Below are 121,692 nucleotides of genomic sequence, written 5' to 3'. Positions count from 1 at the left end.
TAATTTCTTATCTTGTTTTCGACGCTTACGGTCAAAGATAACAAATAGGATATGGGAAACATGGTCACGTGTTAAAAGTGTAAATGAACTCGTCAACATAGTTTATTTGACCTGTCCTTCTGTTTGCTCGCGCGTGTGTGTGTGACTTCCTTTCTCTTAAGCACTCCCCACTTTCGATGGTTCACCTAGCTCGGCTATCTATAATTACCAATGACTGATTTCCTGTCCGAGAACTTCCGTTGTGTCCAACAACGAACGGAAGCCACGAAGAACCCGAGGAGATTGATGGAGAGCTAGACCAAGCTACGATCAAAAGCTGCAGCTCCCTGAAAGCCTAACCTCTGACCTTTCCATATTTCTTGGGGCTACGTTCGAGATCGAAGATGAAAGATTGATTCCCGAACATGTGCTTGCCGCTGGGGTGTACTTCCAAGTAACTTCCTCCTCCTTCTCTCTCTCTTCGACACCAATTCTCCATCATTATGCTCAACTTTGGATATTTTGAAAAGGTGTATATAAGTATTTAAACAAGTGAGAGAAGATGAGCACCGCCCTTACACAAACCTGACCCCGAGAAATGTGAGCTCACCAACGTCTAATTTTCTCAACCGCAAGAAAGTGAGAAAATCAAACGCCTTTCCCCCTAAAACAAACAAACAAACAAACAAACAAACAAACAAACAAACAAACACATTATCATCATCATCCTGACACATCCAACCTCTAAAGTCGAGGGTTTCGTGCGTACTGCATGCACATACTGCTGTAGTAACTTTCCTCACATACGGGTCACAATGTTTTGTATAACATCATGTATGTACTAAAAACACATTTGTTTCACGAGCAGGACTCCTTAAACAATCAACATAGCTGTTAATAGTTGTGATCATAGTCCATTGACTAGTCTACTTGCTCGCCTTCCTCTGCAGATTTATGACACTCTCCATCCTTACTATTTGTTCCCTGATTCCTCTTTGTGCCTTCTATGTTTGTCTTTTATTGCTTGTCTGCATACTCGCTTCTCCTTCCGTCCTTTTTATTCTGTTGAAGTCTTTTACTTGTCGAGAGCATGCTCTTTCGCGAGCGTATGTGCTACATGAATCATACATTTTATTATCATCCAGCTGACAGTTTTTGTAGCTAACCTAGCAGTATACTACTGACAAAAAGTTTTGGGTCACAACACACAAAGTATCCAAGCGATAGGTATAACAATAGTACCACCTGCCCGTCTTTTCTTCTCTCTCCCCTTACAACCGCCAGGTGTCAACACCGCCTGCACCAGTTGTGATGACTACGTCACACTAGTGCTGCACGTGGAGAGAAGAACATGTCTGCATGTATTGACCAGCGTATTGACCAGCTTCTGACAGATTTGTTTCTCCAGCTGTCAGCAAGACAAGGTGTAGGGAGGGGAGAAGGTCGGTGATGGGAGCTTGGATACAGATCATGAACATGGTGACTTTAGAACCACACACACATATACTCTGTTACTGATGAGGACTGCACAAAGTATACAAGTTGTCAATCCCATGTCAGAAAACTATCATCCTCTGCATCAGCCAGCATCCCTCGGTGCATAAATTAGTTTAGTGTGAGCTCATTCGGGGTATAGCTTGCTCAACTGACTGGAAAAGGGATGCAACTCGTAGCAACAAAAGTGCAGCTGGATTTGATATTACCTCCCTTTCTCTACTCTTTATTACTTTCTTCAAGCACAATGGATTGATCTGAGCAGCAATACTTCATGTTCTATGGTCGTAATGAATCCATAATATACACACTCACACGTGTAAGTTCTGTTTATATTATATAACATATCTATATACACACTTGAAATAAAGTAACAACAGTTTTTTGTTATCATTTCTGGCTTGTCTCACCTCCCTTATTTTCTTTTTCGTTATGTTTTCTTTTCTTTTTTTTTTTTATCCATAAACATGCGTCACGGTCCCGCACGTGAGCTACATCGAACCAACACCACGGACAAACACCACGGGCTTTGTTTGTTTCTGTCATTGACACTGCAGCTCTCGTTTCCCCCTTTCTCTGTCTCTTCGCTGTTCCTCCTCGTTTGTTTTCTCGAAGAGTTATTATGTAACACGCCAGTCACACTTTATTTTGCACACCCCATCTGAGAAGCTAAGCTCGTCAGAAGGGAGGAAAGAGAGAAGGACAAGTCTGTGGAGGGGAGGAATCAACGAGAAACACATGTGGTTGCTGTCAACACTGGTGGTCATCGAGAGTCGCCTCAGGTTGGCCCTGATGGAGGTCTAGCTCTGCCTCCGTTGTCCAGCACAGGTGTGATAACTTGTATTATCCTGTCTCTGTAGATCGTTTGCTACAGCATCTCCTTTCTTATGTGAACTTTCGCAATTTTTACGATTAGAGGGAAAAACAGAAACGAACAAACACGGCTGACAAGAACTCTGCTCCTCATAAGCGCCGTGTTTTCCTCCCTTTTCACAAGTTCATACCTACATTTTTTTCAGGCAATACTGTCAATTGATTTAAACAAATGTAAATAATTGACTGCTAAAAAAAATTGGTGGGTGGAGAAGAAAATAAGAAAATAGTCACTATTCCCACCCCCATAAGGCACACAGTGGATATTTCTCTCTGTCTCATACACGTACTCGCACACACACACACATGCAAAGAGAGATAGAGTGAACATTTAAAATACTAAAAAAAAAAAAAAATGGAACATAAGTCAGACAAGAGTGAGCAATCTAAATGTCCAAACAAGATACAAATAAGTCAGACAGACAGACCGACAGAGACCTGGCGACTGACAGACTTGGGCAAGACAAATATCTGAAGCGCCATCGCTGGAGACTGGCAAACTCGACAGACATGCGCCACAACTGATTGCTGAAGCTCTGGCGGGCTCCACAGACGTACGGACACATCCACAGAATCCAACACATGTGCACGATTGCGAATCCCAGCGCAATAGATTGACCCTTCACACTGACCCTGCAGCCTTCTCTCCTTCCTCCTCACTCCACGAAATAGTTCTCTCCCTTGCTGTGTCGTTGTGCAGACCGTCCGCGGGGTCGGAGCTGTAAGAAAACGACGTTGACCGCTCGCTACCCCCGGGTGGGAGCTCTCCTTTGAATGAGTTCATGATGAACGGAGTGGCGTTCTCCTGAGCAGCGCCCCTGTCGGACGACATGGCGTTGTAGTCGTTCTCTATGTCGCTGCGTGAGAACTTCCGGTTGAAGAAGTTGACGATGGAGATGGGCCTGAAGGGATCTCTAGAACGATTAATCTGGAAAACACAATGAAAGAGTCCACTAGAGGGCGCCATGTAGCTTCTGACCGGCTGACTGTTTCACGGTCTTAAGACTGTTCGTTAGAAAGACGTTAATTAAACTAGAAGGATCCTTGTAATTCTGCTAGTCTGCTCCTCTCTGGATTTGTGCAGACACACAAACACACATGCACGCACACACACACATGCAAGCTCGCATACGTGCACAAGTTGCAGGCTTGCATGAAATTCTCCTTAAAATGAGTCAGTAAAATAAATAAATAAATAAATAAATAAATTTTACAGACCGCAAGTTCTTCAATCGAATGTGCTGTAGACATCAGCGGAAACCTTTTTCTGAGAACCAAAATACACAAAAAAGTGAAAAAGCAGTAAGTAGTAAGAATGTAGTAAGTAATCACTCTATTACTGTTACAGTCGAGACACTACCATCCCTGTGTGTAATATCAGCAGTTAAGCTCTTGTTTAAACAAAAATAACAGCAAAACTAGGTAAACCCCATCTGATGTTTGTAGATTCCATCACATTAGGTTCTGATTTTACCCACAGAAGCATTGAGCGGATGTACATGTGTACACGTGTGTGTACCCTCCCCCTCCCACCAAAGAAAAATGAAATCAACAGATATAGAGAGGGTCAGAATGTATCCGCATACAGAAGGGAAAAGGTGAAAATATAAAAATTAAATCTGTCTTCAAACCTTCTAATCACCAGGATGAGGACGATGACAATGGCGACACACACCACACCGACAACAACTCCTACGACGATGAAGATGACTTTATTGCTGCTCTCATCTCCTAAAATAGAAACAGTCAAAGTATTGCGATGCCTGATAGCAAAATAGCTGTAATAGGGAGGATAGACCCATAACTTTTAACCCCTCCCCTGCCTAAGTTCTTTTCCAACCCATTGGTCAAATATCCGTCTAGCAACAGCTAAGTTAATTCGAGTGGTGGGAGGAAAGAGTCTGCTGTGCCCTCTGGTATCGAACCTGCTAGTTTGCGGTTCTTTGCTTCACACCATTTGTTGGGGCGTCTATGAAAATGGTTTACTGATCAGGAAAACATCTTTGCCAGGACTACTTTCGATATTGTTTTATCTTTACACTGGTCAGTAACTTCTGAAAGAAATATCAGACATAAAAATCTGAGATGACAAAATAACACACATAACCATGCTTGTGCGAAATTTCCATGAAGGCACGAAGCAATTGTTATCTCTGATCCGATAACTAACCCGTTTTGCCTAAAAAAAAAATAATAAACCGTCTCCAGCTGATATTTTTAACATAGACTAAGCAGATGAATTATTCAGTCCACAAATATGGTTTTTCTTTTGGTAGTTCTCCATGAGTTAACAACTCAAGATATTAATCTAATTTGTGTCCTTACTATGTCTAGTATTTATAGTTAAATAAAAAGTAGGTCGTGTCACTGGCTTTGTTAGGGTCATTAGAATCTAGGCAACTTCCGTACTAACTACATATTTTCCAGATTGCCGCTCGAGATAACAATGTCAGATAACAAGCTTTTTTCACAAGTCATACCGGATACATTTGTTTCCTCACTTTGTTATCTGTTTCATTATTGCTAGTCATTGAAATCTGAAGCTAGTTGGACACAGCTTTTGTCGTCGGGCTGTTCAAGCTTATTTTATTTGAGTGTATCCCGAAAACACAGATGTTTGTAAATAAATCTCGCATCTACAAATTTATAAAGTTTAATAAATAAATGTACATAGGAGGGAAATATGATTTTGAATTTTTAGAAAAGAGAACTGGCACACATTTACATTTTCATCAATTTTGTTTAGATTTCTTTATGAGGGATTAGCGGGTGATATAAAATCGAAAGCTAGGGGTAGGCGAGGCGTGGCATGCTCACAATGCTAAGGTGAGAATAACCTTTGACCTGTCGGTACCTTTAGAAAGAGACTGCTGCGTCTTTGAGCCTGAGGTGCTTCCACTGGAAGAAGGCGAGATGGGAACGGGGGTCGTATCGCTGGCGGGACCGACTGTCGTCTCCAAGAACCCCGGGCTTGTCACGTGGTGTGACGTCTTTGAGGTCTGGACGACGGCAGGTTCGCTCGATCCTGTGGGCGCAACAGCCGCAGTGGACTGTGAAGTCACGTGATCTGGAAATATGTTGACAACTTATAAAACAACCAAACAAACTAAGCTTCGAGCTGTCAGCACCAGAGACAGGAAAAGGGACAGGAAAAGGTCAAACCTGTGACGTCACTTTCTTGGACAAACACATTATTTCCCGTTTCTAGGGTTACCGATGACAATATTCGCTAATTAGCTTTACTTAACTCCTAAAAGGATTCCGTTGATGTTGCAGTGTGTTTTCAGGGGTAAACACCTTGACTATTTGCTCGGTAGCGGGTCTGAGAAACAGATACCGCAGGTAGATTCTCACACATTTTGAAGACAAGACATAAAAGTGATTGTTTTTAAAAGTGCAAATCTGGCAAAGTCAGCAAGGTTCGGTGGGGAGAAGGGGATAGAATCAAGTACACTTTAACCGAATTTCCCAGCTGATCTTCAACCAGCTTCGGATATTTGTGTGAATTAAAGCGGTTTTTTTTCCCATGCGATGGTACTCTTGCATGCAAGTGCTAATATCTGAGATATGGGTCTCTTTCTGTGCATGCGGGTTTGAGGAAGCTCGAGAACAGAAAAAATAGTATGTTAGGGAATATACACAAACATTTGGAGAAATAGTCTTTAGTACTGAGCTTAGCCCAGTCATTTGCAAGCAATTTTTCACTTTAGTATGCCTTTAAAGCACTTACGTGTTTATCTCACACAGCCATAGTTACAGGATTCTGGAAGTCTCCCAGACGATGTGGTAAATGCGTCTGATGTGTGGAGGAGGGAAGGAACCGCACATGCGTGTTTGGGTAAGTCAGGGTAAGTCGTGCTTGAGGAAGAACTGTACATCTTGGAGCCGTTTATGGAGGGTAATATTTACATTCAGCACAAGGACAAAGTAGCATACTGAAAAGCATAGTGTAATGCAGGCTGACAGACAAACAAATCAGATAGAAAGATGCATAAAAGTCATACAGTACCGGAAGTGGTAAAACTGCCATGATCAGAAGATGACGATGTTTGCAAAGAGGACGATTCCTCCTGTGTGACCGAAGTAAAGCTGACAAGCGTATTACTTTCAACAGTTTGGGAAATACCGGAAGTTGAGGATGCATGCGTAGAGGACGATGTTTCAGTCTCAGGGGGAGCTGGAAGGCGTCGTAAAAGTTACATATGTACCGGAAGAAGACTCCGCATGCAAAGAAGAGTCATCACTCACGGCGGAAGTAGTACTGATGGCATGCGCAGTACTACTAACGGTGGTGAAGGTTAGGTAAGTGGTAAAAGCGTTAGTAGTGCTGCCAGAGGTTTCAGGCATCAGTGTGGTGGCTGCTGTAGTCAGAACTGTAGCAGCGGAAGTGACGTTCTTCAGAAGCGCCGTGGATGTGGCGTCACCAGCCTCGCTGCTGTATCTGCCCGTTTCGCCAGACGCGGTCGTGTCATAGGCAGCATGCCCAGTGATCGAGCCACTGACTGTCGAACCGGAAGTACTCGCATCAGTTGACGTCATACCTGTTCGTGATGAGGTACTTGGTGACGTCACCACAGTGGACGTAGTAGTAGGGGTGGTGACAGTGGTAGTGGTGGTAGTAGTGGTGGCGGTGGCGGTGGTGGTAGTAGTAGCGGTGGCGGTGGTGGTGGTGGCGGTGGTGGTAGCGGTGGTGGTGGCGGTGGCGATTTTGGTGGTGGTAGCGGTGGTGGTGGTGGTGGCGAGGGCGGTGGTGTCGGCGGCTGCTGTGCTTCCTAAAGATGTGCTCTTCTCTACAACTGCTGAAGTTCTTGTTGAATTTCCAGCTGGCACAGAGAACAAGTCAGACACTGCTCGATTCCTTCCACAGTGTTGCCGTTACAGACATTCATTAACGTTCAACTTGCTTTAGAAAACGTGAAAACACCATCACTCACTCAATCAATCAATCAATCAAGTGGCCAAACGACTGTCGAGTTCGAGTCAACAACACCGAGGTCAGAGCTGTACATGGATACGTTTACTTGTAAAGACCTCAACCAATGATAGCGAGCTGGCAACATATGCTAATTAGGTATACAAGGATGACGTGGCGTGACCTCTTTCTGCGCTTGGTGATGTTTCTTAATGCGTATCACAGGAACGGTAGAGGGTGTATTTACCCTCATGTGAAGAACTAGTATTTCTAGTTTTACCCAATAATCAGAAAAAAGTGATCACCCGCTAGTAATTTAAAACTTTTACACGAGCTGCAAGGAAGAACACCCAGACGGATTCAGAGGAATGAAGATAAAGACAAGGAAGTAGAAAAAGATTCAAGACCAACCCGCAGTGGCGCTGGAGCTCGTGTTTGCACCTGCTTGTGTCGCTGTGACACTGAGATCTGTAGTGGGGGTGACATGGGTGTCAGCCGTGGTGATGACAGTCGTGACTACAGAGCTGGTGGTACTGGGCACTGTAGTAGCGTTAGTCGTGAGAGGGATGCTGACGAGTTCAAAGGGCGACGGGTCAGTGGCGCGAGCTGAGGTCACGAAGTTCGTTGACGACAGGACTGTGCTGCGAGTAGTCGAATTCACTGTGATGCTGACAGACGCCAGGGAAGCAGCTTCTGTCGTTAAGGTCGTGGTATTCAACTCCGAGACAACCCTTGTGACTGAATACACTGCAAATGGTAAATCATTGACGAGAGATCGCCACCACAGAACTTACTCATCATACACACTTTTGGTTTATACAGATTTTTTTTTAAAAAAAAAAAAAAAACTTCATTTGTGAGATCTCGCTTCAGAGGTCAAAGGTCTAGCGGTGACTCCAACATACAGCGGCAGGGACTTATTTACTGGCCATGACCTACTGAACTTCGGATGCTGTCTTCTGTTTGTCCGAATAGTCTCGTGCAGTCTGATTTCCTTCCTTCCTTCTACCGAGCTCTGCTCATCATGCAGACATAATTCCCTCTCTTACAGAACTACATCTCATAGTGCAAGCACGGTCTCTCTCTTTACCTCATTACTTTCATCATGTCAGGAAGGTTACCTCCTCTAAGGCATTACCTGCTCATTATACAAGCATGGTTACGTCCCTTACTACATTTGTCTGGACAGTTATAACCATTGGTAGCATACCCAGGGATGACGGAAATAGAGTTTTAAAAAATATTATACTAGACGACCAGACACATATACTTACCAAAGAGTGTACTGAGTAAAAAACCACCAGGAAGCCATTGTAGCGGAGACGAAACGAACCCAAGATGAAGGCGCTGACACGAGCCTCCTTCAAACCCAGGAGGAGTTATGTCCCCCGTCACAGTCACATGGGCAAAGCTGGAAACATGCAAAGGTAATGAGGCAGAAAATCGTCCTACCTAGCAGCCATAGAGCTAATCACACACACACAAAACAAACACAACAAACAAACATATATACAAACACACACACACACACACACACACACACACACACACTTTCCCCCTCTCCAACAATGCAAGCTATGAAACCGAAATAAAATCCAGCTAACAAAGCAACTTAAAGATTATCTCCTAAATATTTATTAATTACTAATATTATTTTTGCTATCATTAAAAATAGTTTTTGATAGCAAGGTTACGCTGGCTGTCTGTGCTACCTATAGCTAACTAAGGAGCTTTGCATGTGACATAGCAAGAATTATGGGCGTGATAAACAGGGGATAAACCTTTTGACTGAGAGTAGGGTCCCTAGAAAATGTCTTCTTACCGGCTACAACAAGTTCACACAAATTATGCTAAAAGGAGTTAAGCTTGGTTGATTTTTAATCCCACATCTGAGTGAGTATCTCTTTCCTGTTTGGGACATCCAGGCCTTTAAACACCCTAGCTCTGACTGGGGTGTGATTTTTTACCCACGGGTTTCGGGAATAGGTCAAAAGGTCATTTTCCTTCATGTCCAATAATTAAGTCTCTCTGATATGGCAACATCCAATTAGCAATAGCAGAAGCTCAAAGATCTGGAAATGGCTGCGGTTTTAAATTCACAAGTTTTTCACAGCCTAACGACAGTACTATTGAGTCCTGTTAATCTGCCAGTAAATTTGAGGGTATATCATATACTATCTCTTTAAAGATCAGACGAATAAAATCAACGTCTCGCTAATCCATATCACACTGAATCCTTTCCTCGATGCAAGTTAATCAAAGCATCTTTGACATAATCAGAGTCCTCTCATTCATATCCCCAATACAGTAAGGATTAACTATCCTGGGTTCAGATCTCGTCTCGGCCACGCCGTTCTTTTTTCAGCATGTGGCACCTGTTGAGAGGGCCGGCTGCTTTGCCGGATGTAAACAACAATTTTCGTCTCGCCTTTCATTCACATCACATCAGAGATTATAATCAGACCTAACCTTTTCGTCGTTTCAGGTTGACATAATAATCAGTTTGACATCCTCAACATCACAACTTTTAGCTTTTTAAAAAAATTTAAATGCGTACATCAAACATCAACAGAAAAAACGTTAAAAACATGGCGTGTACTACGTTCGTAAACAAATAAACTGGTATTTACTTTCGTCCCTCTGCCTGTCACACTCATGGCCCTGCAACATTCTGTCGATGAACGAGAAGTCAACTGTCACCGTGGTCCTGCTGACGGAAAATGCACAGCGAGCTTTTTGTCCGTGGTCCTCACTGGCTGTGTGCTGACCGGCGGAAGGAGATGAAGTTCAGGGCGTGCGGCGCCCTGCGCGGGTCACCGACAGTTTCACGTTGTCAGTGAACGGCGCTTCCTGGCAAAACCTTAGCGGGCAGCAGCTCACTTGCAAGCAGCCGGCGAAAGATCAGCTTGGACCTGACTGCACTGTGAGATTTATACTTCCTCGTCATGGCAGGTCCTTGTACACGCTGGACAGGGATTAAGGGAGTTGTGTGGAGAACAGATAAGCTCAGGGGTGGGCTTATGTGCAGAAGAAGGAAGGAAGGAGTGTGGGAAGGGAAGTGCGGAGGGGAGAAGAACGCATGACAAGATGATTCTGAGGGTAAAACATTTCACCAGAAGACATCTCTCCTTCTTTCTTTCTCTAGTGTCGATCTGTCTCTCCAAATGTTTCAGTTTCTCTTTCTCTCTCTGTTTCACTCAATCTTCTCTCCTCACACACACGCACAACTTTCCTCTTTAGGTTGCCAGTGGCGGGTTTATCCCCAGCGACTGAGGTATTTTCAAAGCAAACATCAGATAAAACTTACGGTAAAATTCCACGATGACTGTTTTCTTTTTTTATTCACTCTCTACTCTATAAATACATGAAAATAGACAGGGTGACCCTTGTGCTATGTCTGTAACAACAGTACAAGTGTGTACTTTCTGCAGTCCAGCTGCTCAACCGATGGATTGTCAGCTGTGAGTGAACATGGGTGTGTGATGTAAGTGAACACACTTCCCTACTGACAATGTCTACTGGGATCAACAAAGTTAATCATTTACCATTTGGGACAAGGAGGCAGAATTTTTCATCTCGCAGCCACCCACACACTGCACACTTGGCCACACACATGGCCTCTCACTTCCCACAATCCCTTTATACCCACGCGAGTTCTTTCATTCATACTTTCATTTGGGAGTGGGGTACAGACAAGCCATTGTTGTCACTTCCCATATGACTACTACTGTGAAAAAAGGAGTGAAAAAAGCAGTTTATGTTTGGAGGAGGATGGGGAGGACGAACGATATCAATGAGGAAGATACTCGCTCTTAATTTCTTAACAAAGAGAATCAGTGTCAACAGGAAACAACTCTTCAGGGCAGCAGGAGAGTTACTTTTTGGTGATCTGCAAATAACGGGAAGGGTGTATCTCCCACATTTAGGGAAATAGCATTTTGAACTTTGCACTCTCCTTACGACACAATTTTGCACCACACTAGTTCTTTAAACTGTCTTGCACTCCGCAATCAAACAAGTCGAGAAGTCGTATCAATAAGGAAAATTAAGAGGCAGCTCCCCCTTTACCACACCCAAAACAATTTATCAAGTTAACGGTTTTCTAGAAATAACAGTTTTCACTTTCTGGTTTAAAAAGAAGCTGTATGTTAACTAGGCGCCACGACCTAGAGGATCTGTCTCAACCTTTCATTACAATGATCATCTTATGCAGCCTCCGCCAGCACAGTCGCTGCCTTGTGTACATTAAACTTCTTTAACAGACGAGTTCACTTTATGTGTGATTAAACCAGGGCTCTCGTGTCCGGAAATCTTGTGGAAGGATCAGTTATCAAAATGTTTCCGTAGCTCAGAGGCTGTTGTTTCAGTATCAAGATGTAGAATCTTGTGTGAGAAAAGCGTGTTTGAGGTCTGAAGAAACATCATGAAGAAATATTTGATAACGAGGGAACGAGTGGGTAAGCGAGAGATGATCTAATTATATCCTTTTGAAGGGAGGAGGTATATGTGTGCAGACATTAAAACATGGACACGCGTCTTTTCTTTCTATCTTTCTCTCTCTCTCTTTCTCACACACACACACACAGTGAGAGAGGAAGAAGGAAAGAGATAGCAGGAGGAAAAGAGAAACAATCACTGGCGTAGGAACAAGGTGGGAAGAGGGCAGCCGCCCCTCATAAAAGATTCTGTGGGGGCAAAATATCTTTACCCCCTCACCCCTTGTCCAAATGCTTGAGACATGATTCCTCACAAAGTACAACACAGGCAGAGGAACAGAGAGAGAGGGGAAGGGAGTCGCCCCTTCAAAGCCGATCACCGTCCTGCGCCAGTGATAATTACAGATATTATGTTTATGTTGTTTGTGTTTGTGGCTGGATTACTGACTGGCATGCTGGCTAACGCAAACAGAACCAATCCCTACCATCGGTAAGGATGATTTTAAAGCAAGACAGTCGAAAGATTTTCTCTCACAAACAATTCAAGGACGAGGGATCATGTTTATGCCGGGTTAGGGGAAGGGGAGATAGAGTGCGGGGGAAGCTAGTTTTTTCCTCGAAAGTTTTGATCCACTTTTAAATGAAAATTATGTCCGCATCCCTCTCACACTGATCTTAACTGTTTCGTTCTAGTCCAACGTGTAAAGCGAGAGAGAGAGAGATAGGAGGAAAGAAGTCATTTTGAGGAGTAGTTCATCCAATACTGATCTTGTGATAAACCCTCGATACCAGTCGATGTTTATATTTATCTGAGGTAAGACTCGAGACAAAACACTTTTTCAATGGCTGTCTACGGGCCTGATGTGGCGGTTGCGATCATATCATCGAGTATGTAATTAGAATTATTCATTTTCCATTCATTTTTCTTCGACCTATCATAGAATAGTTTTGTTGGCGCCTTTCTGTGCTTTTTACGCAGATCCGCTCATTCGTAGTCGAGTAGTTCTAGCTCCGTCCGTCCTTCCCGTCCGTCTTTGTCTCTTTGCTGTTCTAAGGAAGAGGACAGAAGTTCCCAATGAGAATTTATCGCTAAAATTCTAGCTTTTACTTGTCGGGTGTGCTATGTAGTCTAATATACCTCGTGTTGTGATCTTTATGTTTTCTTCCGTCTACTACACACTTACCCTGCATGTTCCGAAAGTTTATTCTTTTCTGTGCCTCGTTCAGCTTCGTATCGGATAGCTTCTATGCCTCATCGTGTGCATCCCACGTTCCACCACTGTTTTAATTACAGAGATTATTATGTGCACATGATGACAGTTCTCACGAGGGAGGAGGTACAATACGCAAACATTCGAGCGGACTGGAACTCTCATATAGGTATGTAAATTTAAAAGAATTTATTTACATTATTTACACATACTATTACAATTCTATTCTATCCTACTCGTGTTTAATACCTACAGCCTGTTAATACCTAGCACCTAATCCTTCCGTAAACTTAAATGTTAAAGCCCAGCACTTAGCAGTCCCGGGGCATCAGTACCAACTTAATTACAAGGGTCCAGCGTTTTGTGGGACCCGGACAACCTGTAGTAACTGTTGTCAGTGCTGGTCATCTTAATATGCGACTGAACTGTCTGTCATTCTGTTGGCCAGGTCTTGCAGTTCTCTGTTAGTGCCTTCTATCGTCGTCTGCAAAATATAGGTTGAAAATCGGTCTTCCATCGATGAAAGAAGTCTGATGGTTGTGGAAGATTTCACGCATGATGTTCTCCAGAAAAATGTTGAACAGCACAGGCGATAGGAGGCAGAGGGGTGTCCTTTACAGACGCCTACTGTCCTGTGAGAGAAAACTCTCATTTGGTTATAGAACTCGTTGAGGTCTCGATCCATTTTCCATATTCACCTTCATCCCTCTCCTGATGGAATAATTCACTTCTTTGTACTTCGAAGCTGCTTCGGGTTTGCTTGTCTGGGTCGATCTTGACATTCAAGTCACCAACGAATTTTTTTTTTTTTTTTAAATAACCTTCTCTAGTTGCTGGTCAAACTCATCCACTTCATTGTCTTCGTGCGTGGAGGGTCGGAGCATCTAACTGGACAACAGTGAGGCTTGACAGAGACATGTATGGAGATCAGCCTGCTGGACATGGGTGTACCAAGAAGCCTACGTCATGTTCGTGTCTGGTGTCCTTCCCGCTTTACAAAAGCCTTTGTCAGTTACTTTCTCCCAGATCCTGAATATCTGACCTCCGCCATCCCCGTGGTGCCCCACCGGTCCGTTCTAGCTCGTGAATGAGTTGTTTCCCTTTGACCACTGATGTAACGCGTGGAAGCTCCACCTACCGATAGATCTCATGAAGAGGGGTCGTTGGGTGTGTTTTGACTAACATTATTTGCCGTCTAGCGAGACCAAAGCACTTTTTCCCGTACTCGGGGTGTCATAGTCCATGTCACCTTGCGCAAGCGAACTTTCTACCAAGCTTGACCTGTCAGCTCACGGCAAGTCAGGTGCAAACACTGCATGGTTGTTTGGTTAGTTTAGTAGGAAAGTGGTTCCACCTTGAGCTGATTTCACAATATGGAGGAGAGGAAGGTGGGAGGAAACCACAGTACCCGGGGGAAAAACCCCGACGCCCAGCCCTACAAACAGGTGTCACTTACAGAATGTCCCGAGACGAGATCTGAACCCAGAGTTTCTTGTGGTAACAAGCGAGTGTTTTAACAACTATACACTACAGGGTGCCCCTTATATTGCAAACACTGACAGGTTTGGAAGTGGGTAGAATGGGCGCAGGGACGAGGTGACAGAGCATTGCAACTGTTCTAACAATAAGTACACATACATTCTAATTCCTTCTCTCTCATGCACACACACACACATGCACAAATTAGCACATGAACACAGAAAGAGATCCAGCGTACAAATCAAGAGTCTTTAGAAAATTAGAATAACAATCCAGATAAACCTCTAACCTTAGTGCCAGTTCCATCGAAAGGAGCTCACACCTGATCAGTGTGTATTTCCTGGTAGTGTTTCGTCAGCATCGACACTGGCTGGAGGTCACGTATCTTGAAAACAAGTGGGTGTGTAGAAACTACTTATATATCCGCCTGTCAGTACACTCAGTACATTGACAACTCTTTTCAGCTATCAGTACTTTCTTTACTGAATATGAAATGTTATAATCAGTCCAAAGTACCTTCACAGGTTTTTGTCTTCTACGGAAACGCTGTCCTTGTTAGATTTGCACTTTAAAGAAAAATGCCCGTCACCGGCTGAGATTTATAGACGGAAGTATGACATCAGGAAGGAAAATACCATTTAAGTGTCGACATTGGTTTTACCCGGGGACTGATCGCTTGCCTTCAAGCACCAGGTTATGGCAACGTGCGCCAGAGAGTTCGCACGCTTGCATGAACGCGCATACTTGCATACACACATTTACACACTTCAATAATGCACGCCTCACACGAACACATGGAAAGCAAAGATAGCTACTCATTTATTCGGGGAACCCGAGATAAATTTTTTCTTAATTTAGTCAAACCACAGCTTATACCAGAAGTCTGTGGCTTATGTACTGTTATGACGTGCATGATCTCTCTTTCTCTGTATGTGCACAAGGGAAATAACTCTTAATCTTTCGGAGAATTTCGTGATCACCTCCCGTGAAAAATCCCGTGACTGTCTACTCACATATCACATTAACGAAAATTGATCGAGATACGAGATTCCTTTTGAACCATTTTGAAAACAAACCTGCCTTGCCATATGACAACGATGATCATATTGTAAAAAAGTTTCTGCAGATAACTTCTTTTCGTGCTGTAGAACTATGCCATAGATCTTTAGAATTACAAATTCGTCGAAGGATTCAATAACAATATTTTAATATTAAATTTATATGGAGATTGCAGAAACATTTTTATCAGAAGTAAGTGTAATTATTGATCGCATCAGTTATATTTTTATGGTTTTTTCGAAGTTTGCAGTACATTTTTTAAAACACAGTAGGATCGAGAGAAAGCGCACAGAAAGCCGTCTGCTGCAATGCAAATATCGCGAGATTTTGGGATAATTTAGGAGGTCACGTGATCAGACCTCATCAAAGTAGGTAATATGGCGGTCGTACAACCCAGTATGAATGGAGACATACCAAATTTTTCCATGGGTCACAAAGAGGAGGAGACGTTTGTCGGTGGGAATTTGCAGGAAGAGGTAATGGTTGTTCAGTTACCGTTGTGCTCGGTGATAACTTTACAGGTTCAAAGATATCTTGCTGCTGGTTGAATCCAAAAAATAGAAACAATGATATTTTTGCCAGCCAGTCTGCTAAAAATCACCGAATTATCATTATCATTATACTACAGAGCTTAGAGGTATAATTCAGCAACATTCAGCATAGTAACAGAACGATATTATTGCATTAATCTGGAAGAGTTTTTGTTGAGATGTTCATGTGTTTTATGTTATTTCTGATGTAAAATTTACACTAGATGTCTGTTTCGAAGGTCATTTCTGAAACGTCTGAGCGACTAACGTTTATAGTAGAGAAAATATAATACTATTATTTGTTTATTCGATCATTAACTGGTTGGGAGTTTTCAAAATTAATGTTCATGTGTACTTATAATCATCAACAGATAACAGTCTCTGATACCTGTTAGTGTGCTTGCTTTGGCGAAGTCGAGCTAGTATTTTTGTAATCTATTGAATCAAATGGTCATCGTGGATAATGATCAGATTAATTCTGGAAACCTTGCAACCGTTTGCATACAATATCAAACAGATAAAATATATAACTATAGTTTTGTTCTTGTGCATCTTGATATGGCTTCTTACAGTCTGATGATACATAATAACAGTCTAATTCTTTTGTGCACTTTACCAATAAGATGCACTGTAATTTTTATTTGACTGCAAGATAAGTTATAATCGGATATCTGGTCTGTCACATAGTCCACACAGCACTTAAAAAGTTTGTTTGTCCATAGCATTTTAATTTAACTTTAATTCTCAAGCATTTCTAGAAGATCTCTGGAAAGTGGTATATAATGATCTCAAATACTTCTACTCTTAGAACATAAGTTAACGAATTTAGACAAGACAGCAATTAGAATCGTAACAAATAAATGCCTAATAAAAAATGAAATTAAAGACCAGTCATTGTTATTTCCCTTTATTTCTTTTCTTAGTTCTTTTACAGTTGCTTTATTTCAGGCCCAGAAAATTTTTATGTAATTAGTTTTGTTACATTGTACCATATATTATCATATCATTTGTAGCACAATAAAAGCTGCAGATTTAGTTGCAGAGTTTCTGTGTTAACTGAGGTCTTAATAAACTTATATTACTATTTGTAAATGCTTTGTGTAGATATTTCATAAAAAAAATTTACAAGATTTTAATGAAAAGATTATATTTCTGTTAAAAATAGTTTAGCTAGGTGTTCGTGTATAATCGTTTCAGAAATACTTCTTATGGTAACTCCATTTTGCTGTAGTCCTGTGTTGTTTGTGGTTAAGGGGTGGGTGGGTGTGTATGAGAGAGTACTGTGATTTTACATCCTTCTCCTATCAGCTGTCTTTCATATTTTTGGCCTGTAACATAGAGTGCAGGAAGCCTGGCTATATGCTGCACTGTACAAGCATCTTTATTATTAATGTTATTGTATGCAGATTGAAAATATACAGCGTGTAATCAAAGTCACACGCAAGAAACTGGAAGAAATGAATGAAGAATTTGGCAAGCATCAACATCCCCCATCAATTTATGTTCAGGTAGGTAGTAAATACTTTTGTCATCTTCATTACCTCTATCAAGCATTATTTTAGAAAATCCTTACAAGATCACTTTTTCTTTTGTTTGTAAATTTTTTTGTGACTGCTTTAAGGAGGTCAGATTTATTTCATGTAGGCCTTTTGTTTTATTGTACTAACAGTTTAAAATGTGTTAATTGACCTACATTCAGTAGGGGTGGGGAAAACAGGAGATACATAACAGCTAACACGTTTCTTCAGAGTTGTCTGCTATATGCATTAGGTTGTAAAGGTGGGTCCTATCTATGATATATATGTATATGTGTGTGTGTTAGTGTCTCACCCTCTTTAGAATTCCTTCTGGAATACCTTGCAAGATGACAAGATTTGCAGAGTATTCATAGGGCTAAACCATGACAAATTTTTTTCCCTTTTATTTATTGGCTTTTGGGGATTGGCTAGGATGTCTACTCTGCTGCAAATGAAGGCAGAAGTCATGTGCTTAAAACGTCTCTCAGAGCACTTCATCTCAGAGTCTTATTTTTAGGTTGGCTATAGTATTACTATTTGCATCCAGCATTTAGAACCATACAGTATAGTTGAACTGACCAGGCATTTTATATATATTTGCAGAATTTCACAAAGGTAAATCCTTTGTTGAATTTACTTTTATAAATAATAACAGGGATATATGAGAAAGTAAATTACATCCTTTGGGTATCATCATCATTTTTAGAAACAGATTGCAAAGTTGATTAGACTGCTGTTACACCAGACAGTGTTATCATCTATAAGTCAATTTGCAATAGTTATTCATTTTTCACATGCCGTTTAATAGGCAAGATGATGTATTCAGCATTGTTTGTTTTGTTTCAGTAGACCGTTTTTAGCCCATTTGGCTCTCTAATCATGATGACACAAACATGCCTCAAGCTGTTGCTAAAAAACAAAAATATAGCTAAAAATGGTTTATGTTTGTTGCTCATTTCTGCCAAAAGTCAGTAACTATCTGGTCTGTTGTTTTAATCTAATTATAGCAACATTGTGATTTACAGATATTTTTTTCATTTAATGAACTGATGACATAATTATAAATACTTTGTGCATGATCAACATTCAGTTCTGTCTTGGTTGTGCAAAATATGAATAGAAATATGAGGATTTTTAAAAAAGATCTTTAAATATGACTGTTAACAGTAAGGCTTCATGATAAGACTAACATTCATGTCTTTGCTATGGTTTACTTTCATAATGTTGGTGTGGCTAACTTCAGGAGTTGCTGCTTAAAATTGGCTGATCATTGTTACAGCTTTTTGACTGAAATTGGTATTTTTATAAAGTTACCAGATGACCCAGATATTAAGTGTTACAACTGCTCTTTAATGAAACGAATTGCTGTGTGTGGTCTATGGAGTTAGCTCCTGACTGCTAAGGACTGCTGTACTCAGCTGCATCTGCCCTCAACTGCTGTATAAGGTTTTGTAAAAAGAGTTCACCGGTCTTCTCATTTATTTAAGAGCTACAGTACACACATGCTTTGTTGTCATCATGCTCTTTTAAACTGCCTACCTGGGCTGCGTTCTTGTTGTTGACAAGATAATCATTGAGGAATTTGTTTTGGCGGGAATTGTGGTCAAGTCAAATCCTTCAGTAATTCTCACCTGCTCTGCATGCTCATTGCAATTTGACTGACACTTATGCCAGATGGTCAGAGGTATGATGGACTCAGGTTTGAAGGGACAAGCTGCCACAGGTAGGTTTGTGCTTGCAGTGGTCGGTGTCAGTAAGACCAGTTTTTCTGTTGGAAGTTCTTTTGTCACATCATCAGAAGACTGTTCAAGAATGACTTTGCCTCTTTGCGCTTCTCAGTGCAATCGCAGGCATCTGTCCACGAATTCAGATTTTTATGTGGTCTCTGAAGATATCACTCTACACTGGGGACATTCATCTTCAGGCTCACTCTCCGCAGTCTGGCAGCTGTCTCCTGGTATGTCTTTGGGCAGATAGACCATGGTTTCTCCTTCAAAAGCCTCCAGTCTGCCTCATTCTTTGTTTTGATGCAAGTCTGGAGGATGAAGAAACCACCTGGCACCTCCCTTTGTTCAGGCAAGTAGGTGGTGGTCAGACAAAGATTGACAGTTACACATTGTCTTGGAGATGAAAGCCATTTGGGAAGCCCTCAATTTCTGGACATTCTCCACAAGGCCAGCGAGTTTAGATTTTGTCTGACAACTCTACTGCTGTCACCTGACCACAGTGCTGGAGCAGGTGACCCACCCTCCACCCTCACTTGTGCTGGTAGGTATTGAAAATTTAGATGTGGAGCAAGAATCGCAATGTTCATCTCATTGTTTTTCATGCCCTCTGATAGTGCTGTTATGATGGTTCTGGCCAAGTTCAAGACCTCCTTAGTCAAGGTCTTTGGTTCCAGCCTGATGGAAGCAAGCGTTCTGTATCTTCATGCCTCCTGAGGCTGCTGTGAGTGTGAGTGTCTCTCATTCACCTAGCTCCACAGAAGTTAATCTTTATGCCTCACAGCCTTATTCAGAAGATTTTACTTTGTGGAAAGAATCAACTGCTTAAAGATCATCTACTTTAAAGATGTATTTAGCTGTGTAGAGAGTTTACATGCTAGCATTTACTACAGCTAACTTCTTCTTTTGGCTTTTCAGTGAGAAGTACCTGGTTTCCATCACAGTTAAGGGATACTTGGCCATGTTCTGTCATGTGAGAGCTTTGATTATTTACCTTCACACATTCCCTCTGGGATAGATGGTCCTAACTGTTCCTTCGTCTTCGGTTGGACCTTTAGATGTGTATATTCTCAGACCTTCTTCTGGATTGAGTCTGTTATGAAGGATGCTTACAAGCAGCTTTAGCTGCTTAAGGTGCAAGCACATGAAGTGCAGATGGTGGCTGCTATTCTTGCCTTTTATTGGATTGTGGTTCTGATCAATATTGTGACCTCCATTTGACTCTCTTGGTGTGTTCTACATCTGTAATTTTTCTGTATGTGCATCTTACCTGTACAGCACACCACAGCATAAAATTGCTGCAGGTATGTTGGTTGGACATCTGAAAGTGATTTTGGCAGAGCCCACTTGTAGTTTTTCTCCTAGTGGAAAAGTTAATGATGAAATGAACATTTCATTTTTTTTTTTTTTTCTTTAATACCAACCAGATGACCTGAAAGCAATGCCTTGCCAGACCACCCATCTCTCTCTCTGTCTGCAAAAAGACTTCTGAGGTCTTTTTGCAGAGCTTTATATAATAGAGGGCAGATGCACTTGGGTACAGTGGAGATCCTAGCAGCCGGGACCACTAAGCCAGTAATTTGTTTGTTTAAAGATCATTCGTAATTCCAAAGTTCCTAATAGTCGGCTTTTCTGTTAAGTATTGAAGAGAAAGAATTTAGAAGGAAACTTTCATTTATACAAACTATTTAATTATGTCCTAGATCAACTTGATGAGGGTAATTTTTAAAACAAGTTGATAGGTTGTGTGGACCACAGAGAGGTTAGGGAGGCTTTGCAGTAAGTCTGATCTCTATTTAAAATATAATAATGCTATGAGTATTTATCAAATGCTGCAGCCGAGCTGAAACCAGGCTCACAGTGTTTTACTTTTACTGCATGAAATAGTTGCCTAAAATTTCCATTGCATTATAAAATTAGCATACAGAGAGATTGGTTGTAGAGAAAACATGGAGCAAAATGAAGATTCACATAGGATTAGGGTCCTGTGATCATTTTGGGTACAGACACATAGCTTTGTCCTTCTGTAGACAGCTGACCATCAAGCCCACTCAATGACCTTTCAGAAGAATGTCTAATGGTAAATAGCAAGTCCATCAGTTCCTGCTAACTGGATACTACTAATAGTTTTTCTTAATGGATTCTTCTCAGAAACAGGCTGAGAGAAAAACAACATGCACCTCATCCCCAGTATTTGCAATAGCAGTCACATCATTGTGTCCACAAAAAAGGGGGATGCACAAGGCATGGCATGACACAAAAGGATGATTCTCAAAATACTTTGTTTGAGACCTTCACTATGAAGGTACTGAACCACAGTGCAACAGGTTATAAGTAGTAATTGACCAGACTGCAGCACTATATCACAAAAAGCAGACTATAGGTTTCCATAACACTTTTCTACCACAAACCTATTTGAACTGGGACTTGGAGTGCACTTCTGAGTTAAAAATAAAACTAATCAACATTGATAATTGATTCTCTCACAGCAGGTTCAGGCTTGGAGGGACCGCCCAATCAAGATACATCTTTAGGAGATTTCAGTTCTTTGGCTTACTGAGATTCTGTTTACTGCATAATTCTGAAACGTATTGCATTAACACGAAGTGACCAAAGATGGTATGACAACTGTTGTCACGAAACGGGCTGAATATTTTAAAAGCTTGTGTTGTGAGATTTGCACCCTATATCCCCACACCCTTTATGCATGCATATATGAGTAGTTCACTGGTCACTGAGAAGTAACTACTCCAGCTAAAAGATCACTGTATGGTAAAAACTGTAATTTTAATGTAAGCTTAATTTTCTATTGCACATACATGTGCACAGACAGGGAGAGAAAGAGAAAATTCTACATGTGCAATATAAAATTAAAAAAAATAAAGGTTTGTATTTGTTTCTAAACTGGATTAGTAGCTTGCATCTGCATATATAACAAGTGGTCTCCGGCTTAACCAATGAATAGTGTTGATAGATCTCTGTGGGTAAGACCCTTCATTGATGGAAAAGTGGTGTTGAGTGCAGTGACCTTTATCAGATAAAGATCCTGGGTAAAACTAGAAAAAAATTTAGTGGACAATCGAAAGGTCAAATGCCAGTCAAATTACCTTTGCTATTCCAGACAGTTGGACAGCTAGTCAATCATTTTCACAGCTTTCATTCTAATCATGGCTGAGTGGTGCCAGATGGTTGCTGCTACTGAGCGATGAAAATATATGCGTTGACTACATAATTATTTCAACTGGTAGGCTAAAGTTTTAAGTTCAGGGTTATCTTTTGAATGTTTCTCATAATTTCTATACTTGACTCTTTCCAGGAGTATGAAGAGCTGGCCAACAAGATCCATGAGTACCAGCTGCGAGAGCAGCGTCTGCAGGAGCAGCTGTCCCTCTGGAGCGAGTCCCCACCTCCCTCCCCTGTGCATAGTCACCCCTATGTCCATCCCAAACCTCAGGCACCAGAAGATCCACTCTTGTCTCCAGGCCCTCCCCTAACCCCCAGCACCAATGCCTCGACCACACAGAGACATCCGTACAGACAGCGATCACCCCAGGCTGGGCGGCCTGCTGGCTCTTTCATCAAGGCATACCTTCCAAACAATCAGGTGACTGCGGTAAGCATCCAGAGCTCCTACTAGTGATTTGCTGCTTGTCATCTTTCCTGTCCACTTTTGTGTCTTCCTGTCTTACTGAAAGGATGAGACTGTAATTGTATATGCCTCGTTTTGTTAAGTAAGCACGGTTAGAGAGTAAGAGAACAAACAAGCTTAATTTAACGGATCTGATTTTCTTTAGAAGCTTCAGTGAAGATGAATATTTGTTTTGTCAAGTAACACGACAGACTAAGAGAACAAACTTGTGCAAACAGTAGAGTTCAGCTGGTGTCTTCTGTTTGCAATTTACTCTGCTCCTCCACCTAACCTCAAAGGCCTAGCAATGAAGAATACTTATTGCTGTAATGATATTACTGTACATGTTTATAATAACATTCCTGGCAGTTGTTTAAGATTAAACACTTTTTTTACAGTGACCTTATTCTTAATAATTTACCAAAAATGAGTAACTTTTTGCTCTTGTCTATGACATTGTTATTGTTAGTTTTATTTGTATTTGAGAAAATAACTGTTGCTTCAAAATAACAAACCCTGAAATGTGAAGGTGCTGAAAGAAAGAATAAGCATGAAAAAGTGGGAAAGATAAGATAAAAATGAACACGATGAGTTTAAGATAACAGTTCTGTTTGATTAGTCATGGAATTGTGTGGATATGTGTACTAATTGCTTCTCTCTTTAGTCTCCCCTTTCCATGATTTTCACAGGAAAAATCAGTTGTCAAAGATAGTAAGTGGCTGAAAAAAAGCCTTTCAGTGTGTGTAAAGTTTTGCTGCGTGGCTTGATCATTGGAACAATTAAGAGCAAACATTTCTCGGAGAGACATATAGTTTTCTATTTTTCTTGGCTTGAACATATTGCAGGTTCCTGTCACGCCAGGAATGCCTCTGCGTGATGGACTGGCCAAAGCACTGCGTTTGAGGATGCTAGACAGAGACAAGTGTCATGTTTTTCGCTACAACACAAGGTAGTGCTTTCCTCCATCCTCCTCCTCCCCCTTCCCCCTACCACCACCACTGCTTGATATTCTGAGAAACGTTTTCAAATCTGCAAGTTCCTGACTTTTGGACTGTACTATCAGTTTAGAATAATAAATTCCAAGTGAAAAGTTTTGTGAAATTTAAATAAAAATTTTGTTTGTGTCCTCTAAAATTTCTTCTCATTACTAAGCACTGTCAATTCTTACAATTTAATAGTTTCGTTAAGGCTAGTTATTCCAACTTTATTTAACAGGCTTTTCTGCTACTATAGGGAAAAAGATTTTGTTCTCGAATAATACCAAATTGGGGTTTCTGGGTTAATGAAAAGGAAGTTGTAGATTTAAGTAAAATGTCTAAGTGCACTTTTGGGAACTATTTAAAATTTGACAGGTTAAAGAATAAAAGCCTTGCCAGTGAGAACCGGGCTATTGTGGCTGATTGTTCCTCGTGAAACTTCTGGGGAATACAAGGATTTAATCACTTTTTTCCAGTAATCAGAAGCATTCAAGTTTAAAAAAAATCAGGTGAACTGAAAGTCGAAGAAGTCTTTAATTTTGCTACTTCCTAGTTTATTAAAAGTTGATGTTTATATTTGTACAAATACCAGACCATAAAACAACAATAATCCTCATTAGCCTAATTATCACAGAGAATGGCAGAAAACAAAGAAAGTTGGCAATAGTAGGCATGCACCTTTATGGCCAATCATGGTCTGAAGGACTAATCACAAGGAGAATTATCATATCCTTTTTAATTTATCTTTAGTTGGTCTGCCAGTAAAAAAAAAAAAAACCCACTACGTTTTCCATCTTTTTATTCTTAAAGACTGTTGTTTAATATACAAATTGATGATGCTAATCCTGTGAGCAAAAAAAAGGTTGGCCTAGGATTATTATTACCTGTAGTTTGATTTTGTCTTTTAGAAATTGATCATTAATTTCTAAAATCTTTACAAACTGCCCTGAAAGAAATTTTAAACAAAATCAATATCGGTTCTGACTTGTCACTCACAAGCCCTTTGCTTTACTACATTCTTTTGGCATAGCTTGGGTTAAAAAAATGGAACATCAAATGGGTACCTGGTTTATTGGAAATGGTGGAAGACACAGATGGGCGAGGGCTGGACAGCTGTGGAACACAAAGTGATAGTAGACCTTTATCTTGTTTTGTTTTTTGTTTTTTTTTTTTTTTTGCTTTTTTTTAAGCCATTAAAGGCATACATAACTACCTGTGAGTAGTAAGTAAAAATAGGTACATGGATTATGCAGAATCCCACTCACCTGGAACACAGACATGGCAGAACTAGCAGGCCAGGAAGTGTCAGTAGAACTAATTGAAAGCGATGAAGACAACAGCCGCCTTTCTAGAAGTGCACCCAGAGCTGTGGTTTTGTCACACAACTTTGTAAGTACGAATAGATATGTTTCATCGAAGTGTATGTATGGAGGCAGAGGGTAAAGAAGTCTGGAAAATGGTACTTTGTTCCTGGTTAGCAGGACCAGTTAAAGCAGTGTTTTGAATATTTATTATCATATGGGAAGAATTTTTGAGTTTGCTCTTGATTTACCCAGAATTGAGACAAAATATTGCTGTTGCTATGCTTTTCTTACTTCTTTTGTCATCATTCATGAATAACAAGCTTGTTTGTGATTCTTTGGGTTCAGCTGGTGATTCAGTGGTGCTAGCCTTATGTTGAAATTCAATTCATTTTTACTTTGCATTTTATGAGTCAGTGTATTCTTTTTAAACTTTTACATAATTTTCCCTACCTTTCATGTATTTTAAGCCTGTGAGTTGTGTGTATTGTAAGATGTCATTGTTAGTGTTTATGATATTACTGTTGAACTTCTATTAGTCGAAGCTTCAAGGGACTAGTGAAAAAAATTGTTACAGAAAGTTCAAGTTAAGGGAGTTCGTTGAAAATAATTTTAATAATAATAATGAGGATTTATATGGTGCCTTTCCGAATGTTTTTGCTCAGAGAGCTTTACATAAATAATATTTAGACTGGATCATAAACAACCTTACACCCATATTAGCATATAACAAACATGCTCACTCCTACTACAGATGCTACCCATACACAAAGTAAATACAGACATAGGTCATGCACGCTCAGGGTCACAGTGAAGTCGTTCTGAAAAGATGTGTCTAAAGTTTGGACTTAAAGGTGGTAAGAGAATCAGAGTGATGAAGGCTGATGGATGATTCGTTCCAAGTTAATGGAGCCTTATAGGCGAGAGACCTCTGTCCATACGTGTTCGTCTTAGTGGGATTCACAGAAGCTTGATGTCAGAAGATGAGCGAAGAAGTCGAGCGGATGTATAGATGGGAGTGAGTTTGGAGAGGTACCGAGGACCGGTGCCAGAAATAGCAGAGTCAAAGTGGAAAGTTTGTAGGTTATACGGTCCATAATTGGCAGCCAGTGAAGAGAGCGAATGATGGGTAATATATGTTCACATCTAGATGGTCTGCAGATGAGGCAAGCTGTATTTTAACCAAATGTTCATTTCTTGTCATTCTTTTAAAGACACTCCGGCACTCTGCAGAGATGAGTCATGCTTATCACACACATTTCTTATAGAGAAAGGAGAATATGGAAGTACAGGGTAGATGGGGGAGGAGCATACACTTTCTAACGTACTTTCAAATGGTTTCAACATGCTGACCGACTTGAAATTATTTGGAAATTATTATGGAAATTTTTGGCTAAGCTGATTTGAGTTTTGGAAGTTGAATATGCATTAATTAATGGGAAACCAGCCAACTGATGTTGAAAATTCGAGTTGGGGAGAATTTTGATTTATGGAAGGTCGACTTACAGAAGTTCAACTGTATTTCTTTATTATTGTTGGTCAGCAGAGTTTATTTTATCATTGCTTTTGTGGTATATAATAAAGTGCTGAAATAAATTAATACTTCAAAGTGTGTTTTTGTGTGTTAAAGCCTAGAAATATATATTGGTTATGATTCATTTTGCTTTACTTATTCAGGGGCGGAAGACCTACTTCTCACTGACCTTCTGTGATATGTGCCGAAACCTGCTGTTTCAAGGCATCCGCTGTCAGACATGTGGTCTCAAATTTCACCAGCGCTGTGAAGATAAAGCCCCACGCACCTGCCAAGGAGATCTGGAAATTTACTTTCGCCAGCAGCGGGAGGGCTCGCGTGAACAAGCTCGACAGTAAGCTTATTCACTTGGTTAGCTCTTTTCTCCTTTAGCTTCCAAGTTGGGTGGTCTGGTGGCTCAACGGTTAGCATCTGTCACCAACATAGTGAGGATTGGCAGTCCTGGATTCAGCTCTCGTCTCGGGCATGGCATACTGTTCCTTCTCTGCATGTGGCATCTTTCTGTGATATAGACTTTGTTGCAAAACACCAATTATCCCCCCCTTAGCTGCCAAGTTCATCAACGATTTTCAATCACATTTGTCCTAGAAAGCTGCAAACAGTTTAGCAGTAGAACGAGTCTTCTGAAAAAAAGCTTTTGTGCAAATCTGGTGTGCTGTGGATGGTTTGATGGTAAAAAGTTTTTTGCTAAATATGGAAGAAATTCTACCAACCATCTGTTCCCTTTAAAAAAAAAAAACCAAACCCAAACCTGAAAGCAAATAGATAATATCACTGTTTTTGATACGACAGTATTACATTTACATCAACATCTTAGTATTACATTTAGATTATTGGCATTTTGTACAACAAACCAAACCCTTCAAAAGTCATTTAAAAGAGACGGCCATTTAGCACTATTTTCAAGGTTATTTAAAGACTTAACAAATAAATCAGACTGATGAAAAAATATTCTGCTAAATCTTTCAAGTCATGCAAGAATACTATACACTGTATTATTTGCCATAAACCACTAGTCAAGGATTGCTGGCAGATGGCCGCACACTGCTGTTCTGAACTGATAAGGGAATTTCCTTTCACATTGCTTCCTTCCTGAAGGTCTCTTAAGGCATCATACATGCCTTGTATATGTCACAATGTTGATAGTGAAATGCCAGCTGCATGGCAAAAGCAGGAACAAGTGGACGAGTGTGTACACTGTTCAAAACATTGCAACATCATGTCACAAGCTGAAATTTCTACATTTGGTCAGTCCACAGGTGGATAATAGATCTGACACTGTAAAATACATAAATAGTTTTCATGCCTTGGTTTTTGTTTTTTGTTTTTTTTGTAGCCTCCAACAGATTATAAATATAGTAAGACCTCTACATACAAGTGAACCAATATTCGAGTAAATCGAGATACAAGCCAAAAATTTGTGGAAATTTTGTTCTTATTTACAAGCGGAAATTCGATATAAGAGCTTTTGTCATTTATATGTCGTAGTGCAAAGCGCTTAACAACTCTTACTAGCGTTTGCCAGTCCCACCAACTGACGCCACTGTTGTCCCTCAGTCTGTTTCAGATCAAGCATCTCCCACGCCTGTATACATGTGTGTGTGTGTGTGTGTTGTTTTCCAGCTTTTTTTTTAAATAGAGTTTTTTTCCTGTGAATTACATACTGTGTAATCATGGGCCTAAGAAAGTGCCAAGGTCTGTTGAAAAGAAGCAGCATATATCTCCATGGAACAGAAACATGAGATCATTAAAAATCATGAGTCTGCTGTTAGGGTAGTACACAAAGTCCGTGAGTACGGTCATGGTACATCTGCGACATGTACAGTTTGAAACAGAAGGACCAGATCATTAGTTTGTTATCTGTGTTAGTTGTATTATTGTGCCATTAACATTTACTATGCAGTACTGTATATTATACCTTATTTACACATATATTTACGTATAAATTGTGTTGTTGTGGGAGGGTTGGAATATATTAATCTTATTTTCTTTATTTTATGTGGGAAAAATAGTTTTAATATGCAAGTTGTTTTTAATTTGGAAGCTTGTGTTGGGTGAAGCTTTTTTTTTTTTTAGTTTTATTTTAAAGGTACAGCCTGTCTTCAAAGTTAGGTAGCCATTCAACCATGTGGTTGTCAGAGCAGCTAGTGTGAGTGCCTCAAACCTCAGATGCTTCTGCTCTACCCACCTAGCTATCTCATAACAGTTGAAGCAGTGCTGATCACACAAATGCTTTTAAGCATTCTCTTTTTTTTTCGGTCAGAGGTGGGCAGAATGCAGTCTGTATCATCTGTCTGTTGAATAGGTCGCCTCGAGTCACCCACCAGTCTCGCCCCCAAGTAACTGGCATGGCACAAAGGGCTCGCTCCACGTCTGCTCCTAATGTGTCTGTCAATCTGGTTACCAACGCTGATGACATGCAAGAGGTAAGAAGGGTAGGCTTTGAAGTATGTGGATTGTGCTTATTGTGGAAGATTGACTTGAGCCACAGGATTTGTTGTCTTTCTGAGATAGCTGTTAAAGTGTCTAGGGGCATTCACATGCTTTTTCTTTAGTTCCTAAAGACAGTTCCAAAAAAATATTGTAGACACCGTGTAAGCTTTTTTATAATCTATGTCATGTCTTGTAGACAACATTTCTTTGCTTTTTCCCCCTTGGAAGTGGGCATGCATTTTACACATGCACACGTGTGTGTCAGTGTAATATACAGGAAAATAGCATTGGTGAGCATTGTTTTATGTGGCATTAACTTACTACAGAATTTTTTTTTTGTAGGATACATATTCAAGACGAAGTCAAGCCAAACATTATGCAGGTTGGTTTTATTTAAATGTCTTTTTTTTAATTTTCATTCAGTTAAAGTTTCACTCTATGTAGTGTATGTATATACATGTGTGTGTTTATATATATAGACACATGTGTGATGGTATGCATGAATATACACATAGCCAAGATATCCACAGATGTGTTACCGGTCTTCAATAATTGTTAAGATATGTACACTCCCTGAAGCTCACAACAGGCAATGTCTTTTTTTATATCTGTGATCTTGACGAAGATAAAGTTGTGAGCAGCAATGCTGATAATGCTTTTTTAATTTACAAGTTAATTATTTTAAACTTAGATATTTGGACTTCTTGGCATTGCTGAAAATGGCAAAACTTCATCAACCAAGGCTTTCTGCTTAGGTTTTCCATGTATAGAATAAAATGCCATTTTTTCAGATACCCCTTTGGGTTCACGATTTAACTTTTACAAAGAAAAACGCCATGCTAGCGACAGCCACGCCACCATCATCAAAAATCCTCTTGTGCACAAAGGTATCGCGGACTTCCCTTGGTCCGATCACCTCTAGAGCATGAGCCGTCTTCCTTTGAAAAGCCCTATCAGTCCAGAGTTTGGGTGTGCCTGCATGAATTGCCTTAAATCTCAGTGATACCCTTTTGATGAACTGCCCTATCGTTGAAAAAATGGCAGTTATCAATAGCACAAGAACAAATTCTTGATTAGGAATGAAACATTTCTAAAAATGGTAGATTTTGTTTTTTTTTTGCTTCTGTACTTCTCTCCCCGAACCCACAAGACCTGGTACATCATTGTTTCCTTTAAAGTTTCCAAGATGCTCGTGCTAATTATGCCTGCTGATTCTGTGGTCCTTAGGTCGTTCTTTGGTCCTCGACATCAGTGTTAACTTTGAACTGGACTTTCTTATGGTTTTTCTTATTTTCATTTTTCTTTTTCCTGTTTCTTTGCCAACAAGTTCTATGGGAAGTAGGATTAAATACCTGGAGTCAAAGTTTTTTTAAAGCCTGTATTTACAAATAATTTAGATATTTAACTATTTTTTGCAGAAATAACCCAATAATATAAATTTGTGTAAGTTGCAAAACATTCGTTAACTGTTTGGTTTGAGGTTTTCTGAAACAACTGTTTCTACATTTCATTATTTTGTCTTGCATACTAACATTAAAATTTTGGACATTGTGATGTTCAGTTGAGTTCCAGTTTACATTAAAAGTTTTTTCAATTATATGACTTTCACTAAAGCTGTGTTTTGATGTGTAACTCTCTGGAAAGTAACTGTTCTTCAGAATGCACAGTCTTGATTAATCTGACTTTCTACTCTAGCATGTGGGTTGACGCATCTCATTTACTCAGAGCCTTTTGCAGCCTACTAACCTTCAGTATTATCATTTTTATTATGCAGGGACCATAGCTCTTATATGCTGCTATTTCTGTCACTTTTCAGTGGCATATTCATGGGAAAGAAGTAATTTGGGTTTATTGTGAAGCCTGACTAGCTTGTGGGATTTTGGCTGTCTTGACGATCCTTTTGGGGATGGTTATCTTGCAAAACCATCACCAGAGAGAGCTCATAGTGTTACATAGTCATTGAGGATAAATAAGGCAGTCAGGAACTGTTGTCAACTTTTGTTTCTTTAGCATTTAGGCGTTTGAAGGGGGAAAACAGGTAGTTTTATTATATTGATCTTTAGAAAATTGTGGTAAATTTCTTGGATGCAAAGATCAGAGCTAACAGAAATATGCGTAATATCATTCGGTTTGTTTGGTTTTTTTTCTATATGTATTATATTTTAATTTTAATTACCAGTTTCTTTTTCTCGCCACCTATTTTTGTATTCACCTAGCTCACAAACAGTACTTTGCAGCTGTGATAAATTTACTGAAAAATACTGGTTTCCTCAGATCTCCAGTGCCCAGCCTCAAACAGACTAACTCCTCCTGTTCCTAGCCCAGGTGGTTCACCTACGAAAATTCCCCATTCTTCTCCATCCACCGGTGCCAAGCCAGTTCGTACAAGAGATGTAGAAAAACGACAGGTAATAAAACAATCAATTCTATACATAGATGCAAGGTTTTAAATTATATTGTGTAACTTAATGAAGTTTTTTTTTTTACTTCAGCATTTAGAATCGGGTTTAGAGACAGGCCAGGTACAGACATCATTACCTGACAGCAAGTAAAGAAAATTCTCTTTCTATTACAGTTACCATGCGGAAATGCTTTATTGTTCTATCTTTTTTAATAGCTCTTTCAATAGATTTTTAAAAATGGGGCTGGTTTCTTCCTAGTTTTATCAGGTAAAATTTTGTTCCTCTTGTGCAGCGTATTCGTCGTGATTCTAATGAGGACTGGGAGATTCCAAATGATGAGATTGTTTATGATCAACGTATCGGCTCGGGTTCCTTTGGGACAGTGTTCAAGGCACATTGGCATGGGCCAGTGGCAGTGAAGAAGCTCAACGTGTCAGACCCGACCCCATCTCAGATGCAGGCATTCAAGAATGAGGTTGGGGTCCTGCGGAAGACGAGGCATTGCAACATTCTGTTGTTCATGGGGCTGGTGTCAAAACCACACCTGGCCATTGTCACACAGTGGTGCGATGGACACTCTCTCTACCAGCATCTGCATGTGAAAGAGACCAAGTTCCGTATGGACCAGCTCATCATGATTGCCAAACAGACAGCCCAGGGGATGGAGTGAGTGCCTTCATTGTGGATGTGATAGTGGTCGCAATGTCTTTTATTACTTCTAGAATTTCTTTGTTTTGTTTTTTTTGTTGTGAGAATCTGCTAAATTTTGAAGGTATATTCAGAAGTCATAGACTTCCTTTTTACGTTATTGATATATTTGCGGGGTTGTCTTTATTTTTTTTAATTTTGTAGATAAAGTTATTCAATTCTTGTCTGAAAAAAAAGTTGTTGCAAGGGAGATAACAAGAATAATGGATATTTGGGGACCGACAATTTGTGAGCTTTATTAGTTAATCAAGAACCAAGATCTTTTTTAAGAAATACATCAAGGTATTAGCAGGTATTGATAGGTATTGATATTTAGCACCTAAATGTCTGGATTGTTCAAGATTGTGAATGTTCATTCTTGCAGCTACCTTCATGCAAAGTCAATAATTCACAGAGATCTGAAGTCAAACAGTATCCTTTGAATGAAAAAGGAAAAAGAACTTGTATATTACAGTTGAAAAGTATTTTGACTGCTGCTAGGTATGTGCATCTTATATTTTCTGTTTCTTTAGCTCATTCTTCCACACTTGGTTTCCAAAGAAAGGTTTCTTTTTAGGGGCAAATATGCTTTACTGGTGTTTTGTAACTGTAAATATCTGTGGTCATATTTACTTTCATAGTTCCTCCATTCTGTTTCTGCCATTTGAATGTAAAACGTGAAACTGTAGGCAGGTTTCAGAGATGAATTTTATGTCTTTAACAGTAAAACAGACATATTTTTGACAGAAGTGATGACAGAGAATATGCAGGTAAAGATAGGTGACTTTGGGCTGGCCACAGTGAAAACAAGATGGAGTGGTTCCCATCAGTTTCAGCAGCCCTCTGGATCAATATTGTGGATGGTAAACTTTAAATTTCTTAAATATTTGTGAAAATCAGTTTTTTCCCCACTGTTTATGTTCTTTTGCAAAAATCTAAACTGCAGTAAATATGTTTTTTAGAATATTAATGCATTTCTCATTACACTTGCTGAGAGTTGCTACACATAGTAAACTTATACAGTATGGACATTCATGATGCAGTTGAGCTGCAGCTGTAGAGATGTTCCCATTTGCAGGTGCAAACTATATAGAAAGAGCCTTCTTATCATTTTTTTCATTTAAATGTAGTGATGGCTCTTCTTAAAGTCATCAGAAATCAGAGTAAAATCTTATTTTCAGAGTTTTTGTATTACTGTAATGTCATAATGTGAGTGTGTTTTACTGCTTGTATGTTGCACAAATTGTCAAGTCTGCACCTGTGTCATCTGACCATGTGGAAAGGTAGGTGTTGAGAAATACTCCTGATCATGCAGCGTGCTTTGTCAGAGCATCATTGGTACTGTGTTGTTTATTTAAAAAACAGGCTCCAGAGGTGATCCGCATGAAGGAACAGAACCCTTACACATTCCAGTCTGATGTTTATGCCTTTGGAATAGTGATGTATGAGCTGGCTACAGGAGAGCTTCCCTATACAAACATCAATAACAAAGATCAGGTGTGTGGCACTGTTAGGAGCTTTTTTATATTTCTCTTTCTTTCTGTTTTAGGGAAAGTCAGGGTATGCCAGTGTACAGTTTGCATTTTGTCAGTAATAAGTCTTAGTAGTGTTCTAGCTTACATTATGCCTTTTTTTAGCATTTATAAATTTTTGTTTCTTAGGGTGGCAAAGTTTTAAAATAATGGGAACTTATATCTCAGCCTAATTTGTACTAGTTGCGCTGAACAAGATCACAAAATAGTAACAAAGAATATAGAACAAGTTAAAAAGTAACAAAGATGTAGAAAAAAAATCACAAAAAGTAACACATATGTAGAACAAAGAACAATGCAAAGACTCGCTGCGTTCCTGCAGTAAAAGGTGATCACTGCAGATTTAACAATAATGACTCCAGAGAATAAGGTTAGTGAGATCAGGAGAATACTGGGAAGATATTGAGTAATCTTGAGAATATGAAGAAATGTTATGAGATGAAACTGCAAGAAGGTGATCATCACTTTAGTTTATTCAGTGCAGCTCAAGGTCACTGCCAAAGCGATTGATGCACGATGGAGTGGAATCCAGCCAATAGATCCAAACAGTTTGCACTTTAAATAACATTATATACACTCCTTTTGCAAACCAGAAGAGTAAGAAAACGCAGCAAAAGCACACGTAAAAATGAAGGTCCAACACTTTTATCCAAGTCGAAGCACGACCACAAAACCAAGGAGAGCCTGTTAAGTGAAGGGACAGTGAGCCACTATGTCTGAACAGGTGCAAGATGTGGAGTGTACAGCATGCTGTACTTGTGATAGTTTGCATTGCCTTGCTCACCTGGCATTTATTAAGCAATTCCAGCAATGTGATGCAACCTTAATCCAGAACTGCTGCTGGTTCAACATGTGTGTTCTTGATGTCCCTTAGCTAACTGCTTTCTCCTCTCTCTCTCACACACACACATGTGCTGAATATGTTCCTTCATGAGTGTGATCATGCATTATATAAATCCCATGTTATTATTATTACACATAATACACACACACAGGCTCACCCCTATGAAATGACATTAAAGTCAGTAAACAGATTTTAAAAAAAAAGATATTCCAATGTCATATCATGAACTTTCGTGAAATTTGTTGTGTTGATTTTTGTTTGTAGGGACTGGTATCACATCATATAACATATTTCATGTGCAGAACAATACATTTTACTGAATGTAAAACTTAAAACATATTTCTTTCATGCTTGCATCTCTGCAAGATTGGAATAAGGATCTTAAAATAGACCTTCTATTCAGAAATGGTGGCTGTGATTTAATGTAAGCTAGTAAGTGGAGTGGCTGGTCAAATATTACAGCATGCTGTATTTAACAGTGAGAGTACTGTACATTGATACAGTACATGCAGAATGTTTTAGTACTTGGTTTTTATTGGTATTGTTTCCTTATTTCTGGCTTCTTTGACAGATACTTTTTATGGTGGGGAAAGGATACCTTCGGCCTGATATTTCACATTGTCGTTCAGACACACCCAAACAGTTCAAGCGCCTTATCCAAGACTGTGTTCAATTTGTTCGGGAGGAACGGCCTCTCTTTTGGCAGGTTAGTGCAAGTGAGGATGCAGGTTTGTGTGCAGCCTGAGAGTACGGAAATGGCCATTACTAAGAGCAGAACTCTTCTGAGACCTCAAGTCACATCTCGCTCCCCAGGCAAAATTTAATGTGAAAAACCAACAGTTGTAAGATTCACAGTAAAGCAAATTAACTTCTCTGGTCTGGATGGTGGAAGTGTGCGTGACTAAGAGCAGGAAGGAGGGAATACAAGTGTATATCAGAATGGGTGTATGTGATTAAAGGGGGTTGTTGTAGGGGTGGTGGTGGGATGTGTGTGTTTTATGTACGAATGTAGAAAAAAATAAAAGACTGCTCAGTGAATATCTAACCCAGATGTGTTTGTACTATGACTATTAGGTTACATTTTCTTTCTTAAAGATATTGTTTAAATATCTGTTACTGTTTTTTTTTGTGTGTGTGGAAAAAAAACAACAATTGCTGGCAAACAGTTTACATATAGGCATAAAGTTTGGTTTGGAAGAAAGAGAAAGGCAGTAATGGTTTACCAAAAAAACTGTTGTTACAAGTATGCAACTACATGACACAATCATCACAGGAACTCTAGGTCAGCACTTTTCAAATATCTTCCAGCACTCTCTCCCGATCAGTTTATGTAGGGGCCACTTCAAGTGTCTGTGTGCATGCAGTGGTATGTAGGTGTATGTGTGCCTGAATTGATATGTGAGTGTATGTGTGCTCGCTAGTTAAGCTCTACTTGTGATTGACAGAACTGATCTAATGCCTTTGTTGCTTGTCCCCAGTTGCTGGCCTCCCTGGAGTCGTTGTACATGTCCATCCCCAAGATAAAGCGAAGTCAGTCGGAGCCTGCCATTCACCGCACAGATTCATTTGACTCTGACTTCAAATACATGTGTGCATCTCCCAAGACTCCCATCAATAGTCAGTTCACCAATTTTGTATTCACCGGTGGCATGTACTGAGTCATCCTGCCAATCACCTGTCTTTCATTCTCGCAGAGCAGGCTGTGTCCAGAAGTGATCTGCAGAGATTGTTCGTGTGTCAAGCAACCAAGCAAGCCACAGTGTCTAGAGCTGGGTGTCTGGAAAGTGTGTGAATGGTTCAAAGTGACGATTTGTCTTTTAAGTGTTGTTCTTTGATTGGCGGTGTTGCGCCATGACTTAAAGTTCAAGGGCTGATTACTGTGACACACAATGTATGTATGCACCGGTGTTTCTCTTGAGCCAGATTGTTGATTGCAAGTGAAAAGAACTTTGCATCTCAGCCTGACCTCTCAAGTTATTGATCTGAAAAACATGAATATTAAGTAAATGTGATTTTTTTTAAAGCAACAAAAGTATGTTTTGGTGGCTTTTCGTCCAGTCTGCACGATTTTACTTTGTCCCCTTTGTTGTCTTTGTGTATGTGCAAAAAGAAAAGTCAGCAAGCCATTAAGGTAAAATGACCCTTGCCCGGTAATCTGAAGAAAGGATCATTGCTATTGCATTTTAGCATATACACTGACTTGTGTTGACAAGGCTTTCAGCTTAGAGTGATGACTCGGTTCTGCTTCACATATGTTCATTTCTTGAAGCTCCTTCTATTTCCGTCACAGAAAGAGGCACATCTCAGATTGGTCTCCTGCTGGTGTCACATTGCTAAAAATAGATCGGAGAGAGAGCGAGGGGAGTGCATATTATGTCTTGGGTGCACTTGTAAAGTGTTTGGGTGCACTTGTAAAGTGTTTGGCGGGGTGGGGGGGGAAGTATTCTGAGGTTCAGAGAGATGGGAGAAAAAAGGATTTTGAATATCATTATTAAATGGCAACATACTTCAAATCCATATGCCTCAACTCTTTACAGTTCAGTTGAATATTTATAGTCCAAGAACCACATTTACTTGGTTGTCCAAGAAACTTAACTGTAAAGAGTTAACATGCATGCATCTTGGTTGAGTTAACCATTATAATATAAAGAAACTGCAAAGTTGGATATTTATTCATTATAGTGCGGTGGTGGCATTTGTGTTGTCAGCTAAATGCTGTCTAGTTTCTTTGATTTTTTTTTTTGTTTTGTTTTGGAAGGGGGAAGGATTTGAGAGGTGTAAGCTTTCAGTCTTATCAGAGCAGGATTTGCTCCACACATAAGCCATTGGCCCAAGAAATATACCTTGTCTTTCTTATGTTGTCTGACCTCATTCCATATCTGCGCTAACTGTGATGGTTGAGAATGATGGACATTAGGTAAGCTGCTTGGCCCACACTGGGCCCATTTGTCTTTCTATAGACTGTCCCGACTCACCTCTCCCACCCCAAAATTTCTCTATTGCTCTCTTCCTTATAATTGGAGTTCTGTTGAACTTTTGAGGATCAGAATGTGTCAGCTATCCACGCATGTTATATTTAATCATTTTTACTCTAAAAATATGTAAACAAAACAGGATGAAATCCAGTTGTTTCCTGGGGGGAACCAGTTTTGAATGGAGTTGAATCACTTAACACAGAAACAGGAGCATATTGATTTGAAGATTTGATATGCTTTTCAGAAAAGGTTGGCAACACAAGGACATACTTGAACCAATTTTTTTACTATTTTGAAGCCTGTTTCCAACAACCTTTTCCTTCATCATAAATTATGTTTATTTGCTTCTATGTTTGATCATTGAAATACACTACCTAGAGGACTAGACATCACAGTGATCATACCTTATATATTAACCTGTGTCCTAATAAGTTTTGGGGGAAATGCAAGTGGATATAACTAATTTTGGTAGCGGTCATTGAAGAGGGGAGAAGAGCACATGGCTAGATGTGGCAGCAGACAAGGGCTGCCAATTATGCTTGTTTTATGCTTATTGTGGAGCTGCTGTCTTTGAAGAGGATGGCTCCCAAGTACTTAAAACTGTTTACCTCTTTGAGTTGTAACCTGCTTATGTAGATCTCTGCTTTGCCATTGACAATAACATTGACTTTCGTCAGTGTTCATCTCCATTTCATATGGGTTTGAACATTGGTAAGATCTTCCACTTCTGTGTTAGGTCTTTTGCAAATTACAGGTTACAAATTGACCTTTCGCTGATAAAATGGAAGTGTAGTGGTCATTGAGGGTTTCACACATGATGATCTCTAAGATGTTGAACAACACAGATAGTAGGGGTCACCCTTAGTGTATGCTTACTGTCATGTGAAAGTTTCCCAGCAGTACTGCGCTCGTTGAACTATTATGCAGCTATTAAATAATTTTAAGACCTTCTTCAGTGTGAAATTTTTGCGTCACATGTCAAAATAGTTCCTCAGCAGTGGTACTGATGTAGTAATATAATATTTTTCAGCATGGCTTTTGCTTGGGCAGCTGATTAGGTTAATGGTTCTGTAGTTCTGGCACTGTTTACTAGGATTTGTCTGGGTTTTTTCCTGAAAGGGGTATGATTAAAGATATTGTGTCAATTCTTTGTTCTTGAGAGCATTTGTTGGTTCATCCCTACCTTGCTTATGCAGCCCAGCTGGAATGTTGTCAACATTAGGGGACTTTCCTCCCTTCCGACAGTGCATCACTCTTTTGTCCTCTTCCCATTGTACTGGTAGGTTTTCACTGCTTCTAGTTTGGTTGTTTTAGAGGATGTTAGCATCTGTCTTCAGCTGGAAGTTGTTCAGGTCTTTGCAATATTCAGTCCATTGATTGTGTACAGCAGTTCTTTCTGTGAGAATATTGGCATTGCTGTCTTTGATGAAACAGCTTTGATGACTGAAGTCTTGTGTTGACCTGTTTTGGTGAGGGTCCATAGCAGTTGGTAGGTCTTTCTGCCATCACCCAGTGCCATTCCATCCTCTATGGTTCAGCATTGCCCCTGTTTTCCAGACTTCCCTAGCTGCCTTCATTCTTTTCCTGATGAAACAGCTCACATCTTGGTATGTGGAAGTTCCAGGTTTGTTTTTCCCTTTTCTCTTATTTAGGTCCAACAGCACTGTCTGTGACAGCTAGTTCTATAGTATAACTCAGTTCTAACATTACACTAGAAATAAGTTGTCATGATATATAACGCTTTAGAGAATTTATTCCACTGTAGAATGCAGCAGTTCATTCACTGAAATGATCAATAGTTCCTGAATAGAAAATTTTGAAAATAACTTCATGTTCAGCTGTTGGTCAGCAGCATTTAGGCCTTATTGAAATTTGCATGTCAAGTGTCAGGATGAAGTTAGCATTCAGTGCCACAGGAGATGACATTATTCTTACTGCTTTTTTCCACATGTTAGTTATAGCTGCTTTTTGAAACTTGCCAAACTAATATTTTTGTGTGCATTGCATATTAATTATTTACATGCTTACTAATTATCGTGTTACTATCTATTATCTCCACTTCATGGCTGCAGGAGTTGCAGGGATAGTGCAGCACATGATGGTGTTAGGAGGGCAAAGTTTCTTTATTGCATAAAGTGGTCAACCTTGCAGCTTTTATGAGCTTTTTTAGTCCTTGCTTATTCAGTTCTACAACTCATTTTATCTATGGTCGATACAGGCATTCAAAGGTACACAGTTGAGACAAAGTGTGATTGTTGACCTGTTTAGAGAGAGGGGAAAAAAAGTGTGGACCATTTGATTCATCCAAAAAAAAATCACTTTGGCAGGGATGGGGCTTTCAATCGTAACTATATGAGCTCGGTTTTTTATTTTATCTCCGGTAGACTTAAGTACTAGAACATAAACACATACTTTTCAATACGGGGATTTTGTAGGTGGGTGGGGTTTTATAACTATTACAGAAGAACTAACTTCATGTTAACTTAAAACTCATCAGAATAAAAACTACATGAAGTCCGAATAGAAATGTTCACATTTTTTTAAGTCCTCATTCCATTGAAATTTTATCTCACATGTCTCTGTCTCCTTCCCTGTCAGATGGCCATTTATTTAGCATCTCATAGTTTGCATCACCAGAAATTAAGCTTAGTCTCCTCCAGCTGTGTCCATTTGTAGTCATCTAGTGGTTTCTTCATACAAAATATGCTTTTCTTGTTCTGTGTTCTGCAAAGAGAGAGGAAACGGTGAATGAAAGGAAAGTTCAGTTTTACTTTATTTAATTAATGTTTTTTCTTTGTGACTCACCGAATTCGTGACTTATATCTATGTTTTGAAGCCTACTTATCATTCTTCCTCTGTGTTGGTTGTGTTGGCTGTCAGGCATAGCCTGGGCTGACAGCGGTAAGTGGCTTCTAGCTTCAGCATACAACAGCCCTATTGACACAAAATCATTTCTTTGATTCCCTGTGCAGCAAGACTGCAGAGAAAAGGAAGATGTAATATATATTGATGAGGCAGGAAATGTTCAACTCTGTGCAATAGTAGAGAATGAGCAGTCTGTATGCAGGAATGCATGTGAAAGTGCAGACATGAGTGTATGTGTGCATGCATGTGAATTAGAAACACTGCATGGAGGATTCTTATCGTGCAGTGCTTGAAATGATTTTTATATAGACGCTTTTCGATAGCCTGTTAAAATACATCAGGGGATGATTGGATGTGAAACATGACCATGAAAGGTTTTTGTAATATACACATATATAAATATATCACATTTTGTATATTTTTATGTTTGTAAGTAGGCGTTATAATTTATTGTGTCCCTGCTCTTCTGTGAGGATAGAGGGGAGGCAAGGCACCAGGGTTTCAAATGTATGTCTGCAAATTTTTGTGCATGCACAGCATCCAAAACTTGTGTGAACAAAGGATTCATTTTCCACACTAAAGGCTAATGGCCGCATCGCATATAACAAAATGTGGGTTCTGTTGTGGGCACTTTTGCTTTGATATCAAAAAGTGAAGTCTTGGTAGCCTGAATTGTTGTTTTGTGCCAGGTGTGTTTTAATTGTTCATAGATGTTCTTAAGTAGAGATTCTTGACAACTCGGTGATCTTGTCTTCTGAAGGATGAAATAATTTGTCATTCTCAGCCATTGGCCTGGAAATACCATGATCTGATGAAAAATAGCACAGAGCAAGTTAAGGACGGAGTTATTTATACAGTTTTTTCGTATTTTATACAAGAAAATGAGACAACACACAGAAAAGTGATTTTAAAAAAAAATTTTAATCTTTGATACAATTTTAGTGTAATAGATATGTTGGTCTGGCTTCACATCTTTGCTAAATTTAACCTGCTGTTGTCAGCAGCTGGTGCAATAAGCCAAAGCAATGAGGCGAGTGTTGTTGGACTCAGATGGCATAGAAATCCGTGTAGACATAGGAAGTCAACTTGCTTTGTGAAAGAGCTAGCATTCTCAAATACACTTGTTTGACCAAAGAAAAGACAGTGTATTCAGTGGGGTTTTTTCTCCTCTATTATTTTTTCTTCTATTACAAATATTTAATATATAATTATCATTTTCTGATCTTTTTTTAATTTGGGCTTAATAAACCTTAAACTCTTTTTTTCTTGAAAAAATGAAGCGAGGTCTTGACCTCTCTCTTTGGGTCTTGTAAACAGAACATGATATTTTGCTAAGATTTTTTAAATTGGTATCTTTAACTTTAGGTAAAGATACTCATAATTTTGCACTCTTTAACTTCAAACCTGCTCATAATTTGGCACTTTGTAGACCTGTTTACCCCTACAGAATCATTTGGGAAATTATCTGTATTGTGAGAATTATGGCTGAGACCAAAATTATAGAAGTTTTTTTTTGCTTTATTTTTTGCTATTTTCCTCTTGAGATCATCTGTTTATTTTGTACTGTTTTCAAATAGCTTTCAAACTCTATGTTGTCCACTTACTAGCTCTATTTTCTGCTGTAGAAATTGGTGAAGCATTTGTACTAGAAACTACAACTTGTCATCATCCTCAAGGGTTTTAACAAAACAATGGAAGGAGATGTTGTGAGGCAGTGTCTGTAAATGTTTCGAAGTTCAATCAATTTAGCAAGTGCTGCTAATCTCATCCTAAGTTGATCAAAGGCTCATGAAGTTCTAGGGAGTTGATTGGTTGCAGGTTTGATGGTAGTGGTGATGGTGGCTTGATGGCCTAATAAAGAAATCAGGGCTAAATAATACGTTAATATTTTTGTGAGAGTAATCAGCTGCTTTCATATGTTAAAATAACAGCTATCTCAACAACCTTACTAAGTAAAATTATTTCAGAAAGGGTTAGACAACAGCACCTTGAAGTATTTGTCCTTGGCTTAAAAATTCATCTGATTAAAAAAGGTTTTCCCTCCTTTTTTCTGCATCATGATAATGACTTTTTAAAAATGACAAGTGCTTGAGTGTTTCAGATTTGGATCAGCAAGAAAACTTAACTCCTCCTTACCCACTATCTGGAAGCATGGCTAAACATTCCTTGCATCACCTGAAAATCTAAAATGTTTTTTCTTAGATATAATGTTAGGAAAGTATCAGGCCTGTTTGGTATCAATAAACAATGGGAAAAAAATGACCATAGCTTTGAAACAATTTAACCACAATTTGAAGAGTGAGGTGAAAGATTTGAACAGCAAAGTTTTCTCCCTTGATTTAGTGTCTACAAGAAACATAACCTGGCATTAACCTCCTCTCTTCTTGTTTTTAAAGGAGTTATTTGTGTTCCTAAAGCCTTTCAGTCCCAGCTAAGTAGCTGATGTGCTGCTTTTTGTGATGTTTCCTTGTCTCTCAGCATTGGATTGGAAAGTGCTGGAGAGTTTTTGTGATCATTTGACATCTAACCATTGTTGATGTCACAACTTTCTTCACTTTGCCTGTCCAGCTGTCCTACTTTTCACACTCCTTGGCCAAGGCAGTCTAAGGGTACAAGGGTTAAGTACTTGTCACCAGTACAGTGAGAATCTTGGGTTCAGTTCTCACCTCTCAGCTGCCTGTTGTACCAGGTTATAAGCCTTAGTTGCTGGCTTTGCATCAAACACCAGTCCCCACATCCTCCACATTTTGCCTCTTACATTCTTCAAGGTCGTCAAATGTGTCAATTCTCATCCAGATTGTAATGACTTCTGTTTGGATGCTTGCTATTTCCACTGCAGGTCAGGCTAGATGTAATCTCATCTTTCAAGCTCCAGCATCCTGCAAACTTGAAAAAAAATGAGAAGAGTGTTTCTGCTTGAGAAGTGTTGCTGTTCATGCTCAGCCCACTGATGTTCTGCCTGGGAACGCATCATTGCTGGTTGATGACAACACAGGCTGCCAAACAATGGCCAGTATTGCTGGTGCAATATTCTACAGGAAATGAAGTGTGTTTGTGTTTTAATCAGCTTATGGGCTTATGGGTCTTTTTCTGATTTTTAAAAATGATCTTTCACCCTATTCCATTTCTTGAAAGTAATGTCAACAATTTGCACTAGAGGTGGGTTTTTATAAATATTAGTGAGGAGTGAGAAGGGATGTGCTTTGTGGGTGCAAAGATGCTGGATAGTTTGAATTGATCATTTTGTTGCCAGTCCATAAGTTTTTAGAAGCTGACAACAGTAGTAGGTTGAAGGATTTCAATCCAAGTTTTTCATTTATTTTTTTTTAAGCTAACCCTGTCCCTATTGTGTTAAGCTAATGCAAATTCATTTCATTGCAAGCAGAAACTTTTCATCCCATAGTGCGATGTCAACAAACCTGTCTTTGCTGCCTCATGGTTTGTTTCTGAAGTCATAGCAATTTTTTTTCTCTCCCACTCTGGTTGCCTCATAAGGCAAAGCTACAATAGCATTAGAGTTTGCTTTTCACCTGTGTTTAGATTTACCATCACAGTTCCCAGAAATTTGTTGCTGATACAAGAACAAGTAAATGCAACAAAACATGTTTCCAACAGCAAAGGCCAACAAGAGAACTTCCTGCAGCACCTTTGCTTAAAGCATGCTCAAGTAGTGTGATTCTGTTGTCAAGTTGTTTTTGTTTGTATTAGCCTCAGGAACGATTTATGGGGAGAGCTGTAGATAGGTACTCACCTAAGGCCTATTGTGTGGTTCAGTTCATTTCCTGTCCACTGTGATATAATCTGTATTTTATGGTGCATGTGTTTATGTGCACTTGTGGCCACAGGCTGGGGATATAGTCCTCTTCTTGGAGGGCTTAGAACAATGCAGTTGTTTCTGTACGTAATGCCTGGTCACGTTACCCTGGTTTTGTACATACTATGCTGTGTGAATATGTATTATAAACAAGACATCTTGACATGGGCAAGTCACACTGTATGTTTGTTAGTCTGTCCTGATGATGTATTGAATATTTAACGAGCTGAGTGTGGCTCAAATCATGACACAAATTGAGACCCAAAGTTCTGGACGTGCAAATTTGTAAAGACTTATTGATGGTCTCTCTGTTTTCCTGTTGCCCTGCCACTCCTCTTGTTTCTGTCTTCTCTCACACCTGATGTATTTCTTGTCCACGGGTTTAACTTAAAGATGAGCATGAATGTTTTGCCTTAACTTATTGTACATTTTGTTTCTTCTTTTTTGAGTGGGCACAGTTACCCCTGAATCATTGTGAGGCTTTGTAAAGAAGCCCTGATGGGGAAAGTGGGGAAGGGGAACTCAAAGAATTGCTTTTCTGCAGCAGATCTTATGTCTTCTACCTGCTTGCCCTTCCATTGCATTAGTCACTGACTCCTTCACCTGACCTTTCATCATCTTTACCTGACCATTATTATTTGCCATTCCCTCCATTTCTTTGATCTGTCTGCTGCAGTCATGTGGTGCAGTGGTTAGCGCCTGTCACCAGTACAGTGAGGATTGGTTGTCCTTGGTTCAGATCTCATCTTGGGTACAGTGTTCTTTCTTTGCAAATGACATCTATTTATAAGACTGGCTGCTTTGCCGCAATATGTAGCCTGGGTTGCTGGCTCAGCATAAAACATCAGTTCCCTCACCCTCCTTACTCTGTCATGTGCACCAGTTCACCCCATCAGCTTTACAAGAGCAGTCCTAAAAGCTTTTAGTTATTGTTACCACGCATGTCACACAACACACCCTCTGCTACCTTCACTGCAGTTCTTGCCACCTTATTCAGCTTCTGTCATCATGGCAGTCCTGTCACTAACACCTTCACAGCTTCTGTCATCCTCACGTCCTGTCACTCGGCAGCTGCCAGGACCTTCACTACTGCTGACTGTTGTCCTTGGGACTTGTTCTCCCATCCTTCCAACCAACCCTTCACCTTTCCCGATCTTCTCCCATCAACACTTTATGTTCACTGGGTATTTCTACATCTGGAATTTACAAATGGTTGTGGGGATTGAGCAGGTAGAGAAGAGAAATCTAAATAACCTTTGTGGGCTTGTATGGAGCATGTTGACCCAGCCTGTTACATTACCCTAGCGGCATAAGTCTGCTACCCGCAGATAATGGCTAAAACCCTGAGTTATGGACTTACCAGCCAGTAAGCTACTGGAGGCACCCTTCTGGTAACTTTCTGCTTTGTACGATAAATAAGTGAGACGTGACTAGTTTAACGGAATGAACACAGCATTTTTCTAGACTTGACAAGTAAACACATGAACAGATATAATGGTGCAGAGGTGTTGGGTACAGCCAGCTTTTATTGAATTCAAAATCTGAGGGTAGCAGACACCATCAAACAAAAAAAGTGAATTTCACAATCAGCATCGTACTCTTCAGTTCCCCCTCACACACACACCCCCTTGGCTTTTTTGTTTCTGAATGAAAATAAATCAGTATTTTTGTCTTCTAAAACTTGTTTGAGGAACATCATTTTGTCAGAATGAATAAATTCTACTTTCCACAGCTTCTTGATTGCTTTTTTGATTTGTTAATATTTGTTTTCGTTGTAGGTTTCAAGCATCACCCTTTAAATGAAGTATGCATGCACATTGGCACCCTTTTGGGGGAAATCTTGCTGATCAGTTAGGTAAGTTCATCTGTTTAGTGGCTCAGGACACTGGAGATGGCTTTCCTATTGGATTAACACAGCCAGACCCAAGTTTGGGCAGTTTTACCCATTGAGTAAATACAAGTCTTGGAGGCTCTCTGCCTCTCTTCATAGGATGTGGTTTGCGAAGGGGCCTACTCAGTGATATAGAAGATAGCGTGAAGAAATATGACAACCAGTATTGTCTGTGCTGCTAGCACAACGTGGGAATTCATGAAGATAATATATAGTGCAAGGATTCCTCTCCTTTTCTGCTCAAATAAAAATGCGATGGATATCTACACATCATCCTCAACCATTACATATCCCTTTCGGCTTGAAGGAGAAGCAGCCGAGGATTCAAACATTACTTGCTTGATGAGAAGGTGAAGCGAATAATAAACTTAAGTTCTATTTCCATTTCACCAAATTTTGTAGACAAAGCCCTGCGTCCTGGAGGCCTAGCAGTCAGCTGAACTGCTAATATTTTATAAGCATTTTCACTCACTGCTGGATTAACTTGCAGGACTCTGTGCACCCAGCCCCTGGTGACTCCGTTCCCAAAAGGAGCCATAGGTGTAGGCCTACCAGATATCCAGACTTCTTTGTAAACCTTTTGTAAGGCCCAGAGAACAGTGGAATTTCTTATTTATTCATCCATTCACTCCTTGACTGGTACCAGCTGATGACCAGATTTGTTGGTCCACTGGTACTAGTTGTTGGGGAGAACCGGATAGATGCAGTAGTTGACAAGTAGCACTTGTTTTCAGTGTGGTAAGGAAGTCCTGCATGGTGTGGCCAGTTTTTTCTTTTTTCCCTTTTGCCAGCCAGTTCTTTTTTCTGTGTCCAAGGAACTGTGAAAGACGGTCAATATCATGCCAGGTCATATGGCTAAGCTAGATCAGATTGAACTGCTTTGCTGTTGCCAGGAGTTCTTAGTAGGTTGTCAGCCTTAGGTTATTTTATGTAGACATTCATAGCAATATTCGCAGGCATTTAGTCTTCAACACCTACATTCTTTTTTCTGTATCAACAGTTTATTGCCTCACATCTGTACAGCAGGATGAGACTTATACAGTGCTAGTTAATTTGATGGTATTGCTGCACCAACTTCTGTTCTAGCCTAGTCTAGCCTTTGTTTCTACCATTGAAAAAAAAGTACAATGAGGCATCCAAAGTTCCAGTCCAAAAAAAAAAGTGATCTGACTCAAGCTCACAGCCCTCTGCTGCTTATTTACTGCTTTATGCATTGTTCCATCAATGTACAACTCACCCCTTCCTCTGAATGGCAAACTGAAACTCAAACTTATGTTTTCCATTTATTTTATAATCCATTCTGTCCAAGCAAGTCAGAATCAGTTATTTTGTGTTCAGTGAGGTGGTAGACCACTTACTATCTGGTTCATTTCTAGTAAGATCTGAAATTCGAGGTTCTAAGATGTTAGCATTTTAATTAAAAGAAAATTATCAGAGTTAGTTCTTAACTGGTACTGATTTCTAAGAAAATCTCATTGTCTCAATGATCTCCATGTCTTGTTGCTTTTCTCATGTTTCTCAAAGGATCCAAGGCGTATAAATTTTGATGATTTCTGTATCACCAGCAGCATGCTGTATTCTCACAAGCAATGAAGCAATTTGTGTTCCCAAGCGGGTTTCATATTGTGCTTGGCCAGAACTTGGGGGAGGGGTGCAAGAATAATATGAAGATGAGCTGCGTGCAATTATGAGATGGAAAAACTGTTTTCACATGGGAATTTTTATACATGGGAAATCTTTGCCGCCTATTTATTGAGCCTATGGTCTTCATACATTACCCTATGTTCAGCGTCTTGCAACCTTTTTTGTTTCATGAATTTTAAACTTTAAAGCTTTTTTATTTTTGCGTTTGTGAAGAAGAGGGGAGGGGATTTTGCTGTATTTAATTGCCTACATTTGTAGGTTTCTGTTTGCCAGTATGTGGGTGCTACAGAAGTTGGTCGGGTGTTTTTTTTATTTTAAATTGGCTTGTTTTCTGTTTGGAAAATGGTTGCACTGTGTATTGTTAACTGAACGAGAGGTAGAGAGAGAAAGGGACTTTATTTTTAAGCATCAGATGTGAAATGAAAGTGTTGTCAAATGTTCCCATCTTATAAACTTATAAACCACCAATAAAGATGATGTAACATCCGTTGTGGAGGAGAGAGTGTTTATGTGTGATAATTGGTTCAAGAAGATTCAAAATCAAGATTTTGTGGCAGCAAATTAAGACCAAGAGTTGACTGAACATACAGATAATCAAGGTCAGCTGCACTGAAGAAAACTGGACAACGCATGTTAGCTCGCTCAAGAGGACTAGTTGAACACTGCTACTCTGGACACAACCTCTAAGACTGCAGCATAATAAAATTAGAATTTATTTCCATGCAATTTTGATGAAAATCAAAATAAACATTCATGCTACCATTTCAAAATTTTAATGTAATACGACTTTAATAACAATACCAAAAAAACTATACTGCTGAAAATCAGAGCAGAAATCTTTAACAAATGTGGTTTCTAAGTTGAAGAAAAAATGTATGCACCAGTTCTATAGTATTCATAGAATACCTATTCAGTCGGGGCATTTTAACAAACCAGCACAATGAATAAAGGTACATTACTTAATATTAAAAATAAGTACATCCAAATGTGGGAGTGATGTGGACGCAAGCAATAGTTTAAAATTCTTAATGCTGTTAAACATGCAGACCTGTCTAGAAAATGTTTGAATTAAAAAAAAATACTCCTGATAAGTAATTTTGCATTTGTAGGATACTGAGGATCAATGTGCTATTCACGTTTAGAATCCTGCTCAAAATGCTACATATCTTGTAAAATGTCAGGAGATTTCAGCCTCTGCAAATGTGACCGACCTAAGAAAAATGTCAAGAAATTTTTGTATTCTCATCGTCTTTTGTTGCATGTGTTTCTTCTGTATCTCCCATCACACCCTGACGAATTCTGTCCATGAGTGATAAAAACATGCAACGCTGAATGAAGGCCAAAGTCTGCTCATACAGTACACTCTCACGGCTGCTGGGTTTACAGATGTTGATGTGATTGAGAGGCATGGTTTGAAATTCGCCAACACCTGGATCTATGGAAGAAAGCAAAGCACATCAGTGACACTGTGGCCAGCATTATAACTGAACAATCTTGACACCATATGGCTCACATCACAGTCTGTATTCAAAGGTTCTATTGAAGACTAAAATAAGGATAACGATTAAATTTCTGGATGTGTTAAATTGTTTTTTAAATCATAAAAAAAAGTTTAAAAAACCTTGGTCTACAGGGTGCACACAAAGTCCGTATACTCCTATCTTTGGGAGGATTTTGAAAGCTTATATGGTTACTTCTAAGAAATCCACCTGGTACATAAGTAGTAAAGTCTGTTATTCAGCCTTTACAAAAAACGATTAACCCATAGGACTTGCTTCACAGACCGTTGTAATACTAAGACTAATGCTTAAGGTAGTGTCACGAAGGCGAATCAATATTTCTTCTTGGCTGTACCAGGTGACATGACCATAGCAGATAAACGGCTTCACTACCTCTTTAACCATCAAAAAGCTGTCTCTCCTGACAGTGAGATAGCATGTGCCTGGCGTTTGACCTTTCACGCTGTTAGAGGGCAGTTGTTTACCTTACTAGTGGAGTGCTCTGCACGACATGCACATGCTAGCTCACTGTCAGGGGAGACAACTTTCGATGATTTTTAACGAGAGCGTAATCTAAGGTCACGTCATCTGGCATTGAAGAAAGAGAATTTGCTGTCAAAATTTTATTGTTTGTCCATTTCTATAAGCAGACTCAAGAATGTCACAAAGGATATCGCTTGAGGAATCATTTTTCTGCAGCTACTTGCTTGGCAGTGTTTAGTCGGTTGTTTCCAGGTAGTAATTTAATATTTTTTGATCTAGTCTGCCTTTCTAAAATGGCATCAGAGAGCAGAGGTTTCAGGTCGATCCTCAGCGCTAAAAGCACTACATTAGGTAGATACAACACATGCATTTTTTTACATATAAACTGGAAATTTTTTTTTTTTACTAATATTCGTCTACGTTGAAAAAAGAAAAACTAAGAAAAAGGTATTAGATAGTGAGCAAGCAGATTTAAGACACACCACTGGACTGAGTAGAAACCAGCAGAATCTTGGGTAATGTCTTGCTTATCTTGGTCTTCAAGGTTTCACCAAAACTCAGGCATGGAATATTCTTGCGTCTCACAAAATTCTGGAAATGGCTGTGCAGTCTCTGCAGCTTCTTAGAGTCTAGGCAGAAGAAAATGATAGTGGTGGTGATAATGAAATTAGTAAAGTTAAAAACAGTACCATGTACTCTGTGTGTGTGTATGTGTGAATTTGTGCATGTATGTACAGGACCAAGAAAAGTCAAATCCAGAAAAAAGGACTTCAGACAAACAAAATACGTTAAGACAAGGATAAAAATAAACAACGGTTACTCATGAATGGAAATCTGCTCATCAGTCCTTCTTGTTCCTAATACACACAGACACATAGCTTTTCTTTACCCCTGCTGAGTTCCTGCACCTCAACAGATGGGTACAGGAGATAGTGGGCCTGGCTTGACAAAGCAGCCCATGATAGTCCATGATGAGGTACTCCATAGAACAACAGTCCACAGGTGCTGGTCTGTATGGTTGAGTATCTAGTATCCCCTTCTGCAAGTTCCAGCATCTGCTTGATCAGCAGTCCTGGAAAAAAAAAATGCAAATCAAAGACAGATGGTAAAGTAGAAGTAGAAGCAACCACATTAAGGACGAGCAGGCACATATGACTGCAGTAAGAACAGGTAGGCAGAAACGACTACAGCAAGAATAGCATCACTGCTGTGAAGGATAACTATGCATTTGTAATAGCTCAGTAGATCTATCCGACTATAGTTAATATAGCTAGGCATGCATGATCAACATAAGAATAGCAAAGCAGACATGATTACAATATTTATAGCTATATAGATAGATATATTTACATGCATGATAGCTAGGTAGAATTATATTACCAGACGGCTGGGAGGACAAAAGAAAGGTAAAGATGGGGCATAATGGACAGAACCCGAGGCATGTGAGGCAGGTAAGAGGGTGAGGAAGACATACTATAATCACTCCACCTTAGGTGAGGTACACATAATCACCTAAAGGAGACAGTTGGGCAGAAATGATCAAAATAGCATTATATTAGATACTGACATACTTTTGGTCACAAAGACCTGAGTTACCTCCCATGGAATGTCCAACCCATATGATGGGCCTTGAGCCCACCCCAGCCTGACGAAGTTTCTCTAGCATGTCTTTGCTGCGACCTTCCAAAGTTCGTCTTGAATAGCAAGGTCATTTAAAAACAGAGTGTAAGTAGAATTGCTCAATGAGAGATCCTCCACCTTTAAAATGAGTTGTTACTAATCGTGCCTTTCAGAGAAGCATATTTGTGTAAATACAGTGTAGACATTTCTCTAGATCCTATGCCAGTTGGAATTTTTATATAGCTTTCTCAAGTTTGTGTGCACACATCCACACAAAGTACCCATGCATACACATGCAAACACACAAACCCACATGTATGCACAATTAAACACATCCACTTGCACACAGAGATGACACGGAAATAATTCAGCTACACTGTGATTAAGTCAAGGAAGTGATTCATACTTGTCTCTGTCAGAACCCTGGCCACTCCAGGTGCTTAAGGATGTGTCATAATGAAGGCTAAGTATTCGAGCGTGTGGACAATCTTCAGCCAGCCAGTCCTAAAACATGTGACACATATTCTTTAGCCAGATAATACATGAACATATGCCCTTAGACATCGCCAAAGCATGTAATGGTGTAACCCTCATAAGGATTCCTAAAAGTACTGATGCTACTGCCACTCTGTCACAAATGACTGTAGATCAATGGCTTAAACTACAGTTTAGAGGTCTTCTCCTTGGCGATCCACATAATGAATTGAAAGTTTCAAAGATTAAATTTAAAGCTCTAAGATTTCAAGACAAGCAGAATATTAGGGAGTATGGTTCCATCCCTAGCATGATTCTACATGAATTTATTAAAATCCTGTAGACATGCATGCATGAACAAATCAAGAGTCTACCCCCACATCTACATAACTTTTTTGCAACGGTTGTTTATTCTGAATATATATAAATCTATGAAGGGTGCTGTCGATCTTATTAAGCATATACAAACCTTTGGCCAGCAGGCTGTATGCACTTGGGATGGACTGTCAGCAGGTGCAGGCACAGGCAAGTCTTGCTGTCTCCATGTCTTGATGGCACCACCCAGAAGGCCATGAATAAAGACTATATCAGCATGTACAGTTTTCCTGAAATGGTGAGTTAGGCTGCTCTTAGCACTAAGTCAGCATGAACTCCATACTAAATTAAAGAAATAGTGATGTATCTCATTGCAAAGGTGGTACATTTTTAAAGCAGCCTTTTAAAAATGTATTTATAGCAGTAATGAACCAACTGCGGTTTTTTCATTATCTAGAGGCTTGTACTAGTAGTTTAAGCAGAACATAAAAGTGGGCATTGTACATTATAGCATGATATTTAGGTAACATTTTAAATATTATTTCATGATCAACTCACTTTTGATACATACATGGGTCTCTTACCCATCCACCTACCACACTCTACGAGGAAGCTCTTAAGTAAGAATATAGTGTGGAAAAGGAGGACATTCACTCATTCCTTTATATGTACTGGGACCACTGAAGCAAATAAGGTCTATTACAGGTCTGTACAACAAGAACACAGGATTCAAACTCACTTTGAACGGTAGAGAGGATAAAGCAGAAACACTCCATCACCAAAAACGTCTGCCGACCAGTCTCTATCAAGGTTAGCCAAAGCTCGCTGGGCTAAAAGTGCCAAAGTGACATTTTCATCCTCTGACCATTTTTTTAAGACTCCAAGCCATCCTACAAAACATCAAGTGACTTTTGACAGGCAAAGTGAAATACATACCTCTAAACAAAAGCAATCACCTATGACCTCATACCCGCCATTGATATATATATATACATTGATATATACAAGTAGTCACCTGCATGAACAACAGACTGGTGCACCTCAGACTCTGAGAAAGCAGCAAGATTGCCAAGAATAGCTGCTGTGACTGCTGCGACTTCCTGGTCAGGCTTCATTTCATTCACTCTCTGTAATGTGGCTAGTCCATGATTTCTCATAAAAACAGCTGCTTGTTCTTGCTTCTGTGATTTGGGTTTTAAGGAAAAAAAAAAAAAACTTGCCTGAATGGACATCATAAACAGACATATTTAGCAGTCTTAAAAGAAACAGTGTACATTTTCACCACCAGCTATATTTTTATGGAAAGTCAACACAATGGACGACACAGCTTAAAGGAACGCAGCGTTCAGACTAAAACCTTGAAATTAAAACTAATATGTCATTCTTGTTGAAAATGGGATAAAATGCTTTTCAGCAAGATAAATACATTGTGGAGAAAGTTTTAACACCATCTGATTTTCTGAAGAGCCCTATCCATAAGAGAACAGCCACAACCCACTTGGTTCATGTTGCAGAAACTTACATTAATCAGTCTCTTGATGGTGTGGAGAAATATCAGTTCTAAGTTTTCCGCTATAGGCAAATTTCTGTCAATGGTAACATCAAGCGTTGAACTGTCAAGATACCAGAACATATCCTGGAACAAATTCCAGGTCTCAATGTAAATATGTTGCTTTAAACATTTTGAAATGTTACAGCTAAACAGGCTACGAGTTAAAAGAAAAAGCAAATAGCACATGGTCTGACATGGATCGTAAATGACTGGGTTTTAGTTTTGGGTTTTAAATGAATCGTTAACTTATGATGTCTTAACTACATGTCTAAAACAAAGCTGCATACTGGTTCTTAGAGGCAGCCATGATTAATTCTATTTCGCAAAGAAAAACAGATAATTTATGACATAGGAGGAACCATTTAACAAGACAACCATTCTGTCATGCCAGTCTTTTCCACTTTGCTCAGCCATTCTTTGTTGAATTCAAGATCAAAATTAAACAGTGCTATTCTCAGAGCCATGATGACAGCATTTAAATGATCACTTTAGAGACTGAAAGTTAATGCAATCTGGATGGATTTGATAACATAGCGGTCTCCTTAACAGAGATATGTTTTAGATGCAACTGTAAGTAAATGACTGTTTGCAACCCAAACATTTCAGCAGAAACAATTTACAGCATCAGTATCTATTATTTAAGCCCAAGATGCCACTTCACTTGCCTTTTCCTTTGAAAAAAAGAAACAGCTCTTAACTGAAGTAAATTGCCAAATACACACAAACACACACATGCACGACTGACACCTACTGATAAGTACAAAAACATAGTCAAACAACTATGTGTTGTACTGTAGTTGTTATGGAGCAAACTAACCACTGCTCAGTCTCTCACTCTTTGGTTAAGTGGTTTTAAAAAGCAAAATCCATGTCTACAGACACCTTCTCATCTGCTGTAGGGTCCTTAGTCTCAAGATAATGCTCAGCCAGCATGCAGGCTTTCCTACATGTATTCTGCTCAAGAGTAGTTTGTTGGGGGTTGGAGGTGTTAATGCATGTCTCATCCTCGATATTACAGAGAACAATCAGCAGATTAGCCAGCTCTTCTGCAACTGTTTTCTGCAGCACACAATAAAAGATAAGACTTTCAGATCAGATCTTTTTAAAATAAAAACATTGGAGAGTTTAACCCTATCCTCCAAAAAAGAATGCTGAAGAAGAAAGCAATATTCACCCTGAACGAGGTAAATGTTAATTATATGCAAACCTTTATGTCAAAGCTTACTTCATCAAAAAATCATTTGGACAAGTAAATAAGCTGTCATATTTGATTGTTATATTTTTAAAACCTACAATTTTCTTCACTATACTGAACATCTTTTCACAAAAAAGGTAAAATAATTTGAATTATTATAAAAAAGTAAGAAACCAAACTGCATAAAACATATTGCAGTTTAAACAAAAATGAAGAAATGAGCAATCTTATAGTTTGATAAATACCTTGGAAGGCACTAAGGCTGGCTGTGGAAGAAAAAACCTGGGATCACTGCCCTGGGAATGAGCTAAACCAATCAAAGTACGGTAATCTGCAGCTTGTGCCACAAAGCGATACTGGTATGCTGCCATGATGAGAGTCAAGATGCACAAAAATTATGGATCTCTGCTAGCATACAATGCTTTATTTCTACATAATGAAAAATATTACTCAAACTCACCCAGGCTTTCAGAAATATTTTAATGGGTCATTAACATGCCTAAAAACATTACAATGCAAGAGTGAATACTATGTCACTCATGTCCACAGATGTGGCTAATCAACATACAATCTTAGTTCTCTCAATGATGATGTGAGGGTATGTATACGATTATCATGTACAAAGCTCATCCCAGATACAAAAATAAACTGCATAGCTTTATACCTTTAAATATCAAGTTATTTTACCATATTAGTTTTGTTCAGTCATTAATAAAATACTGAAGAGAAAGTTTTTGCAACAGAAGAAATCTGCAGACTTACACTCCCATGATTTTTCACTGGCTAGTAGCCTGACACCTAGCAGTCGAGTGGACTTGAGTTCTGACTTACATAAATGTAACAATGTCCAAGCATCAGTACTTTTAGAATGAAGCCATGGAATCCAGAATTCTGAAAATATAACAAAAGCACTGTAAAATTTGGAGAGAAATAATAGTAATGATGAACACGTACATAGTGCTTTTTCAAAATAATTTGATGAGAGCACTTTACAAATAAGAGAAAATACAAACAGACCAATCCTAAGGAAACTTACATACACACATACACTCATTCAACTGACACACCCACAGAGTAAATACAGACATAAATTATGCCAGGACATTGAGGGTGAAGTTGTTCTTGAAAAAATAGTACATCTTGAATTTGGACTTGAAAGGGGAACAAAGAATCAGCATGATGAAGGCTGATGGGTAATTTGTCGCAAACTGATGAGGCTTGATAGGCAAAAGACCTCTTTCCATGTCGTGGTCTTAGTGGGACTCAAGTGGTGTCAGAAGATGGAGCAGCTGTGAGGGAGTATAAATGGGAGTTCAGGGAGGTATTGAGGACTGGTACCAGAAATAGTGGAATAAGTCAGAGTGGACAGTTTTTGGGCTTTATGATCAAAGACTGCCAACCACCAAAAAGAGCAAATGATGGGTGTTATATGTTAATAATAGGTGTTACATATTGAGAGGATTTGTACAGGATTTGTAGATACAATGAGCAACAATATACTGGATCCTTTGGAGACTGTCAGGAAGATTCTTGGGAATATCACCCAAAACAGAATAACAATAGTCAATCCTTGAGAATGTATCAGGGTAGACAGGGGTTGATGGACTAGTCTCACCACAATAATGAACACAAGTCAGTATTATTGTGGGTTCAGGTGCTTTTATTCTAATGCAGGTTGATGGTTCCGGCTAATGCGAAGCATATACAGAGCAAATGCTTAAACTCCTTTGTGATGTGATGCTACCACCTCTACGCTGTCCCTTCCAATAGCTCCTCCACCTCCTGTATATGTTGCCTCTCTCTCTGTGCTTGTATGCGTATACCTTAATATTCAATACTGTCATAAGAATACAAAAGCACAAAGCAACCTTTTGATTGTCTTAGCAGTAAGATAATAACTGATAAAGCTGTGTATCATCAGCAAAACTCACACGTGACTTGGCATGGAGAGAGATGACATCAAACAGAAGGGAAGAACACAACACAAAAAGTACTGGACCCAAGACAGACTCCTGATAGTACTATCCAACCATCTACAACTTTATTCTGTCAAATCAAATCAGCTTGAGTAAGATATATGTCTTTCATCCATTTGAAATTACATGTAATTTGACTAGTTTTGAAAATATTCATGCTCACTAATACCTCATCAGAAAGTATTTTTAATGAAATTTGTAACTGCAAAATAACAAAAAAAAATAATTTGAAATGTTCAATGACTTACCCTTTTCTATCAGGTGTGCCTTAGAATCTGAAAGATAATATAGGGACTATGGAGATGCTGGCCTGCAGTCAAACCAACAGACATGGAGGACAAGTGCTTGTTCAGTGACCAAACCTCCCAAAAGACTACTGCAAAACTGTTTCCAAAAAAACAAAAAAATGATTGCAAAAAGAGAATAAGAAAAGAAAATGCTTTATACATTTTATAATCATACTAAAAAAATGTGTGTATGGTTGAGCAGATAACCAAGTAGTTACAGGACTGGCAACTGAACCAAGAGGCAAATCAGTTCGACACCTGCATGGCACAGCAAACTTTGACAGTTGACCCAGCTGTCAAGAATGGGCACCTAACTTCAAAGAAAGTTGGGGAAGGAAAGGCAGCTAGGGAGAGAAGACTGGCACCACCCTCACATACAGCTGGCCCTAAGAAAAGTGAGGTCTCTTACATCACACTCTCCAATGACCTAAAATATGTTAAGGGACGACCTTTACCTTATGTATGTTCACAAAGGCAAAGGCACCTATACATACACACCCCCCTACAGTGATGGATACATTTACAGTAATTATTAAAATCAATAAACCCATTGCAATATTTTGGGCTGGTATGTGCCAAAAAAAGAACATTCTTTTAATTTAAACACTCTGCAAGCAGTAAAAGTGCAAGTCTACTCACCTAACAACGGATGTCACCAAAATACTCAGAGCCCCTAAAGAAACAGATCAACACAAAATAATGACTTAAAATTCTGAAAAAACAATATTTTCCCAAAAAATATTTTAACCTCTGTGTCTCTGTTTTATTATTTTTAAAAGTTTTCTTGAAAAATATTTAAATGGATACTACAAATAGGATCTTTAATGTTGCTGAAGGCTATGCAAATCTGGGAGATTCTTAAAGTCTATGGGAAAGCACACTACCTTTCAATCTTATAACACATTGCAGCTAACAAACTTAAGATCTCAAACAAGTAATGAAAAAGTAAAATAAATAAGAAGCTTATGAAATTTTTTAAAATAACAGAATTCACTTTATGTTTTAAAAAAAATATTTAGATGACAGTTTTACATAAAAAATTTCACCTCTACTTTAAATTTTTTATACATATAAGTTAAAGAATAAATTTAATCAAAAGCAAAATTTAAAGGCTATTCTGCAGTTTGTAACATATGTAAAAATGATATTTGTAACTTATGCAAAAAAGTTAAAATATAATCATGAAGACAAGTCACTGAAGATCTCAGTACAAGAATGATGTGTACAATTTTAATAATGCATGCTATTTTCAACAGGCAGAAAAACTGGAAGAAAATGCCTTTTTACCCCTTTTTGATATATATGCAAATTTTATCTTCTCTTCATGCTGAAGTGTTGCAGAATTTGATGCAGGGCATTTGCACCAAACAAAATGGTTTGGAAGGTGACTTGAAAGTAGCAGTTTCTGAACTGCCTTGTGTGCAGTAACCAAAGGAGCAGGCTCCAAGCAAAGAATTTTTTGCATGCAGGAACCGATCAGGATCATTACTCTTCAATTATCAACAAGACCTGACCTCTTGTGATGAACTGTATCATTTCTCACGCACACCTTTCTTGATGAATCTCAGTTACCACCTATTTAAAAAAAAAAAACTCTTCTAAGTATTCATTTTAAAATTCATGCATCAGTTAAGCCCCAACATTGTGCAACTATGGTTACACATGCAAGAATTAATGGGTACACAATGATGAGTGCCAATGACTGGCCTGACCATCAACATCAAGAAGACGGAGGTAATGCGGGTCAACAACAAGCAAGAAGCCTACAACTTCATGGGGAATGTATTATAGAGTCTGACCGTTTCACCTACCTTGGCAGCATAGTCAACAAAGATGGAGGTACAGATGAAGATGTAAGAAGCCGAATAAACAAAGCCAGGCTTGCATTCCACACCCTACAACCTATCTGGAACTCCAAGGCTTTATCCTTACACACCAAGATCCACATCTTTAATACAAATGTAAAGTCAGTCCTTCTGTATGGATCTGAGACATGGCATGTGCAAAATGCCATCACCAACAAGATACAGACATTCGTCAACAGATGTCTTCGCCGCATCCTCAACATCAGATGGCCCGAGAAGATCTCCAATACAGACTTGTGGGAGAGAACCAACCAAAAACCTGCCAGCCAAGACATCAAGAAGCAGAAGTGGAGCTGGATTGGTCACACCTTACAAAAGCCAGCTGACAATTTAACAAGACAGGCTCTGGGCTGGAACCCACAGTGGAGGCGCAGGGTTGGGAGACCCAGACAGACATGAAGGAGCTAGATCAGTCCACAGACAGGTGGAGACATCTGGCATGACATGGTCCCAACTGGAAAGGGACACCCAGAACCGGGTCCGATGGCGTGTGTGGTTGCGGCCCTATGCTCCACTGGGGGTGAATAGAAGCAAGAAGAAGAATGATGAGTGCAAGATAGAAAATGTAACAACAATAATAATATATTAATTTAGTAAGATTCTTGTATTTGAATAATAGTCTAGAAGATACGCTTTCGTTTGTTAACAATTTTTTACATGCATTCTTTATCAAGAATATTTACCCAGTGATTTGTGCAGTATTTGCCAATGGTCAGCTGAGGAGGGATCGATCGACTTGTTTTCACTAAAGTTAAACAGTTTTTATTTATGCTTGTGGGAAAATAATTGTTAATGAATCGTCATAATGTGGAAATAAGATGATGATGGGCTGTAATCCCAAGTTCTTAACCTCTCGTTGTTAGATTTGTAAAGACAATAACAAATAAATAAATAGAAAACGTAAACAAACTGCAATTTCTCAATTCTAGCCAATTGTTCTCGAACCTTCGACTTTCCCTAGATTATTAAACTTAATCAAATTACTGCATACGGCAAACTAATCACAGCAGTAGCTGCGCATTTCTGACGTGGAATTTGTTAATGCGCTGTAGCTTTCCTTCATAAACTAAAATAGTGTTACTATCAATCAAGGTCTCAGTGTATTACACTATCACATCCGTAAAATCATGAAATTATTCATCTTACTCCGCTTTCAAATGTAATCGTATTTTTTTATGAGTTTGAGTTTAAAGGTCTGTGCTTCTTTCAGTCGTACGATGCACCTCAAGTCATTAAAACTCAAAGGGAAAGAAAGTCTTACAAACTAATCGATCCTTTCGGTTGGTACAGTATTTTGGAAATGACAAATTCAAGGGAGAGCAGTCTTAATCCATCCAGTCAGTAATCTGAGTTGTCCGCGTCATCGTCGTCTGCGAAACTCTTCGACATACAATATTAATTTTGTGGTTCCTTGCCCTTGTCCCAAATAACATTCAATTGGAAAGACTCATCAAAGTCAACTACAACATCTTACTATGTAGGTAGCAATCTGACAACTGTCCGCCTCGTGTCTGAGGTGACCGTTCAGAACCGATTACTTAATATATTTTATATATATATTAAAAAAAAAAGGCCGAGAAGCGATTCAGTTTTCAACATTGTGAGATATATAATACTGCGTGCAAATAGACTGGGTGTTTGAGGTGCATGCTTTTCGCTAAACTGGACCATGGAGCAGCCAGTTGTGATTGTACCCATGTGTACATGTACTTGCATACCTGAGGTAAACTAAGTCTGGGGGAGGAAAAATCACATCTTGATTTAACATCTGTCAAAAAAACTGTGCTAGAATTATGTTTATGCGTTGTTTCATCTGCTGGTGATTAAGTGAGTCTAGAAGTTGCAGAGGCATCTGTCCAAATCAGTGTCAGATGTGTCATCGTCAGTGTAAGTATAGATGACTTGCTCTTTGGCTCCTTTGATATAAATTAAAAAAAAAAAAAAACACTCACACAACCTGGTCCTGATTTTTTTCTCTCTGTCAAACTCCCAGTTGCAAAACAGCCAGTATAATGAATAAAGCACAAATTTATTAAAATTTGTTTGATGTGAAAGAAACTGCACAGAGAAGACACATGAGCCTCAAAAATTGATGGTAGAAACAAAAGTATCCCAGTATGAATAACCAGATCAGTATACACACTTTGCTAACCAGTTAATTACACAGTGAATTAACAATAATGTATTAAAAAAGGAATTAATATATCAATAGATTCAAAAGCATTATGTTATTCTTATTGAATCCAGTAACCGATGGTTATTTGGACTTCATTTATTTTTGCAACACAAAAAGACACAGCTGAAACTGAGTCTAAAATGAAAAAGAAAACTTCAGGGAGGGCCTAGCATGTTGAAAAATTGTCAGTATCCTCCAAACTGAAATAAACCATCTGCATTTGTAATTGCACAATGTGTGTGTGTGTGGATCTATACCGTATTGTGTCCAATCTTAATGTACTGGAGAAACAATGACCTTAATAACCGCCAGTCAAAGGTATTTAGAGCAAGCGTGTAAGAAAACAATTTATGGAAACTGACATCAAGTCTCACACATCATGAAAAGTCTGCAATCAACTCTGTTGTGGAACATCAGCCTGTACCTTGTGTTTGTTGTTTCTAGGTTTTCTTTCTTACTCATTGTATTTTGTCTTAGGAAGGCACATAACTGACACTTCGCTGGTGTGTGAGCATGAATTGGAAACAATACGGTAACGCAGGGAATGGGGTGTTGGTTCAGATACCATGAGCACAAAATAATGATTACGAGGAGTAACATAACTGTATTATGACCATGTCACTGGTGGATCTAACAACTACTGCTTACAAGACACTGTACATGTTCTACAGTAGCAGCCAATCATTGAAAGCGGATGATTTGTATAAGCATGTCACATGGTTAATATCAGAGCATGAGAGATGATTTTCAGCAGATTTTGTGAAAAATAACATGACACCATTGCACAGTAAAGAGAACATGGCAATCAATGATGAACATTTTCCCTCTGACACTCAAAATGATGATGGCAACCATGTTCCTTCAAAGAAGCTGCTGGGAAAAAAGTATGCCTGTAAAAGCTAGAACACTTGTTGCAGATGGCCTATTGACATTCTTCCTCCAAGAGATTAAAAAATATACAAATCTGCAGAATCAAGGCTCCAAACATTCCTGGAGTGCTAAAAATTATTTACATATTAGTACTAAATATAATGATCACACAATTCTTTTTTGGATGGAGGCTCTCTTTTAACCCAAAGAAACCCTTTGCTCACTTCTAAATGAACAGTTCACTATAAAATTCAGTCGCCAACATTGGCATCTGAACATAGCAAAATTTTTCAAAAAAATTTCCATGACATTACCTAATGTAAGAATGATGAGTATACATCCTATTGAGGTATGCAGCCTCTCCCAGCCAATAGGAAGAAAACAAAATCTTGTTAATCCATATTCACTCTGCACTGTCTTATTACATGAGATGAACACAGAGTGGAGTAGTGTCTCTGATGAACGGATCACCGTGGAAATCAGTGATGACATTGTTAAAAAATAAAAATTTTTTTTTTCACTGTTCACAATATTATGTTTAAAAGTTCAAAAGAATTATATAGCTCTCTCCCAACCTGACTTAATCTTTAAAACAGCTCCAAGCACTTCTTTAACTGCCCAAATATCCACTATTTCTGCAATGCTGAACATGAAAAGTTCAAAAAGGATGAAGCATATTGGAATTTGAAGAGGATCATAATGTAAAGATATCAAAAATAAAAATTGTCAGTGAAGCACATGCTTGGATGAAAAGGTGTTTTATAGCATACATACCATCAAGTTGAGGATTTAAAAAAAAAGATCTTCTATTATCTCTGTTGAATGCATTATAAAAGCCTGACAGACATTTGAGTAACAAAGGGAATATCCTTGGTGTAGAAATGATGATAACAGATTGTGGATATTTGACAGGAAACCAAAAAGCCTCAAACAGTACACTTTTATCATTTATGGGACATGACCTAATTCCACTTAGAATCTAGTGGCCATGTCCAACAAATCTGACCCTGCCTATAATTACAATAACAGCACATTTTATTTACAGGCCAGAAGAAAATGTCACAAATGTGCTTTGGAAACAGACACATTTTATTAATGGTTTGCATGAAGAAGTGGATAAGTAGAATTAGACACTGAAAGACAAAAGGATTGTTAACACAATACAAAACAGATCTTACAAGTATCAATAAGTCCCTGATGGAAGCTTTACTGTGAAACCCACTCATGTTGTATTTTACCCAGCTATTTTCTGAAGAATGCAGTATGTACATATCAAACAAATTGCCTTCAGTCAAGTGAAATATAAATTTATTCTTACAAGAACTGTGGGAACATAAAAGGGCAATTATTTTTTTCCCAGCTGGAATAAAAGATTGGAACAGAGAGGCACTGGTAGAACAGATGCGACTGAAGGACATCCAATGTTGATAAAAAATATACAGAAAAGAGAATTGAACATCATGCACTAACAAACCATGTGCTGAGAATTTACATTGTAGTGTATGTAACAAATCTGATATTACACATTTATACCAGTACTAATAAGCAACAATACAAGGGTTCTGTAGCACATGCCAGGTATAAAGGATGTCATCTGTAACATGCATAGCAAAAAACTCAGTTGCCTTCCCCTTAAACTCAAATTTACTTGCTTCATACATCTAATAATGTACATCAGCATAACATTCAGATCTTTGTTTCCAGCATTAATATTTAAGTACACACATCGTTCCTTCACTCATGCGTCTTACATCTGGATGTGGGTTCACAATATCATATGTTAAAAAAAAAAAAAATACACAAGAATACATTAACTTTGGAGTGGACATTCAGAAATGGATTTCAGTATGATGGATAAAAATCCTGATGAAAAAAATGGTGCTCAGACTACAAGAAAAAAAAAAAAAAGACTAGGTTTATCTTGTTTTCACACAAACTGAGGAACTCTGTGTGAACTAGATGTTCTAGCTTACAGCTATAAAATGATTTTCATGTTTATTTATTCTGTTTATTTCAAAGAAAGTGTTTATGATGTAATAACTCATTTTTAATATTTACATGTATCATAGAGATAATTAAGTATGATGCATAGCATCTTGCTTTAGAACTGTTGTTAGATATCATTCCTATGACTTACTGATATAGTAGTTGAAGATCTGCTTTTAGGGAAACCAAAATAATACTGAATTTTTGGCATGTACAGGACATTGCTAGTCTGACTTTTAACTTAAAAACTAAAATATTTCAGTTAGTAGTTAATATTTAACTCTGCCAAAGACCTGCTCATGTATCAGATCAGAAACCAATGCCCCAAGATATAAATCCATTTCTCCAGGCTGTTCTGACCTGTGCACAATGTTTAAGAATGCAAAAATGTATCCTTGAGTCTGCTTGGCACATGCTTATGGGTGAACCTCAGGATTTATTATTTTTTAATGAATAAAAAAAGGTGGAAATATTACAACAAAGACAACGAAGAAAAATATGGCTTTAAACAAGATTTACACGATCACTCAAGGAAAAACTGATAAAGATGACTATCACAAATGTAAGATGTTTAAGGACAAAGAAAGACATTACTGGTGAGGATGAAGATTCAAATCAAGATGAAAGGAAAAATGACAAACGTATGACAAAATCTATCAAAACATTTGGAATCTTCAATGTTATAAAAAAATGAAAACATACAAAACCAGACCCCAAAATGAGGCCAAGACAGACTACATGAAGCATGAGGTATGAGGTGGTAAGACTGACATATTGCACTCAATGAATAATTCTTATGCAGCAAAGAAAAATCTGCTGTGGAATGAACAAAGCACTTTCACTGACTGATGCCATAAAGCTACTATTAACAGGAATAACAATTTTCTCTTTTTGACATCCCCATCACTCTGCAGCTAAACTATTACATTATTGACTCTAGTAACTTTTCCTGCATGGTCAAAACTAGAGTGTAAACAAAAAATGCAATAAAACTTAAATCTAAACTTCTGTTATTTGATGACCTTTAAATCAGCAAATACAACATTATTACTGATGGATTTAGGGTGACTCCTGTCAATCAAATTATAAAGTATTAATGTTTAACAAATGTCCAATATATTCTCAAAGTGAAATAATAACAACAACAAAGTCTGGATTTTTTGCTGTACAACTCTGTACACCACTGAATACATGCAGACCAAATTATTACATTTTAATGACAGCAGCAATTTTTAACACACCAAAGGTTATTCTGTTTTGAGATGTTTTTAATGGTCATGTGTAGATTTGTAATGTTTAGATGTAATCCTCATCCTGAGAATAAAAGTAACTTAGATATTACTACTAAATGAGTCTGGTCACAACATTCTGGGGCATGACAAGTTATGGTGAAACAACTAATTATATTCTAGCAGTGGGAACAAGGAATTATGCAAAAGATAGGTAGCAAAAACTATCAAAATATGGAGCCGATTTCATGTTGAACAGCATGAAACATCACAACCAACGGCACAACTGTGATATCATCAGCCAAAAATAAAACCACATAAGCACATTCTTTCTTCTTCATCTAACACAAATGGTAGGTGCAGATCCATGCAACATACATTATAACTAGCTTTTTTTCAGAAGATTATACACTTCCACAACATCATACACCGGCCAGTGATTGTATAGCAACAAAGAAAATGAAACTTAAACTACGCATATGAGATTCAGTTTGCAGAACCCAGTTTCTTTCACTCCCTAATAAAGAGCACTAATCAAGCAGGCAATCAAACAATCACTTTGTCGTGTCAACTTCTCTCTCTTTCTACCTTATATACATTCTCACACACACTTGCTTGGATTCTCTCTTCTTCCCCTCCCTCCAAAACCCAGAATAATTATTTTACAAAAGATTGGATGGGGATGGGGCCAGGTAAGGACCATATAGATGCTCCAATAAACATAAATATGTATAAAAGATTAAACAATCTCCCATGTAAATGCTTTTTAAAACCTCTCCAAAAGTTCCCGGTCCAAGAAGTTCTCTAGGACAAACCTAGTACACAACGAGAAGGAAAGCATTTTATTATAAATTGACTTGTATGGGTCCATTTTAGTCTACAGACTAACATATTGTACTAGGACTTAAACCAGTGAAATAATTCACATCTTTGCTTTTGACAAGATGGCAGCAAGTGGGATTACAATGGCACATAAGCTGCAGAAAAAAGATGGGCAGTACATACACAAAAGGTATGGCAGTGTACTTTATACCAGCGTAAAAGTCCTCCTTCAGGTCTGAATGCGGCCTTGTCACAACATGGATGCTGCACATCCACTGACCAAAGTATCACTACAACAATTGAAGCCTTAAACAACAATTAATATTCCAAAGGTACCACTTTTTTCCAAAATCAAAGCAACTATTCCACATTATTATTTTTCAATATATATGACAAAAAAATTCACATAAAGCTGTGCCACAACATGATTCATTTGAGAACATTTTTCTAAAGTTCAAAAGTTTTGCTGACGGTGGGAAGAAGTCAGATCTTGACGTTACTATCAAGTTGTGAAAATCAAACTGTCATGTGAAGATGATGTTTGTCTTACTTCATGGTATCACTTTCAGTGGAATTTCCGCACGAAAGAGAGGACATGGTGTGGCTCAATTACAAAATGAAATCCAAGCATTTTGGAAATAGTAAACACTATATCAGCTAGATCAGAATTTGCATCACACTCCTTGTGCTGCAATGACAGCCAATGACATCATCAGCCACAACGAAATATTATTTCAATACAGATCAAGAAAAATCCCTTAGGAAAAAACACAATTATGTGATTAAAATGGGATCATTTCCTTAAATAAAATTACTTTGAAAAACAAAATCATCAAAGAAAATTACAGTGAAAAAAATCAGTCCACAGTTTTAAAGGATGTGCATACCATCCATGACACTGGAGAGTTGTCGCCACCTGATGAACGGAGCATCCTGCTTGCTGGGCAAGCGATCATGTCATGAAAATATAATACCAGTGGTGCTGGCCATTTATGACTAGCCGATGACCAAGACATCATTTGAGGTTGGCTATGTGTGACCATCTAACATTGCTTGGGTAACACTTGATTCACACAAACTGTTTCACAGACTTAAAAGCTGTTTCAACATGACTCTTCCACACTCATGAAAAATATAGACACCATTTCAAAGACCATTCCCTGTTACCTGCAAATACAGCTCTGTTTTGTTCTTCGTAGTGTCCCTTCTCTATACCCACTTCACTGCAGAATATTTTCACTATCTTGCAGAAACCAAAAAGTTCACAAATAATGTTGCAGTTTATATGTTTGTAAACCACTATTTGTGCTGACAAGCTTGCTTGATAGGGGAAGAAGAAAATCAGTTTATGAAATCCAAACCAGCACTGATGCATGCTTCCCTACTCATTTACTACCTAACCTGTCTCGATCTTCTCAGTGTTTCCATATTTTTATCCTACAGTCATATTCAGCAAGGATGCAGAGTTTGATGTTTATTCCCATTGCTGTCTTCTTTGGACTAGCGTACAGCACAATCTCAAAACCTGATTAAAAAACACCCCTAAATCTTGCAACTACTGTCCAAGCTTGCAAGCTAAGTAAACAAATCCTGCTGGCTTAATCAAAGACATGTTTATTTGTTCTGTCAGTTTCTCACTGGCTTCAAAAATGTGTGGCCATAGCATTGCAGCTGCTCCAAGCTCTGGGTCTAGGACAGTTGGCATGTCAGTCGATTTCCTTGCAGCAAATGTCATGGCATTAGAATTGACTAGACTGGCAGTCCTCAGAGATGTGCCCAGATGCTGACTGGTTGACTACAACATGGCTAAAGTAGCTGACAGGTGTGAACGGGGCTGCCATGCTTTCTTTTTTGAACAGAGCAGTCCCAGAAATGAAGACTTTACTATACAATGGAGGACATGGCAGATGCATTAGGTGGTTCCCCACCCTCAGCCTTTCCAGAGCCATATTGGCCAATGAAAGAGCCATCTTCGTTGAATTTTGTTGGGTCAACATCACCATAGTCTTCTAGGCTATCTGTCTCTCCTCTAATGGAACTTTTTCTGGGTCTCGATCAAAAGATGAACTGGCACCCACTCCATTCTTGTCACTAAGAACAGGAAAAATGAAGGTAACATAAATGGCTATGCAGGCACGACAATGGAATATAACAAACTTTTAAACTTTGAAGTATAAGCTCCTGCTGTCAAAAAAAAATATTAAAAATTAAGTATAGATCACCTTGTGTCTTAAAAGTTTAAGGTCAATTGCTGCTGTTGAATGTGTAAACAGAAAATTTTAACTTAGGCAAGATTTTATTGAACACAAACTCCAGAAAGTCTTCTTTCATTATGTCTACACAAGGTGTACACATGTGCGCGCACACAAACACAAGAAAAAACCCCCCAAAAAACAGTGACTACAAGATATCAGATTCTGTCGTCTTTAAATAATGAAGGTAGATGGATCAACAGTACTGATACCAAAGATTTCAGACAAACAGCAAAATGATGTAGTGGTACTGCCAGGCTGTATTCTGTGCAATACTAACAAGCTTTAATATTCCTACATAAGGAATGCAGCACTGCATGGTCTTGCTGACAAATATGCATAATTTATAATCATTTTTCTTAGAAAACGACATTTATGATAGAATAACAAATACTTTGATAAACACTAAAATTTAATCTCTCAAAGAGTTTTGTAAGAAAGTCCCAGGCATATTCATACCTTTTTGCCATCTCATTGAAGTGTCCTGGTGTTTCATCTGTAGTGTCCTTCTCAGGTGGAACTATAACAAATGCAATGGTAGTAAGGAGTAAGATGATTACAAATACTTAGAAACAGTGCAAGCATGTGCAGTGTACATGGTAGTTTAACAATTACAAATTTATAAAGCAGAGAGTACAACTACTGCACAAAAAAATGTAAGAAGTGGAGATAAGAAAATGTCATTTAAAGTGGATTCAACACAATAAACTGTAATAAAGAAACACTTACATTTATACTCTTTGCCACGGTTTCTCTTGACAATACAGACAATGATAAGAATGAGAATAAGGATAGCAATAGCAACCATCATGATAATAAACCACCATGCTGACAGAAAGCCGGCCGCTTTTGTTGCACCTGCAACAGAAAAGAAACTATTCCCAGTTTTGTAGTTTCATAAATACTATAATTTTAGCCATACCATAATTTTAATCATCAAATATCACTAATGCTTAATATATAAATTTCTTTGCAATTGCAAACATAATGAAAGGAGCAGTTTGTTTGTTTTTTGTTTTTTTTACTGCAGTCTAAAATCCGTTTACAAACCGTAAGTTTTAAAATGTATGAAAAATGCACAGCAAAGACCCACTAGTTACGGGTCACTGTGAATTACTCAACATCGTGGACTCCAGGAAAAATCATTTATGATAAGCAAGTTATTTTAAACTGAAATAATAATAATATAACAGAAACCCAAAGTACAAAGATTTTGTTTTTTACGGAAAATAAAAATTAAAAAATGTATATGAAGCATATATATACACCTTCCCCATAATTTAAGCATGCTAAAAGGGAAGGATTTTATGTTAATAAATGTAAGTTCAGTAGCATGCTCAATATGTGGAATTGCTTTAGTATCTCCTGTGTGCATCAAACACATAAACTTTTAAACTAGAAAAATGTGGTGTCTGGCAATCTAACTCAGCAAATCATCTCAGATTGAACTGTATGATTACCTTATGCTAAAACTTACACACACACCACCTCCCTGTCAAGAGACTGCAAACAATAACCAGAGAACACACAACTATGTCTACGGTCATGAGAGATCATGGGGAGGTAAAAACAAGAGTAAATCCATGCTGAACTGCTTAAAACCCCAATGAACGGTGAAATATGAATACCTTAATTTTTAATTAGAATTTTGTAGAACCCAACCATTACCACTGTACACTAATTCTTATTTTCATGCATCTGATTATAAATCAAAGTTCAGACATCTACACTACTCATTTGACAGTCTTTGCTACAAGCACATGGAAAACTCCTCTCCTGTACATGACTGATTCTGTGTGTTCAAGACAATGTGGTTTATATATATAATGTGTTCAAGTGTGTGTGTGTGAGTGAGTGAGTGAGAGAGAAAGCAAAGATTCCAGCAGTGAATGTTCCCGCTAAAGCTCTTAGCTTCAAGAATGCTTTGTATCTAAATTTTCCCATCTGAAAAATTGAAATAGACCTAAACTAAGTAAAAACAATGAACATTCAGGATGTTTGCTGAGGGCATGGTATTGATCTAACCACAGACATTATCTCGATGGAGCTAATTTTGAATCAGCAAACCCTTTATCTTGAAAGTAAAAATCTTAGTATCATCAAAGAATTTTCAACCACCTGGCCTCCAGGTATATATATATAGACTGGTACTCTAAGACTATAAATTCCAGTTAATAGTACAAGCTCTGGAGAGCACTTATGGATGTAATAACAGCATCAGGGACCTGACTAAAGTGTCTGCTGGTCTTTAAAGTCAATTATCACCTAAAGAACCCCTTTTTTCTTTGGTCAGTTATATCCAGCATTCACAGGTACACAAAATGAAAAGTGAGCCTGGGCTGTCAGGATATCTATCTCTAAGGAATTATTTGATGGTAATTTAATTTTGATCTTTTATGGACTATCTACACTCTGCATCAACTTGCAATAACGGAGAATAACATTTTAAAAAAGATTCAAATTATGCATTTAATCCCTGAAATCCAACAGATACAATGTTGACAGCTTGAAAGATGAAAAAAAGTCCCCAAAAAAAAAATCAAGGCTGATAACGAATCACAGACTGCGCTGAGAAAATAAAACATGCACAATAAAAGAAAAACTTCCTTACAAGCATCTTTCCATTCTGTTTTAAAGTATTTTTCTCTTTTATCATTTAAAGCAATACAACATTTTCATATCCACACATCAAAAGTAAAACAAAATCGGTGAATCATATATTTTGAAGACATATTGGAACAAATGCATTATAGCAGCACTGTTGGTGCCAGCCTTGTATATAGAAATGGTGGAGTAAGGAGTTGTGAAAATTATGATGTCATGTTTACTTTTCCCAGTCATTACTGTATTCTGTCATGCACTCTAGGGTGCTGCTATATTGCATTTGTGCAGTTGGGTTTTTTTTTTTGTTTTTGTTTTTGTTTTTTTTAAGTCAAGTCAGATTATTTTGGCCAGTAAATTTGAGCCAAAACCACATCAACCTCATCCCAGAGTCAAATTAACCCTGCCAAGACCAAATTGATCAATGTAAAACCAAATCATTTTACTGCCAAAAGTCGAATTCAGAAGGTGAATTAATCACTAATGATACAAGTATGGTCTCATCAAATTTTGCATTGAGTACTCTACACAATCAAGGAAAAAACTGTTGTGTGTACTGCAAATTTGTCACATGATTACATGAAACCACTGGAGGCAAGACTGCATGCAAATCCAGAGAAGAAATATCACAATCCCACATAACACAGTTTTCATTTTAATCATTTTTTGTGTGTGTAGACATCAAACAGGTGTCACTTCATAGGTTTATTTGACTTTGGATGTTGGAACAATTAGCTCTTGCATGGGATGCTTTGGTCTTAAGAAGTGTCAATTAATCGTCTGGCGACCAGTGATAAATTATTTTTATGCAAACTTATCAATTCATTGTTCATACTAATGGACAGCCAGTCTATATTTAACTCTTATTTAGTTCTTAAAAACTTTCTTCATCTTCTGCAGTTTCAAACTGTGCTAGGTTTATTGTTCGTACCTTTCTAGAATTCCCACCTACTGATATTCAAGAGAGTGGTTTCCCACTGAAAAAAATTCTGGCATGCTGATTAATTTGTTATTGCACTGAGCACATGAAGTATATAAAAAAATTCTATTTTAAGTGGAATCTTGCCCTGAAAATGTAATCTTTCCAAATTGAGAGACAGATTTACTTCAATCAACAAGTTTAAGATGCAAAGATTGTATCTGAAAATTCTCAAACTTAGAAATACTGACTACAATATATCAAATTCAACCTGTTCTTTTTAAACATTGAAGGTAGATGAAACAACAGTATTTATACGAAAAATTGTGTAAATAGGAAAAACAATATATATATATTTGACATTACCAGTCTGTGTACAATAGTTACAGCTTACATTTGCACACCATATACATGAAAACATTCATAAAAATTGAAATTTAAAAACAGTTTTGGCATTCCTGAAAACCATAAAAATACAAAAATATATATTTTAGAAGCCCACAGCTTTGATGAGAGAAATACCTGTATCCCTTTTTACAGCTTTGTCATCTGAAAAAGTTGTCATGAAGGTTACGTAGATTTCTTTCCAATGATCGAAGGTGATGGTCACAGTATCCAATTATTGAACATAAACTATACTTCCGAAAAATACAACCTTAAACATAATGACAGAAATGGCAATTTATCCCAAGGAATTAACCACTAGACACTCTGCCTTTTATAGTGATGTCATGACAAATCATAGCACAAGTAGACTGCAGGAGAAAATTAAGAAGAATTACTTCATCTTACTTTTGACAAACAACAAACCACATGTCTAGCGGCAACATGTTCATGGACCACTGACTGTATGTAATGAAATAACCATGGTGAAAAGATTAATTTGAGGTTTGTGCAACTCTGATAATCCAATTACCTGAAAGACTTAAGAACATGTAGCTGAGTCCCCTGCCACACACTTGTACACACCGGCTTAAAATAACATTTAATGCCTAGCCTTAAGTTGCTTGTTTATGAAGGAAACCACTTGCTGGCTGTCTGCAGCAACTGTTATTGTCTACCAGAGTACATTCTACGCTATGTTTTCAGCTGGGCTACTGGCTGAAGTGGCATGGTTAACTTCTCAAAGATTCTCTCTCTAACCTGTGACCTTGGGCTCCTTTTTTAGACTTCTGGTATCCACCAGAAGGGTTAATGTACAAAGGGTGACTGGCTATATTAGAGGACAGCGCTGATCATGCTGCTGAGAGACAAACAGGAGGTTAGCAGCCTTCTCCTTCTCCCCACAGCCTCCTCCATCCCCTCTGGACAGCACAAATGTGCATGCCAATCTACATTATTGACCGGCCATCAGCTGGTCTCTACCACAAACAAACAACTACTTGGACCTGATCTCTATCATTCTGTCTTGTCTGATGTCTTCTTCTGTCACTGGATATGATGCTTCCTTCCATCTTAGTGGCAGTTTCTTTTAACTGGGAGACATCAGTGTTGACCAAGAAAAATAACTGCCAAAGCTGCATGGCAGGGACAAGAGACTTGCTTGACAAAAAACAATATTTACCTAAGGTTGACCCTTTGGGTGGAGTGAGAGGTGAGGTTACTAACGGTTGCTAGTTCCATGTACATTTACTTTGTTCTTGGGCCACATATCATTTCCATGTGCTACAAATATATACAGTGTAGGGTCATAAGCCACGGTCCAGTAATCAGCAAATTCACTTCAGCTGTGCAAAATGCTTGGATATCAATTTTTTACACTATGGATCGTAGGGACCTGGACATGGCCTCTCAAACACTCGAGACAGGTGTTGACAGCTGTCATTTTGGCATTTCAAATCTCCATGATTGACATGCTATGCACTATCATGGATTAAATATTTAAATGCTGGAATATAACTTCAAAGAGGTATTTATAGAAGATTAGCCATTTATTTATCAATTAACAATAAAATAACTTACAACAAAATTCAAATATTAATCTGTTTTATCCACACTGAGTGTCAGCATTATGGAGGTCGTCATTGTAACTGATTCACACCTTACAATGCTACAAAGTTAAGAGAAAGGATTGTGATAAAAAAAATCATTAATTTTTTTCATTATTCATTGTAATCCATGCATCATCAAAAAATATTTATGCCGTGGATCACCTACGCCACAGTTGAGCGGTCTGGACCCCAATCACCACAGCTTAATGGCCCTACACTGTATATTATGTGTATATGTGTACATGGGGAAGTGGACAGCCAAGTGGTTAGAGCACTGGGATCTGGAGCTGTAGAGATGAACAGTAGCTGGGTTGGGGTCTTGTTGCAAGTGTTCTTCCTGTAAACAACCCTCAAGTGTACCTGACACCTTAAAAAGTGTGAGAAAGTAAGGCAGGAAAGGAAAGATCACAACTGCCTTTAAGGCCCAAGAAAAGCGTGACCTTACTTCACTGGGATCAAAAGGTTACAGGACTAACTTTAACTTTTATTTACATTGTTTGAAGCAAACACTTCATGCTATTAATAGAAAATCTCAAATTAAAAAAGCAGAAGAAATTTTTTATAGTAAACTCTTCTCTTATGTTTAATGTTTTTGAAATTCACATGAATGACACAACACCCTAATTACAACTGTGTAGTTTGTCTTTAATGCAAAATTAAATGATGATGTGCCAATCTCATATAGGTGCTTATCCTAGATTTTTGCAATACAGTAATTAAAACGGATGTGCTTAGATCAGTGTTGATATATTTTAAAGATTTTTAAAAAAAAAAGACACTCAAGACTTTAATAAGAGCTGCCTTTTAAGAGAGTTCAAATTATGAAACAACTTAGAAAACAAATTGCTGTTCTTTTCAGTGCACTTTCTCAGCTGACTAGTCAACCATGATGTTAATGGCTCTAGCTAGCACACCTTCACCACACTAAAATACTCCTGTGAAGGCCGACGACATGCACACAGCACTGCCAATGCACACTGACAACAGTGCAAAGGGTTAAACTGGAACTGTGGCAGGTGCACGTATCATGCTTATTATTTGGTAGTTAAACTGTCTAGTCATCAGGAGTGGATTAGCAATCAGTGCAACCAATTTATCAAGGCATGTCCACCTCCAGATGTATGTTCATCTGTTTTGTTGTTTGCTTTATCTTCCAAGCTGCCATTCACAAGAGATAGAGCTTCCAAACCAAAACCTGGGAAGATAGAAATGACAAAGGGAAGTTGCTATCAAATGACAAAGAGGGATCCTGGCTGATGTCATGTGATGACACAGTAGGATGAATACAGCAGGATGAGTGTTGTTTGAGTAAAAAAAAACACCCACCAACTCAAATGGATGATTGTATTGTATAGATTAGCATATAACCGGACAAATTCATGTAGGGTGATAGGTTCTTGGCAGTGGCACTACAAACATTGAAAAAAATTAGTCAGACGTTGACTGCAACCTCTCCCACTGGGTCCTAATGATACTCTTAATAATGACACAGCTGAGGACAAAATGGGAGGCATTTACTTCTAGAGGGCTGCCAGTTCAAGGCTCACTCAGGTTTGTGTCTGGAAAACTTCCCCTGTCTATCCAGTAGTAATGGGTACCTAATTCATCACCAAAAAGAAAAGGCAGTAGAAGAAAAATGTTTCAGGTCTGCCTTCGACATGGCACAGTGAACACATTGAACCACTTACAGTTCATTACCTTTATGTCTACGGGACCTTTGCCTCCCAATAGCTTGATTGAGTAAATACTGCCAATGTATTATATTTGTATTAGTGGCATGAATGTGTCATATCTGTAGTAGTGACATGCACGTCAGCAGTTGTTTTTCTGAAATAGAAGCATGTGTGTGAGAAGTTTTATGTGTGTAACAGACACATGTGAGTAGTTGCATATGTGTGTGTGTAACAAAGAAATGTATGTGAACAGTGGCATGCATGTGAGAAGTTGTATATGCATTGTACATGTACCAGAGATGTGTGAACAGTGACACATATGTGAACAGTGGCTCCCCCGATGACAAGTGTCGGTCGGGACGACTGACTGACATATGTGGAACAGATGTGATGTAGAATATTTATATTTTCTTATACATACATGGTGGTATACAAGCATACATATACTTGTATGCATGTGTACATGTGTCTATGATTATGTTCATTTGAGAGAAACATCATATGTGCACATATATGTATGTCTATGTATGATCAGGGCTAACATACATATATGCTGAATGCATCAGTGTAAAACCATCATCAACAATTTTTATTTTGAAAATGAAAACATGCTTTGAAATGCTTGGACTGTAAGATGTTTTAACGGAATAATGTCAAAGCCTGGAAGCATATTAATGTTTCAGATCATTTAAAAATGATATCATCATAACAGCACACAGCCTTAACATGTTTTGGCAAATCATACTTTTAAGCCTGCACATGATCACAGTGTGGAATGATCAAGAAGAATTTGGAAACCATGGCCAACAACTTTAAAACTATTGAGAAACCAGAATGATAAATCAACTTGCCTATCCCAGTAGTTGTGAAGACTTTTCTGTCACTAGGCTGGTAGTTTGAAGAGTCCATTTCAGCTGCTTTGCTGTTCGGCATACTGATGACACGCACTTCATAGGTTGTGGCTGGCTCTAATTTTTCCAGTGTGAGCCAAAAGTGTTCTGTAGCAGCATGCTGTTCTCTTTCCCATTTTCCATTTCCTTGAAGATAAAAGTGAATTTACTAATGTTTTTGTCTACACAACTTTCATTCAATTTTAGTCTCTGTTTGTACATTAACTCTTATGTTACTATCATTTCACAAAAGAAGATTACATGAAAATATCTATCTTATGACTGTCTTTCAAATGAGCAGTTACAAAACACAGGCACAAATTCTGCTGAATACAGATATCAAGGTGACTAAAGAATATACTTTAATTACCAAATATTGCTTTATTAATGTGGTTGAGGCTGGCTAAGATGCCAGCTGAAGGACGATTCGTCAGTAGCGCGGACAGGTAGCACTTATTAGGGTGCTGGTTTGTTTCGGGTCCAGGGGGGACAGAGGGGACCATGAGAGAAGAAAGGGGCAGCACCCAGCCCCAACGCCCTCCCTGGGCGGACATAGTAGCACATCCAGCGCTGCCGCCCTGTACAGCCAGGTACCCACGGCGCATTACACCCGGGGGATATAAAACGGAGGACAAAGAGAGAGAGAGAGCAGCTTGAGAGAAGGATGCGACAAGTTAGCCAGGCAGCAGCCCGGTTGATTAAGGACTAAGTCTGTGCTCGGTGCTACGTGCTGTCTTAAGCTAAAAGCTTCAGGCGGCCAGCAAGTGATCACCATAATAAAGAGGTTCCAAAAAACTATGGCTAAGCGTTCGAGTGTTATTTACAGAGTGAATGAGAGTATGAGCTGTTTGGTAGGTCATCTTGTTACATTAATACTTTTCTAACCTATGTATCATAAGCTTGAAGTGATAGATTGTGAAGTACCACAGATCCTAAAGACTGCAACAGGATTATAACACTATTAATTTTAGAATGTTTATATTATTTTTAGGATTTGAAAATTATGCACTGAAGGACTCCTTCAAAGCCAAACTAATTTCAGCAGAATATACAGACCACATCATCCTCGATAATGAAAGCCAGTGCTCACCCATCTTTCTGTACTCCAGATAGTACTTAGACCCTGTACGGGCTCCCTTCTCATCAGGTAAATCCCAGGTGATGTTAGCGCGATATTCTCCAGGATAAATGTCTTTGATCTCAGGGAAAGCCAACTCTGCAAGTGAGAGATTAATGATACAATTATGTAATAATGATATTACATAATTACAATTATGTAATACCTATCATAAATTAACAGGCTAATGTGAAGTACTAAAGAGTAAAGATCAAATTAAACAAAAGAAATAGAAGTGAATTTTTTATTAAAGATACAGTGCACTCTGTTTGCAAGCACACTACACATTTAGTCTTTGTAGGATTCACAAGCTAGGCTGCAGCTAAAAGCATATTAACTCCAGATCCTATAAGTATACAAACCAGTAATGTAAATTAAGAAATGTTGTCCACTTATTTGAAGAGTTTGATCATAATGGTCTTCAGAAATGTTGATTATGTACAAAAGAACTAAAGAGATATCCTCTTAGACTGCTCACTTGTTATATCATCTGTAGTGCGAACATCAATAAAATATTCCCGTCCTTGTCCTTTAGCAGTCTTTGCCCAGACGTACAAGCGGTACAAGGAATTAGCCACAAGGTTTTCAATGGTGGCACGTCTTTGTTCTGGCCCCAGGTCATCACGCACAATAACTAGATCATTCACCATCAAGCCATCAACTGGAAAACACCACAAATACTACTTAAAGATGCTTGAAGTAAACAAACATGACAACCAACTACTATTATTTCTAGTTTCTGTTTCTTTTCTATACAACCAAACTTGATTGAGGTAAAGGTATTATGAGATCACAGTGAAAGTGTAAGGATTGAAACACATATCTGACAGCCTGTAACAGATCTGCGCATTTAAGTTTTATTGTGACAGCTAAAGCCTGAGCTGTTATAATGTTTTAATGTACTTCTTTTTACAGGTCGCTTAAGTTTTGGTGCATGGGTTGGATTACTAAAATTGCTTCATTATTCTTGTGTTCTTTTAGCACCTTTATTTATTATTGATAAATGAACACTTCTTACCAATAAGAGAAACAGCTACATCAACTTAAAATTGGCATCATACAGAGAAAGAGATCATGAAGATGGAGGTTCGGAGAAAGCAGCTTAAGTCAAAACACTTACTGACCTGTTTGTAATTGAAATGCTATTTCTTAGAAAAGAAATACTTCAGGCTGCTCAAGTACATTAACAATTCAAATTAAAAATTATTATAAATGGTCTATAAATCTATTGATGTAAAACACATGGTTCTTCAAAGTTATTTTTTGAAGTGTCCAAGTAAGAATTCTACATAAACATAAAAGGCCATGCAAAAAAGAAAGAGTGGGAAAGAAAGCATAAGGATGTTAAGGAGTTTTATTATAGTTGTACATGTAGAAGTTTTAATTGTTATATTGTACATGTACATGTGTTCTATCTCTCACACACAAGCCCTTCTTCACAAATGCACCCCTTCCTAAATATTGGCAATCTTAAATGCATACAGACTACTACACAATACCATAGAGCAAAGTTTGATGCAAAACATATGTCCATGCATTTAAATATGACACTTTTACATGGCTGTATATAATCTTGTTTTCTCATCTCTCTCTCATTCAATATAATATGTATCAAGAACGCTTTGTTTCCTTCCATTCTGCACCCTATCCCTCCCGTACTTTGTCCAGCCATATGTATGCAGCAGTAAGCAGTGACCCTGGAGCAGATGGCACAATGCCCAAATTTTTATATAAATAGTGAGCAAAATAAGTGCCTGCTCCCTCTTTGCCACAACATTGTCATTCCTGTGAATTCCCATGCCCATGCACATAGTATGAAACTGCAAGGGGGTCATTCCCTGATCCTCCCATCTCCCAGCATACAAAGCTAGACATTTTTTGTCTTGCCAAAACAAAGCACATGAAAATAAAACTTCATGCAAAAGCAAGCTTTATGATAAGTTACAAAATGCTATATGGATTCAATAACTGAAAGATCTATTTCTGGAGCTTACAATAAACATAAATACAGCTACATCCAACACAATTTTTGCCAATTAGATTTACCTTATAGATTATATAATAACTGCATGGTGTAGAGAGGAAAAAAATCACTAGGTTAAGACTGATTACAATTTTTTCTTAAAAAGGTGGAATCCTGATAAACATTTAGATATTTTATTTGTATAACATTTCAAAAAGTGAGAAAAAATAAAGTTTTTCTTTAAATTTCAACTTTTGCCAGGCAATTGACCATTTTTTATACAGCTAATTTATCTAATTTATAATTTCTTACACAAGCCTGATACTGAATGCTTAAAACGTTACAGCTGTGTGTCACCATTTGCAAGATTGCAAGCATTCAGCTGCTTTAGGTTGTTTGGTGTGACATGCACCAAACCAGCAGATCAAACCAAAATATTACAGTTTAGATGTGTCAGAGCAAGTAAGCCCCTGACTTACCACATGTCTTACAATTACCTGAAGAACCAACTGAAAGAAGCAGAAACAAATTTACATTACTGAATCATGTTCTCAGATAGCTAAACTGTTTCAAAGAACTTCTGAATCAGTCCTTTATTCCTGCTAAGAGATACTGTATAGTGTAACAGAGCATGTTGAAACTAGAAAGCAGAATTACTTAAAAGTGTCTTTTAAATATTTAGTCTTCTGTTTGATTTACTTCTAAAGTCATTAAAACTTGACTGAACTGTCTTCAAATGATTCACATTTCTGTTTCATCTGTTGTCTATTAATATGTTTATATTAAATTTTGTATTCTTAAAGAGTATTTTTGAATTATAATAATGCAGCATTATCCTAAATTAGCATAATTATAATATATATATTGTAGTTATCATGTGAAAAATGATATATAAATAAAATCTAAAAATCAATTTCAGAAAAAATTAATTATCATTTTCTAGACTGCTGAAGCCATGGATGCCTCCTTCAATTCAAACCATATGCTTACAATTACATATATGCTGCTCTTCATACTGAAATATAGTCATCAAGGTCACGCACTTACTGTACAACAGATTTATTTTAAAAGGTGGTCGTACTTTCAGATGAGATTAAAAAATTTCATCAAATACTCGTGTGATACTGTGGTAGATTACCTTGCCTATATACTTTTCTCTACTGAGCCACGTCGCCCTGGCATTTTTTGTTTACAATAACTATTGCAAGCAAACACTATTAAATTACTCTTAGAATTTTAATTATTATTTAAAAATTACTTCACAATAGTTAAAAAAGCCACAAAACAGACTTTATATTCTAATACAAAAATAGTAGTAACAATAATAGTAAAAAGTCAATCATTCAAAATGCTTAAGAAAGGCACAGAACTGAGTACACTACACTACTCTTCAAATACTAAGATCTACAGTAGCAAAGTATTCCAAAGGTGGTTGTTCAATGCTGACTATGCTACCCTTGAACTATGTCTAACAAAACACAAGCCAGCCTTCCTACTACAGTGTATTTATCTTGTCTACAGATAAGAAAAATGAATTAAAAACAAAAATACATATACAGGGGTTGTTCACTATAGTTAAAGAAAAAGATATGAAAATTCAAAAAGAGAATCTTTGCTCAGCAAAAATAGTCAAAAACAATATAAGTCACACAGATTTAGTAAACAGTTACACACAGCTATATCACAACAGCAATATGGTTAGATGATATATTATGGTGCTACCTCATCAGACTATCTCTACATGCACTGAGAAAAAGATCTGCATATTTCAAAGTTAGAAAACACATAAGACAAACTCACTATGTCTGTATCCAATTCCATAGCCAGTAATTATTCCATTTTTCTCAATAGGTGGTCCCCACTCAAGTAAGAAGTGAGAAGATCCCCTGAAAAGTGCCTCCAAGTATTCAACTCGATCTGGAACTGTGGTTTTGATTGAATAAAAATTTTCATTATTAGGTTTCATTTTTGTTAAAAAAAAATGTAATTATTATTTTCATTGTGTACTGTTTAATAAAATAAATACTACCTACTGCAATCATTTGTGAAAATAAACAAACCAAGAACTTGGATATCAATGACGATAAATGATACTATATCTTTATCTTTACATATCTTGTGAAATATATACAAATGAAGTTAGATTGGTTTGATAGCACCATAAAAACCACCAAATCCTGATAGCAGTCAGTTATTTATGAACTCACCTCCTTCTGGTGTAGTAAAATTAATGATGTTGCTTCCATTAGAACTAAAGTAAGTGTTAACAACAACAACATCAGCTTCAATGTCAGAGTATGACGGAAGGTTAGACACTGTGCCCCGTATTTTATCTTCAGGATTGTAATAGTCCTCTATTGTAGCCCTTCGGCTGCGAATATCAGGGACAACAACAAGTTCCTCATGCAGCGTGTCTTCTTTTCTATCTTTTTTCCAGTAGCGAATCTGAAAACATTAAACATTTGAATGGAAAAATGATTTCAAAAAGCTGAAGGTAAACATGAAACAAAGCTCATGATATCCTAGCAAGTTAGCAGAACATAAGTCTGTTATTTATTAGTAAATGTCCAGTTTGATTTTAAGAATTTTGTTTTTAGAAAAGGACCTACAGACTGACAAGCTTGACATTCTTCTGACCTCATTGAAGGCTGCAGCCAATGTTAGAGCTACAAGCATATGCTAACAAGTTTTTAATGACCTAAACCTACTGATTTTAAAGTAATTTTGCCCTCTCAAAATAGCCTTAATATGATTAAGTAGCTCTTGGTGGGGTGATAAGTAGTTGCGAGAAAAACCAAACTGTGAACATTACTTTAGGGTTAGATGATACGTCTTCATCATAAAAAGTAAATAGAACCTTATAGCCCTGGAATGCTCCTCTGATAGACTTAGGGCTTGTATCTACAGGATCCCAGCGAAATCCAGCACTGGTTGCAGTCACAGGTACATCTGGATCTAGCTCAAAGTTCTGAGGCACCACTCGGGGTTCTGTAATGAACACACACCAAAGCAAAATCAGGTTCGATAACTGACTAAGGTATTTATCTAATAATAACTTGTATCCAGGCCCATTCTTAGCCCCTGTGGGGCCTGAGGTATAGGGCCCTGGACGCCACACTTTCAATCAAAAGCGTGGGGCCCTAGTCTGATGCTTATATCATGTACATTACGACCAGATAGGCTGCACTGTCTGCACTGACCAGAAATGATAAATGAACATTAGGTACCAGACAGCGGACACTGAGATTTGTATAGGCACAATGAATAACATAAAAATGAAGTACAAGAGTAGAACATAATGCAACGGATAAAGGTATGAAGGAAAATAGAGGCTGTAAACAATACTGTGATATTCTTCACTGTGCCATTCAATCTAGGCACATGAGAAATAAATACATTTGTTTGTGCAGTTAAAGGTCAGTTATGATGTGCTAATACAAAGTGATGTAAGCGTGAGACTGCATATATGATGCACATCTTGTTTTTGCTTCTCTCTCTCTCAAACACACGTACACACTTCCATCTTAATAAATTCCACCTTTCTTCAGATCAACTCCCAACTACTGTTTAAAATGTTGGGATGGACAAGTCAAGCAATGAATTTTCCACAGTGTTATAAAAAAATTGACTTTCTTAGCACTTCCCACTGGTACTACTCACCAGCTTCACCAGAAAATCCTCTCACTGGCTTGGCCTTTAAATGCGGTTCACCTTTTGCATTTTTTGCTGAGACAGTCACAGTGTAAGGTTTGTAGACTCCATCTACTTTGACTTCATATCTATTAACCTCAGGATTTGTCTCAATGTATGTTTTCACTTCTTCTTCCCCTTCTGCTTGCCAGGTGATTATGTACTGGAAATCTTGTCCATTGTGCTCAATCTTCGGCATGGGCTATTCAAAATGATAAATGCATAAATGGCAGATATTCCTGTTATTTACTACCAACAGATCTCACATAATTTTCTAACATTTTTAATTTGAAAAGTTGATTATATACAACAGAATGATAGAGTCATGAATAATAGAAAAGGTTTCAATAGCTAAAACAGATTAATCTACATCTGGCAATCCAAAAGCTAGATGGGTGGTTAGTCACAGTTAGTCCTAGTGCTTCATTTTAGTTGGTCTGTTCCTTTTCTGGTTCCAGAAATGAGGCTAGAAACCAAGGAGAATTTTCATCTAGAATTTAAGCTTTTCAGGTGTAGGTGTGCTACTAGTCTAGTCTTCTTAATTCCTTGCGTCTTCAGATTTTTCTTCTATTACACAGCTGACTTTGGGTCCAAAAGCTTTCCTCTAAAAGTGGTGTGTTGTTCACTCCAGACTGAACAGTTTCTCTGTCTTTTCATGTATTAATTCACAATTGTGCTTCTCTGCACTTGAGGGTTGTCACAACTAGCCACTCAGCAAACAGGCCTGTTGGAAGGGGATTCTACTCTGCCAGACACAGCCTGTGCTGCAGCAAGATGGGTTCTCTGAAAAGAAGTGGGTGATGTGACTGAAGGACCAATCAGGTTGCATAGAAGGAGAAGGAAGGATTGTGGCATTGTAGCAAACAAGGTGCATGGATCATACTGCAGCAAGCAATTAGGTTCAGGCACTGCTTTGTGCCTATTGTTTACACATAAATTCAGAAGCTATATCACACATCCTAAATTGACTTGCCTTGGCTTACACCACTTGCTTCCCCATTAGACGAGCAAGAACTGGGGGTGCCAGATGAAGGAAACAAAAGTGCTGTCATGACTCTACACATCATTCTGACAGGTGACCTAATTGATACACTAACACCATGCTTTCCTTAATTGTTTCATTTTTTCAAGTATGGTAAAAGCAATATACATAAAAGTATGTAACAGGGTAGATGTGGTTGCTTTCTTGATCTCACCATAAGAACCAAACACATGGGTTCCAAGTCCTTTTACTTTAACACCAGTCAATGGTTCTGGCTAAAGCGAAACCTCCAAACCACACACTCACGTTCTTGATGAAACGTGCTCTCACCTCTGCACTGTCCCCTCACATTCTGACTCTTGCCCTCCTCACCCAACCTTCACGCCCGACTTCCCCCCAAAACATCCCTGAACCTCCATCTTGTCACTAGTTGACCCCCTCTCGCCTCTCGCTCTCCTTCAGTCATGGGGTCATCACCCAGCCAGTAATTACCCCCAACCGCCAGCCTGTACCTGTCCTGTGTGCGTGTGTATGCGTGCCATGTTCCATACTACTATACACAATGTTCCATATATCTTCTTTAAGTATAATAATCTCAAACCATTTTTGTTCAACACCATCTTGCTTTCTTTCCAAAAGAACTGTAAAACCATCATAGGAAAAGAAATGTGATGATCCTGGTACAGATACTTAAAGAAATCATTTCAACTAGCAACACGCAGCAAGAGAAAGAGAAATACTAACTTCCCACTCGATGACCAAATAACCAGTCTTGTCTCCAACAGTTCGCACACCAGCAGGATGTCTTGCTGGTCGAGCTTCTGGAGTCTGACAAAGAGTCTGCGTTGGTTTGCTCGGATCACTGATGCCAATACCATTCACAGCACGAACGCGGAACGTGTAGGATGCCCAAGGTGTCAATTGCACCCTTGCTTGCCTGACAGCAAGATTAAAGTTTTTGTCAAGCAGAATGACCTCAGATAGTAATCAGGGACATCAAACAAGAAAGTGAGAATGTTTCATAACTTTTGCAAAGGCAATGAAACCATCTTTTTATCTTTCTTTAGTAACACTATGCATGATTACAGATCTCAAATAATGCCTTTCTTTTCTCTCTGTCATACTGGTTGCTATTATTTGCAAAGATCTGTAGCAACAAACACTAGAATGAGTTATTAATTATCTCTCTAGTTCTGACATGTATGTACTCTAAGCAAATAAAACTACTGAATTTTTTTACCTATCAGCTGCAGATGGACTTGAAGAAACAACCCAGTTATCTGGATCATTTGAGTTGTTGTACTCCACAATGAAACTCTGCAGGGGAGAGAAGTTGGAAGAAGAGTCTGCAAACTCCCATGCCAGATCAGCATTAGACCCGGAGCAAACAACCACTGAGACATTGTAAGGAGGATCGGGAGGTGCTGTTCAAACATAAGAAGATTAATTTTATGATGTTGGGTACCACCACAATGCTGGCACAATGGCTAAAACATGTGTCATAACGAAAGTGAGAATAAGTTGCCATAGTTTGGGTAGGAGGGAGGAGATCTCAGCTCCCATCCCTCTCTGCCTGAATGATGCTTTTTCACAGGCCTGAACATCAGTGGTTTTCTTTAAGCAATCTGGTTCCCTCTCTGCATGCACGCATTTGTGTGTCTTTATTATTTTATAAAACTTTTCCTTGTCTGAGATTTTGTAATTTTTTTCTAAGTGATCAAGTGACAGTTTCCGTGTTATAGGAATTTTTACTCTCTCATCTTTACTGCCAGTGTTTTCTGGAAGGCCAGATCACATCAAAGACATGGTACACGGAGGCTGTTGACTTTGGTTCATTTTATGTCCAGAATTGATTGTTACAACTACCTCTCTCTTCACATAAACATGTTTACACACATACATATGCACACTGCAAGCCTGTAATGCACATTTTACTATAACAGGAGCTACTTAAACAAGACAACCTACCTTTCACTTCCAGAACAGCAGTAACATTGTCGCTGTCAAGCTGGTTGTCAGCAACACAAGTGTAAGTGCCAGTATCTTTGCTGGTGGTCTTAGTAATGTAAAGGTCCTCAGCTTCAATCCTGATCTGGAAACAGAATAAATTGTCACAACACTCAGCATCATCACTTTTGTACCTTACAGTTACTGCTGTTTCCTATGAATGCATGATTTAATCTAGTTGTCTAATGCTCCTGACAAGCCACAAATAATAAATTCGTTGTCATCAAGTAACAACTGTTCCAGCATTCATCTGCCCAGCTGAGCTGGACAGTGGATTATATATAGCTACCAACAGACAAAACCAGTTCCTCACTCGCTACATACTTTTTCCATAAATCAAAAAATGCTGCAGGTGAAAAAGAAATGTGCTCACCCATACTTAAGCTTACCCTAGGATCAGAGGTGTTAAGTCGCTCCCCATTTTTAAGCCAATAATATCTGAGATTATTTGTCTCATGAGGGTCTGTCTTGGCAACACATCGGAAATGGGCTTCCTCGCCATAGCTTACTTGATCATCCACTGGCTTGCTCACAATGGTTGTTTTACCTGAAGGATGCCAGATATAGGTAAACATACAAGTCACCATCAACCTAAACAAGCACGAGCTCATGACAACTTTTAGAAAAATTATTTTAAAAAAAACAACAACCCAGCAGCTATAAATACAGACAAACAAGTCAAAATAATTGTACAAGACTTTAACAATACACATTTTAAGCAAAAAATCTGTAGTCTTCTATCTATCTATTCCTCTTCGTGCATCAGGTTGCACATAAGGCCTCAACCAGAGTCCGCCAACGATGTCTATCAGCTGAAACCCACTCCAGGTGATCCCATCTCCAGCCCTTTCCTTTCATTTCCCTTTCCCACTGTTCTTCTCTGTACTGTTTTACTTTTGGAAATATATCTCCATTATAACGATTGCTGGATGAGGCTATTTTCTCTAACAGTAACAAAAGTTTTTTAAAGGGATTTGACAAACCTCTGACAAGTAGCGAGCCTTCAGCTCTGGCTTGTCCAAAGCGATTCATTGCTAGGCATGTATATTGACCAGAGTCACCCTCCTCTACCATCTGAAAACAAGAGCAATCCAACGCATTGCCCACTCACTCAAAAAACATCCTTGTGTATGTCATCCTCCAGCATTCATTATTTTTAAACTGAGAGAAAATACTGTGGAGGGGCTTTTTTTTAGTGTGTTGATGTGGCACTTAATTAAATTTTTAACAGAAGGTGACCAGCAGCACACAAAATGAGCATTAACTTATTTATAGGAAAGCTATTCTCATGAAAGCACATGCTTTTTTATAACAACTGGCACATTTTTTTAATATAATTTTATAACAAACTAGAAGGAAATAATTTTATAGTAAAAAGGCTGGTTCAATGCACACACGCACACACGCGCTTGCGTAGGTTATCAGTATGATGATGGGTTGTAAATACAAAAGGTTGTTTACTATTTCAATCCTTTTGGTCTACTCACAGCTACATGCAAATCACCATTGTCCATGATCTTGTAACGGTTTCCAGACAAAAGCTGAGAGCCTTTGTACCAGACCACACTAGGCTTGGGCTTGCCTGTCACCTGACAAGGAATTGTGACATTCCTTTCTTTTGCCACTTTCTGCTGGGTAGGCTCTTTGGTAATAGCAGGTTCAACAGCTGGTAAAAAGACAAACACAACAACCACCCTCTCTGAATTTAATCATTGAATAGAGAGTTCTGGTTTCAGTAACATCATTTTTTAAACAAGGTGTATCCATACTTTTATTGAAAATTTTAGTCAATTACTATCTGAAAAGTACTTGAGAGACAAAATGGAGAGGCAGAAGTACTTCATCTTAAAGATGCATTTGGCAAATGATGTTTTGTCAAGCACCAGTTTACCACACTTACCAACAACTTGCATGAAAACATCTGCCCATCGGTAGCCATAGACATTGGACACATTACACTGAATCACTTGTGAGTCATCCTGTGTAACATTGTAAAACATCAATACATTTCTCCGCACTTGCCTGTTGCTCGCTGCTGGTGTACCTAAAATAGAGCACACATTCTTTAAGAACATAGTAATCCAAATAAATTTGTCATCGCTACAAAATGTTCAGCTGTAAAATTTTAAGAAATACTAATACTGAATTGAGAAGCTGTCTATATAAAAAATATATCATGTTGAATTTCTTAAATATGATTCTTGTTGCTGTGGTTCACTTGAAATGGACGATGAGTGCTACCATGTATACAAGACCAGAGACAGGTCCATGTATATTCACAGCAAAAGAAACATCGAGCCAGATTAGTCGAAGGCCCACATCAACAACAACCGTGCACCCTATCAGCAGTCTCCAGGGTGGGGGTAAAAAATACTACTGGAACCTAAGCAGATATTAATTTAAGTGAAGAAACATATATTGGTACATGGAATATCCACAGATTACACCTTTGCAGAAAAGTAAAACAGCTCACCTAAGAGCAAGAATGGTATTAGTGGGACAATGTGAGACTTGTCGAGGTCAGATGGCCAGGATTTGGGGAAAGCAACAGACAGAAGCCACAAATTCTAGTACAGTGGGGAAGATGTCTGACACAAGCATGGTGTGGGCTTTCTCATACAGAGGAAGTGGTTAAAGCAGTTATCAGCTGTACGCCCACATCCAGCAGGTTCATCTTTATATCCACCTCTGCCATGCCTTCCAATGTCACCATTGTCCAAGTATCTGCTCTGACCTCCATGCACAGAGACAAGTAAGAGGAAGAATTTTACCAACAGCTAGACAAGGCTACTAAGGCAGTGCCAAAAAAGGACATCTTTGTTGTACTTAGTGACTGGAATGCCAAGGTCAGCCCAGATGCCTACCAACAACAGGCAGAAACGGTGGGTAAATCTGACTTTGGCAAAACCACTTGCCTTACACACACTTCTTAGACAACATATTACATACAACAAGAAATCAAGAACAGCAAGTTGGCACTCAGCATATGGAATAGCCCACAACCAAATCAACTTCATCCAGCTGCCTAGACGCTCCAAATCCAGCAATAACAAGACAAAGACAAGGGCAGGGGTGCTGACACAGGCAGCGACCATAACCTTGTCTTAACAAGCCTGAAGTTGAAGCCAAGGATCCCCTAAATCTTCTCTGATTTGGAGAAGCTGCAAGACCTAAATGCTGCAGAAGTCTTCAAGGACATGGTTGGAGGTAAATTCGCTACACTGAATTTGATGGATTGTGATGTAGACAACCTTGCTAATGTCAAAGAGGTGCCACTGTCAACAGCCCAGAGCATAGGAGGAATAAGAAACGTCCTAGATCTCTGTGACAAAAGAAGGGCCATGAAGAAAGAAACGAAAAGCAAACAAAAACACCTTTCGAAATACAAAGAAATTAAATGTGCCATCAGGAAAGGGAAGAAGGCAGCTAGGGAGCATAGGATCATGGGCCAATGGCAGATCCTAGAGCAGGGAATGTTATGAAGTGACAGGAAAAAAGAGCTATGCATTGCCTCAGTAACTGAAGACATCTTCATTTATTGGCCATCTTCGCATAAAAGCACTGCTGTACTCTTGCAATATATTGAATATTGCAAAAAGACCTGTACAACTTCCAGCTGAAGACAGATGCTAACACCATTTAAAACAACCAGACTAGAACCAGTGAACCTGCAGATGTACAGAAAATGGAAGCACAATGCACTAAACTTGTATACACTAAAGTTTACTTTCCACTGAATTTGCTCAGATGTCATCTGCAACAAGGTGGTTTCATAACCTGGTTGTCAGTGCACTCAACTATGGAGCAGAGAGTCATTATGAGCGCTTGTTAGGGCAGGAAATTTTCCTCCTTTCTCACCAGAAATGGGTACCTACTAATTATATCAGACAAAATAAAATCACAAAAAGAGAAGACCGAGATCCACACGTTACAAGATGTGCTCTAGATACTGTAAATCATTTACAAACTGTAAGGATTTCACTGTGATGAGGGCATTGAATGCAAAAAGCAGATCCCTACCTTCTCTTTTTGTTGCTTTTACTTTCTCTGGTAAATCAGGTACCCTCTGCTGGGTGGGACAGGAAGCTTTATAATTTTTATTGATAGTGGACTAATACAAATGCAGACTGCTCAGTATAGGTAGAAACCCTTTGTTTTATATTTGATGGGATGAACAGCTGTTAAGTAACTCACTCTCATTAATGGGGATGCCATTAATATACCACTGGATGTGAGGTTGAGGATCTCCTTCAGCATCGCAGACGATGGTGACATTATCCTCCACACCCACCTCCATATCTTTAGGCATTTGTGTCCACTTTGGTGAGGCTACGAAAAAAAAATTAATAAATAAGATAAACAAAAAAAAAACCAATGCTTCATTAACTCAAGAACTATGTAGCTGATAACAACTTTAACCTAATATTTTGTAGTGTTCAGAAAAAAATGCTGGGCATTATGCTACTGTTGCAAAAACTAGATTATTTAATCTGCCCAGCAGGTCTGCAAGAACTGGACACCAGGTTATCAGGAGAGTTTTATATGAAATGATTTTTTTTGTTTAAAAAAAGGAAAAGGACAAGAGAATGTAATATTACATTTAACAATGAGGGTAAAATTCTGTTTCACAGGCTTTCCACGACAATGTTACGGCCTGAACACTCATACACTCCAGCATCTTCAGGTTGAACATTCTTAATGGTGAACTCATGTTTGTGAGAGGTCTCAGACATGCGTACATCATCCATTGATCCATGACCAACACGTCTCCAGCTAACTGTTGGAGGTGGGCTTAAAAAAAAATTAAAAAATTAAACATCATTAGTTAGGAAAAGATGACATAAAGTATTACTAATTCTGAAAAAAATTACAACACAAACGATAAAACCAGTACAGAGCTTGTAAACTATCTCAGTAACGAATTCTGGCAATAGTAACACAGGATATGTATATATGAAGTCAAACTTCAAATAATTTTCTGAAAACTGTAGTAGTCATGGAAATGAAATTTTCTCCAATTTAATGTTTATAATACAGTGGTGTAGGAAGCTTTGGTGTGGGGCTGACAGTGAACAATGTTCACATTCTTACCTCCTTGGTATCTTTTTGCAGACCCTGCCCCTCTCTCCCCCCTGATTCATATGCCACTGTAATATTACTAACATGCCATTAATACATGCCATATGCAAATATCCCATTAATTTTGTTTTCACTTGTTTGGAATACCCATCATCTAACACTGCTGTTGCTCTTTAAAGTAAACTACACACTCAAAAAAACCTAATAATATGACTAAAATTTAACAGCTTTCAGTTCTGCTAAAATGATAAATAAATGAAACCCACAATCCAGCAATGATGCATTTGAATCTTGCTTTCTCTCCTTCCAAGGCCACTACCTCTGTAGGTGAATGCCACATCATGCTCACCGGCATATTGTTCATACTGCCTGTGTCCACAAACAAACTCTATTGATTTACTCATGCTGATGGCCTGCTGAGAATATATTCCACTTTTGTTATAGTTTCCCTAAAAGTTCTTCAATAATTATTTTCTAAAATAAACATGTCCAAATGCTTGTCAGCAGCAAATACTAAGACCCTACTGAATTCTGCATTTCAGTGTATCAGGATTGAGTTAGTACATGCCCAGAACATATAAAGTCCACTTTCATCTTTCTCACACTACTTCATTGTATAGAAACAAAGCCTTGATGTTTAATTCCTGACAAGAACAGAAAATTATCTATGATAAATTTCAGCACACTTTGTGCAAAAAAAGTAATTTATTATTTAATCATCAAAACAAAGAAAACAAAGAAAATTAATTATATGAGTCAAACATTAGTGCTCTTTGTGTACAATCACTTTTTGGCTTTTGTAATGTATAGTAAACATTCCTAAAACTTCACATAGTACTTTTCTGAGTACAGACTGAAAAGAGTGAAATAAACGGCAGTGAAAGTCTGCAGAGAAAAAAATTGATTACTTCCATAGGGTTTGATAACTTTATCTTCTCCTTGATTTAATGACCGCAGTTCACTGTTGTAGGCCGTGCATGTGTAACGATTTCCCTTCTGTTCATCATCCTCCATAACATAGATAAAATACAGGTTTCCTGTTGAAAAAAAATCGACAGTTCTTGAACAAATGAGAAATACATCTACAGTCTTAAGAAAGTTTAGACATTTTTACAAAGTAAATTGTGGTTATAGCACAAAGTATGTCTCTTCAGTGGCTTGATCGCTATGATTAAAAAAACATGACATATTTTGACATTTGATAGATGGAGTAATGATGCAAATTCAGAACTTAATGTAATGAAACTATTTTCATAACTAAAATGATAATTATTTATGACAAAATCTGAAAACAGCTAATTGATGCTGTGAAACATAAAATGACAAAATATCATCATTTTTTTAAGATGGAGCTAGCTATTCTTACCATTGTAGTCTGATGTGATACGGTCATTTTCTTCAACTTTGTTGAACATGTCTTCCTCCTTGTCAACATTGTCATTACCATTATACTCATCATCTGACGGATTTAAAATCCACCAGGTGGTAGCTTTTGGAACGCTGTTTGGAGGGTTACAGCTCAACTTCAAGCTCTGACCCAGACTGACCTTCTTGATCTCTGGTTCAGTCACTGGGGGAAAGGGTTCAATAAAAACCCTCAACAGGTTTGTTTTAATGGATAATGACACACCACATTGATTCTGGACCCTGCACTGATAGACCCCAGCATCAGCATCAGTAGCCTGAGGAATGGATATGCTTCCCTGTCCAGGAGTAACAGATATCCGAGCCTTATTTTCTTCCGAGTTAAGGTCAAGAACTTCGCCATCCTTTAGCCAGGAATAGCTGCAAAGAAGCAACAGAAAGAGGAATTTTTACTCTTGCTGACAGTATCTATACTCAAATTACTTTTAGAGTCTTCATGTAATAATGTAACCAGTTTTTCAGATGCAATAAGTCTATTTGTTATGATTTCTTGCATGGTGGATCTATTTCAAAAATAAACATAAACTGACTGGTTAGTGTATCTGAAAGGTCTCCAATCCAGAGATAAATATTGGTAGCATAACAATAATAATAATGGGTAATTAATACACAGCATTACGACCAAGATAGATTACACTCTCTGTCTGATGAGTGAATCAGTCATGATAAATGAAAGAAAACAGATAGTAAATGGTGAGGTAGGTATAGGAACAACTGAACAACATAAAGATGAAGTACAAGAGTAGAACTTAAAGCAATGGATTAAAGTATGATGGGATGTAGGTACTGTAAACAGTATAAAGATGGAGTTGTTACACGATGGATAGCATGACAGTTTTGCAAGGGAGTTAAGAATAGTAATTCAGGGATAGTACTTTGTGAACATGAGACCTGAATCCTAAGCATCACAAATTTCACTGGACTAGTCACAAGGAATTTACCACTTCACTACCTGATCACCACATGTAGTTTAAAAACACAGTCATGTACATTACATTCCATGAAAGATACATGTATCTACAAAAATGAAGTCTGACAATAAATTCAGCAGGAAAAAAGTTACAACAATAATAAATCAACGCATCCACACACACATGGACAGATACATACGAACACAAACAAACAAATGAATTTGATGAAAGAAAATATCTGAAAATCTTACACTAGTGTCTGTTTTCCTTGAGCTATGCAAGGGAGATCCACTTTAGTACTGTCATGAAAATACACAGTCATTCTAGCCTGCGTGGTAATGGCTGGTGGCATACAATCTGCAAAAGACATGCATATGCTTAAACATGAGTGTGCAGAGATTTTTGTATATGCTGCTCTACACACAAAACACCAATTTAAAAAAAAAACATCTTCTCTCCTTATGCTTAAATCAGGTTGCTAGACAAATGTATTTTAAAAAGATTCTGAGAAAATTGTAAAACAAAAATGTTCGAAGCTGATATGACACATTTCTTTTGAAAGTAATATCATCTTCTGCTTTTTGATGAGTGGATGAATAACTAGTCAGTCAACATCATTTGCTGTTTTGAGTTTTGAGGATGAATTACTGGCGATATTACTGTGGCCAAAAGGTGCTTATATTACTCTTGCAATTTGCTTTGGGTACACTGAGGAAATCATGATAAAACCAGTATGTTTATGATGTTTTTGATTAGAATAAATAATTTTAAAACATTATGATAACTAAAGGTTTTGGTGTTTCAATCAAAACAGCACAAAGCCTACTTACTATGTATCTGTGCTCCATTGACTGCTGTCAAGAGACAGGCAGACAGAACAAGTAGGAGGGGTAATATCCAGACCTTCATGGCTTTGCAGTTGTAGTACCACACAGTTGCCAATTTTGGATGTGGACACTACATTCAACTGAATCACTGGAATCTACGATAACACACCTGAAGCACAAGCATAAAAAAATCATTGTGAAATCAATAAAAATTGATAACAAAAAATGTGTTCACTTAGATCAGACCTGGGCAAACGCCGGCCCGCGGGCCGGATCTGGCCCGCCTCCTGTCTCTGACCGGCCCGCCCGCTGGCCTGCCCGCCAGCATATATACTATATATATACACTATTGGGTAAAACTGAGTTAACTATATTAGTACGGCCCTCTAGAACCATCCGAGTTTCTCATGCGGCCCCTTGGGAAAATTAATTGCCCACCTCTGACTTAGATAATCATAGATAAATATGTGCATTCCCCAAAACAGTTATCAAAAGTGGCCTTGATACACTCAAGCAGAAAGTGTCAGGCAATCATGAGGTAAAACCTGATGCTCAATAATAAAGACAGACCACACACAAAAAAACTCATAAAAGACATGGAGAAAAAAAAAGCATGGTACAGGTTTCTTAACAATCATTAGTGCAGAAGCACTTCACGCTAAACAGAAGTATAGGAAAGCAACAGACAGGAATAATGATCAAAAATGTTTTAGAATAAAAGGTAGCATTATATTCAAACAGATTGAATATTGCAAATACAGCAGCTGCAAGAGTTGTTTTTGGAAGATGTACAATGGAATAATCTAAGAACTAAATATAGGACAACGTTTCTGGTATGCATGGTTTCTATAGCAACTAGTTCTTATGTTTTTCTCACACATGAAGAGCTCTCTCTGCCAGCAGCAGGCTCTCAATATATCTCTTGCACTGTGTGTTTATGTGAGAGTAAGAGGGTGAAATAGAGAGCGACATTCATTTTCTAGGAAACCTTACAACTTATGTAGTCCACTGTGTGTGTGTATATATATATCTTGCATGGCAATGTTGGTAGAATGTGAGTACATCTTGTAGCTGATGAGAATTTAAAAACAAACATCTTGTTTACTCAAAGTAACTAACAATTATCTGTACATGCTCACTGTAGGGATGCCCTTATATATACAGAGACTGTACTGGCTAAAAACACTGTGCAAAGCTAGCCTATGCAAGAGGAGGGAAGGGGGAGAGGAAGAGCAACAAGAAGAAGAAAGAGATGAAAACCTCACAGTCCAAACAAAAGAGCAGCAAGAAGATTGGAGGTGGGGGGATCCTGGTTACTTTTGTATGGGAGGCCTAATTCTAGGAATTCCTGTCACTGAACAGTTCGAACCACTAACCCTGATGTTCCTATGTATCCAGCTGAACAAGCCTTATCTTCTGCTTTACTTTTTGCAGTTAGTTGATAGTTAACTCACATTTACATGCAATTACTCAAGTTGTGAGACAAAGCAAGATCACAGAAGTCCAATTATTTTTGTGAGATGAGATGTACACACTTTAGCCTTTCCAAATAACTGATAGATTAAAATGTTAAGTGAATGCTGATGAATGAAGTCATAGATTTAAAACTATTTTTTAACCATCCGGCAATGTTGTCATAAACTTGCAGTGAACAAGGACTGTGGTGTAACTGATGGCTGGAAAACCTGCCACATGCTCAACACAATCCATCAAATACTAGACGAGGTTCAAAATATCTAGATCCACAATTAAGAGTTTTCTCAAGTACATGTACTGTTGTATTTTTGGGGGTTTTTTTTTTTTTTTTTTGCTTTTTCCAATATCTTTCATCCACAGTGTGAGAAATCACCTCAATAGGTGGGAGAACTGAAAAATCCAACCATCCAGATAAGCTGCATGGTTTTATCTCACTTTATCAACAAAGCCAAGTTTAACTGTTCTAAACCTCCTCACCTGATGTTAAAATCAGTGTCCAGACAGTGCGCATCTAAACGACCATTTCCACAAAGAAGATGAGAAGACATGAGTTAGCTTTGCTAGCTGGCGCACAGAATGCATATAGCAAAAGCAGCAGCCTTCTGATTGTTCCACAAAGTGGGTGCCAGCCTTCGTCATGGCCAATTGCGCTTCAGTCTCTCTGAAGCTGCACTGCGCTCACTAAATGTTATGGAAATAACGGAAAGGTACTATAAAATGAAAATAAAACGATTGCAAACCTCAGAGGCAAATGAACCGAGAGCTGTATAAAAATCATAGTCAGTACGAATATCTCGATTAACTGAACTGAACAATTGTACAGGTTCAAGCTCAATGTGGCCAATCTCGCAACCCCATGGATTAGAATCTTTGAAGACATAGCGTCTATAATGAATGGAAATACAACAGAAAAACTTTCATACCTATAGACATACGCTAGTACACACGAGCAAGCAAGCACATGCACAGACAAGCACTCTCTCACACATACACACGCACGTCCACGGACACGTTGATTGCAAGCTCAAATGGAATTTAAAAAACGAACACTTTGTTAAACGTGGCCAACAAAGAATGTACCTTCTCCGTAGGCTCAATAGTTTTACAGTTAGTCAATCTTAGGCCGTTTCTACTAGTCGTTTATTGATTGAGAGTCTTTCATATTTTCCATTTGTATGCTGGTTTCGCATGATAGGAACAGTCTGAACAGTATGGTCCACATCTGTTCCAAGATAATTGGTGTCAAACAGAGAGGTTTAGTTTCTTTCTGTGATAAACAAATAGTAAAAAGCTTCACGCATTTTGTCAATACCTGAACATGTACCAAAGAGAGATTTTGTATTTTTAAGCTCAGGTAAATGCCAAGCTATGTCAATATGTAAAAGTAACAGACACCTGAAATCATTTGTCCCATCTGCGGTCCAGCTGCTCAACCTCAGATGAAGTGTCAGTAGTGTGCGATGTTGTAGGTGCGCACATGATATTCTTGATGTAAGTTAATTGTTGTTTAATATTATCTATAACCGTCACTATCCTTCTTTTTTACTTGCTAATATTTTTCATGTTGACATCTTTTAACGCTGCACCGTGCATCGAACCTCATTCTTACTTTTATTTGTAACTTTTACTTTGTAGCTAGAGCACCTTCCCATGTTCAAATTGCCCATCGGGACAAATAAAGTTGATCATTGTCATCAGTTCACGTATATGCGCGCATCCACACACACGCATTTATTTATATACAGGGAACACAATGCGCAGAAAGGCCATGGACGATAGTAAACACGTGACTGAATCATTTGTTGTCCCACCAGGTGCACTGACTACCGTCTCCAATACACCAGTTCATGAACACTTTAATGAACATGCGTGAATTGTGGGTGGTGGGAGGAAAGTGGAAATGAGCCTGCAATCCCAGAAATTGGGTTAGTTTTGATTCTCACATGTGCCATTCTAGAGTTAATTTTTTTGCTCCATGGGCGCTTGTGAGTGCAGGTGATCAAGGCAGGCAGAAACAACGCAATTCATATAGAAACCAATAAACTGCGCTGCGCATGCGTATTTAACTATCCACTACAGCCGCTATCTGCCATCGGGTGACGTTTTGCCCGCAATCAATCGTACGTCACATGCAGCCACTTGTCGACAGGGCAGTTGTAAAACTCTTGTTTGTCAGCGAAGATCGTTAGACGCTTTATACCTCCTTCCCATAATAATTAAGAAGTCACCAGGACAGTAAGCAGTTACATTTGTCTCAGGCCCCGTTGCCGGGCCCTGCCGTCTGACACCGGATGCTCACACTGCTACGTATCAGAATGAACTCCGCACTCTGCGGTTCACGCCATCACGTTGCATGGGATGCAGCTGTTTACACCGAAGAAGACTTTAAAAATATACCTTCCAATCATCATAAACGGCAAGGCGTAACTCGGAAATAACCTCCCTTTCCTCCAAAGCCCCGGTCTATGACGTCACTACCGAAAAAAAAAAACTGGCTGATGTAACAGAGCGGCGCAGTGTCCTAAAAATAGCCGATGTTTCCGGCGATGTGAGGCCGCCAACAGCCGCCACGCGGAGTTTGCCTACAGCCCGGCGGAAGTTGGCCCAGCCATGACGACTTCTAGCAGACAGACGCCGATCTTTTGTTTCTTTTAGATCATGCGCTCATTAACGATAAGCACCCGCCGCTGGTGATGACTATGTCCTAAACATGAGCAACATGGAGGCCGCTGAAATATGCACCGAGGGCGCAAGAGGAGGACTGGAAACACGTGCATTGTGGGAAGGTCGGTGCCAGACAGAAGAGGCCGGGACAAAAATCGCACACCTGCAAAAAGGAGTCTGGGGAAGTGGGAAGAAAAGGAGACAGGAATTTTAAAAAAAAAAAAAACTCTTTCCAGTCAAATTTTCTCAAATGAGCCACTTCTCTTGGCTGTTGATGAGTCATAGTTTTTATACAAAATAACGATTATAATCTTGAGTAATTTTTTGACGAGAGAGCGTACGTGGGTATGCATGTGTGCATGCGCGTGCGTGATAGAAAAATTCTGTAAACTCCACACCAATGGTGTTTGTTTGCCACATCGGGGACGAAGTTGTAAGAGAATGCTTAGGCCGCAAAAACATGTTAAAATGCGGAGTTCATGACAATACTTGGCAAGCACTTGCGTACCTGATCACATCGTCAGTACAGCCGAGGACGATTTATCCAGGAACCGTTATTTTTTTCTCTCAGTCGATTCCTTTTTGTGCACTTTACCTCTTTCAAAGAGTTGCGGGTATTTAATGATATTAGCGGTGTTAGAGTAGCTTCTGTCCATGAACTTTGAAACGGCTGGGTGTCTTCCACTTCGTGTTAATGGAGGAAAACGTACTTGTTAACGCAATTCTGACATACTGTGATATCAATTCTGACAAACCGAAATACCAACTGACATTAAAATACCAATTCTGACGCACCAAAATACCAATATCAATGTGGATCTGAGTGGCTGCTGCTGACCAACGCCTGAAAAACTTCTACTCGAGAATTATCTGGTGAGGAAAAAACATCAAAAACATTTTCGCATGCGTCTCTCGACTGAAAGAAACTGTGAGTCCACGTCCTTTACACGACGATCTCGTAAAGTTGCGGGGGGGGGGGGGGGGGAGGACACAGGAAGTGGTTAATGCACGATGTCGTGATCCAACGCATGGGCAAAAAACTACTTGAACACCATCATTAAGCAGCTGAAAGGATGTAATACCAAAAGTCCAAAACGCATCTTTTTGGATATCCGCAGAGAAAATGGCGAGCAAAGCTCTGCTAGTTACTGAGAACGACGGGTGCTGCTGGACAGTGGAAGGAGGACCTACATGGGTGTCTACATCCGTAGGCACGTTTTGTGTGGCTTCTGACTTGGTTTCAGTTCAAAGCATTAACCTAGTGAATCATCGCTTTAAAAGTGCAACTAAACTGGGTTTGAAAAGAAAGCACTTTTAGGTGCGGGGGGGGTGGGGTGGGAAGAAGGTTACATTATGTACATCCCTCGATATCCGTTGACTGAACATTCAACTAGGGTTTTCTGAGCTCACTTCTAAGTAGGAAGTCATGGGTTCGAAACTCGTTTGGGCCTACGACTGTAGAAACTTTTTTAAGTCCAGAGGGATACCTTATTTATAAGTAAAAACCTTACATTGTCTTTAGTTATGAGACGTAAAAGACGATGAAGTGATAGGGCTGGGTACTGCCTTCCACGATATTATGGCATTAAATGAATTCACTGCCCCTACGGCGACTAGGCTCTAGAGTCTAGAACATGTACCTCCCTATAACAGAACATTACAATTCGTATCATTGCATTCTTGATACACGAATGGCAGTGTCTACAGAACGAGAAGTGAGAACACACACTGTCCGTGTTTCAGCTTTGGTTCTTTTCCCTGCAAGTGTATCCACACTTCTGGAAGCGCCGTGACCTTTGCACCTGACGACAGCTACGGTGCACATAGACCTGTCAGCACAGTTGCACCTAAATGCACCGAACGCACCGAATGTCTCTTCCCCAGCCATCCAACAGCCATGAGTGGTGCAAAACACAGGATGTGGCTGACATTCTGACATTACACTTGCTAATGACGGGGGTCGGGATTTACAGGGGAGAGGCTTAAAATGGACACAGTCGTGCTTGTACAACATTTCAATAAGGACAAACCACACTGTAAATGCGTGCAGACACGAAGATCAAGTATGGCTCTGTACTCAACGCTAGCCTTGTTACATCAGTGAGGTTCTAAATCAGCTGGATGACAAAACGCAGTCTGCCCAGTTGAGTTCACTTATGGCAGTCCGCATTTCTTTTCCAATCTAGAATGTAGATCACTTCCTGCCGTCAAGAACTACTGTCTGTGTATTATCACGAAAACAATCGTCGTCGTCGTCGTTGGCATTACCATTACCATCATTACAAGATGCTGCATGCCTGCATCACCCATCTCCCATTAGGAAGCGCTAAAGATATGAACCAGTAGCTGCAATGACTTACTAAATGAAGCCTGCTGAATGAGATAGTATGATTCATCCAGTCTCCACCACAAAAAAGTCCGGATTCAGGGGGTCATAAATATCCCGCCGGATGCCTGTTGTACACCTACCGCCTATAATCCTGTCAAGGATCGCTATTATCTTGTCATTCCTGCAAACAAACAACTGGGGCTTCGTTCCCTTTTGGCGTGGGTTCCGTCCTCGTCAGATGGCGCGTTTGTCGGCCGCTGGAAGACGCCACGAGGCGCTAGGGGAGCACACGTCGAGGGGTTGGAGCGGATGCTGAATGAAAGGAGTGATTCAGGCTCGTGCCGAACACAGGCCAAAAGGTCTTAGCTGGACGTCGATGAGAATAAGATTTCTGAAAGGAAAATGGCTTTATTTTACGGCATTGTGCGTTCTTGGGCTCATGACAGGGGAGTGTGTGTGCGTGCACACTGGTGTGCTCGTGTGTTACATGTTAGAAGTCGTGCGACTGGAGTAAGCATTGTGTCTCAATGTAGAGCATTACGTGGGTGGAGCCACTGTCGACTATCAATGCAGTTTTGTCGAAGTCGGAACTGTACTTTCTAAGTGTCTAGATCACCAAGCACGCCGCACATCACCGAAATGAACCAAACCACTGTCTCAGCTGCTTGTCAAGAGCACGTGTCTTCGCTACAATAGCGTAGTAACCATTTAAGCTATTAACCATTAATCTTCAACGAGTGTTTGCGCCATTTGTTTTAAAAGTACAGAGCTTTACATAAACAAACACGACTAAAACAAATAGCAAGAATTCTAATTTACGGATATGTCTAATCAATCATCAACAGTGTCCATTCAACCTGCCCGTTTCCTTTGTCTTTGTAAATGATGAAAATCAGTAGTTTATCATTTTTGGCTGCCATGGCAACGAGCTTCAGCGAACCCTCCGTCCTATAGAAACCTTATGCCGCCATGACTCACTAGCTGGTAGGCTACCGAGCGCCAAAAAAAAAACCGAGCGCACCTGTCAACGAGTTTGTAGTCAACCAGTGTTCATTGATTACGAGGAGAACGTTAAATATGAGTTTCCAAATAATAATAATTATAATTAACCGTTGCTGTTTTCTATTGTCCCTTTCTTTTCTTTTTTTAAAGTGAGGCTGCCGGTATAATGGACGAAATATGCAATGTAGTGCCGATACAGCGACGAGTAATATCCTGCACCCTGCTGGTACAGACACATAATTAATATATTGCAGACACAGACAGGAGACGTGCCCACAATATCCCGCAAATACAGCGACATGACATTAATACCCTGCAGAGACAGGAGACGTGTCATTAACGTCCTGCAGGCATTGCGACACGTCCACGGTATCCTGCAGGCCCTGCGGCACGTGTTAAGATCCTTACATAATCTTACCTTTTTTAGGCACCGCTTTATGGTGAGATAGGTAACAATATCGGAGACAGCAAATACAGTTTCCTTGCTGAGGAATATCCAGCGTGGCTATCGCACTGCGCCTGACAAAAGTGGCAGAAAGACAGAGACTGCTGGGAAATACATTGAACTTTCCGGTGTGCTAAGGAAAAATGTCAAAGCGACACTCCCTGTCTGCTGGCGCGTGCGGTGCTGCTCCAATGCCGCACGGCAGACAGGCTGAGTGTTGTGACACGACCAAACTCTCGGCTACATTGTCACTAATCACGTTAGCCAACACTAAAACAGTGCTGGGTCTGGCAAGGTTTCACGGCACACACCATTGTGGTTCAGACCGGAGTTGAGCGAAATGGCCACATATTTTATACATAGAACGAATTTTTAAAAAAGACACTGTTCAGAGGTGTAGGCTCCAATATAAAATTGGGAAGTTCATCAAGCAAGAATTGCAGGAGGTGATCTGGGACTGGAGCGCCGAGAGATTTAGAGAGATCCTCTTCATTCACTTGTTGTCTCTCACGAATGATCTTCAGGTGGCCGCCATTGCTGATTCCATTCTCAGCCCTGCAGCCGCACGCTACAGGCGTACAGCAAAGCACTTACCAACGACGGCGACGCAGCAGCAGCAGCAGCAGAAGCAGCAAACTGCTTCACAAATCAATACTCACCCGTCTGGCTGCCAGCGTACGATGCCGTGTCGCTGATCAACATACCGTGCCAACTCGATCGCTTTCAGCATGACACCGCTGGCACTACCTAGAGAAAACTAGGTGGGACACTCTCACCAGACCCTCCCCACACTTTCGCAGCCCTGACACTCAACGAACCTTCTCGTTCACGTCTTTGTCCAGTTCTTCAGCGTATAGGTGCAGCTGTCAATCCAAGCGACAGTAACCCCGAAACTCAGCAATGTCGGTTCATAGCTAAACGCTTGCATCCGGGCATCTAACACTGGTGCCTGATACGGTATGCGCTTTGAGGCAGACTGCTAAACGACAGCGCAGGACTAGATGATTAGCTTGAGGACGGGAGCGATGTAAAAAGCCACCACGTACCGTTACTGTCCCCCTCCTTGGACTGCCACTGGTTGACCGGCGTTCCAGCGTCGGTGCTGCACGAGAAGCCAACAGCCAGCCGGCGGTGCCAGCGTACACTGAGGGCATTAGCATAATGCAACAGCTTGGAGGGAGAAGACAACAAGCGCTGGAGAATGACGCTCCCATAAAATGTCTGTGTTCTAAGCAAGGCTGCACAGCAAGGACCCTGAGCACCAGGACTGTGACGCTATGGTCGCTCTGTGGCGACTGACTGGCCCTCGCCTCCTCCTCGTCTACATCGCCATCAGTGCGGCAAAAATTAGGTGTTACCATGGCCCGATGCCCCCCCTTCTGAAAGGGCGGAACGTCCATCGTGGTCAACAGGTCACACGGCGGTGACAGTGGACTCCGCCATAAGCATGTTACTATATTTCGCGCAAATACCATGTTTGTCAAGCTCGGTATAAGGTCAAGCGACTGTGCCTGTTACTAAATGGTGATTTTCTTCAGACTAAAAACAGGATCTCTGACTAGGAAGGATGGGGGATATTTATGGTCATTTAGATGTATTGCGGATGCAGAACATAACCGTCAACTCTTTCCTGGGAAATGTGTTGCCAGTCGTCACAAAAAACCTGTTAAACTCACATCAGGGCGGGTTATTTTTAACAGTAATTGCAGCCCGTACTTCTAGCTACATGTTATATGCGGATGATACTAAAACTGTTGTTGCCTCTGTGATGCTGAAATATGCATTTTTGGTGGTTTTGAGGTTTATACTTTAATTCAGTCGTAATATGGTTAAATAGTAAAAATAGTAAGCGGTTTTTGGAGCTCATGAAGATCTGTGCCATGTGGAGAAAAACTGTCGCCCTTCCTGTGTGATTGTATGAATGGTCAACGCCATCATCACTTCCTCTCTCGACCCCATTCCACCAGCATGACATCAACATTAGGTGCCATACAAGGGAAAGAAAACATTTTTCTCTATTATTCCTCTATTATTAGTGTTTCAACGGTGTAAAATGCCCATCAGCAATATGACCACGAGTGAAAGTGGGTAACAGATCCTGTGACTGGTTCTTCTACCAGTTGATTATTTTCATCGACTACGTGCAGCACCTCAAAATATGTCAGCAAGGCCAAGGATGATACCAGAACCAGAAAAAAAGAGTTTGAAATAGGTCGATTGTACATATCGTACATCACGTAAATTAAGGACAAAACAATCTACGATATGAAGATGCTGACAACAATGATGTTGATGATTATGTTGACAACAATGACGGTAATGATGACGTAAAATAATGGCGGAGCAACAGCAGATTATGTTTCGAGCATATTTCAAGCGAGATGAACAAAATTCGCACCAAAAACCAAAAAAATTGATTTCAAGGCAGACGACATCTCCAAAAGACTAATAAGCTGCTACATCTACACTGACCGGCTGTCGCCCAACAACTCCAGCAGTTACAAATGTTACGAACCACTCTGGACTCCAGGCATCAATGGCGACTATTTCCACCCCGTTTGTCAATGCTACCAACTTATCCAAAGGCCCTGAAGAGTGAAGCTTGTCCCCTTAAACTAAATTCTTAAGAGCTGGATTCCGTACACCCTTGGGATTTAACAAAGTTGCCCTTTACAGAAGACCGGCCAGTGTATACGGGCTCTCCTGCAAAACCATGTTTATATTCTTTGCTCCGAGTCTGCAGGAGGACTGGTGGGCACAGAGCACAACATTAACTGGCGTTGGGTATATCATCGCGTTCTCTCCCACACTCCCCCTTTCCCCTTCTCACTTCCTCCCCTCCATATGAAGCACCTGGAGCTTGCATACATCGAACTGCGAAACGATTTTTACAAGCTTGTATCTGGAATCAGTGGCAATTCCTGTAATTAACTCTCGGCGTTCTCGTCCAGTGCTTTTCTAAATATACAGAAGCATGCATATACTAAGCATCGGCCATCATGAATTCTTTCACTACAGCACAGTCGATGAAACATTTGAACGAATATAGGTTTGTCGAGCACGAAGCTAAAGATAAATACGGCTTACTTATTGCTACGGCATGGAAAGAGTTTTCCCTAATTAATTATGCTTATGGAAACGAGCAACGCTAATCCGCTTTAAAACTTGTGAAGTCTTCAATAATGACCATAGTATGTATCAGTTCAGGAAACGAATGTGTAACGCAATCGCTCCCAAAAACATCTGCTATGTTTCCAGCGATGGACTGTACAAACAATGATGAACATGCAAAAGTTGAGTTCCTGCCTTACGTTCCCCATCTATAAGCATTTTTAATACAGTTCGTGCACCCGTATTCGCTGATTCAGTATCCGCGGATTAATACGGCTAGAAAAATGGAAAATTACATAAAGAAAGGGCCCACAAGCGCCCAAAGCTAAACCTGACGAAATCCAGTCCCCCTAACACGCTCAATATGTTACTCATCTTCCTTTGTCCCCATATCTGCTTCCTCGCATGCCTAACTGTGGGTAATTGATCAATTAAACCGTACCGTACTTATCAATTAAACTTGACCGTCTTTATGAAGATTGCACGAATATCATAATAAATAGAGGCTGCTAAAAACTTTAAAATGCCCCATTTAAAATTAAAAGTATATTTATATATTTTGTTCAGACATAGATTCCAAATGTGGGTCTTGTCAGCAAAGCATGCCTGATCGTGTTTTGCACCGAGTAGCTGTGCTGTGTACGAAGAACTTTTAAAATGAAACTTGCCTCGGCGCCTGCACTTCCCTAACCGTGAAGCACGCAAGGCATTTGGGAAATAAAAAGTTAAAGCGGTAATGACCTGCGCTGAAGAACCCGGTCATGTATGCCTCTAGGTCATCTCTGAAGAGTTATTTTTATAACAGATAATACAAATAACAGCAGTGTCAGCGTGTTTTCCGAAGATGTAACAGCGTCGTGATGTTTACATACCCCTTTCACACAATCTTACTCTCTGGCTTATTTTCTCACGCGCTATAAATTCTACTGAAGATAACATATCACATATTAATTACTAATGCTCGAAAGTACTCGCTACTTTTATATAAGTTTTTGTATAATTTTTTTAATTATTGTATTTTATGGTTGATCTTGTATACTTTCTTTTCTGAGTGGCTATGGTGCTTCAATCAATCGATCTCGGTTTCAGACTCTGGCGCACGCTAAACACAATCCTAAAAATGTAACTTTTAGTAAACATATTGTGTATTTTGGTTCATTATTACCATCCACAATTAAGCAATGGTACGACAGCTTGCACACAGCTACCAATTTACTTTCGTTGTATTATGCCATAGCACTGCTGGCTTCTAACATGGCTTAGTTCGTAAGGACCGCAAATGACTCGGAAGGTTCATGTATACATAAATTATGTTATCGTCCTGTTGCCAGTATTTACTGCTGGATCCAAACAATCTAGAAAGGTTCAACGTCACTGAGTCTGCAGTTTATGGACTTTTGCCATGAGCACCCTCGTGATTCAGAGCCCCCAAACGCATCTAGAAACTTTAGAAGGTTTTGAAAAATTTTCGCTAATTTTTTATTCCCTTTTTTTCTTATTTGTTTGGTCTTCCATAAAGAGAGTTGTGAAAAGGACAGACGCCTGTAAATAACAGCTGGTTCGCTTACACACTGCCTCAGATTCTGCAGTGTGCAAGTATCCGTTGGAAAATAGAACGTGATAGAATGCGCAGAGATCAAGCAGAATTTCGTAGAACAACACGGTTTACAACACTGCTTAAGGCAATTAGCTGCTGCTAACACAACAGGCACATTCGCTCATGCAAAATTATTAATAATATTATGATTACGGATAATAGTGTCATACATTGTTATTGTCCAGATCAAACTCTCAGGGAAGTAGCATCCCCACCCATCCCCCCAAAAAACAAACAAACAAGTAGCAACAATTCACGGCTAATCTAAAAATATTACTGATCGCCAAGTCTTTATAAATATAGATTCCTTTTGAAGCCAAGCTGAGTTGCTAAGAAGAAAAGGTAGAGCACGTGCATAATACATATCTCGATGGATGGCTAACGCAACAGTTAGCTGAAATACCGTTGTTTCTTTGGTCTCCTGGATGGACAAATAGTAATGTAATTATCCTTATCCTTCCTTTTATTTTATGAAAATTTTAATTATTTGATTTGCGTTAGCTATCCAACAAGAACTTATTGACCAGGTGTGTGGTGCACCTGGCCTCTGATGGCCACACAACGCAGACATCAACCATTACTGAGTTGCAAGCTTAAGCAACCTTGAACTACACGTCGACATCAATCACGATTAACTGTTGCATGTTTACTGATCACCGAACAGCACTTAATTCAAGCGGGATGGGTAAGCCAGCCAATTACACATTTTCTCTCTGCTCACATCTTTTTCTCGCTGATTGACATCGACGAGACGAAACTCTTCCCATTATTTTTTTTTTCCTCACTACCGACGATCGGCTTTGCCGCGCTCTGCATCAACTCCCACAACACCTTCTGCTTATCTCCCTGCAGTGTGTGTAGGCACCTGCCCGGCGCTGAACAGGTTACCACACAGCCCCTTCTCGCCAGCCAAACACTTCAACAAGTCCCCGGCTATCACATACCTGTTGTATAAATGTAGCATGTTGTGCTAACGGCGCCCATCGCTGACAAAATGTTGCAGCTGTTGCAGGACCGACGCCATGTCTCAGAAGAGTGTTAACGGATCAGCTCATGTACATTATTATCGTCCCACTATGCGACGATTCGCTCACTCTCCCCCACAACCACCCATCCACACCACTACAGAACTATCGAACGAAATTGCGGTTCTTTGTGGAACAGTTAAATGGCGCATTTTCCGTACCACATAACAGGGGGCGCTCCTAACCGGCAAAGAAAGGACGCGGTAAAGGGAGGCCGTTGTGCTCAAGCCTGCCGGTGCAGGAAGGCATTTCAGTGGCATCAGTATCCGCCCAAGGGTACTCTCCTCGAACCACGGGTGTCTCCTGAAACTCTGAAAGGTTGAATGTGCAAATGCTTCAGCCGCAAACTGGTCACCTTAACGATTATCAGGGGAATAAACTTTAAACGGATTTAAACTGAGAGATCTGACACATAAAGGGGCGAACATTTAGAATGGGTGCTGGAAAGTACAAATGACGAAAACAAACCAAAAAATTCGTTTATTTAAACTGCAAGGTTGGATACCTGCTACAAGCTGAAATTTTACTTCCAGTTTCTTTCTTTCTTCCCCTCCTTCCCTTGGTAACGCCTGAAATAGGTAGACAGGTAGACAAACAGCCAAAGAAGTCCACTTTGCTTTGGGATATCTAATGGCCGGTAGTGATGGTCTACAGGCATCATTCGCATCCCCATGTGCATAACTGCGCATGGTGAGGAAAAGGAATGTCATAGTACTCGCCTGGTGAAAGTAAATCCCGAGTTCGGGGGTGGGGAGAATAGAAGGGGAGGGTGATTGCAAACGCCCGCTACTCACTGGGTGCCATAGCAACTACTGCGCTGAGCGAGATTTGCAAACCACTTGCGACCCTCGTGGAATGTAGTGTATATGTGTGTGTGCGCGCGTGAAAGAGGAGAGTGCACGCGTTTCACTATAACGCCAACCGACACTCAGAATTTTTTTTAAAAGGGAAGTGGGTAGGGGGAGTTGTTTGTAGTGTGCAGGGTTTTTGACCAAACACTTTACGTCGAAAAAAAAGGGGGATCCAGTAGTACACTTGCTATTTTGTTTCAGTTCACGATGTAAGTAAACATTCTCAGGTGGTAAACACATGCAGAGCCAAATGTTTTCTTGGCTAAACCGATGGCTCATGGTGTAAGACTACGAACTGTGCATACTCTACATCTGTACCAGTGTCTCTTCGATTAACAACCAGCTCAGTAACTCGGTTAAAGCTTTAATATTTAACTACGTGAGTAATGAACTGACTCTTCATATATGTCAACGATTTTTTGAATGAACAATGGAAATAGTGGAAGAGGTAAATAAGCTCACCTCAAGGGTTATTACTCCAGGAAGACACCCCAGGTTGATTATGACCTCAGGCGATCCAAGAAAAGCGAGTCACAGATTCGATTCGACCTCCCAGTTTTCTGAGAGCGCGCGAGAGAAATCAGCAGATGAGTACGTCTGCTGTACTGCTGGATAAAACGACAATGGGATGGGTAGTGGGAGAAGAGACGGGTGGAGGTCGGGGCGGGAAAGCATCGAAACTACTTGCCTTTCCAAGGTCCTGTCTTGCGCTATTGCAGTCAGGCTCTGCCGTAATGTTTTTCCATCCTCTCCTTGGCGAAGCTAGTGAGAGAGCAGTGGGAGACGTATGGCGCTCGATGGGCGTGTCTGACTGCGAGCGGCATGAACGATGCCAGCACCAAGCTCCCTGCACAAACATGCAGCTGCACCAGAAGCGTATGGAAATGTGCATCTGCAGCTCCACGATCAAAGAGGGTCATTTCCTTCCTGTCGTATAAAAAAAGGCCGATCTATTCTCTTCCTCGTTGCTACCATATCGTCAGTTGATCGGGCCGCCGCTGAAAACGACCTGGAGAGATGCGCAGAACATGTACTACAGGTAAACGGGTCACCAACCAACCATTCATGAACCACAGAGAAGCCGCGTTAGCTACCTGAAAGGGGGTGCAGGTACGAAGTGACGACAAAAGCACTCGAGGAACCCTCGCGTCATTGCAGCTTACAACGTGCGCACAGCGGCGGACGGTAACAGACGACGACCAAAGGTTTCTTTTCTCCTTCTTCGGCGGTGTGACGTCTCGTCACCATAGAATGAATAGCAGCGGTTGTTGTGTTTTCAATCATTGCACACACGTGGCGCCTCAAAAAAAAAAAAAAAAAAAGAAAAGAAAAGAGGAATGTCACGAGAAGCGAGATCCTGATAAAGAACACGTGCACTCAGGCGCATCGGCGTGTTGGCTGCGGGCGATGCAGAAAGGAGTGACAAAGAAGTATAGTCGAATATTTTCGTAACATATGTTTCAGCTGCTCTCGTTCGTGTGAACAAGCCGTCACCTGTAAAAGATGATGACGAACTGCAGACGTCGGCTGGAACATTCTTCCTCATCCTCTCCTATTCTAGAATAGGTGTGTGGGAACATAGCATAGGTCTATGGCTGATTCCACACTAAGGTATGTGATCAGGTCTAAATACTGCGAACATAACCAACCATCGTAAGGTTATGTAACATATATATATATAAAACACCGATTATATAACAAATAAGGGATAAAAGTGTTGCTGCAGGGTATGGAGGAATGAAAGAGGCACCCAAGAAATGCAGCTGAAATTCCAATATCTCACCCTTACGACCTTCCAACAACCCCACTCCCCACCCAGCCACACACACACATGCACGCGCGTGTAATCCTATACACATTCACGTTCAGCCCCATTTACCTAACGAACCTTTACATGATAGGCAGCTTGTGTCGATAAGCCCATCACTCAATGTCAGTATTTCTAATACAGCATACTGCATTACATCTATGAATGTTTGCACGTGTTTGTCTGTTTGTGTGTATATGTTTAGCTACTCACGGCGAAACTCGCGCTCATCCGCCTGTACTCTTGTGTGGAGATCATAATGCTAATAGTCGCTACGCACTGATTAAAACACACCAGAGAAGGGCAGAATTGCCCCCTAATTAAGCCCAGCCTGTTTACGAACCGCAGCTATCGACCCAACAGCTGCTGCTAGGAATATCCACAATAGCAACTGTTCTTCCATTAGCTACGTTCTTTCGGACTGTTCAAACTCATGGCAGTTTTTGAAATACAGCCATCGTGTGCTACTGTTGAGGCACGATAACCTTGGGCATGTTCCCAAACAAGGCACTACGCTGCACACGGCTGCTCACCTTTGATATGGATCAAACATCGATCCACTGAGAGCTGCAGTATGGCAATGGAGGCTTGGCGTGCCCTCTGCATTGTCCCGCCAGAAGAACCGGCTTCCGAGCGAACCAGAGAGGCAGAGAAGGCGCTGATAAAAGACAAAAGACTGTGTGTACAGTGATCAATACACACTGGCTGCACGTGCACTGGAAAACCATCGGGTGACTAATTCTGGCAACTGTGGACAATTGAGTCACAGCACCTTCTGGACGTCTCCATTGCTTCCAGCATGTCATCGCTGTACTTTCCGAATCCAGGAAGTCGGTTAGATGCTTGATTGGAAAAGGCGATTTCGCAGTATGCAATGAAAGGGGTCACGTTTGGGGTGAGGGCAAAGAAACCAGAGCTTCCTACTAGCTTCAGTCGGAAACCTCGTGTCTGCCACCAAACCTACTACGGCTCCTTGTAGTGAGAAAAACATACCAGTGGACTATCCTGAAGTTGTATACGTTATTTATTTTAATTTTAACAGATGTTGTTTACACCTTGTGAAACTTTTAAATCACATTACAAAAAATAAACACCTAGCAACGATTTAGCACCGCAGTATGGTAGACAATAATAACTTTTGGTCAATACTCACAATTGTCGTTTGTTACATATTACAGATAAATATCTCACGGCCCTCTCTATGGACATGTATTTGACCTTCTGCTAGGTTTGTTTTTTTCCCGCACTGCCTATCAGTCTAATGCTGTAGAAACGATGGATGACAAATGGGAAAACACTCAACTATTGACCTGGTTTTTTGTCTGCTCCTAGACGGCACTACATACAATTAAATCAATGTTTCATTAAATGTTAATGAATACGAACAAGTCTTTACAAAAATACACGAAACAAGCACAATCTGGCATCTATCCCAGACAAAATTATTAGTAGAAAAAAAGTATTCCCATGTAACAGTTTATTTTTATACCACAAGATTTCTTTGCGGCATTCGACGATAAGAATGATAGTGGCTTCTTGTCTGTCCACACTCCTGCCCGGAACCTTCGCTCCTCATCAGACTCCCGCATTATATCCTCCCTCCCACAAAGACAGTCACATAGGGACAATGGACGTCCTCCCTCTGTGGTGCTAAGCAGTGGAACTCTCTTCCACATCACATTCGCCACTCGGACTCCAAGGCTACATTCAAACGTTCTCTGAAAACATGTTTGTTCACAAAGTACTATTCCTGGATTTCTGTTCTGAATTCCCTGGCAATGCCCTCTATCATGCTAACCATCATGTAACGATTCCATCTTTACACTGTTTACGGTACCTACATACCTACATCCATTGCTTTATATTCTACTCTTGTACTTCATCTTTATGCTGTTTAGTATGCCTATACATACCTCACTGTCCACTGGCTGTTATCTTTCATTTATCCTTATTGGTCTGCGAAGAGAGTACAATCTATCTTGGTCGTAATGCTGCGTGTTATAAGTACCCATTTTTTATTATTATTATCATCATTATCTGGGGAAGCTGACTCACGTTGATCTCTGACGTGGGACTGGAGCTTGGGGGAAGGAGGATGCGGGGAAAGGGAGTCTGGTGAGGGTGGTAGGCTTCCCACGGTCCTGCGCAGTGTAGCGTAACCATCAGGTCGGCCAGACAATGTTTCTGTCACGAACTCCCAGCATCAAAGCAGCAGGGACTAATGGCCTTGACACCACAGCATCGCCCGGCGATTTGGCGTCTCGCTGGTCACACTTCAAAGACAAAGATTACCCCCCTTGGCTGACAGCAATGCCTTGAAAAAAATGGTGATTGATTTTCGACAGACGGAGGAGAGAACAAGATCCCAAGCGGGACCTCTACTATGGCCACCTTTTAGTAATTAGGTCTGACCAGATGACAGCAATGTCTTTAATGATATTTTATAATGAAGCGACAAAAACTGTAACTTCGGCTATCAGACGCCAAGTCTTTCCTTTACTTTCGATCAAAAACGATCTTGAGGCCTCAAACATTTCGGAAAAATTCAAATGGATCAAGGTTGGCACACAGGCATATGGTCATACTAACGGAGAGAAAAAGTATGGCACTACCAAGAAGCTGAGACTATTCCTCCCTTCCCCCCGCCTAGTCCCCCATTTCCCGCCCCAATCACATCTTTCGCTGGCGCAAGTCACTGTGAAATGTAGGTCGACCGTTCTCTGTAGGACTAATTGCATGGTCTGTACTGCCAGGAGTGTGGGACCCTTTCAATGGCCTGTAGTGATCAACAAAGTCATTGTCCCTTTTGCCTTGTCAACCACATCCCTTGGGTGGGTGAGTCACTAAAAGACCTGGTGTCCGGTCACCAACCTCTGGACAAATCAGCCTGCACACTCTCAGAGCCTGGCCATGACCCTGGTCCACTCCGTTGTTATAGGTCAACGCTCCGCTATTTGACTTGAGCAAGTCTCCTACTTCTGCTCCGTACGTTAACAAATGAGTATTATATACTGCGCGATAAAACACAATTCAACATCATGACAAGCATGCAACGCAGTACTCCGAGTTCCTTGAGAAAAGTACTTTTTGAGGCAGGACTCTAGTGCTTGCGGCACCTGTGTAAAATTATCACCTTTTCTAGAAAGATTTATGGGCGTAAATATTGACAGAGGTAACTGATATCTGAGTGATTAGATTACCGGCGTCCGAGTCAGGCACACGATTGGGTCTGCGTATTTCTCACATTGACCCAGCTGTTGAACGAGTACCTGACCCGCTGAGGGGTGAGAAAGCGGCCGAGCGAAGGTGGGCACAGTCCTCACGAGAACAGCTGATCATGGGCTTATCTTTATATCGAAAATCCACATTAAAATAACAGAGAGGTGGGGAAGATGCACACCTCTCCTGGGAAGAGCCATAACCTGCAAGTTAGTCTTCTCTGCGAGTAGAAGGTCAAGGACTAGCTCAGGCACAAACCAGAAAACTCTCCCTATCCACCCAGCATATGAAGCCTGCATAATGTGGCGTAGACAGGGGGAACCACCTACAATTTACTGACAAAGGCTACAGACCCATTTATTTTTGCCTTTTACAGTGCCGGCGCCATTTAACAGACCTCATAGAACTCTGTTCTACGCCATTCCACCGGATCTCTGTAACCAGAATACAGACAACGAGACAGTGGACAGAGATGAGCGCGGTTACGTTTCGCCGACAGGTGTCGAACCGACGGCGTTTGTGTTTATAAACTCCACACAATGACTTTCCCTCCCAAAAGCTGATTACAAAGCACTCACTTTTGATCACGTGTGCCTTTTGCATCAAACTTGCTACCAGACTTGTGCCGTTGATACGATGGATGTAGCCTGCTAACGAGACGGCACATTAGGGGCCAAATGCACGGGGCGCTGCGAGGTTAATCACAAGCAGTCAGCTCGAGTTATTTTCTCTGTAAAATAGAAACATAAATCCTTTCTCCAAATAAAATAAAAGTTAAATTAAAAAGATTGATGTGTTTCAAAAAAGTGTTCTGTTGTCAATTAAGACTCTAAGCCCTCCACTAGTGGCAGACTCAATCCCTCATGAAATTTTGATGCGACTCGATGCGATGTACATCATGAGGTAGCGAGAACAATTTTTATTCAAAGCTTACAATTCAATTCTTCGTTGTTGAACTAAACGCGCATAGATTATTGCGTATTCTTTCAGATGACAGTAATCTGAGTGTGTGTGTGTGTGAATACCTACTACGTGAAAAAAAATGTGAAGGATGGATTTGCTAACTCTTCAACTAAAGGCACTTTTAGACAGGCTTATCCTTAGGTACCACATCGAGAAACGGCATGAAAGCAAGATTCGCGACCGTCTTTGGTGACAAGCGTTTTACCGCAGTGCCATCGACATGTCCTGGGAAAACATTTGTTCATATCTACGGTACAATAAAAGTACCTTTAATTTTTGAAGAAATATGTGCACAGTTGACTATCGCCTAAGTAGATCTCTTTGTTTGCACCAGAACCTTGTCATCAAGGTATGATGAAAAAATTGTCTCGGACTAAGTTCGATGAGTCATATTCGTTGTGAACAACAGATTAAGACGCCATCTTTACCGATAGCTACACCTGGTGTCAATACCAGTGGGCTCCAGTGGGGATGAAGAACAAACCAGGGAGCCTATCCTACAGGAGTGTAGGCTTCTCCAGGAAATGAGAACGAAGGTGTGCCCATCGCTGTTGTCCCCCGAAACCAAGCTGTACGGACCTGTGGATACTTTGCAGATGACTGTCAGTTTTTCTCGAGGAGTGACCTCCGAATATGACAAAACAAGATAAAAAAGAATAACAACATAAATCATTGTTTGGTAGGGGTATCTGCATTCATGAAGATCGTGTTACTTGACCATCTGGAGTGACACTTGAGATCGAATGCGACTGGATTTGCAGGCCAATATCCGTTGTTTATTGAGCTAGTTTGGAAGAGAAAGAACTACTGGAATCTGAAAACTATGACAAACAAACGCATAGTTTGCTGATAAAATGGGTGATTTTCAGTCAGGAAATTTCATGTGTGAGAGAAAGAGTGTGTGCTTGTGCGTTCATGCTGTATATGACTAGATTAAATTTCAGTTCTTTCCCTGAGTGTTGAGCACTGCACAATATTTATAGACTTTAGCTTACTTAGTTACAGTCTTACGAGTCTGGACACTTCAGGTAAGAGAGGTCTTATTTATTCTCATTACCTAACCAGTTAGGCAAGACAGGAGTGAGCCTGCTGCTCCTGAAATTCATTATTTTGTTATAAAATAGCCATTTCTTCAAGCAATAAAGACTCTTTTAGACTACTTACGGCAGACCTGAGCCAGAAGTGGTAAAATAATCAAGTACAGCTGAGCTACAAATGATTTTTTTCTTTGTGCAAAGCAGTTTCAAGATCCCTCCTTATAGACTTATATATAGTGAGCCAAACGATAAAATTAATGTTATCTCCAAAGCTTACTCACCTCAGACTTTATTTTACAGATTTTTCTGTTTTAGTCTTCTGTCTTTCTGTGGGAGTTGAGACTGTCATAAGCAGAAGTTTGAAACCTATCTCTGCTTGTTCTTCTTTTTATGAGGATGGACTGGTCAGTCATATCATTAGAGATTATGGCTATTTTTATTCCTTCAGAAATATTTCTATGTCAGAATGAAAGTGAGCAGAATATCTCTCTGATGTTATTATGTATCTAGTATCACTGATAGTTGCAGACATGAGATCATAGACCTACAGGTGGTTTAGATGAAGAAATCTATTAGAAGCCTCTCTACACTGTGGCACCAAAAGCCTATACAGCACCAACAGCACTTACTCAACCCTCCTATGGACTGGATCATACATTACGGGTTGTGCAGACTAAACTTGAAACTACACAGGTATGGGAAAGAAAGCAAAAGATAGTTTATCAATATTTTAATTTTATCAAATTTTTCTTCCACACACTCCTATAGTCATTGCTTGATGTACTCATAAAAACATGATTAATGGTAATTCTAACAACATAACAAAGTAACATTATTCAACGAATTATGTGATGATAGTGTATTCGGGAATTTCACTTTGTTTCAATTTTGAATTTTGTTAATTTACCACTGGATGTTCCAAATAGAAATATCTATCCCTTTATCAAATAGAAATTGATGTAATTGCATTTTAAGCCTCTGGAAGGTTCTAAAATATCTTAACCCAAAAATGTGTTTATTCCTACCAGTGCTAATCAAAACTCAATCATTCTACTAGGGAAAATAATAATTCTGCCATTCTGGATTGAATAATTTGTTACTGGAAAGCTGAGTATTTCATAGAAAAGACTCTACTTAAAAAAAAGGTGATGAATCACAAAGTTCTGATTGATTTTCATCGAAACCTACAGGCAAGAGTTACCAGTGGATTATTTAGGCCTGCCTGAACAATTGAATTAACACTGTATGCAACAGTTGAGGCATAGAATGTTTACACTTCTCAAATTATCCAGATGTACCAATTACTGCTCGCCTGTAGAAATCGAATCAGCTAAACAATTGCAGCTGTTCTGCCAGCTTTCCGAGGAAATGATCATAATAAATGCTGCTGTATGTCGATACCCCGTTCACGGTACCTGCTGGTTGCTGGGGAATCAACCAGTCATGTCGAGAAACATCTCTCACTCCATATTAATTCCACGTCCAACAAAAACGATTCTGTTTGCAACAAATTTACAGAGCACCACATTTTTCTTGCACATTCTGTCGTTAAGTGTGATTCCGATGGAAAAGGTAAATCATCAAGTGCCACATAATTTTATCGACCACCTCTATACCTCATGCCCGCCAAACACCGTCGTGATCTACACGCCAACTGTTTTCTGATGCATTTACTACGATTAAACTCGTAACAAGGCTTAGGTTTCGATATTCCGAAATGTAGGGCAAGCACACATCATGAGCAATTCAACAGGTTGCTTACCTATTCTTGGGTAATCCAAAAGTTGACCATAATCGTGGCAAACGCAACGCCGGCAGCTAGCGACTGATCGAGCGAAGCAGAAGACACAAAATGTCAACAGAAGGAGATCACATGACCGCTTCTGACCAATGGCAGTGCATGATAAGCTACCCCGCGCCGATGAGGAATTGAGTGGGTGGGTGTACGGGGTCAAGAGAAAGAGAGGGTTTAGCGGCGAATCAAAGGCCTGCCTGTTGAAAGTGAGCGACATTGCTGGCTCTGAATAAATCTATGTGCAAATCCCACATGCGCAGATGTAGCATTATCCGCGAAAATTACTTGATAAGTAAGCTGCGCGTTCTCTCGTTCTGAGGCAGTAGCCACGAAGGGTTGCCTTACAATGGTGTATATAGTTTCTCGTTGATCCTCTGAAATGTTCTTAAATTATTTTTCTAATTTATGTAATAAGTACTATGGTTGTAGTTTTTATATGCCGTTGTCGTTCGTCGATTATGTAATAATTTGTGTCAATCTATTATTATAGCTGCGGACCTAGAAAGTATAGGTATTCTGTTTTGTTTTGTTTTTGTTTATTTTTTTGTTTTTTGCTTTTGGGGTTTTTTTTTGTTGTTGTTGTTGTTTTATTTTTGTTGTTGCTGTTGTTTTGGCGAGTGTGTAAAATTTTCTCCATTATTAAAGAAAAAATCCCAATGATTCACAGGAGAGGCCAGAAGTGTGTGTGAGAGAGGGGAAGGGAGAGAGCTTTTGCTATCGAAAATATGAATCGTGCTGTTCGCTAATAACACAAATGATACAAAAGCATATATAAGCATGGGCAAAACTAACATGTCGAGAAGGTTACTAGAATAGTTATGTTGGAAAATCGACGAGAATCTAAAAAAAAGTCAAAACACATAACACACGATAATCTTGCTTAGCGTGGCATGAGTTTATTTCTGCTCAAGGAAGTCTGAAAAATTAATCAGGTAATTGAAGCACTTTGATCTGAGAAGAAGTGAAGCATAAATATGAAAATGGTGGCGTGTTGGGGTGGTGGGGATGAAGGATTCAATGTGAGAACACGCAGAAGGTCGTACTCGGCCCGCTTTTTTCATCAGGTACCAATTCTGCTTGCTGGGCAGACTGTCTTTCAGTCATAGGCACAGGCGGACTAAACCAGCAATCGTATCACATGATAAAGTACAGATGCTGCAAAAAATATGGAAGAGAATGGCCAAATTAACATAAAAGCTACAATACTGCCATGATACTGGTTTTTTTCTGGTACAATAATCCTGACCTGAGCATATCTTCTCTATCTCTGTGTTCTGACATTCCTTTTAGTGGCACCCACTGGCACTAACATGCCTTTCTGCTCAGTAGACTTGTCTTCCTTGCGTCCGTTCTTTTCTTTCTTCTTGCAATTACAATCATGAGCAAGAAAAGGCTCTTTGCTTCCTAGTATGAATTATGATTTAGAGATGCTATTTTGACAAGGTGGCTGCCTGCCCTTGTTATTCCCTATTATCCATGACCTCTTCGGGAAGATCTTTCTTTTTTTAAAAGTACTTTCAAGTCTTCTGGATTCATTTACTTCTTTCGGTGGGTTCTTGACAGAAGACACTCGTACATCAAGTGGAAAGAGACCGTTATCGTGCTCGCAGCCGAGGCCACGTCATCTACCCCCTCTGAGCTGATCACCGCTCACGCCTTGACCTGCGGGTGCTCCATCGATCTTTCGATTCCTCACTCTGCTGGGTCTCTCCACAGGCGTGAGAAGAATGCAGCATCACTCTGCCTGCAGGCCATCAGCACAACGCCTGGGACGTGCGGACTCTTCAGGTCAGGAGGGGGAGATGGTAGGGTTGTACACCACAGACCTCCATACTCCCTGAAGTATGTGAATATAAACGTGCCATCGCCTGCAGTACAGACAGCTTTCCCAGTGTCTGTGGAGTAGACAAGAGAATGGGAGTAAGATATGGTAAGAAATGATGACTAGAGCCGTATTCTCTATCTCTCATTATCTCCTTTTTCTTTTTCCCTCTTTGTTTCTCTCTCTCTCTCTCTTGTCTTTTATTTATAAGTCTAAAAATCTAAGAGTTAAGCCTACTTTTTTTCTCTTTAGCACAAAGGATAGAAGTAAAATAAAAGTTTTGCCCTCTTGTAAATAAAGATATGTGTGTGTGTGTGAGAGAGAGAGAGATTCAGGTTTGCAGGTGGCAGAATACAATATACCCAACATACGTATCGACATCAAAAGACAAACTATATATAAAGACTACAGCTCCAACACATCATTTATATGTATATTACGACAGTATTGGCCACAGCTCAACCACACCAGCCACAGAATACAAGAAAGTACACCCCTCACGCACACACATATACATATATTTTCGGGTACTTACATCAGGGATTACCCGTTCTATTGTAGAAACCCAGGAGGAACATTTAAGCTGAGTCCGTGTAATGTCACAGGTTAATGTCACAAGGGATGAACACGTGACTTCCGCTTCTTCAGACTATAGTCCTCTGGATCCCTTCTACTCAAAATTATTCCGAGGTTACTCTGCCCTTATTGCTATTGTTATTATTTTGCAATGCTCCACTACAATGTGAACGTGCAGAGATCTGTTGCTTGTTGGATAATGGCTTTATCATCAGACCCCTTCTCCACACCCAATAAATATTAGGATTAGGAGCTAATACACCACCGTCTTTTATCCCCGGGTAAAAAGTCAAAAGGTCACTGAAGCTATCAACACATTGACTATTTACCACTGAGATGGTTATACTCTTTAAAATCGAACCACGAGTAGCTCACTGCTTAAACACAGAAACAAGTTTAGCATAGGCAGTGTTTTCAAAATCAGCTCAGCTCTAGACTGACCATAAAACCCACATGAATCAAAAAAAAAAAAAAGCAAACTTTTGAAAGCCATTTCCGTTACATGATAGACATTTATTAGGTGACGTATGCATCAGTCTTGCATACATATGAAGGAACGTCACAGCCGTGCAGCGATTGCAAACATCACAGCTACGTGCAGCTGGTCATTTGTGGCCTGTGGCGCACCGGAAATGCCCAAATCGCGCACCTGCGCAATAAAATGGCGCCTGGCAAGCGTGAGAATGTGTATTTGTTTTAAATTTTTTTAAAGTGGCCATGCAGAAGGTGAAGACTGCGCATGGCAGGAGGTGGGGATCGAGCGGGGGATGACGGGTGGAGTGGAGAAGGAGTGGGTAAAGCTACGATCGATGAAGGTCAGGCGGAGGTAACCTGCTCGCTGGCTGCGTCTGAAGTGCACCCCCATGACCTTTGGGTGAATTACGTGCATCAAGGCTATCATACAGAATGCAGAAACGGGTATTGTGTTTGTTTGGTTGATTTCTTTTTAGTTTGTTTTTTAGTTTTGTTGGATTGGTTTTTGTTTTATATTTGTTTAATTGTTGTTGTTTTTTTTATTTTATTGGTTTTCGTGATATATTTATTTGATTGGGTTTTGTTTTATGTTTCTTTAAATTTTTCGGTATATTTGATTTTTATTTGGGCAATTTTTACGTTGAAACTTTCAAACTAATTTCCAACGACAGAAAAAGTTCAAATGATTAATCACATCATCACTGTTCTTCTGGCAGGCGTACCGTCTTCGAAACTCAGCTTGAACACGTACTTGCCTTCTGTGCTACCTCCATCAGGACAGGTCTTGTATGTAAATGGACAAAGCAAGGAAGAACAGAAGGAGCAAACATTTATAAACCACTATAAAGTTATAAACCCCTTTAACCCTTAAAAAACTACGATCGGTGTAGATATGAGAACAGGCAAAGTAAGCTTAGGGAAATACAACTTTGTGAATGGAAGGGAGTATTTTGTTTCGTGTTTTTTTTTTTTAACCGCTCTCACCCGCCTTCATTCAGTAGCCATCGTCAGTGACTTCCTCGTATAAAGCTGCCCTCCTTTTTTTTTTTCTCTCGCTCAGCTCTCTAGAACTAACGAGGCTT

At 39.4% G+C, this 121,692-nt stretch overlaps 4 protein-coding genes across 6 annotated transcripts; 1 reads left to right on the top strand and 3 right to left on the bottom strand.

Annotated features, from left to right (window-relative positions):
• Positions 1 to 2,574: 2,574 nt before the first annotated feature.
• LOC112564137 (cell wall protein DAN4-like) lies at positions 2,575 to 15,050 on the bottom strand. Its single transcript, XM_025238745.1, has 8 exons — positions 14,674 to 15,050; positions 8,533 to 8,669; positions 7,670 to 8,005; positions 6,888 to 7,169; positions 5,201 to 5,413; positions 3,978 to 4,077; positions 3,565 to 3,613; positions 2,575 to 3,274 (listed from the first exon to the last, which is right to left on the bottom strand). Exons 1-8 carry the CDS (start codon positions 14,688 to 14,690, stop codon positions 2,969 to 2,971), a joined length of 1,440 nt encoding a protein of 479 aa, XP_025094530.1. The 5' UTR covers positions 14,691 to 15,050; the 3' UTR covers positions 2,575 to 2,968.
• On the top strand, positions 10,231 to 48,228 carry LOC112564136 (serine/threonine-protein kinase A-Raf-like). 3 transcript variants are annotated; one of them, XM_025238743.1, is made up of 16 exons: positions 10,231 to 10,357; positions 17,380 to 17,481; positions 22,531 to 22,827; positions 23,688 to 23,791; positions 25,073 to 25,208; positions 26,798 to 26,988; positions 28,960 to 29,080; positions 29,430 to 29,469; positions 29,879 to 29,974; positions 31,362 to 31,495; positions 31,782 to 32,155; positions 32,562 to 32,608; positions 32,909 to 33,039; positions 33,542 to 33,673; positions 35,124 to 35,258; positions 36,031 to 48,228. In XM_025238743.1, exons 1-16 carry the CDS (start codon positions 10,346 to 10,348, stop codon positions 36,208 to 36,210), a joined length of 2,232 nt encoding a protein of 743 aa, XP_025094528.1. In that variant the 5' UTR covers positions 10,231 to 10,345; the 3' UTR covers positions 36,211 to 48,228. The 3 variants fall into 3 exon arrangements, with proteins under 3 accessions (XP_025094528.1, XP_025094527.1, XP_025094529.1); XM_025238742.1 differs by lacking the exon at positions 10,231 to 10,357 and adding an exon at positions 15,812 to 15,919; XM_025238744.1 differs by lacking the exons at positions 10,231 to 10,357; positions 29,879 to 29,974 and adding an exon at positions 15,812 to 15,919.
• A 210-nt stretch (positions 48,229 to 48,438) lies between these two features.
• On the bottom strand, positions 48,439 to 67,795 carry LOC112564045 (protein SERAC1-like). The gene is made up of 15 exons (XM_025238611.1): positions 67,729 to 67,795; positions 67,532 to 67,615; positions 57,104 to 57,130; positions 55,642 to 55,770; positions 55,125 to 55,243; positions 54,567 to 54,743; positions 53,655 to 53,768; positions 53,148 to 53,352; positions 52,872 to 53,022; positions 52,287 to 52,422; positions 51,750 to 51,847; positions 51,320 to 51,417; positions 50,613 to 50,795; positions 50,206 to 50,352; positions 48,439 to 49,176 (listed from the first exon to the last, which is right to left on the bottom strand). The coding sequence occupies exons 1-15, from the start codon at positions 67,793 to 67,795 to the stop codon at positions 48,965 to 48,967; spliced, it is 1,947 nt and encodes a 648-aa protein (XP_025094396.1). The 3' UTR covers positions 48,439 to 48,964.
• Positions 61,018 to 117,831, bottom strand: LOC112564044 (neurofascin-like). Its single transcript, XM_025238610.1, is given in 29 exon segments — positions 61,018 to 68,104; positions 68,107 to 68,181; positions 68,802 to 68,862; positions 69,072 to 69,200; positions 74,965 to 75,048; positions 76,378 to 76,563; positions 77,507 to 77,632; positions 78,012 to 78,194; positions 79,994 to 80,005; positions 81,297 to 81,419; positions 81,704 to 81,941; positions 82,354 to 82,484; positions 83,157 to 83,388; positions 84,913 to 85,105; positions 85,409 to 85,592; positions 86,137 to 86,260; positions 86,565 to 86,722; positions 87,159 to 87,249; positions 87,663 to 87,841; positions 88,076 to 88,219; positions 90,370 to 90,504; positions 90,774 to 90,821; positions 90,824 to 90,966; positions 91,521 to 91,623; positions 92,163 to 92,291; positions 92,621 to 93,039; positions 93,842 to 93,947; positions 94,421 to 94,586; positions 117,706 to 117,831. Coding segments are annotated over 28 exon segments (3,945 nt in total). The 5' UTR covers positions 94,500 to 94,586; positions 117,706 to 117,831; the 3' UTR covers positions 61,018 to 67,974.
• Positions 117,832 to 121,692: the final 3,861 nt, after the last annotated feature.

This window comes from Pomacea canaliculata, linkage group LG5 (genome assembly GCF_003073045.1).
Source record: "Pomacea canaliculata isolate SZHN2017 linkage group LG5, ASM307304v1, whole genome shotgun sequence".
Classification (NCBI taxonomy): domain Eukaryota; kingdom Metazoa; phylum Mollusca; class Gastropoda; order Architaenioglossa; family Ampullariidae; genus Pomacea; species Pomacea canaliculata.
The sequence above is the reverse complement of the archived record's forward strand: the minus strand, read 5'-3'. Positions and strand labels throughout refer to the sequence as shown.

What these genes read in the sequence shown, in the direction of transcription:
- LOC112564137 (XM_025238745.1), bottom strand. An exon ending in TTTACTCAGTACACTCTTTG is followed by an intron (nt 8,006 to 8,532) that starts GTAAGTATATGT and finishes TACCATTTGCAG; the next exon opens with TGTATTCAGTCACAAGGGTT. An exon ending in ATTCGATTGAAGAACTTGCG is followed by an intron (nt 3,275 to 3,564) that starts GTCTGTAAAATT and finishes TGTGTTTTCCAG; the next exon opens with ATTAATCGTTCTAGAGATCC.
- LOC112564136 (XM_025238742.1), top strand. Translation starts at nt 15,821, where the DNA reads ATGGCGGTCGTACAACCCAGTATGAATGGAGACATACCAAATTTTTCC. An exon ending in ACGCTGATGACATGCAAGAG is followed by an intron (nt 29,081 to 29,429) that starts GTAAGAAGGGTA and finishes TTTTTTTTGTAG; the next exon opens with GATACATATTCAAGACGAAG. An exon ending in CAGAGATCTGAAGTCAAACA is followed by an intron (nt 32,609 to 32,908) that starts GTATCCTTTGAA and finishes ACAGTAAAACAG; the next exon opens with ACATATTTTTGACAGAAGTG.
- LOC112564045 (XM_025238611.1), bottom strand. Translation starts at nt 67,795, where the DNA reads ATGCCAACTGTCCTAGACCCAGAGCTTGGAGCAGCTGCAATGCTATGG. An exon ending in GCCACACATTTTTGAAGCCA is followed by an intron (nt 67,616 to 67,728) that starts GTGAGAAACTGA and finishes TTTTTTAATCAG; the next exon opens with GTTTTGAGATTGTGCTGTAC. An exon ending in GGTGCAGGAACTCAGCAGGG is followed by an intron (nt 50,353 to 50,612) that starts GTAAAGAAAAGC and finishes TCTTCTGCCTAG; the next exon opens with ACTCTAAGAAGCTGCAGAGA.